The following is a 128,373-nucleotide window of genomic DNA, read 5'->3' on the forward strand; positions in this document are numbered from 1 at the left end:
GTCACAGTCTCTACTCTGTCCTTACACTTTGCCAACTGTCCCGCACCCAGTGCCAGCAAGCCAGAGTTCTCTTTTTCTTTTTTCAGCACGACTGACTCCCCCAGGTCACTGAACGCATTAAGCTGTTAATTACCTCAAAGCACAATACAAGTGGTTGCTTGGCAGCAAAATGAGCAGACATTTACATTTTTTTTCCAGAAGAATACAGTCCCAAAGTTAAAACCCGAGCAGCAATAGCTGAAGCTGCAGCTGCGGTCGTAAACACTTCTGTCAACGGCCAATGAGAACATTCTCATTTTATTTTTGCAGCATCCCAGCGACCATAAAACTACAGGATAGAGCCATTGGGGCTGGAAGTTCCCATAAGAAATGAATCAGCTATAGCACAGCAGCAGGATCCCACCATGCTGGCCCCGAGGGCATGAGTTCTTCAGATTCACGCAGCGCTAATGCTGCGGATGATTCAGGATGTGTATGACCAGCATCCTACACGCAATGTCTTTTCACCAAACAGCAGTCTCATCAGTTATCTGCTTAGGGATCCCAGCCACTCGGCATGGGAGATAAAACCGGGAACTGTGTAATCGTGAATACTATAATAGAAATAAGTGTTGCTATTTTTATCATGTCAGAGGAGGGAAATAATATGATTGCCGTATGAGTGCTGGTGTTGAATATGCTGCTCCAGGCGTGAGGTGGCTTGTTACTTAGTTGTGCTTTTGTGTTTTGTTCGTTTTTGTATTTGTGGGTATATTCAAGTGTGTGTTTCATAGTGGCAGTGTGAGATCATGTATTCCGGGTGGTATATGGGACCAATCCACGGTCTCCTACTGACCATGGCCCCTCAGTAGTTGCTTCCCACCCTGCTGTCACGGATCATAAAAGTGTGAGCGACACAGACAAGACAGTGTGTGTGTGTGTGTGTGTGTGTGTGTGTGTGTGTGTGTGTGTGTGTGTGTGTGTGTGTGTGTGTGTGTGTGTGTGTGTGTGTGTGTGTGTGTGTGTGTGTGTGTGTGTGTGTGTGTGTGTGTGTGTGTGAGATAGAGAGAGAGAGAGAGAGAAAGGGGAGAGCAATGAGAACGCTCTTTAAATTACAAGCAAACAGTCCATGAAAAACATTCAGCGCACACACACAGGGTGCGTTCCAATACCCATATATGATATTTAGTATCACACCATACATGCCAGTGCAGTATCCTGGCTCCTAAATGGTGGAATGAGCTCCCCATTGACATCAGGACGGCAGAAAGCTTACACACCTTCCGGCGCAGACTGAAAACTCATCTCTTTCGACTCCACCTCGAGCGATAGAATGACTAACAAAGAACTGCTAACAGAGCACTTATATACTAATAAAGGACTGGCTTATCTATAGCCAGTAGCACTTGAAATGCTTGGCTCTATGAAACCGGATGTACTTATATGATTCTGTTTTCCTCAAGGTTGTGTCTTCCTGGTCGAATGTACTTATTGTAAGTCGCTTTGGATAAAAGCGTCAGCTAAATGCAATGTAATGTATGCCAAAACATAGGATGTCCTACTGCAATTGGTGGCATTTTGTAGTATGTAAGCCAGCATGCTATTCAGATACCTTTGAGAAGCAAATACACGAGCGACAGGGTCATAGTTCAAGGCGCATGTTACGAAATGTCCCAATAGTATGCGTTCTCTTTGCAACAGTACATACTCGTATGTGGAGCTTCAGTACAAAAAGAAAGTCAAAAGACAAAAATGCAATTTGGAACGCAGCCACAATTTAGCCGTGTCCAGGAAGTAAAAAAGTTGGTGTCCGTCTCCGTCATTTCTACCCTTCTTTTCATCCCGTCTCCCACAGTACCACTCGCAGTCCGCTGCCAGCCGGATTCAGTTCATACTGATGGAAATGTCTCTTTCACAGCATGGAAGAATCCCCAGCGTCTACCTTATTCAAATATCACACACACACACACACACACACACACACACACACACACACACACACACACACACACACACACACACACACACACACACACACACACACACACACACACACACACACACACACACACACACACACACACACACACACACACACACACACACACACACACACACACACACACACACACACACTCTCCCTGTGGAGGTACAATAAGCCAACATGGAATGCCAGTTTTACCAACGGGAAGCATCTTTATTCAACAGCCACTTGGCCTTTGGAGATAGAAGCTGCATTCTTTGTTCCTGTCATACTGCGCCACCTCAGGCTCGCGCAACATGATATCGCCCCAACTTCTCCAAGAAAATCTGTCACAGTTAAAGGGCAAAGACAAAAAATATTGAAATCATAGACTCAACGGACTGTGAGGAGAAGCTACCCTGTGGCTGCCAATGAGAGCAAGCAAAAGAAAGAGAGAAGTTTTAAAAGAAATAGGGAAGTGCTTATTACAAACTATATTGGGATTCCTTCTTTGAACTTTCTCATCTATTCTGGCTTCCTTGGAATTGCACCGGATGTATGAAAGCCGTGAAACAGGCGGAGAGATGAGAGTGAAAGGAAATCAGGAATGGAAAAACAAGTGATTAAAAGATAAAAGGGAGAGAGCAGATGATGGGGGAGCAGCGGTGTGTGATTAGAAGCGGAGTTGGTCCCATTGGGCTATTGCCCTTATTGCATTTAAGGGGGCTGGATGACCCTTGACCCTTTGTGAGGCGGTGGTAGCACCTTAGTGCAGATCCAACTTCCAGGCCTGATCAAGCCCCCTGGAAGGCATCTAGGCCTTGAGAACGAGGTGAGTGTGTGTGTGTGTGTTCCCAGGGTCACAGTGAAACGTGTTTATCCTGCTGCCATGGCAACTCCAGCACTAGCCTTGGGCAAAAAATAACAAGAAAAGCTGTTTGTGCACGTATGAGCGCACAAAAGAGAGAATGGAGGATTTGAAAAAAGACGAGGTGTGTGATTTAAGGTCTTAAATGCATACATTTCTGAGTTGTCCTGCTCTCCTCCCCCCTCTCCCCCTCTCCCCCTCTCCCCCTCTCCCCCTCGTGTGGCTGGCCTGCTCCTCAATCATCAGGCCCTCATTTTCACCTTCTCTTTCTCCGAATCCACATGCTAAGTGGGAACATTGTTACGGTCAATTTGTTCCATTCAGGGTCCCAGTGGGCAGGGTCCCTGCCCTGACAGCCTGTAGACAGAGACCACACCGCCTGAGAGGCCTTGACATCAAGGTCCAGAGGAGAAGGATAGAGCGAGGGGGGGGAAGCGGAAGAGAGGAAAGTGAAGGACATGGGGGGGGGGAGGCAGGAGAAGAGGGGTAATGAGGAGAACAGCGGTATGGAGGCTGAATGTGTGAAGGGAAATAAGCAGAGGGCAAAGTTAAAGAAAGAATGTGAGAAAAAGAAAACGAGGCCGGGTGTCAGGTCAACTTGAGCCCCCAGACCTGGCAGCTCTATAGATTCGAGCTCAGGTCCCACATAGGACTATTCTAATACAGCTGCTTTGGTTTGGCAAACACCCAGAGAAATACAAAACGATACAAGCTCAGGAGAGAAGAATGGAAACACAGGTGTTCATGCGTGCAATATTGAAATGTAATTAAATTCAAATGTTCGCCCTTGTGACTCAATTGTTCCAATGCGAACTGCAGCCAAAGGGACGTTGAAGGGTCTTTTCACGTCAATTGAAAGCAATCTCAATTCCTCATTCACCTCTAGAGCTATGTGCCGTGTTCATTTGAAACACTTTCTAAAAAATAGTTCTGATGAAACTTGTTTACAGTATTGATTCAATTATAGGATAATGTGTTCTATGGGTACCACAAAATACATTTTCCATTTCCAACGTCCATTTTCAAAACAGGTTTCTCAAACCAAAATAATCTGCATAATCAACATTTAAGCAATTAAAAGATGAGAAACTATGCTGGAGCTTTTTGTAATAGGGTTAACTCCGCCTTTCACTTAAGTCTAATGTAATCAGTGCATAATATTAACTGCAAAGTGGATTTCAATGCATATTGACAAAGATATTGGACTATAAGAGATGAGAATGATCAAATCAAAGCAGCAGAGGCCATGATATCCAGACTTTCAATACCTAGTCTGGGATAATTCATCAAAATCACTAAATCTGCCATTTCCCATAATGCAACTCACTTTTGTCTTTCATTAGACACCCCTTGCATTCATAAATCCCCACTTCATTCTAACTCCTTACCTTCAGTTTGTAATGAAGGCTTTCTGTTACCAGAAATAACCCAGAGGACATCATCAGGGTTGTTTTTACACATTTTGAACGGCTCCCTGCAGACTAACAAAAGACATTATACAATGCTTTTCACAGGATGAGTAGTACTCTCCATGATGAATAAAATGACTATGTGCAAAAACAGTGGGCTGCCCATTTAAGTGTAGGTACAGGGTTGCGGGCCAGAAGTTAAATCATAAGATAGTTAGAGAAGCATTCCCACTCTCACCCACTTCAGTTTAGCTTTAATGTTGAATCCAGCTTTCTAGAATGTTCTGGCAACAGATTCTGTGAACGTAGAACAAAAGCACAATTTGACGGGGCATATGTGCTCCGAACACAAATGGGAAAACAAGATTGGTCGTACTTATATACTCAACTTTTATTTCTATGCTAGAGCTGCCCGCAGGCCCACAGGTGACGCAACCCCTGGCAGGGTGCAGCGGGGGAGGTGGGAAAATGAGATTACGTCATTGTGTAGAAGCACCTGTTATTTGAGCACATAGGGCGCAACACTTGCTCAGAGGCAAAGGGTGCAGAGCGGCTGTTGGCGTCAGAAGCGAGGCACAGACAGGGCAGCCATTCAGCCCAGGCTGGACACTGCTGAATCACACAAGTGTAGGGCACAGACGGGCTGACACACACACACACACACACACACACACACACACACACACACACACACACACACACACACACACACACACACACACACACACACACACACACACACACACACACACACACACACACACACACACACACACACACACACACACACACACACACACACACACACACACACACACACACACACAGTCCATAAAAGACAGGAAGGCAAACAGACACAATGTGATGTACAAAGCTGCTTATGTGTCCTTCTGATAGACATAGGCCGATCTCTCCCTTCTTGATGACCTACACTCCCACACTTACACAAACCATTCTTCAAACTAATTGGCGATTCAGACTCCGCGGTAAAAACAGCGGGGATCTGTCAAGGCCATGTGTGTATGGTGGGATGTGGCCCGATCTCCCCAAATTAACTAACTTTATAATAAATCACCGGGCACAGCTAGCCAAGGATTAGCCAAGCTCCAGCGAGCAGTTTGTTAAGCTGCTGCGAGGAGAAGCACTGGGGACGAATAAAACATTGCCAGAAACTGACATCAGCACTGGGACCTTGGAACGGTCCAAACCCTCTGTCTGGTTTCCTAGGCCCACATTAAGTCTCGTTATCGGAGTTCTCCTTTGGCACACAATCCTGCTCCTGCATTAAGCTTTCACTTGCAATTATTGCTTTTTTATCCTGTTGGGCTTTCTCCACTAATCACTTTTAGTGTTCAGGACATCAGCTTTAACATCAGGTACAATGTTCCTTCGATTGCTTCCCTTATGTCTGCCGGTGCAATCTTGCCCCCTACTGAGTCACTTGTTTTGGCAGGAATAACTTCCTTCAGTCTGGTTATTTATATAAGACTGAGAAAACATTTTCTCAGCCTGCAGAGAGAAATCCAACTCTTTTGAAGTAGATCCTCATAAAATCCTTCAATATTTTCAAAACTAAAGTAACTTAAAGGCATCAGTAGAGTGCTAATATTTGTGTACTGGTCACAGTAAATTTAAATGTACAGAATCTGTCAGTGCACTCACTCTGAGGTCTCTTGATCATTTTGGTTCCCACATCATGTTTAAAACCTCCTACTGAACTTGGTGAGGGGGTGTACACATTTTTGAAGACAGATTTTCCCTTAAGAACTTCAGAAATGACTTGGAGCACCTGCAAAATGATTCTATTCATACAGTAACTCTTGCAAAGTGTTTTGTCCTTGAACAAAGAAGACTAGATCCGGTGCAATAAGAAGATCAGAGATCGTATCAGACGAGGTATTTCCCTTTGTTGTCGATGAATTCAGTCCCTCTGATAGCACTTCTCTTGTAATTACTGGTGACATGATGGGCCTACAAGAGGATGTCAGCACATGAGAGAGGAGTTCGCTCGTGTTTCTCATGTCGAGCCAAAGAAGCTCCAACACGGCAACACTAATTAGACAATAGCTAGTTTATGATATTATCTCCTTTCATGTGTCATTTCAACGTCTTCCCTTTCACCACCTACAGTATCTCCCTTGTGTGCGCTTTCGTTTCTCCTAAAAAAGAAGGTCTCAAACAGAGTCTGGTGCAGAACGTCACCCCCTGGTGTATAATCTGAGCATGCAAGGAGGACAGTTCTCTGTTTAAACTGTGGCAGCACCCCTTCCTCCAGGCTGTCAGAGTGGGTGACAGCCTGGAGGAAGGGGAATTAAAGAGGCTCTTGTCCACCAGGTCTGATTGACACAGCCAGGGCCACGGAAAGGTTAGGTGCTGGTATTCCCTTGCTGGTGTCTACCTTTGCAGTGGACAAGGAGCACTGTCTCACTTTCTTCAGATGTGTCTCTCTCCTGCTCTTCTCTCCTCACACACCTCACACACCACACACACACACACACACACACACACACACACACACACACACACACACACACACACACACACACACACACACACACACACACACACACACACACACACACACACACACACACAGGCTCATTATAGGAATGCTCTGACCCTCCGCGGACTTCACTTACTCCTCTGTCTCTCTTTCCAGTCCACAAAACTTGCCGCCGGACAAAAGGCAGCTGAAAGGAAATTTGAATTTGAAACAGGGGCCACAACAAAAACATGCAACTCCCAAATGGAGAAACTTTAGGAGACTTGGAGCCAGCTATTGAGAGGTAGCGGTCCTTACACAAAAAGCAAAAACGTGATTCTTTCTGACACTGTCCAGTCAACTAGCTCAATACTGTAAAGATAGCAGCAACTGCAGAAGGAGGGAGGGAGGGTGAGGGAGGGAGGGAGGGATGGCAGAGCCTGAAGGCAGGATCTTTGGACACCAAGGGCCCAGCGGGTAGGACAGTAGAACAAACACAACCACCAGCAGATAACATCTGATCACAGAAACAACTGTGAGTCGGACACAAAGAGAGGAGCACATTTAGACCAATCACATGGTGGAGATGATGCATGCATTTACTGATTTCACAGATCTTCAACTGACTGGATTGGAAAATGTGGATTTCTAGTTACCCTTTAAATCAATGCTAATGTCAAAAAAGACAAAATCCCTCCTGACACAAGAAGGAAAGTCCCACATTATTCAGATGAACAGCTCCCTGAGGGAAACCAGTTTCATTAAGGTGTGAGTGACACTGAGATATTATAACCCAAGGTGTAACCATAATGTACAGTAACAAATGATCCTCGTCAATACACATTCAGAACTGTCAGCCATTTTCAATCACAAGATCGGAGACGTGCCGATATCCAATCAATAGATGGTGAAGCTTCTCTTCAGGCTCCGGACAGCGGAGAGATGCTTGTTTAGTGGGTGGCTGCAGCTACGCAGTATGAAATTAGGAATTACACAATGAAATATCGTGAGTACTGTAATGCCAATATGCGATAGATTGCAGATCAGCTGTATTGGTGTAGGCTCTTAGACCATTACCACAAGTACATCCGTTTAATTAGAAGCAATACAATGTGTCCAAAGCATCATGCGCGACAGAGACTGTGCCCCCAGAGCGCACCATCACCAGCAGACTCACACGGGACAACTCGGGTCACTTACCTCAGGTTTCAGGGGGAAAGGTGCCACCGAGAAAAGGCAGTATGAGTCGATTGTGAGTCCCGGTGGGTACAAAAAAAAAATTCCGAGCTATCAGACGGGAGAGGGTGCTTGTTAGTGCGTTACCAGATCCTGTGCAGGGCTTTGTAAACTACTCCACCCTGTCGCACCTGTCTCTGGAAAAAGCTGATCCCGTTCGCCGGCCTGACATCCCTAAGACAACTGTCTCAGGGGTTGTGTGTCCGTGCCCCCTGCTTGTTTCAACACATACACACCACCTGTCCCCGGTGCAAAAAACAGCCCACAAAGAGCTTCTATGTCGCGCAACGACACATGGCATTCCCCGCTAGTCTCTGCAGCGATACTCCCTCACAGGCAGCCGTACGAGATCCCCAAGTAATCTGGAAACGCTGGAAGCAGTGGATGATGAAAAGGAGAACGCAGTAATAACCCATCCAACACACCACTGGCAACAAACCAGCTGCAACGTTTGGAAATTACATCTGCCGCGCTCGTTGCTCGCCTAGTTGTGTTATCAATCTCCCGTCCCCACAATAGTTGGTCTATTTTGTCGCTGCGCACGATTGCTGCTCTGTCATTGCTGCGTCTTTTCCACCCCGGGTGTCTCTGAAAGAAAATACTGAGCCTCTGTTCGTGAAGGCGCCCCGCTTCCACAGTGAGTCAGGGTCCAGCGGAGGGCACACTCCCATTCATCGGCTTATTACAAAAAATAGTTCCTGCTCCTTAGGCTGCGCTCCGCTTTGGGGAGGTAAGAGGACCGTTTGTCTTCTAGCGGCTGTGTGAGCTACAGCATCTCCAGCACTGCTCCCTGTTGTCATCCACAAGAGACTCCAGGAGCATGGTAGTGCCAAAACCTGAAGCAGAATTATGCAGCGACTGGAATGGAATTGATTAATGGCTAATTAAGTTGTATTATGCATGACCAAAAACCCCTCCTAAAATATAAAAGTTTAGCAAATAAACCTCTTTATTGGCTATTGACTATATTTTCATAGTTGAATCATGGATATTAAAGTCGTCATCGTGTTAGACACGAGGACAGACCCGAGGCTCGAATCAGAGAGAGACTGTTCTCCTGGGAAAACTTAATTGCAAGGGACAATTTTACCAAAAAGGGCAAACAGCAGACCGTTTTTAAATGTTCTGGGTTATGCTGACGTTAAAGTTAAACCACACAGATGATTCATAGGTTGGTTCCCGATAAATGTGACCTTCTTGCTTTCATTTCGGCATAATAAAGTGGTTAGCTTAGGGAAAGTACCGGGAAGGAGGTGGCATCAAATTAGTCTCGGTGATATACTTGGATAAAACACAAGTTTAGTCTTGTAGCCTGAACAAGATTCTTGTATCTAACCATGTGATTTACTTTTTCACCCTTTGTTTAATTGGCAACATATGAGCTTCTTTACAGTATTTCTGCACAATAAAGCAGCTTCAGTGTGACAGTAATGGGAAAATTCAAGAATCATATTCAGCAGGGGGAGAAATATGTCAATTTTCACCCAATTTCATGTCAGTCAACATACATATTTTAAACGACTTTGAAAACAATCTGTTCAAGTTATGAGTCCTGAGAGGCGTGTGGTGCGGTTGTGGGTTGGTGTTCAGTTCAGGGGGTCACAGCCGGTTCAAACCCCACTGCAGTCAGCATATCGTTAATTGTGTCCCTGGGCAAGACACTTCACCCCAAATTGCTCCTGTGGAGATTGCCCACAGTATTGTTGCTCTGGATAAAAGCGTCTAACAAGTGACATGTGTAATGAGTCAAACTGGATTGCTAGCAGATTCCAGCCATTTCTTCATGCCTTGAGCAGAAAACCACAAACTAATAATTTACTATTAATTTTAATAAGCTACCAGCCAAATGTAATTGTTGCTTCATCACACTTTGGCTGTGATTAAACACTCTACATCCCAGCCTCAACATAAGTCAAACTGGCCTGTGGAGAGGACTTAATGTCAAAATGGCCACATTGAAAAGCAGTTAATGCACTGTCAATGGATAATGCTGTGCTGTGTTAAAAGAGTTAAGACCTAGACCCTGCCATTAAATTGGTTGGAGCCAAAGCCACTTTTAAGCTTTGATTTATGAATAATTAATTAGCTGAAATAATGACTTGGGCTTGAGGACTCTTGTGTGCGGCTCCCTCTCTAACCCATCTCAATAAAAACTACTGGCAGCAATCTGACAGCCTTATTGACACAATCTGTGAACCGCAGTGCCAAGTCGACTGACTTCATTTCTGATGTGGGAGAAATATGTGAAATCAATAGCCTAAGGTTATAGTATTCAAGACTGAATTAAAAAACACATTATTAAATAAGATATCATTTATTTAAAGCGTTTCAAATGATTTTTAAGTCATTTTGGGTGTTTATTTGGAATGCAATGCTAAGGCTCTGAAGGGCTTTTTGTATATTATGGCTTTTGTTATATCATTTCCTTTGTGTAGCTTATAATATGGCCTGTTTCGGTCTGACATTGATATTACTGTAGGACATTGTTTTGCTTGTTATTTGTTGTTTTGTTTTCTGTCTTATCTTCATTTACACAGCCAAATTGTGCCTGCACCAGCACTGTAATACTTATTAACATTTTTCATCCTGCTTACATTATCATCCTCTGCTGCCTGTGACTTTGTAGCATCCGTAGCAAAATGTCCTTTGTCCAGAGGAGACTTGCTGAAAGTCTTTGTACAGCTTTAGAGGAGAGTGGTTTCACTAACAGTGGAGTAACGGTAAGTTGTCCGTACACACTTTGTTTCTGTCCCTCTTTTGCTCTCACATACAAACCTACTTGGCTGTGAGTGTCTAAGAATCTAAGCAAGACATTTTGTCTTTTCACAACATGCAGCCACTAAGGACAAGAAAGTTGTAAGTGCTTTGTGCAAGAGAAAAAATCAATAGGCACTCTGAAATGTGTCCATTATTTTCAATTGGATTTATAGAAAAGACGAGTTTTGAGGGTGTGTGTGTTTGTGTTGTGTGTGTCTGAAAGAGAGAGAGAGAGAGAGAGAGAGAGAGAACTAACCATTTGTATACTTTGTCCCTGCTGCTCCACTGCACTTAAACTCCTCCTGAAAAATAACCAACATTGTTAACCAGGCACTGTGCTGAAACTGTGTGATCTTTGCTGGGGAAAAAAGGTGCAAAAACGCTAAAAAAACACACAGCAGATTCATAAACAAATATAAAAACACAAATGTGCCACAACACATGCAAACAAAGAAACATCTTCATCAACTTGACAACACATGTGCAGTGTTTAGTAAAAACACAAGATAAACCAAACCCTGGAAATACAAAACGCAGCAAATAAAAAAACGCTGGAAGATGCTCAAAACACAGCAGGGACCATGGTTCAGTAAAAAAAGAAATGTGTTAACGTTTGATGACACAAGTGCAACTGTATCCTTCATCTCAATTAATGTACAATTAAGAACAAATATGTAACTCTTTACCCACCACAATAAGTTTAAAGACTCTAACTAGTTAATACATAAGAGATATTTCCTCACTCAAAGCCCACCTGTTCAACTCTGCATTCAACCACAGACCCCCCCCTCCCTTATCTCTTTTTTAATTATTTTTTGCTGTTGTTTTTTATTCTCTGTCAAAGCGTCTTTGAGTGTCTAGAAAAGCGCTATACAATCATGTATTATTATTATGAATAGAAAATAGAATTCATATTTTGAATATAACCTAATAATATATTTTTTTAAAGCTCCACCTCAACCTGATACAACATGTAAAATAAATGTTTAAAAAAAGCAACAAATAGCACAAAGACACAGATAGTAACTAGCGTAGAGTAGCATAGCTTTAAAATGTTGCAATTACATGGACAAATATTTCCATCAGGGTGGTATATTCCTGGGACCGAGGGAAAAAAGTGTCTTCCAATTTCCGTTTTTTGTGATTTCCTACCTATTTAGGGTTAAAAAAACATCTTGCCATTTAGACTTTTTTTATTTTATTTTATTTTAAAATGTTGCAGTATGTCCACTGTAGAGGACGTCGGGACCATATTAGTTTGAAAAGACAGCCAAAATTAACAGATGGACTATGTAATGTATTATGGTTATAGTGTGATATTAATACAATAATACATTCACCTTTATTTAAAACATGACTAAGTAATTGATCTGAACATTGCTGTTTATTTGGTCAATACAAAACTAGCTTGGTTTTTGGTGAATCTTTCCAGATCTTCAAAGACTTTGTAGTCAATGTACTGGGAAAGTACCTCATTGACTCCAGTCGGCACGGGCTGTAGGGTCATCTTGACTAGTTTTATGGATGTGGTCTCCATTTGACCTGCTCATAGAAACAAAGCTTGCATTCCTGAGGCAATTCTCATTTTTCATGGCTCCACTTCAAATAAAAACAACAATCAATCAATCAATCAATCAATCAATCAATCAATCAATCAATCAATCAATCAATCAATGTTTATTTATATAGCCCAATATCACAAATGTTACATTTGTCTCAGTGGTCTTCACAGTGTGTACAGAATATCAGTATGACAATACGACACCCTCTGTCCTTAGACCCTCACATCGTACAAGGAAAAACTTCCGGAGAAAACCCAGTTTAAAGGGGAAAATGGGAGAAAACTCAGGGAGAGCAACAGAGGAGGGATCCCTCTCCCAGGACGGACAGACGTGCAATCGATGCCGTGTGTAAATTGAAAAGATAATACATTTGCAACATAGGTAGACCAGATGTTAGGAAATGCATGTGTGTATAATAGGAAGATGAATCCACGAGGATATCCATCCAGGACCTATGATCCAGGACAATAAGACATACGTGCTACTCTTGTCCCACAGAGGGCCATGTCTTTCCAGCTCGTCCCTATCTGTCTCTCTGTCTGTATCTGGGCGCTCATGGAGCCTCCTGCATCTTTCCCCCCCCTTCTTCTTGACCCTCTTCTATCCCAGGTGTGAAATCCTCATCTCTCTCATCATCTGAGAGCTCAACATCTGAATCTCCCAGAAAATGTCTGCTTCAGTTCCGTCTCCTGCAACAATATTGAGTCATAAAGTCCATAAAGACGGTCCTGACGTCCACTAGGATGGACATTTATAAAAGGGCTGTTATTTGAAAACTTTGATTATTTAATTGCTTTCAGAACTAATTATATAGTTCCTCACATGTTAATAAACAAGAACATATATGATTTTCATGGTAAAAATTACAATTATTCAACAATATTTGACTTCTCCTCCCGCTTCTATACAATTTAGTTTTTCATATGCCAGCCATTTTGGATGAAAAGAAAGAGGAACTTCCCAGCATGCAATTTTAACCAATGACATATCACTGGAAAGACCAGGATGTCCTCTGTACAGTACATCAGAGATTGATAGAGTAGCTCAAAAGAGTAAAAGGAGATGCATGTTAACAAAATGTCCACTACAGTGGACATTTTCAATGGGCTAGGTCCCAGGAGGGTAGACCAAAAACAGAGCTAAAAGTGTGAATATTGGCCTCACGATCGACAGATGGCAAAAAACAAGATGTGTATGTTGTTGCTTGGTTGTATTGCTGACGTCTCTGAATATGTCCCAGGATAGATGTGGGCAGGGAGCGAGCACTTTCACAATGACTCAGTAAACTAGAGCTGCTGACAGTACTCTATTATAATATTAAACAGCTCTCCAGGTTTATTTTAAATCCCCAGATTAGCTTTATTATTCTGTCGCCAGCTACTTTGCATATAAATGATTCAGGACACAGAAACTTTGAGCCTTGTTCAACAAAAGACCTTACGCCATGCCATGCTACTGTCAAAGTGTGCTGACATTAAATAAATAAAAAAATGTTGTTTTTGTTCAACCGTTTCCTTTCATTCCACTCTGTGTCAGAGCAGGCAGGCAGCAGAAGACCTGTGATTGATATTAAAAAAAGCTGCCATTGGAAAACTAAAAGCGTCAATCATTTATAGATAATGGGCTTTTAGTCTTTTTACAACATGTGGAAAAATTAGCAGCACAGTCGCCTGCAGCTCAGAAAGCAGGAGAGGAGTGTGTCTGTGTCTTAGTATTAAGGACTGTTAAGCGGATGACAAAGTTAGATGAACGCTTCACAGCAGGAGCTTTTGTCTGCAAAGTTCCACTTGAGCAGAAATATGACTTCAAAATAAAGATGCCTTAGCTGTGACCATTTTCAATCCCACCAGAGAGATCACATGGTTCACCAAACTGCGAACAAAGACTCACTGCATGCAGGATTCATGTGACCAGAGACAGACACTTCACAGGCTCAGCAGCCACTGACGACTCAACTTTGCCAATGGAGCTCAGCCATTAAATAAGTGGTTTCAGATATATAGATTTAAGACTATGACAGATTCACTTATAAAAAAAAAAAACCTATAAAATATTTGATGCAGTGAATAAATCAATTTGAAATGACTTGTCAAAAATATGGAACACAGTCAAGTATATATATATATTTATAGATAGACATGCACCTCTGCATACATTTAGAGTGAAGGGACGAAACAATCCCTGGTTTTCTGCTAAGCTGTCCAGTCTACTTCATGAGAGAAATAATGCTTGGGCTAAGGCTAGGAAATCAGGCTCAGAGGTAGAATGGCTACGTTTTAGGCAACTAAGAAATAGCTTCACATCTCAAATAAAAAGTGCTAAATCAAAGTACTATGTGTCGGTTACCACAGAAAACCTGAATAATCCTAGGAAATGTTGGAAAGCCATAAAATCGATTTCCACTGGTGATATCCCAAATGAGCTGCCTCCGTGCCTCACCACAGCATCTGGCACTATATCAGACAGGGCTACTATGCTCAATTGCTTTAATGAGCATGTTGTGTCTTGTGGCTCTCTGTTTGATTCTGTCACTGACTGTACTTCTGCTTCTGTGAACGCTCCAATTCTTGACTCTGAACAATGTGGTCTGGAAAACCCTTTCAGTTGTACTCCTTTAACTGTTGGTATTGTTCATGAAGCATTATCCAAGTTAGATCCTAGGAAACCGGCTGGCCCGGACAACTTAGAACCTTTCTTTTTAAAGATAGCTGCAGATTTTATTGCTCCACCTCTTACTTCTCTTTTTAACCTCTCCCTCAGCACAAATGCAATTCCAAAAGTATGGAAGTCTGCTTATGTCTTGCCTTTACTGAAAGGAGGGGAGGCAACTATTTTAAATAACTATAGGCCAATCTCTAAATTGTCAGTTCTGGCTAAGGTGCTCGACCGACTTGTGTAAAGGAGTTTTTATCTATAAATGACATCCTGTCTAAACATCAGTCAGGATTCAGAAAGAAACACAGCACCATCACTGCCAGAATGAAAGTGGTAAATGACATTACTAGTATTTTAGATAATAAGCAGAGTTGTGCAGCTCTGTTTATTGACCTTTCCAAAGCGTTTGACACCGTTGATCATCACATCTTAAAGCAGAGGCTACTCAGTATTGGCATATCCAGCTTTGCAGTGGGGTGGTTTGTGAACTACCTCTCTGAAAGGTCCCAATGTGTTCATTTTGATGGACTGTCTTCTGAGTGGTTAAACATTTCTAATGGTGTACCACAAGGTTCTGTTTTAGGACCACTTTTATTCTCCATATATATTAACAGCGTAGGTGATAATGTGGATGAAGCTACTTTACATTTTTATGCGGATGATACTGTGATGTATTGTGCAGGTCCCTCCATTAAAGAGGCTGTTGTTAAATTACAGGCTGTTTTTATCACTATTCAGACTCAGCTCTCTGAGCTTAAGCTTCTTTTAAATGTTGATAAAACTAAGGTAATTCTCTTTTCAAAAGTAAAAAAGACACCAGAGCCTGTTTTAGATATTGTAACTACGCAAGGAACAAAACTTGAAGTTGTTGCCCGTTACAAATACCTTGGTATCTGGCTTGATGATTGTCTCTCTTTTAAACTTCATGTCAATAACCTGCTTAAAAAACTGAGGGTTAGGCTAGGTTTCTTTTTCAGAAACAAGTCCTGCTTCTCGCTTGAGGCCAGGAAAAGGCTCTGTGACCTTTTGACCTGTGCTGGACTATGGTGATTTGTTGTATATGAATGCACCTGCCAATTACCTGAGCAAATTGGATGCAGCGTATCACAGTGCTCTGAGATTTGTCACAAATTGTAAAGCGCTTACACATCACTGTACACTGTATACCAAGGCAGGTTTACCATCACTCTCTGTACGGAGGCTCAGTCATTGGTACACGTTTATCTATAAAGCGTTGTTGGGTAAACTCCCGTATTATATCTGCTCTCTGATAACACAGAGAGTTGCAAGCAGCTATTGTCTGAGATCACATGATGTAGTCTTGTTAGATGTGCCAAGAGCAAGGACTGTCTTAGGTAAGACAGCTTTTATGTGCGCAGCTCCACTTGCTTGGAACAATCTTCAGCAAGAATTCAAACTGAGCAATCTCATTCCTCTGCATGTTTTTAAAGCTAGGCTAAATGAAATGCTTGCTGATACAATGGGCACTTGTAAATGTCTATAACTATGTATCCTGTAAATATAATGTATAATGTCCTTTATTGTTTCATGTGGAACCTATATGCTGCAGGTCTCCCTTGAAAAAGTGATCTATGATCTCAATGGGACCAATCTGATTAAATAAAGGTTTGAAATGAAATGAAAGTGTCTTTTAACCAGTTGTGGAAAAAGTAAAAGTATACAATACCACTGCATTAAAATACTTTCTTACAAGTAAAAGTCCTCCATCTTACAGAGGGAAAAGTAAAATATTAGAAGCAGATTATACTTAGAGTACCAAAAGAAAAAGTAGACAAAGAACCGCACATTTTAAAAGATCATGTATGATGATGATATAATTATAGCTGTATTGATTCGGCCAATTCTATATTTCCATGGTGACTTACTAATATACCATCATTTATAAGTTGATTTTATAGTTTGCATTAATTCATCTCTAAGGTGACTAGTACCTAAAGCTTTAAATATGTGTAAAAAGTAGTATACAAAGTGCAAGATTTGCAGCTTGAATGTATTTGTGTAGAAATAAAATGTATTGATAAACATAAAATGGAAGTACATCTGTATATTAAATGTATGTTTATAGTCCACCACTGCTATCAATGCAAGGACAAAAGGTATAAAGTTTGAATCGAATGTTAAACATTTTACAGATCATTAGAGTTTGTCTATTTTAAAGCTTTAATTTGGAATGTTGATTACGACGAGGAATAGGCAGTGTTTGAAAAAGTTCACAAAAACCTGCAGAAATACAATCACCACTAACAATGCCAGCGCAGCATTTACAGAGAGAATCTGTATCAAACAGAAAGGGAAAATTACTTTGATGTTGACAGTCCGGACTGTTGGATCTGCTCCAGTATTCATACAGAACAATGCAGTGAGCTCGATGTTGGATTATCCTTTCTCTCAGCATGATATTAAACAGTAAAATAAAACAGTTTGGATCACAAAGCTTTGTTTGGATTTAAAGGAGAGAACATTGGCTACCAGAAAGAATGGATTTGTGTTTATCTCCTCTGTGAAACAAGTCAAATCAGTTATATTTACTTGTGTTGATCTAACTTATTCCAAATGTCACTGTTATTTTTTAACGTTACTTGTTAGTCTGTGGAAATGCACTCAGTCAAAAGATGACATGTTAATAATTATTTTTAAATACATTAAAAGTTAATCTATTGTGCAAAATCCACTTGTTCATGTTTTTTCTACATCAACATGTGTCCCCTCTATGTAAAGAGATTCTGAAAGTTTCAAGAAAAAAGATTCTCTCTCTTTTTGTTCTGATCCATTTCTATAAAAACCTGTCTGAAAATGAGCTGATCAGATTTTGGCCACTTTATGATGTCATAACGAGTTTTTGGCTTGTGTAACCATTAGCCAATCAGCAACCAAGGTACCACCCCCCCCCCCCCCACCTTATCACCTGAATCTCCTCCTAGAGCACCATTGTGTTCTTTTTAACCAGATATCTCTCAGAGGGGCGTGGGGAGGGGCTCCTTATTTTCATCTAAAGTAACAGACAGAGAATCAGCACTTTTGAAACAGGGCTGAAACAGAGGGGATTATGGGTAATGCTGCAATGATCTGTTTGGTGTTTGGAGCCAATCAGAGACATGTTTTGTATATATCTGAGACCTATAATATATTGATGAAAAACAGTACAATAGGGGACCTTTAAATGTCTGATCGCTTATAACATTTTATAACTAAAATATGTAATAATGTATAGACCTAACCAGCTTGTTATTAATTAGTTTGGACCAATCTAGTGGTCTTTATTATAACTGAGCGGCACTGCAGAGGCAGTCGTCAATCTGTCATTATGAATGTGGTGCAGAGATGACAGGGTAGAGGAAATGGGATGGGAGATGGAGTGAGGAGAGAAGGCAGAGAGAGGAGAGAAGGCCAGTACACTTTGCTCTGAAGAGATCATATTGGAGAAAATAGTGGAAAAGGATCAAATAGCACAAGAAAGAGAATCAAGTCTTGAAAATAGATAGATATAGATATATGTTATACACAGAGAGGAGAAAACAGGCAACGCTTGGGGACTCAATGTACGGTGAAACAGCATGCACTTTGACTCACCCGTCCAAGTCACAACAGATAGCTACGCATCAGGCCTTTTGTTTGGGGATAGGGTCACAGTAATGTACCTCCGCTGTCAAAACTCATACAATCAAAACACTAAAGAATCATAAATATTTCAGGGCCAGTCGGCTCTTTCCATGTTTCATCTCCACCACCACTGTGGCAGTGACCCGTTGTCATCGCTCTGGGGTGAGGTAAGAGAAATAGAAAAAGGGTGTTTAAAAAAAAGATGGAATTTAGTCCTAAAAATCAGTGAGAAAAATGATTCTCTGTTGAAGAAAGCTGACACTACCTGTTGGCCATGGCGAGACACTCAGCTCTGTTATTTGTTGCTTTTCATTTCGTATGTTGCATGCAGTGACCTGGCATATTTCCCATGTGCACTGACAGTGGCCACATATCTTTTAGATTATGCGTTTTTAAAGGTCTGCTAGAGGTTCCACACAAATCATTTTCCCAATATCCTTTAAGCCGAAAGCAAAACAGTCATAAACCGTCTGTAGCTGGTTAAGTTTCCCTCGCAGAGCACTTAAAACTGGAAAGATTAAAGATCGTTATTCTAGCAGAAAGTTTACTGCATTAAGTTAACGACTTTTATGAGCTTTCATTTTGGGTTCCATCGTTTCTGGCAATGTTCAATTGTCATACTTATGCACACAATTAGTGAAGCTTGGGTGTTTTGCTTTTGAGGTTGGCCAGTTAAACTATAAGACTTTAAATGCAAGGTTGTGTACAAGGAAAACAATAGATATTTATTGAGGAAAATACTATACCAATGATGAATATGACCTTGCGGTGACCCCGTTGCAAACCATTTGGAGCCACTGACCCGCATGTCGACCCCGCTCTCTTCCCCTTTCCTGTCTTTCTTTTATCAAGCCATCGAGTAAAAGCAAAAAATAGAATCATTACTTGATTCAGGCCTGCTGTATGTAGGCTTCCTTGCCTAGGGTTTTATGAGAACATAAATATCAGTCTTCTATATTCTCATTTAGCTGTGCCAGCAGTTAGCTTAACTTACCATAAACACTTCAAACTGTGGTAAACAGCTCGCAAGGTAATACAATCTACCAACCAGCACCTATAAAGCTCACTAATCAACATGTTATACCAGTAGAAAAAGTGTACAACTAATAAATGTTTTTCAGGGTCCTATATGTGCCAGATTATTTCCTAGGCATGACCAGCAACTTCCTGAGTCTCCACTGGTTGGCTGGCAACTGCTAACGGTCAAGTGATAGTCTGGCACATGTCCATAACAGTAAACGACATTTAATGTGTTTTTAAGGATGCTTTAGAACAGGGATGGGCAACTTGGATGGTGGTGGGGGCCACATCATTGATGTACTGGTCACCAGGGGGCCGCAGATTCACTTGGAACACACACACACAAATTCCATGTGTTGTAAGTACCGTACTTTTCGGACTATAAGCCGCGACTTTTCCCCCCATTTTTTTTGCACAGCTAATGGCCACTAGGGGACCTCCTAAATCTATGGGTTTTACAGGTAAAATTAACCACCTCTAACTCTATGGGCTCTATGACCGGTCCGCGCCCGCCACCTTTAAGCGCCGGGCTCCAGCGGGAAAAGCTGGAGGCCGGAAAAGAGTGAGACAGGTAGCGCGCCAAAGTAAAAGTGGAACCGAGAGACAGAACGAGAGCAAGACAGTAGTGTTAATTTCGTCAGCTATTTTTTAATTTAGTTTTAGTCTTAGTCCTGTGTTAAATTTCCTTTTTAGTTTTAGTCATATTTAGTCACCTTCATCCTGTTTTTATTTAGTTAAGTTTTAGTCGACTAAAAGTCTGAGCATTTTAGTCTTATTATAGTCAAAGAAAACTAATTATTTTAGTCTACTTTTTGTCAATGAAAACTGTTGAGTCTTTTTTAGTCATCAGATTAAAGAACATTTCAGTCAAACTAGTCAAAACCAATAATTTGTCATTTAGTATATAAATAAATAAGATTATCTTGTCCTTATTTGATGAAAAACACAGGTTGAATGATTAAGAAAGCAGCTTTGCAGAGAGTATCTGGTCAGGTGTGTGGTGTTTGTACCAGCTGTGTTATGGCCACATTGCTTCCCTTCTGATGAAACAATGCATTCGCTTTTTCTCTCCTTCTCATTGTAGCGAAAATGGGCCCAAATATCACATTGTTTCTTTCTAACAAGCAGTGGTGGCTTTAGACTTGTTCGTTGTCAGTCATTTTGACAGGATCGTAACATTTCCGTCATAATCCATTATTACCCGTCGAGTGCACAATGTATCACTCACTCGCGCTGACGGGGGGGGTATTCGGTTAACGCGACCACTGCTCCCAAGCCCTGTTGGTGCCATTTTATTTTCTGTTGAATAAGGTTAGTTAGACCATGAGTCAGACCATGAGTTAGACCACAAGTTAGACCCGAGTCTTCATGACAGTTCGTATTGTGCCGCTGCCCGGTGTAATTCAAAAGTACCGCCGCGCGCAGCACAGAAACAACTGCTGCTCTGCCGCAGCACCGGAAATGTAACTGCTGGGAGAAAAACTGACTATCAGAGATGTAACGTTATCTTTGATAATATTTCGTCTCCTCATTTTTCGTCAACGAAAGTAAAGAGAGATTTTGTCATAGTTTTTATTTAGTAAACTACATTTTCGTGTCGTCACTTTTCGTCAACGATATTGCATGATGATTTCGTTACAGTTATTGTCGGTGCCGTCTCGTCATCGTCTCGTTTTCGTCATGGAAAAAAAGGTCGTTGACGAACATATTTCGTCATAGTTTTAGTCAACGAAATTAACACTACAAGACAGACGGACAATTTAGCTGCTGCGGCTTATATGCAGGTGCGCTTTATAGTCCGACAAGTACGGTATTTATTAACAAATATACTAAGTCTGACATCTTCATTGACATTTTCCAATCAAAGGGAACATCCCCAAAAAATGGGAACATCCTCTAATAAGCTCACTATGTTTGTATTGAACGGGTTATTAAACAGTGGAATACAACTATTTTAAACTATTGGAAAGCACGGAAAATGTGTGAGTATTGAGATGAACCATTATATGACACAAACATGAAGTCATGAACACTACCCCAGACATTAGTCGTCTAACTTGAACCTCAGACACTTGTAGCCAGTCTCTGCTTTCCCCTTACTCCACAATGAGGGGAGGGTCCACACACCCGTCAGCCCGCACTCTGCTGTTCCTCAGCGCCCCCCCCCTCCCTCCGCTGACATGATGAATGTAAGCGTAGTAATCATAGATAACACGGCAGGGTTCGTGACAGTTTGTTTTCATCTGATTTCAATTAAACAAAGTCTTGGCTTTCAGAATATTAAACTTGTTTCAGCAAATTCAGAAGATAAATACAGCTTTGAAGCTTCGGCATAATTACAAGAGGCAACTTAACGTCACAGCAGGCATAACAACAGCCGGTGTTTCTTGTGAGGGTTTCCCCGGGAAACAGACACAATACACACAAATGCGACACAGATTATTTCGCGGTATTTGAAATCATTTACGCAGCTCGCGACGTAACTAGGAGTCTAGTGGACGGTATCAGTACTACAAGTAAAAAATAATAATATTTAAAAAAAAAAAAAAAGTTTATTAATTACGTTGTTTATAAATTAATCTGAGGGCCGCAAAAAGAGGAGGTGGGGGCCGCATGCGGCCCGCGGGCCACCATTTGCCCATCCCTGCTTTAGAAGCTCTGATGAGTGGATTTTTTTACAGTTTTACAAAGTGCCAGGCTAGCTGTTTCCCCATTTCAAGTCTTTTTGCTAAACTAAGCTAGCAATTAGCTCCAGCTACATATGTACTGTTCATGAGTGAGAATGTTATCAATTATCTAACGCTAACTCTTCAGCAACTCTGTTTCTAGTCTTTATGCTAAGCTAAACTGAGCTAACTGCGATTAGCTGCAGTAACATATTTACTGTCTGTAGGCTACCCATGTGACAGTGCTATCAATCCTCTCACATAACTCTTCAGCAAAACAAATAACATATCCTAAGATGTCGGTGTCTTTGAACTGTTTCTTCAAACGAGCCTGAAGGCAGCTTCAGATCATGATATTCTCATAAATGCATCCTATTGGAAAGAATGCTAAAAATGAATAATGTGCATACCAGTATTTGACTCAAGGTCAACCTGCTGTCTCTTCATTATTTCAACATGATGGAGTAGATCTCTTACAACCGGTGCATTTCCCGAGCATTGGTCATGCCTTATTAATATGTTATTGAGCAGAATATAGTAAGGGCAGAGGTCCATATCAAGTTCCAACCTGCAGATGATTTGTAGCTGTGTTGTATGTTACTGATACCTTATGTTGCAAGCCTCCGGAAATTTGTTGCAGGATGTTGGATATAAGATTCCTATCAATGGTGTAGCGCAGATGAAACCAAGCAGATCGGGTCAGCTAATAATGGATTGAAGCTAATTTCTACGGTTTCCAAGCCGCTGATAATGAAGAGCAGGAGGTGAAACAGGAGGGGAAAGGAACGTGGAGCCAAATAAATGCTTGTGATGTCTCCACAGTACACCTGAGACTGGTGATGTGATATTAAACATGAAACAAACCAAATGGATTATTACAGAGCAATTATTCTGCCCCTTTCATAGCTTAGCACAGGCCTCTTTGCTTTCTAAAGTGCCTTTTGATGATGATGGATATCTTATTAAAACAATTATTCTTCGATGAAAAACAACTCAAAGATGCCCATGGGATTTTAACATCTTAAAAATTGTTATATTGATCCACTTAATGTTTGTTGTGGTTTTTAATAAGGTGTTGGTTTTATTTTGGGTAATTTGATCAATTCTAATGGCTACTGTAATGGAAGTATATGTTGTCAAACCTAAGGTAATGCATTTGCTCACTTTAATGGTCTATTGATGCTATTTGTTGCTATGTGTACCGCACTCTGTGTCTTTCTTTTCTATCACGACCAAATAATCTAAAGGATGACAACTCTATTTAATGTGAAAAAGGCACACAATATCTTAAAAAATGAATCCATATAAATAAGATTGGTGGGTTCTGCTTTCACATCCATGAAAATCAGGTTAAATTGCCAATGTATTGCAGTTATCGTGAAAGACGTCTTCAGGCAGGGTAAGCAGACAAAGAGGGGGAGAGTGGAGTGATCACTTTACTCTAAGGGATGGAATATTTTCCTGTTATCTACTAATCTTTAATTACTCAATATCCAGAACAATGTTGGCCTCAATCAACTGATCCAGTGAAGCAGAGTTAAGAGTTAAGCGGGAACAGATGAGAGCCTCCGGGGAAGATGTTGCCAACTCTTTTACAGGAGAATGTGTTGGCACTGGTATGGCTGGATTTTTGTGTGTGTTTTAGTTAAAGGCGTAAAATACAGCGGTTGAATTGCTTGGTCATTCATAAACAAATCAAACAATATGAGGGAAAGGAGCCACACAGCTGTGGTCAAGACAACACACCCATGTTTCCCACATTATGCTATTTTCTCCCACTCTGACCCATTTAGTCTCACGACCTCAGTCTGGTGTTGCAAGACATAAACCAGTCTGGATTTTAAACATGGCAAAAACAAAGCTTCAACAATGAATTTCAGATAGCAACATTCAAAGTAATCTGTTACCTTTCTCTTGAAATTGGTGCAGGCATTTAGGAAGACACAAAGGGACACATAATGGAAACTGTAATGACTTGAATAATAATGTTCTAAATAAAAAAGGGAGAGATAATGGAGTTTGAGTCGTGATGATACACAGTATCCACCAGGGGAAGTATCTGTGTTACAATAATAAAATACACAGTATGTTTATATAATGTATAAATGCCACGTGAAGATGTGAAAATAAGATCTTAGCCTATGTCGATTAATGCAGTCTGCACTCCTTTAAAACCCAGGCCTCATATTTTCTGAAGATTTTTAAAAATGTATTCTTGAATATGTAATACAATATATCATCTCTGCTGTGGAGTTTTAGTATATCTGCAGTGAAAACATCTTAAGGATGTAGATGTGCATGAGTCTAGCTCAGTGGGTGAGGCTACAGACATCAGGTCCAAGTTGACTCTATGGGTAAAGACTGCCCTCTCAGGGTTTACTAAGTCAATTGCAGATAACATGGCAGCCTGGATCCCAGCCATCTGGCTTTATACACAGTATAATGCACTTCACAAGTGAATCAATAGTGATAAGTACTAACCGTTGATTTCTTTGCACATAATGAAAGCGTTTAACACAATATTACGTAGGAGTAATCAAATATAAGGACACTTAATTCATGTGTCAACAACCTTTCATAAAGAGCTTCCATAACTACTGTATAAACAGTAACATAAGTGGCAACTCTCCCGTGCAGTCAGACCGTGATGTGAATGCTCCGGCCGAAACTCCAAATAAATAATCAGTGGTTTGACATCAAAGCTCTGCTCTACCTTGTCTCTTTCCTGAGTCGGTGACTCCCCCGCATTGCTACACAGAAGTTTCCTCAACAACTATCAACATAGTTTATAATCAGTTGGAGATTTAACAAACGTTCTTAACTCAAAGTCCACTTACTGAGTTTCTTCTGGAGCTTTCTTTCTTGTTGCATCTTATGGCTTTCATTTGTGGATGGGGATCACAATTGCCTGAAGAGTAAAAAAGAAAGAATGACAAATATTCAATCATAACCATGATCATTTAATATAACTCATATAATACATTTGATTAATAGGTATAATAAATACAATATGTCGTGTTTGATATCCACATAAAACATAAAGACATCATTCTTATTATGATTTCAATTATCCATTAACTTTTTAGGCACAAGTTAAGGATGATTCACAGGAGCAGTTATAATTGTATGGTTACAAAATAAATCCTTATAGCTGCTTACAACTGCATTAAAGTCCAAAGTTAAACATGTGTTAGGGGATTGCTGCTGGTAGGCTAAATAGAAAAGGTTCAAGCTTTAACCTTACCTTAAGACACAAAAGGAAAAGTAAAGCTTGAAGGTACTGAACTTCAAAACAAGTATGAAAGAAAACTGATCAAAAGGTCAACTTATGAGTATCATCCATATACAACCGCCTGTTATCACAGGAGCATAAACATCTCCCTGATAACTGATACTAATCCAATAGATGTTTACAAGGTGTGGCGGAAAGCCCCTAAAAATGGTCAATAAGTGGACCTTGTGCAGAGATTTATTTTCTTAATTAATTGTTAACCTGTATAATAGATGTGGACTTTAAACACCGTGGCACCATGAAGTGCCACATCATTAAGTTTCCAAAACCAGTGATGGAAGAAGTAGTGCAAACAATAAATGTATTGCAACGTATCACTTATCACACAAGGATTGAATTTGCAAGAGAACAGACATTAAACAATAAGAGTATATCTTGGGAAATAGGGGCCATTAAGGAGAGGTGGAAAAAGTACCCAGATCCTTAAGTAAAAGTTATAATACCACACTTTAAGAATACTTAATTACAAATAAATATTGAATAAGTATAACAAGTATTAAAGTAGAAATCTTACTTAAGTAAAAGTACATAAGTCCTATCAGCTTAGTGTACTCAATAATCAAAAGTAAAATACTTATTGTGCATAATCTCAAAGTGTTATTATTCTGTTTTTATTATTAGAAAATGCATATTAGAGTTTATAATGCTCTACGTTGACATTGTGGTCAAATGTAGGATACTTTGTGTACTGCTGAGTATATTAATAGTAGTCTTGTTGTATTTATGTAAAAAGTACATAGTAACTAAATAAATTACGATATTTCCCTTTGAAATGAGTGGAAGTATAAAGTAGCATAACATGGAAATACTCAAGTAAAGTATAAGTTTCCCCAACACTATACTAAAAAGTACAGAGTAAATGCACTTAGTTATATTCCACCATAAGTAAGGCAACAAAAGTTAGCTGAGTTAAAGAGAAAGCAAAGACATTAAAGTTGCAACTTCTGGCTTGTTAATTGTGCATAAATGTAGCTTTTGATGTCAGTGTATTCACATCTATTCTACCAGATGTGCCAGCTGTGTGTGTAACTTCCGTGCTGTGATTTAATTGGTTTAAAGTGTTTTAAGACAATCCCCCTCTCCGCCTTCCTGCGCTGCATTCCGGAAAACAGAAGGAGGAACAGGGCCTGGTTGTGGGCTGGACCACCGGTGCGTTGACCAACATTATCCTGCAGGTCAAACCAGGACAGAGGAGCAACAACCAGTGAGGTCAGTTTGAACAGCTCTGTTTTCTTTTTTAATCAACTTCATAAACACGTATGCTAAGCTAACTCGTAACTTAACCTCACTTTCACATTAAGGGAAGCTACCTCCATACTTACATTGCTCCGCGTCGAGGAGGGTTGCATTGGACCCGAAATTGTGATAAATAAGGATAAACCGCTCACAATAGGGCTGTTGTTCGCTGCAACAAGTCATAGTTTCACATCTGGGGTAAAGTTCATCAACCATTAACTGGACGAAATGACAGCTGATTTGTAGCATTAGGACGAAACGTTGTTGTGTTCAAAGGCAGCCAGAAGGAGTTAGAAATCAGCAGGATTTAAATAGTTGTGTCACATGAGAGTGCTGCGGTTACAGTATGTTTCTTCGAGAAATGAACATTTGCCATGTAATGCCAAGACAGAGCATTATCTTTTAAGGTGTATGTCTTTAAAATAATGTTGTGCTTGCTAAGACAGTGACCACGTGAGACATTTTAAGTGTTTGGATATGATCTTCTCATACACAAAATATATGCACTCAATATGACTTATTTGATGGTTTTCTTTGGAGCTGAAGATATAAGATTTTCCAATATTTCACAAGAATAATAAATACTTGTATCTCGCTTCTTGAACCTGTTTTGATGTTATGACCTCTTGGAAAGTCTTAACTTCGTAGCTGGGTGCTGACTAAATTATTTATATGTATTTGACTGATCTGGGTCGACACAATTCCAGCAATCTTTTGGGAAATATAATGATCTTATGATACTCGTGAAAATTCTAAAATCAATATTACATTTTTGAGAAACTAGCTCTTTCCTCTTCTTTTTTTTTCTCAGTCTGTCAGATCAACGACAGCTGTAGTCCTTTGGATCAAGGACGGCTGATTTCCTCTTTAACCCACTGACTTTGACTGATCCCTCTTTGTTTTTCAGCTCTCTCCAGTATGGCAAGTGTCTCAACATTTCCTGGAGATATACCAGCTTGTCCATTAATATCAAAGGTCACATAATAATCTGACATGTCCAAAGGGATTGCAGCAGCCTTCCCTTCTCTGAAAGGAGATGATGTGTCTCAACAGTGTGAGGATGTTACAAACAGTCCTAACGCAATAGGAAAAGGCTTGTTTATGAAATCTTTGCTGCAATCACTTGTCAGGCAGACAATGATTATTTCCGAAAGTCTAAAGTAACTCTAGTTTTTATTACATAACTGCCTTCCTCACAATATGTACCGTGTGTCTAAAAATTATCTCGGGTTCATCTCACAATTGATAGCAGGGAACAAAGTGACAGAATTTGCTTTGTAATAAAATCAGTGAAGATGTCTCCAACTGCGTTTGAGAAAAAAAACATGTTGCTCAACCAAGCTGTTGCAACAAAATGCAATTTGCAAGCACAGAGTCTGGAGATATTTTATCAGCCAGACTTATAAAGATCACCCATGGTTGGAGCGGTTTGTCTTCTGTGTAGTTGTATGGATATGAGTTGAGTCTGGTCCGCCATGTGGACGTGTAGACCGCCATGTGGACGTGTAGACCTGCTGCCTGTTTTCCCAGCAGTGCGATCACAAAGGTCATGTCCTTCTTTGATTGATTACTCTGCCCTTAACATCAGGGTAACCATTGTAAACAATTAGTGTTTCAGAAACTACAGGTGGACTCCACTTATGTCTCCCTGCATGCCATCTGGTAGATTTCAAACAGATGCCGTCCACATGTTGGGAGCACCAGCTTTCATGCCTCTTAGTTTTTCTCATTTGCATCGCTTTGTCATGTTGTTGTTGTTGATTCATCTGCAGTTTTCCTGATAAGGTTTATAACATGTCAGAATATTATGAGAAATCAATTTGTTTTTACTGGCATTAAGTGATGTCTTCAAGTTGCTTTTGTTCTGGCAGCATTACAAAATGTATCCAGTAAACAGTATTATTAAAAAAAAAAATGTAAAAGCTGAACATCCTCATGGTGGAGAAGCAGGAACCAGAGAGTGATTGGCAATGTTCTTGAAAAAAAAAATTGATCATGGAGATAGTTGCAAGGAAGGGAAACAATGATTATACGCTTAAATGAATACATTGACTTACTGTTTTACTTGTAACATGAGATAAACACTTTGTTTGTGTTCTGGACTCATTTGGCAGAATAAACTATAATGTAAATATTGTACATTGAAATCTTGCGTTGCACACAGTGTAGCCTATGGAGACATTCGCTCACTTCACCTGTCCTGCGCGAAACTGAGATTATGCTATTCATTTCTCCTCCTTACATGAAGAAGAAAAGACACTGAATGAGCAATTGATTTTTTACCCTTTTCTGTGACCCAAGCAAGTGAAAGATATCGTTTTTATTCAAGGCAATAACTCATTGTATTAATGTAATACGGTAGTTTTCACTTAAAGCTATTTTTCACTTGAGTAATGGCTTGGTTTTTGATTTAAAGCGACGTTTTACTGTAAAACATTCAATATTTCCCTTAAAACATTCCCTTGATGTAAATGATATTGAGATGCATTTTGCCTGCATGCTGTCAAGTGAGCTTGTGAACAATCAATCTCCAGCTTTAGTTCCCTGCTGGTTCATAGTTATTCATGAGTTTTCTCTTGACTCTGAGCCATAAATGTGACAAATACCTGTATCTGCGCCAACATTTCTGTCTATACTCCTTTTATCTTGTTTCAATCATCACCCAGAGAAACCAATATTGTTTCTTACTATGTGCACATACTAAAAAGCTGAGGTTTTAAGAACAATTGAAGGAAGGAATATATTTTGTGACGATGATGCAAAGATACTCGTGGAACAGCGAGTCATAAACTCAGTGAGGATGTCACTAGATATAAAATATATGTGTGTTGACATGTATAACTATCCCGTACATGACACTTTGATATACCAATCATTGGCCTCATGTATCCTTCTTTTCATGAGCAAATTCAAAAGTTTTATCAGCTTCAGATCTTAACACTTTCATTAAATTATTTCGAGATGATATTATTTAAAAGAAAAGCAAACACAAAGTATGGAAATAAACAATACAAAAAAATCTAAATATATCGTAATCCATATTTTGACTTTAAACTTTGACATAGTGTAGAGTTTGAAGTGTTAACGGCTTTGCTCGGCTGCAGCATTTTCTTTTTTAGGTGCAGTTTCATCCTCATTGCATCATCGTGTTGACAAATGAATTGAACATGCTTGAGTTGCCTTTCAGCCCATTTATCCTTAAACCGTCTGACAGGACACCCATTCCATTTCTAAAAGTATTACCGATTCTTCTCAAGAAAGTGTATCAGCCTCTTGAGCAGAGAAATATCAGAGCTGTATTTTATCATGCGGGCAGTGTGAGGTGAATCTCTGTGTGTGACTCTTTATATTTTATGTCAGAGATTGTATCCAGCCTTCACAATGGCAGACAGCAGGAAGACTAATGAGAGTGGAGCTGCAGCAGCAGAACCCGATAATGGAGACCAGCAGGTGAGGAGCACTGTGACCCGAAATGACACATATTATGAAACCCAGGCATATTATGAACTCATTTGACGCTCGATAAGCCACTGTGGGGAATCAATCATTATTCTCGACAGAATACTTAAACTCTGTCCTGAAAGATCTTAACTTTACACAGACGGGTTGTATTTAACTTTTTTTATATGCCTCTTCAATAATGTTTCTTTTTGACCTAGAGTATTGTTTCCCGAGTGAGCCATCTGCCTCTGGTCAGCTCGGCGTGCGGGGCGGTGTCCAGCGCCTACAGTAGCACCAAGGACAGCGTGCCCTTGCTGAAGGGAGTGATGGATGCAGCGGAGAGCGGGGTCCGGACCCTGGGGGCCGTGGCCACCACTGGCTCTAAGCCCCTCCTGGACATTATAGAACCACAGAGTGAGTTCTTGTCTCTCTGCAAAATATGATGTAACATAGTCGCAATGTTGGCGTACTATGAAAGAGGATTGCAAGCCTGTTGCACATTAAAGGTGTGAAACCAATGTCCGGTCCGATTGGACTAAACCATTTTTTTTTTTAAATCTGAATTTAAAAAAGAAAAGAAATGTTTTCTACTATGAAAAGAAATGTAGGATTGTTTATCGGTGTTTTAATTTCCAAAACTTTGCAATTCAGCATTCATATCTCATTCATACTAATGCACCACTTTATATATTGTACTATTGATGTTGTATATTGCAGTACAATGTAGCCTACACATTTTTACATGTTTTGTATCTTTTTATTTCACATTCTTACTTTAACCTTTTTAAGTCTATATAAATATCTTTATTTTATTTTATTTATTTATTTTACTGCACATCCAGACTTTAAAGGTGGGGTAAGTAATTTTGGAGAAACCAGCTCGAGTGCGCTACAATTTGAAAATACACAGCCGGAAAAAATCTGCCACTTCCTCACAGAGCCCCTCCTCCAACACACACGAACGCGCACATGACCAATGAGGGCACGAGATAAGTTTGTGCACAGATGGAAGGCTGACAGGCAGGTAGGCCATCCAGTTACTTTAGCTGGGCCGGCTCAAATGATTGGTCTTGCTTTTTACAGCGCCACGGCTTCCACAGATGACATTTTGTTGTGGATTTTTTGTCAAAGCAAGATATTCATTGCTATCGGGATGTTAAGAGCATGCCATGGAATATAACAAAAAGTGTATCTCGAGCCGGTTTCTCAAACTTACCTACCCCACCTTTAAGTGATCTTTTCTTATATGAATGTTGTTATTCTATTTCTTTCTTATTTCTTTTATACCATTCTAAAATGGAGCAACTTTTACAAAACCTAATTTCCCCCGTGATACATATTTCCTGTTTCTGTTTCTGGGTATTGCTTCCGACTGATCGGGTTAGCCAAGGATTTATTTCTAGTTGAAAAACATTTAGTACATTTCTGTTATTCCAGTTGCCACGGTGAACGAGTATGCCCTGAAAGGACTGGATAAGATGGAGGAGAAGCTGCCTATTCTTCACCAGCCAGCAGACAAGGTCAGGCAGAAAATAAATAATGAAGTCAACAAACCCCTCTACATTCTGTATTTGGATTAATTAATTATAACCTCTATCATAGTAAGTCGTTTCACAGAATAACAGCCCATTTTATAACATGTGTGATAAATTCACGTGTTGAATAACACAGGTAACCATAGCAACACATTTGACACTTCACAATAGGTGCACAAATACTGTTACACTTTATTAACAAATAACAAAGCCATGGGTTAAGCCACTGACTATTTTCCTTGAAATACAGTATATATATATATATAGCCATGGTAAAAATGGAATAAAACGCTCCTCCATTAACTGCTCCCTGAATTTCATATAAGAGCTATTAGAATAAAACACAATAGAACCTCCATTTCTCTCCAAGCATGACTCATCATTGGCTCTTCCTTCCTCAGGTGGTGTCGGACACAGTAGGTCTGGTGTACCAGTCGGTGGCGGGGGCCAAAGACGCCGTGCTGGGGGCTGCGATGGGCGGGGTGGGGATGACCTGGGCAGCCATCAGTGGAGGGCTCATGACCGCCATGGGCACCAGGATGGGCCAGATGGTCAGCTCTGGGATGGGCCTGGCACTGAGCCGCTCCGAGGTCTGGGTCGAGCAGAACCTCCCCCTCACTGAGACCGAGCTGGGTCAGTAGCTCTTCTGAATGTGGAACGCATACAGTAATAAGTGCATAACCAGGGGAGGTGTTAAACACATGGTTAATGTTGAGGTATAGACGGGTGTGTTTTGATTGTTGGATCAAATGAAGCTGAAACCAGGCTAGAGTTGGAATTAATTAATCATAGATAGATGGAAAGATAGATTCTTTATTGATCCCAATTTGGGACATGTTTGCATTGCAGCAGCATAAAAAACAAGGCAATGTACATAAGACAAATTTAAGACACAAGAAATAAACAGTCCAAAATATTTCTGAAATAGAGATAAAATAGCATTAAAAAGTTAAAATAAATAAATATATATACGTGGATGTAGAAAATATACATGTTGAAATTCAACTTTCCAGTAACAAATATAATGCAGGATATTATTGTGCAAGAAATGGATTATTCAATATTAAATTGAATATAAATGTAAAATGTACAGTTGGAGTTTAAGTCCAGTTATTAAGAGAAGCTATGGAGCAGAGAGTTCTCTTCCGGCCAGAGGACATCGATTTTGAGAGACAACAATTGTCAAGTTTTCTTTATCACAGACGATTGTGAATAAAACGATAGAAAGGTTTAGTGCTTCAAGACACAGTCGGTAAGGATTTAATTTCTATAAAGATATGCATTCCAGGGCTTCATCAATAATGCTTTGATGGAAACAAACTTTAATGTTAACAAATCACAGTTTTTAGTCGTCTTTCTGTCAATCAAGCACATTTAAATAATTGTAGGGTCCGGGCTTTTATTAACATTTGGATCCAACAATTAGCCTTTTAATGTATTTCATGAAAACAAAAGTGATTACATTCCTTCTTTCCTTAAATTGCCACTACATACATACATTTTCACTTGCAAACAAAGAATAAATAGTCAAAACAATTGTATATAGTTACACATTGGCATATGAGATCATATCTAAATGTCTCTACTAGAGAAACATTTAGATATGTAAAGTTAAAGAACGATAAGCTTTATGTCAGGCATTACTGCAGTGTACTTTAGCTTAATTTATTCCATAATTAGTATGCATGAATGATGGCATTTGCAATATTTGTCATGTACTGTGAGAGTCAGTAGCCAACTCTGTGTCCTTGCTTCACTGAGCAATAGATCTAACAGCAATTTGAGATGAGACTATCCAAATGAATCATCACTGTAAAGGCAAGACATGGTGATGTGGTCGTGATTAAAGTGTTAAAATATACCACCGTAATTTGATTTCAACACATAAATGGTTTGGGCTATTCATAGAGAGGGAAGCAGGGATTCCAGTGAAATTCCCCTCTGTTAACTTGGCCCATAAAGCACTCTCAATTTCCAACACTCACTGCTTTGACACCTGCTACGGTGATGTCATGTTATCATGACAACCTGCCATACTCCAATATTGCAGGAATACTCAAGAGGCCATACTCTTCTCTGATTATGGATATACCAATTATGCAATTGCTACCGTTATCAGTGGGAGCAGCTAAGTACCTATGATGGCAGTACTCAGGGGATTTTGGATTTGTTCAGTGGTCACTGTGGCTTTAAACAGAGGCACCGGCAGACTTTGCATTTCCCTTAGCTTCCACGGACTGATGGTTGGGGGGGCTGAGGTAGCTTTCAAGTATTTTTGTGCTCGTGAGCAGTTTTAACTCATACAGAGTCAAGTAGTCCATCTTGTAACAGATACACCAATAAGCACTGCTCCATCCATCACTCAAACCATCACCACCACCGCCTATACAGAATGTACATGCGAGTTTCTTTAGTGTACTTCTTCATTTTTTTAATTTTCTTTTTTAATCCTTTATTTATCCAGGAATGTCCCATTGAGATACAAGATCTCTTCTTCCAGGGAGTCCTGACCAACACAGCACACAACAAGTTTCAACATAAAACAAGGGCATTTAAACAAAAAAAACATACAATTCAAATATAAATACAGAAGGCCATTTGTGCAGTGGCAAGAAGCATAATCACATCAGCAATAGCATCAGGTAAAACAGTTACATGTTTCATGAAGGGCTAATCGTAGCATACCTTTAAAAGCATTTACAGTAGGAAGTGCCTCTAGACAAAGTTAAATATATAGGACAAAGGATAGATCAAGAGTTATCCCACTTATTACAGGGCTACTTATTTAATAAATGAATAGTTTGAGACATATTAGTTATTTTCAATAAAAAGGATAGTATTGCTGCCCTGTTTTCAGAGATTAGTACTCCATCCATAGCATTGGTCTGTTATTCATAGCAGCAGTCTGCTATAGAGGAATAATAGACCGGAAAATGCTCTAATTGAACAATCAGAATGGAGTATTCAACAAAGCCATGTAAAAACATATAGAACAATAATTAGACCTTTGTGCTCCCATCTACATATGTAATGCTTAATTTATATATTAAACATTTATTGGCACATTTGAGAATATGAGATTTATACTTTCCTTTTCAGCTGCTGTGGCTGAACCTGCAGGCAGCGAGGTGACCGCGTCAACCACCCCCCCCAGCTACTTCGTCCGCTTGGGGAAACTCTCAGCCAAAGTCCAGGAGCGAGCCCTGCAGCACTCCCTGGGCCGGGCACGACATGCCAGGGATGCCACCTATTCTACAGTGGCTCAGATTACCAGTACTCTGGACCTGCTAGAGACTGCTCGCACAGGTCTGGGTACCGCCAGTAACCAGATAGGAGGAGCCTCCGAGCAGCTGCTGCAGCGCTGGACCGAGTGGAAGCAGAAGCAGGCTGGAGATGGACAGACCGAGTCCGAGCTAGATGGGACCAGAGATGAGGCTGAGGTCAGGGCTAAAGCTTTGGGAGTTGTCTTAATGGTTTCTAACAGGATTATGTTTGCATTTGATTGCATTTAGAGTGTGTATGCCGCACATACTGTATGGCATGTAGAGTCCAAAGTGACTTGGAGTACCACTTTAACAAATGAAAGAAAGCTTATAGCATAACAGTGATAAGAACAGAGCAAGAGTCTTGGAAGTCCGACTTTTATTTTAGAGGCTGATATTGTATTGTAATGCCCCCAAAGATTCACATTAAAATATAAATACATAATAAAAATTACAACATAGACTATCCAATTGACAACATTGCAATGTGAATGTAAAATACAAATTAAATAAATACATTTAAAATGAAGTACAATCAAATTAAATGTAAGACCCAGGATTATGTTGAAGGCAAGCCTGAGCCAGCCATAACTTTAAGCTTTATTAAACAGAGAGCTGGTTCCACAGAAGAGGAGCCTGATAGCTGAAGGCTCTGGCTCTCATTGTACTTATGAAGACTCTAGGGACCACTAATAACCCTGCATTCTGGGAACGCAATACCCTAGTGGGTGGGTACTATGAGCTCTTTAAGGTAGGATGGAACCTGAATATATCACATTGTGTCAGCTGAATTGGGATAAGATGGGGAAACTACCTTGGCCTAAGGAAGGCTTCTTGTGGCAAATCCTGGGCTTTCATTTTTCTGAAACCGCCTGAGGTGTCTGACACTCTAATAGCACTCACAGAGATGCTGTTTAGTTCAAAGTAAAACATTTACAATAAACTCCGGTTGCCTTCCCAGGAAATAAAATAAATCAAAAATCTAATTATCGTGATCAAACATTTGTGTTACCTTTCCGTTCACAGCAGCTGGAATGGCGGGTCCTCTCCATGGTGCAGGGTCTGAGCGACCAGCTGAAGTCAGCGTGCTCCAGCGTGGTGTCGAGTGCTCAGGGTCTGCCAGGTGCGGTCCAGGACCAGCTGACCAGCGCACGGCGATCTGCTGAAGAACTGCATGCCTCTCTAGGGAACACCAGCACCATCACACCCCTCCTCCTGGAGCAGACCCGTCACAACCTGAACCAAGTACTAATTGCTCCCCATTGTCTTTACCGCAGTGTTTAGTTTTGCTTCATCAGCTAAGCTAAATATAGTTTTTTGCTTGAAGTTTTATTGCCTTTTTTCATTGCCATTACTTCACGCAGTTGGTCTTTCCATTACCTTTTAAATTGGTGCTGGAATAATACCCACAGTCTTATTGAACAAGAATTAAACAGAAAACTGCTGCATACTTTACATAACCAAACATCCAATCTCAGGGGTGTCTGCTGATTAATATGCATTACTGAACATAGGACAGTCAAGCTTACAGTATATTGTATTTAGTGTACACATTAAACCTCAGTATTTCCTGCTGCCAACAAGCTACTTTTTAGGTAGAGTTTCTGATCAGATTATCGTTTAGTAATATTGTTGAAAGTGATACTAGTATGTCCTTGTTCCCAGGTTAAACAGTCGCTGGATGGTGTCATGGAGTATCTACTGAACAACACACCACTCAACTGGCTGGTGGGACCTTTTGCTCCGCAGATCACTGAGAGGGCAGCGGGAGCAGCGGCAATAGAGCCGAGCAAACCACACGACTAGACTTCAAGATTTTGTTGTATTCATCAAGCTGATGACAGACGAGATGCAACATTTAAACATAAATATGCTTGTTTTAATGAAAAAAGGCCTTTCATTCATCAATGCTTTCTACATTATGCACTAATTACTGTATCTGTGAAACTAAATGTGTGATATAAAAGTTAATGGAATTCAATCATAACCTAAAGCACTGACCTGTGGCCTTTGAAAATAACTAGTTTGTGCATTATGTTTCCTATAAGATTATAGTGTTTTACATATCAATGTATGTATCCTCTCATACTGCTGTTTGAAAGACTTTTATAGTGCCTTAAAAGAAGTCAAAGCAATTCCTTAAGAATAATCCGAATGAAAATTGTCTTTCAACACAGCTTTAACAAGATGTAGTGTTCATAGTGTTTTCATTTATTTAAGGATTTGCAGTTTTTATTTCAGTATTTTGTGTCTGCACTTTGATAGATTCAGCTAATGAGCTGTCAAAGTAATACTGTACCGTTTTAAAATGTTATTGACATGTCAGCTACATGTCAATAACATTTTAAAACGGTACAGTTTTACAGTGTCATCAAATCAAATCAAGTTTTATTTATATAGCACATTTTTAAAACGATTTGTGGTCGAGCCAAAGTGCTGGACATATAATAATGACCTTACAGTAATGTCATGGCTGAATACATTAATAAAGGTGTTATTCCTGAGTTTTTGAGTTGTTGTTTTTTGTTGGGGGTGGTGGACTTTGCTTGCCACACTGACTGAAGGTTGAATCGATGCTGAGGATGACTTTGTTTAATTTAATGTTTTAGTTATTTAATTATAAACCCAATATCCTGTGTAAACCTTAGACACTTCTTGATTTTAAGAGGCTGATCAGACAATTAAATGAAAACAATTGTACATAGTGCTTGTGTAAGCTACCGAATAATGAGTAAATCAGTTCATAATAGCTCATAACTAGCTCTAGTATTTTGTTTTCTCAGCAAGTATAACAGCTTGACTCTGCAAAAAGATGTATAGTTCATAGGTTTATCATTTGTTTTTAGATGTGCATATTTTATTTCAGTATCTTGTCTCTGAACTTTGGATTGAGCTAATGAGTGAAAAAGTACAGTGTTGTTGCCATGTTTGAATACATTAATAAAGGTGTTATTCCTGAGGTTTTTTTAGATGTTATTTTGTTGGGGTGTTGATGTTGGTGGACTTTGCTGTGCTGGCCTCACTGACTGAAGGTTGAATCGATGCCGAGGATGACGTCATGGTCGTTGTTTCGAATGTCGCGAGCTAGCGCAGGGTAGGAGGCCGCGCGCTCTACTGTGGACAAAACTTGTACAAATCTGAAGCCCGAGGTCGTCGACAGCCGCCGGTAACTTGAATTTAAGGTACCGTCTTCATCTTAGACAATTATGGGAGACTCACGGTGTCTGTAACCGACTTTAAACCGGCTCTCCCACTGTCGGCGAGGGCTCTGTTTTTGGGGCTCGCTGATTATGCTAGCCGTGGAGCTAACGCTAGCCTGCTGCTAACACTAGCGTTTATTCGATTTAAAACACAATACGTGTAAACAGTCTGTCGCTATGGACGCTGTTCTTTTTATTGTCTTGACCTTAGCCATGATTTAAGGCTATCACGGGTTTTTTGTTATTCTCTTTGTGTTGGTTTCTAGTGTCAGACAGACAAAACGTCCAGCGAGGCTGTTTGCTAATGTAATACAGTGTTTGCTTTCAGCTATGCAAGCATAGGACGCCGATTGTTTTCTGCTGCGGAAAAACTCAAACACTCAGCTGTAAGTTGTTGAGCTAGACTGTAACCGACGTATCGTTTGACAAGTTTGACAGGTAATCGCTCAATGGCAGGCTTTGTTTAAGTTTTCCTGGAGGGTTTTATGTGGACCTGTCTTTAGTTTCTGCTTGTTAACTTTATCCTGACCAAAACATCTTGCTGTGCGGTGGAAGAAAGCATAAACTAGCTAGCTGTTTTCGCCTGTAGCTTGTTTTGTTCAGTGAAACTGAGACCCTTTCTTTGTGTTTTTTATGTTTAATTAAGTGCACAGCTCCCCACTTAGCTTTGTGACAAACCTGCATTTGAATACTTCAAAACTCCCAGACCATTGTCCACATTTTCCTGGAGGAGCATGTCATTAATAAGTGATACTTTTTATATTGTATTTTGTTGTTATCGTATTTGGCCTTTTACAAAAATGTAGAAACACAATTTGGTCAAAATGAATTGTTCAGAATGACAATTTACAGTTCTGCTTGAATGGCTAAAATTGACTTTTTAAATATGTTTATGGTGTTTGACTGAATTTAGTTTGTAGGTATGATTCTGTTAAAAAAACTTAAATACAGCTACATTAAGAAAGTCATTACCCCACAGGTCACTTAAGTAATATATTTAATTTACAGTTCTGCTTTAGTGACTTAACTCTGTTCATGGACTGCATTTAGTTTGATGAAGGTATGATCCTGTTTGACAGCTACAATTAGTAGGTTTGTACCGATAGGTCCGTAACTAATACATTTTATTTTCTCAAACTCAACTGTCATGCTCCAAACCAGTCTCCATGCCTTCTTAAACTTCAAATATGAATAACCGTGCTAATCATTTGGACTCACTTCTGCTCATTTTCAGGAATTTCCTCTCCCATCCCCCCTTGCCCCCTCTGTCAGAGCATGGCTAGGAGACCAATCAGACGCAGTTGCCAATGCTTTGCACTATGGGATGTGGTTTCTATGGTAACCCCCGAAACAACGGCATGTGTTCGGTCTGCTACAAGGAAAACCTGCAGAGACAACAGGGAGGGGGGAGGTCCAGCCCCCCGGGAGAGAAAGGTAAAAATATGGAACGGGTCACCCAAAAACTGTACAGTCATGCTAAAAGGGGTTGGAGAACAGAGGTAGCATTTTCTGCCAACTGTGTGGCCTCAGAAAGCAAGAGAGCGACTCCATGTGGTGTCTCAAACTAAATCAAAACAACTCTGGTCATATGAGACAAACACAAAGATGAGTGGCTTATATTAGGATACCAAGAGACTCACTGAAAGGCCATAAACAAAAGGTTCTGTGTTGTTGATACTATTGTCTTGTTCTGTCCTCCACAGCGGCTACATCACCTGCAGGATCACCGGGATCAGCTGGTGTGACTGTGGAGAGTTCGACCTCAGAGCCCAGTACAGAGGTGGCAGGAACCCCACCTGAGGAACAACAACCAGGTATGTTGATGGACAGATGAAAAAGTGGAGGGTCATTTAAACTTGTATTCATCAATTGAAACAAAATATCCTGTGTTCACTGTGAAGACTTCTTGTTTTTAAATCAGCTGATCAGACAAGTTCAATGAGAATAATTGGAAAACTTGTAGATGGTGTTCGTCACTCTATTTCACATTTGATTATGTTGTGAAAATACCTGTTTAATGGAGTAAATAATTAGTACATCAGTTTATCACAAGCTGTAGCACACTGTGTTCCCATTAGTAACTTCAGTTAACGGCTGGCCTCTGGAAAAAACATTTGAACTTAACTCCATGACTCTGCGCTTTCTGGTAAAAGCCCTTTATGTCCCCAAACAACTCTTTTCAGACACGTTGAGAAGTAATACGCTACAATATGCTAACCATATTGTGTGTGTTTTTAGTAAACAAACGAAATGTTCTCTATCCGTGCAATTACACACATAATCCTTATCAGTAAGCAATCTTGGTCCACCTTACCTTTTTTTATTTGAATTGTTGTTATGGACGGTTAGTCATTGGGTAGTACTGACAGCGCCTTCTCTGTGTTGTTGGTTTTGCCATTTGAACCAAGTCTTTTGTTATTTTTCAAAGCTTTAAAGTTAAAAACACATTTGTTGTGGTTGTGAACAAAGGCTGAATGATTCATACAGAGCTCTCTTGTTTGAAGTTGACACTGAAAGAGAGAGCTGAAGAGTTATTGGTCTGTGTTTTAAAGACTTGCCAGAGGGCCAGTTCTTCAAACTGCTGCACATTGTTGCTGACGTCGTCCGTTGTTGTACCGTATAGTTTGATTTTGTTACGCCAATAATTAATTATTGATAGATAATTGGATATTTTATGTGACGGGTGAGAACAGTTATTTAAGATGAGGATGTTGGAGTTCTGTGACGTTGTTTTAAAAGTAGATATGTTGTTTTGTTTGTGCTGGATTTTGTAAAAGATGCCAATCTTATTTCCTGGAAAGAAACCAAACAGTGACAATAGACCAGTTATACATATTGGAGGAAGAAAATCAGATACACTTATAAAGGAATTAATATTTGAGCAGTTACTGTATTGTAATATTATCCAAGACCCATGCCTACATCTCTGTAGGGATGGGTATCGTTAAGGTTTTAACGGTACTACTACTTTGATCGATACCGCTTATCGATCCGGTCTTTTATCGGTTCTTTTGGAGAACAAAATAAGGTAAACTAACTAACTAAACAAATTGTGAACAAAACTAACATTGCTTTTTATTTAAATTAAATAAATAATATTTCACATCAAAAGAAACAACAATATTTTAACAAATCATATTAAATAATGTGATGACAGAACTGTAAACAGAATAGCTGAAACTTTAACAAAATAAATAACTCAGTTACCTCTAATCATTACCCCATGTTTGTATAATGTAGTTAACTCGGTGTGTTGCTGCTAGCATACACAACACCTGACGTGGAAACGTTACTCGTGGACGGGGCTACAGAGCTGCTAGAAAGACAGTGGAACCCGGTGCATTTCCTCCGTCTGGATGTGGAGCTCTTTTGCAAAATGTTAGACAATTGCTCGTGTTACCGTCCTTGCATGCTAAACTCTTATTGCACTTTTGGTAACAAGCATCGAGACAGGTAAAGTATAACCACACCTCGGAGCGCGTTCTCTCCGCCATCTCCTCCGTGTGTGTGTTGCTGCATGTAGCAGCTGCGTGTGTGTAAGCTGCCCCGCCCCCTCACAAGCAGGCAGGGGAGAGAGAGATCTATCGCCTGGATTGGAAAGATCGAAATAATAATCATAGACGCATGTTGTAGTCTTATTGCATATTAGAAACGAGTTGGCGACACTAAAACTGCAATATAATGTTTGTGTAGCATATACATATGATATATTTTTTACATGTCTCCAGTACCGATAAAAAGACCGATAACGTTGGAGATTAACGGTACCACGGTCTTTAATAATTCCAGCCTCGGGGCCCGTTTAATACCGGGGTTCGGTACCCATCGCTACATCTCTGGGTGTCTTGGAAAATACAGATGGACAACATTTATATGAACCCAGTTATCATAGAAGCTGTTTCAGTAATGGGTTTCTCCCAGACTCTCCACAGGGAAGTCCAAACAGTCATTTGTTCCCAGTGTGATGAAATGTTGGAACCATGAGAGGAGGGATTTGTGTCTGATCTGTCTATAATGTGATCATTGACAATTGTGCTCTGTGCTGTGTATATATGCGCGGTCTCAGTTTGTGCATGCCTTGTTTTAGCAGCTTGTGTCTTGTCAAGTTGATTGTGATGGCGGATTAAAGCTGAAGTCAATCGACAAACAAAATGACGGGGCAATGTATGCAGCACAATAAAGCAAGAACCATATAAATTGTATATAGATTTAAGTGGCAACATTGTTTCTGTGGTTAAAAAGACCTTCTTTATTGTTTGAATTGTGTTGGATTGATTTATTCTGTTGTTGTGATTTTCAGTCCAAGCTCTCCCAGCCCAGTAACTCAACAGATGACCGCCATGAGCATCTCCCGGGATTCGGCAGCTGTAGACCTCGGATCGAGCGGAGGCTGATGATGGTGAAGAGGAGGGATCTTCCAACAGCTCAGGTAAACATCACACAGTGGTCTTTTTACCAAATCAGCCCCCTACCCAAGTGAGTCACACAGGAAGCTGTACTTAAAGAGCCTGTGACAGCATCCCAACAACTGTTGTGCAATGAAATATTGGGCTACTCGTCATCTTGAACCGTCAGTTTAAAAAAGAAAAAGCGATACCGTTCCGTTAAATATCAATAATTTCGAACATCGCGGGGAAATATGAGCTCTCAGACACGTTCAAAATTAAACTGTCATCGCTGTCTGAGCTTGCTGCCGTGTGCGCCATCGTGCGTTTACATGCAGATGCTGGGATCCTGAACGGTGCAGCTGGAGCTCTTGGCCCGCAATTACGTCACACATCATTTGGCGGGACTTGAAGAATCCCCGAGAAGATCCAGAAAATGGTCAGCATTGAAGGCAGATTAATGGTTATCAAAGTAAAAATATCCAAAATCAGTTCAGTAACGGTTTTCAAGGGGACAATATTTACTCAAATTGATGGGTTTGGATGATGGGGGAAACTCGTGTCACAGGCTCTTTAAGGGGTTGCATATAAACATAAGCCGTGGGACGCACCTGTCATCCTCCTCCATAAACATCTCCATAAGAGTGTAAGGGCTAGGGCTGTACCCGAATATCCAAATATTCGTTCGTTGGAGTACTATTTGGGTTTCAATTTCGTTATTCGGATATTCGTTTTGTTTTTTTCCCGTTTTTTTTTTTTAATTGAATTTATTGAAATCTCCAATATCAACGGAAGAGCTTGTTCGGGGGGTGCTAACACTTAACCATAAACGTTATTGTTTACTTTCTCCGTCTTTATATGTAGATCCATATCCATTTCATTTCATTTCAAACCTTTATTTATACAGATAAAAACCCATTGAGATCATTGATCTCTTTTCCAAGGGAGACCTGTTCAAGTAGTTCCACATGAAACATAAAAGCATAAACAGAACAACAAAAGGACATCATCCAGCATCATTTACATAATTATCCACATAACAGGTACCAATAGCTTCTGATTGACTAGCATCCAACCGAGCTTTAAAAACATTTAGTGGCACCAGATTGTTCAGTTTCCATTTAATTTACAGACTATTCCAAGACAGAGGAGCTGCGCATCTAAAAGCTGTCTTCCCTAAGACAGTCCTAGCAGTTGGCACATTTAATAAAACCACAGCATTCGATCTCAGGCAGTAGCCACTTACAATTCTCCGTGAGATCAGGGAGCAGATATAAGATGGAAGTTTCCCTAGCATGGCTTTGTATATAAAAATGTACCAGTGACTGAGCCTCCGTACAGTTAGTGAAAGCAAACCAGCCCTTGCATACAGGGTACAGTGATGGGTTAATGCTTTACAGTTTGTCACAAATCTTAGTGCACTGTGATACGCAGCATCTAACTTGACCAGGCAATTGGCAGGTGCATTCATATAGACCAGATCCCCATAGTCCAGCACAGGTCAAAGGTCACAGAGACTAGCCTTTTCCTGGCCTCAAGCGAGAAACAGGACTTGTTTCTGAAAAAGAACCCTAGCCTAACCCTCAGCTTTTTAAGCAGGTTATTGACATGAAGTTTAAAAGAGACAATCATCAAGCCAGATACCCAGGTATTTGTAACAGGCAACAACTTCAAGTTTTGTTCCTTGCGTAGTTACAATATCTAAAACAGGCTCTGGTGTCTTTTTTGCTTTTGAAAAGAGCATTACCTTGGTTTTATCCACATTTAAAAGAAGCTTTAATTCAGAGAGCTGAGTCTGAATAGTGTTAAAAACAGCCTGTAATTTAACAACAGCCTCTTTAATGGAGGGACCTGCACAATACATCACAGTATCATCCGCATAAAAATGTAAAGTAGCTTCATCCACATTATCACCTACGCTGTTAATATATATGGAGAATAAAAGTGGTCCTAAAACAGAACCCTGTGGTACACCATTAGAAATGTTTAACCACTCAGAAGACAGTCCATCAAAATGAACACATTAGCCGTGTTCACACTGCGGTACTTTTCCCACAAAGGTTCATGCGAACTTAGTTCATGCTAAGTACAGATCGCGTTCACACCAGAAAAAGTCCCTGGGGGTGGATTTGGCAAATTAAGCCGCTGACGTCACTTCTTCTTCTTCTGCTTTGGTTACTGGCAGGCCGCAAACAGCTTCACGGCGTATACTGCGCCAAAGTCCCCTTTAGATATGTAAAGTTAAAGAACGATAAGCTTTATGTCAGGCATTACTGCAGTGTACTTTAGCTTAATTTATTCCATAATTAGTATGCATGAATGATGGCATTTGCAATATTTGTCATGTACTGTGAGAGTCAGTAGCCAACTCTGTGTCCTTGCTTCACTGAGCAATAGATCTAACAGCAATTTGAGATGAGACTATCCAAATGAATCATCACTGTAAAGGCAAGACATGGTGATGTGGTCGTGATTAAAGTGTTAAAATATACCACCGTAATTTGATTTCAACACATAAATGGTTTGGGCTATTCATAGAGAGGGAAGCAGGGATTCCAGTGAAATTCCCCTCTGTTAACTTGGCCCATAAAGCACTCTCAATTTCCACACTCACTGCTTTGACACCTGCTACGGTGATGTCATGTTATCATGACAACCTGCCATACTCCAATATTGCAGGAATACTCAAGAGGCCATACTCTTCTCTGATTATGGATATACCAATTATGCAATTGCTACCGTTATCAGTGGGAGCAGCTAAGTACCTATGATGGCAGTACTCAGGGGATTTTGGATTTGTTCAGTGGTCACTGTGGCTTTAAACAGAGGCACCGGCAGACTTTGCATTTCCCTTAGCTTCCACGGACTGATGGTTGGGGGGCTGAGGTAGCTTTCAAGTATTTTTGTGCTCGTGAGCAGTTTTAACTCATACAGAGTCAAGTAGTCCATCTTGTAACAGATACACCAATAAGCACTGCTCCATCCATCACTCAAACCATCACCACCACCGCCTATACAGAATGTACATGCGAGTTTCTTTAGTGTACTTCTTCATTTTTTAATTTTCTTTTTTAATCCTTTATTTATCCAGGAATGTCCCATTGAGATACAAGATCTCTTCTTCCAGGGAGTCCTGACCAACACAGCACACAACAAGTTTCAACATAAAACAAGGGCATTTAAACAAAAAAAACATACAATTCAAATATAAATACAGAAGGCCATTTGTGCAGTGGCAAGAAGCATAATCACATCAGCAATAGCATCAGGTAAAACAGTTACATGTTTCATGAAGGGCTAATCGTAGCATACCTTTAAAAGCATTTACAGTAGGAAGTGCCTCTAGACAAAGTTAAATATATAGGACAAAGGATAGATCAAGAGTTATCCCACTTATTACAGGGCTACTTATTTAATAAATGAATAGTTTGAGACATATTAGTTATTTTCAATAAAAAGGATAGTATTGCTGCCCTGTTTTCAGAGATTAGTACTCCATCCATAGCATTGGTCTGTTATTCATAGCAGCAGTCTGCTATAGAGGAATAATAGACCGGAAAATGCTCTAATTGAACAATCAGAATGGAGTATTCAACAAAGCCATGTAAAAACATATAGAACAATAATTAGACCTTTGTGCTCCCATCTACATATGTAATGCTTAATTTATATATTAAACATTTATTGGCACATTTGAGAATATGAGATTTATACTTTCCTTTTCAGCTGCTGTGGCTGAACCTGCAGGCAGCGAGGTGACCGCGTCAACCACCCCCCCCAGCTACTTCGTCCGCTTGGGGAAACTCTCAGCCAAAGTCCAGGAGCGAGCCCTGCAGCACTCCCTGGGCCGGGCACGACATGCCAGGGATGCCACCTATTCTACAGTGGCTCAGATTACCAGTACTCTGGACCTGCTAGAGACTGCTCGCACAGGTCTGGGTACCGCCAGTAACCAGATAGGAGGAGCCTCCGAGCAGCTGCTGCAGCGCTGGACCGAGTGGAAGCAGAAGCAGGCTGGAGATGGACAGACCGAGTCCGAGCTAGATGGGACCAGAGATGAGGCTGAGGTCAGGGCTAAAGCTTTGGGAGTTGTCTTAATGGTTTCTAACAGGATTATGTTTGCATTTGATTGCATTTAGAGTGTGTATGCCGCACATACTGTATGGCATGTAGAGTCCAAAGTGACTTGGAGTACCACTTTAACAAATGAAAGAAAGCTTATAGCATAACAGTGATAAGAACAGAGCAAGAGTCTTGGAAGTCCGACTTTTATTTTAGAGGCTGATATTGTATTGTAATGCCCCCAAAGATTCACATTAAAATATAAATACATAATAAAAATTACAACATAGACTATCCAATTGACAACATTGCAATGTGAATGTAAAATACAAATTAAATAAATACATTTAAAATGAAGTACAATCAAATTAAATGTAAGACCCAGGATTATGTTGAAGGCAAGCCTGAGCCAGCCATAACTTTAAGCTTTATTAAACAGAGAGCTGGTTCCACAGAAGAGGAGCCTGATAGCTGAAGGCTCTGGCTCTCATTGTACTTATGAAGACTCTAGGGACCACACTGCATTCTGGGAACGCAATACCCTAGTGGGTGGGTACTATGAGCTCTTTAAGGTAGGATGGAACCTGAATATATCACATTGTGTCAGCTGAATTGGGATAAGATGGGGAAACTACCTTGGCCTAAGGAAGGCTTCTTGTGGCAAATCCTGGGCTTTCATTTTTCTGAAACCGCCTGAGGTGTCTGACACTCTAATAGCACTCACAGAGATGCTGTTTAGTTCAAAGTAAAACATTTACAATAAACTCCGGTTGCCTTCCCAGGAAATAAAATAAATCAAAAATCTAATTATCGTGATCAAACATTTGTGTTACCTTTCCGTTCACAGCAGCTGGAATGGCGGGTCCTCTCCATGGTGCAGGGTCTGAGCGACCAGCTGAAGTCAGCGTGCTCCAGCGTGGTGTCGAGTGCTCAGGGTCTGCCAGGTGCGGTCCAGGACCAGCTGACCAGCGCACGGCGATCTGCTGAAGAACTGCATGCCTCTCTAGGGAACACCAGCACCATCACACCCCTCCTCCTGGAGCAGACCCGTCACAACCTGAACCAAGTACTAATTGCTCCCCATTGTCTTTACCGCAGTGTTTAGTTTTGCTTCATCAGCTAAGCTAAATATAGTTTTTTGCTTGAAGTTTTATTGCCTTTTTTCATTGCCATTACTTCACGCAGTTGGTCTTTCCATTACCTTTTAAATTGGTGCTGGAATAATACCCACAGTCTTATTGAACAAGAATTAAACAAAAACTGCTGCATACTTTACATAACCAAACATCCAATCTCAGGGGTGTCTGCTGATTAATATGCATTACTGAACATAGGACAGTCAAGCTTACAGTATATTGTATTTAGTGTACACATTAAACCTCAGTATTTCCTGCTGCCAACAAGCTACTTTTTAGGTAGAGTTTCTGATCAGATTATCGTTTAGTAATATTGTTGAAAGTGATACTAGTATGTCCTTGTTCCCAGGTTAAACAGTCGCTGGATGGTGTCATGGAGTATCTACTGAACAACACACCACTCAACTGGCTGGTGGGACCTTTTGCTCCGCAGATCACTGAGAGGGCAGCGGGAGCAGCGGCAATAGAGCCGAGCAAACCACACGACTAGACTTCAAGATTTTGTTGTATTCATCAAGCTGATGACAGACGAGATGCAACATTTAAACATAAATATGCTTGTTTTAATGAAAAAAGGCCTTTCATTCATCAATGCTTTCTACATTATGCACTAATTACTGTATCTGTGAAACTAAATGTGTGATATAAAAGTTAATGGAATTCAATCATAACCTAAAGCACTGACCTGTGGCCTTTGAAAATAACTAGTTTGTGCATTATGTTTCCTATAAGATTATAGTGTTTTACATATCAATGTATGTATCCTCTCATACTGCTGTTTGAAAGACTTTTATAGTGCCTTAAAAGAAGTCAAAGCAATTCCTTAAGAATAATCCGAATGAAAATTGTCTTTCAACACAGCTTTAACAAGATGTAGTGTTCATAGTGTTTTCATTTATTTAAGGATTTGCAGTTTTTATTTCAGTATTTTGTGTCTGCACTTTGATAGATTCAGCTAATGAGCTGTCAAAGTAATACTGTAAACGGTTTTAAAATGTTATTGACATGTCAGCTACATGTCAATAACATTTAAAACGGTACAGTTTTACAGTGTCATCAAATCAAATCAAGTTTTATTTATATAGCACATTTTTAAAACGATTTGTGGTCGAGCCAAAGTGCTGGACATATAATAAATGACCTTACAGTAATGTCATGGCGTGAATACATTAATAAAGGTGTTATTCCTGAGTTTTTGAGTTGTTTGTTTTTTGTTGGGGGTGGTGGACTTTGCTTGCACACTGACTGAAGGTTGAATCGATGCTGAGGATGACTTTGTTTAATTTAATGTTTTAGTTATTTAATTATAAACCCAATATCCTGTGTAAACCTTAGACACTTCTTGATTTTAAGAGGCTGATCAGACAATTAAAATGAAAACAATTGTACATAGTGCTTGTGTAAGCTACCGAATAATGAGTAAATCAGTTCATAATAGCTCATAACTAGCTCTAGTATTTTGTTTTCTCAGCAAGTATAACAGCTTGACTCTGCAAAAAGATGTATAGTTCATAGGTTTATCATTTGTTTTTAGATGTGCATATTTTATTTCAGTATCTTGTCTCTGAACTTTGGATTGAGCTAATGAGTGAAAAAGTACAGTGTTGTTGCCATGTTTGAATACATTAATAAAGGTGTTATTCCTGAGGTTTTTTTAGATGTTATTTTGTTGGGGTGTTGATGTTGGTGGACTTTGCTGTGCTGGCCTCACTGACTGAAGGTTGAATCGATGCCGAGGATGACGTCATGGTCGTTGTTTCGAATGTCGCGAGCTAGCGCAGGGTAGGAGGCCGCGCGCTCTACTGTGGACAAAAACTTGTTACAAATCTGAAGCCCGAGGTCGTCGACAGCCGCCGGTAACTTGAATTTAAGGTACCGTCTTCATCTTAGACAATTATGGGAGACTCACGGTGTCTGTAACCGACTTTAAACCGGCTCTCCCACTGTCGGCGAGGGCTCTGTTTTTGGGGCTCGCTGATTATGCTAGCCGTGGAGCTAACGCTAGCCTGCTGCTAACACTAGCGTTTATTCGATTTAAAACACAATACGTGTAAACAGTCTGTCGCTATGGACGCTGTTCTTTTTATTGTCTTGACCTTAGCCATGATTTAAGGCTATCACGGGTTTTTTGTTATTCTCTTTGTGTTGGTTTCTAGTGTCAGACAGACAAACGTCCAGCGAGGCTGTTTGCTAATGTAATACAGTGTTTGCTTTCAGCTATGCAAGCATAGGACGCCGATTGTTTTCTGCTGCGGAAAAACTCAAAACACTCAGCTGTAAGTTGTTGAGCTAGACTGTAACCGACGTATCGTTTGACAAGTTTGACAGGTAATCGCTCAATGGCAGGCTTTGTTTAAGTTTTCCTGGAGGTTTTATGTGGACCTGTCTTTAGTTTCTGCTTGTTAACTTTATCCTGACCAAAACATCTTGCTGTGGCGGTGGAAGAAGCATAAACTAGCTAGCTGTTTTCGCCTGTAGCTTGTTTTGTTCAGTGAAAACTGAGACCCTTTCTTTGTGTTTTTTATGTTTAATTAAGTGCACAGCTCCCCACTTAGCTTTGTGACAAACCTGCATTTGAATACTTCAAAACTCCCAGACCATTGTCCACATTTTCCTGGAGGAGCATGTCATTAATAAGTGATACTTTTTATATTGTATTTTGTTGTTATCGTATTTGGCCTTTTACAAAAATGTAGAAACACAATTTGGTCAAAATGAATTGTTCAGAATGACAATTTACAGTTCTGCTTGAATGGCTAAAATTGACTTTTTAAATATGTTTATGGTGTTTGACTGAATTTAGTTTGTAGGTATGATTCTGTTAAAAAAACTTAAATACAGCTACATTAAGAAAGTCATTACCCCACAGGTCACTTAAGTAATATATTTAATTTACAGTTCTGCTTTAGTGACTTAACTCTGTTCATGGACTGCATTTAGTTTGATGAAGGTATGATCCTGTTTGACAGCTACAATTAGTAGGTTGTACCGATAGGTCCGTAACTAATACATTTTATTTTCTCAAACTCAACTGTCATGCTCCAAAACCAGTCTCCATGCCTTCTTAAACTTCAAATATGAATAACCGTGCTAATCATTTGGACTCACTTCTGCTCATTTTCAGGAATTTCCTCTCCCATCCCCCCTTGCCCCCTCTGTCAGAGCATGGCTCAGGAGACCAATCAGACGCAGTTGCCAATGCTTTGCACTATGGGATGTGGTTTCTATGGTAACCCCCGAAACAACGGCATGTGTTCGGTCTGCTACAAGGAAAACCTGCAGAGACAACAGGGAGGGGGGAGGTCCAGCCCCCCGGGAGAGAAAGGTAAAAATATGGAACGGGGTCACCCAAAAACTGTACAGTCATGCTAAAAGGGGTTGGAGAACAGAGGTAGCATTTTCTGCCAACTGTGTGGCCTCAGAAAGCAAGAGAGCGACTCCATGTGGTGTCTCAAACTAAATCAAAACAACTCTGGTCATATGAGACAAACACAAAAGATGAGTGGCTTATATTAGGATACCAAGAGACTCACTGAAAGGCCATAAACAAAAGGTTCTGTGTTGTTGATACTATTGTCTTGTTCTGTCCTCCACAGCGGCTACATCACCTGCAGGATCACCGGGATCAGCTGGTGTGACTGTGGAGAGTTCGACCTCAGAGCCCAGTACAGAGGTGGCAGGAACCCCACCTGAGGAACAAACAACCAGGTATGTTGATGGACAGATGAAAAAGTGGAGGGTCATTTAAACTTGTATTCATCAATTGAAACAAAATATCCTGTGTTCACTGTGAAGACTTCTTGTTTTTAAATCAGCTGATCAGACAAGTTCAATGAGAATAATTGGAAAACTTGTAGATGGTGTTCGTCACTCTATTTCACATTTGATTATGTTGTGAAAATACCTGTTTAATGGAGTAAATAATTAGTACATCAGTTTATCACAAGCTGTAGCACACTGTGTTCCCATTAGTAACTTCAGTTAACGGCTGGCCTCTGGAAAAAACATTTTGAACTTAACTCCATGACTCTGCGCTTTCTGGTAAAAGCCCTTTATGTCCCAAACAACTCTTTTCAGACACGTTGAGAAGTAATACGCTACAATATGCTAACCATATTGTGTGTGTTTTTAGTAAACAAACGAAATGTTCTCTATCCGTGCAATTACACACATAATCCTTATCAGTAAGCAATCTTGGTCCACCTTACCTTTTTTTATTTGAATTGTTGTTATGGACGGTTAGTCATTGGGTAGTACTGACCAGCGCCTTCTCTGTGTTGTTGGTTTTGCCATTTGAACCAAGTCTTTTGTTATTTTTCAAAGCTTTAAAGTTAAAACACATTTGTTGTGGTTGTGAACAAAGGCTGAATGATTCATACAGAGCTCTCTTGTTTGAAGTTGACACTGAAAGAGAGAGCTGAAGAGTATTGGTCTGTGTTTTAAAGACTTGCCAGAGGGCCAGTTCTTCAAACTGCTGCACATTGTTGCTGACGTCGTCCGTTGTTGTACCGTATAGTTTGATTTTGTTACGCCAATAATTAATTATTGATAGATAATTGGATATTTTATGTGACGGGTGAGAACAGTTATTTAAGATGAGGATGTTGGAGTTCTGTGACGTTGTTTTAAAAGTAGATATGTTGTTTTGTTTGTGCTGGATTTTGTAAAAGATGCCAATCTTATTTCCTGGAAAGAAACCAAACAGTGACAATAGACCAGTTATACATATTGGAGGAAGAAAATCAGATACACTTATAAAGGAATTAATATTTGAGCAGTTACTGTATTGTAATATTATCCAAGACCCATGCCTACATCTCTGTAGGGATGGGTATCGTTAAGGTTTTAACGGTACTACTACTTTGATCGATACCGCTTATCGATCCGGTCTTTTATCGGTTCTTTTGGAGAACAAAATAAGGTAAACTAACTAACTAAACAAATTGTGAACAAAACTAACATTGCTTTTTATTTAAATTAAATAAATAATATTTCACATCAAAAGAAACAACAATATTTTAACAAATCATATTAAATAATGTGATGACAGAACTGTAAACAGAATAGCTGAAACTTTAACAAAATAAATAACTCAGTTACCTCTAATCATTACCCCATGTTTGTATAATGTAGTTAACTCGGTGTGTTGCTGCTAGCATACACAACACCTGACGTGGAAACGTTACTCGTGGACGGGGCTACAGAGCTGCTAGAAAGACAGTGGAACCCGGTGCATTCCTCCGTCTGGATGTGGAGCTCTTTTGCAAAATGTTAGACAAATTGCTCGTGTTACCGTCCTTGCATGCTAAACTCTTATTGCACTTTTGGTAACAAGCATCGAGACAGGTAAAGTATAACCACACCTCGGAGCGCGTTCTCTCCGCCATCTCCTCCGTGTGTGTGTTGCTGCATGTAGCAGCTGCGTGTGTGTAAGCTGCCCCGCCCCCTCACAAGCAGGCAGGGGAGAGAGAGATCTATCGCCTGGATTGGAAAGATCGAAAATAATAATCATAGACGCATGTTGTAGTCTTATTGCATATTAGAAACGAGTTGGCGACACTAAAACTGCAATATAATGTTTGTGTAGCATAATACATATGATATATTTTTTACATGTCTCCAGTACCGATAAAAAGACCGATAACGTTGGAGATTAACGGTACCACGGTCTTTAATAATTCAGCCTCGGGGCCCGTTTAATACCGGGGTTCGGTACCCATCGCTACATCTCTGGGTGTCTTGGAAAATACAGATGGACAACATTTATAATGAACCCAGTTATCATAGAAGCTGTTTCAGTAATGGGTTTCTTCCCAGACTCTCCACAGGGAAGTCCAAACAGTCATTTGTTCCCAGTGTGATGAAATGTTGGAACCATGAGAGGAGGGATTTGTGTCTGATCTGTCTATAATGTGATCATTGACAATTGTGCTCTGTGCTGTGTATATATGCGCGGTCTCAGTTTGTGCATGCCTGTTTTTAGCAGCTTGTGTCTTGTCAAGTTGATTGTGATGGCGGATTAAAGCTGAAGTCAATCGACAAACAAAATGACGGGGCAATGTATGCAGCACAATAAAGCAAGAACAATATAAATTGTATATAGATTTAAGTGGCAACATTGTTTCTGTGGTTAAAAAGACCTTCTTTATTGTTTGAATTGTGTTGGATTGATTTATTCTGTTGTTGTGATTTCAGTCCAAGCTCTCCCAGCCCAGTAACTCAACAGATGACCGCCATGAGCATCTCCCGGGATTCGGCAGCTGTAGACTCGGATCGAGCGGAGGCTGATGATGGTGAAGAGGAGGGATCTTCCAACAGCTCAGGTAAACATCACACAGTGGTCTTTTTACCAAATCAGCCCCCTACCCAAGTGAGTCACACAGGAAGCTGTACTTAAAGAGCCTGTGACAGCATCCCAACAACTGTTGTGCAATGAAATATTGGGCTACTCGTCATCTTGAACCGTCAGTTTAAAAAAGAAAAAGCGATACCGTTCCGTTAAATATCAATAATTTCGAACATCGCGGGGAAATATGAGCTCTCAGACACGTTCAAAATTAAACTGTCATCGCTGTCTGAGCTTGCTGCCGTGTGCGCCATCGTGCGTTTACATGCAGATGCTGGGATCCTGAACGGTGCAGCTGGAGCTCTTGGCCCGCAATTACGTCACACATCATTTGGCGGGACTTGAAGAATCCCCGAGAAGATCCAGAAAATGGTCAGCATTGAAGGCAGATTAATGGTTATCAAAGTAAAAATATCCAAAATCAGTTCAGTAACGGTTTTCAAGGGGACAATATTTACTCAAATTGATGGGTTTGGATGATGGGGGAAACTCGTGTCACAGGCTCTTTAAGGGGTTGCATATAAACATAAGCCGTGGGACGCACCTGTCATCCTCCTCCATAAACATCTCCATAAGAGTGTAAGGGCTAGGGCTGTACCCGAATATCCAAATATTCGTTCGTTGGAGTACTATTTGGGTTTCAATTTCGTTATTCGGATATTCGTTTTGTTTTTTTCCCGTTTTTTTTTTTTAATTGAATTTATTGAAATCTCCAATATCAACGGAAGAGCTTGTTCGGGGGGTGCTAACACTTAACCATAAACGTTATTGTTTACTTTCTCCGTCTTTATATGTAGATCCATATCCATTTCATTTCATTTCAAACCTTTATTTATACAGATAAAAACCCATTGAGATCATTGATCTCTTTTCCAAGGGAGACCTGTTCAAGTAGTTCCACATGAAACATAAAAGCATAAACAGAACAACAAAAGGACATCATCCAGCATCATTTACATAATTATCCACATAACAGGTACCAATAGCTTCTGATTGACTAGCATCCAACCGAGCTTTAAAAACATTTAGTGGCACCAGATTGTTCAGTTTCCATTTAATTTACAGACTATTCCAAGACAGAGGAGCTGCGCATCTAAAAGCTGTCTTCCCTAAGACAGTCCTAGCAGTTGGCACATTTAATAAAACCACAGCATTCGATCTCAGGCAGTAGCCACTTACAATTCTCCGTGAGATCAGGGAGCAGATATAAGATGGAAGTTTCCCTAGCATGGCTTTGTATATAAAAATGTACCAGTGACTGAGCCTCCGTACAGTTAGTGAAAGCAAACCAGCCCTTGCATACAGGGTACAGTGATGGGTTAATGCTTTACAGTTTGTCACAAATCTTAGTGCACTGTGATACGCAGCATCTAACTTGACCAGGCAATTGGCAGGTGCATTCATATAGACCAGATCCCCATAGTCCAGCACAGGTCAAAGGTCACAGAGACTAGCCTTTTCCTGGCCTCAAGCGAGAAACAGGACTTGTTTCTGAAAAAGAACCCTAGCCTAACCCTCAGCTTTTTAAGCAGGTTATTGACATGAAGTTTAAAAGAGACAATCATCAAGCCAGATACCCAGGTATTTGTAACAGGCAACAACTTCAAGTTTTGTTCCTTGCGTAGTTACAATATCTAAAACAGGCTCTGGTGTCTTTTTTGCTTTTGAAAAGAGCATTACCTTGGTTTTATCCACATTTAAAAGAAGCTTTAATTCAGAGAGCTGAGTCTGAATAGTGTTAAAAACAGCCTGTAATTTAACAACAGCCTCTTTAATGGAGGGACCTGCACAATACATCACAGTATCATCCGCATAAAAATGTAAAGTAGCTTCATCCACATTATCACCTACGCTGTTAATATATATGGAGAATAAAAGTGGTCCTAAAACAGAACCCTGTGGTACACCATTAGAAATGTTTAACCACTCAGAAGACAGTCCATCAAAATGAACACATTAGCCGTGTTCACACTGCGGTACTTTTCCCACAAAGGTTCATGCGAACTTAGTTCATGCTAAGTACAGATCGCGTTCACACCAGAAAAAGTCCCTGGGGGTGGATTTGGCAAATTAAGCCGCTGACGTCACTTCTTCTTCTTCTGCTTTGGGTTTACTGGCAGGCCGCAAACAGCTTCACGGCGTATACTGCCGCCCAAAGTCCCCGGCCGGAAGTCCCCGGAGTTGGGGAAGGCTTCAGTAGAAGCTGCTGGGAGTCCCAGCAGCTTCTACTGAAGCCTTCCGAGTAAATCACCAGAACGCCGACACCTCCTCATCTCCACCGCTCCCATGTTTTATTTTGTGTTGCCATAAGTTAGTCTCTCTGCGTTTCTGCGCTGGGCTAATGCTAATGCTAATGCTAATGCGAGGATAATAAAATGGCGGCTTCACAAAACTTTTTGGGAGTTTTACGGGGCGTGGTTTGCAATCCGCCCAGCCAATCAGGAATATAGCTCTTTTCTCAAAAAAGAGCCGCTCGAAAGTCCCTGCTCTCTAGCAGGGACTTTCGAGGGGGTAAAAAGGTTCGCATGAACTACTTTTAGTACCGGCTCTTTTTGGTGTGAACGCGATCATGAACTAAGTTCGCATGAACCTTTGTGGGAAAAGTACCGCAGTGTGAACGCGGCTATTGGGACCTTTCAGAGAGGTAGTTCACAAACCACCCCACTGCAAGGCTGGATATGCCTATACTGAGTAGCCTCTGCTTTAAAATGTGATGATCAACGGTGTCAAACGCTTTGGAAAGGTCAATAAACAGAGCTGCACAACTCTGCTTATTATCTAAAATACTAGTAATGTCATTCACCACTTTCATTGTGGCAGTGATGGTGCTGTGTTTCTTTCTGAATCCTGACTGATGTTTAGACGGGATGTCATTTGTACATAAAAACTCCTTTACCTGTTCACTCACTAGGCGTTCAAGAACCTTAGCCAGAACTGACAATTTAGAGATTGGCCTATAGTTATTTAAAATAGTTGCCTCCCCTCCTTTCAGTAAAGGCAAGACATAAGCAGACTTCCATACTTTTGGAATTGCATTTGTGCTGAGGGAGAGGTTAAAAAGAGAAGTAAGAGGTGGAGCAATAAAGTCTGCAGCTATCTTTAAAAAAGAAAGGTTCTAAGTTGTCCGGGCCAGCCGGTTTCCTAGGATCTAGCTTAGATAAGGCTTCATGAACAACATCAACAGTAAAAGGGGTAAAACTGAAAGGGTTTTCCAGACCACGTTGTTCAGAGTCACAGACTGTGGTGTTTACAGAAGCAGAGTTAGTGACAGAATCAAATAGAGAACCACAGGACACAAAATGCTCATTAAAGCAATTTAGCATAGTGGCCCTGTCCGATATAGTGCCAGATGCTGTGGTAAGGCACGGAGGTAGCTCATTACGGATCTCACCGGTTGATATCGATTTAATTGCTTTCCAAAATTTCCTAGGATTATTTAGGTTTTCTGTGGTAACTGACAAATAGTACTTCGACTTTGCACTTTTGACATTTGAAGTGAAGCTATTCCTTAGCTGCCTAAAACGCAGCCACTCTATCTCTGAGCCTGATTTCCTAGCCTTTGCCCATGCCTTGTTTCTCTCATGAAGGAGACTGGACAGCTCAGCAGAAAACCAAGGATTGTCTCATCCCTTTACTCTAAATTTACGCAGGGGTGCATGTCTATCAATGATCTCCATAAAACCAAGATAGAAATAAGCGTCATCAGAAACATCAGCACACAGATCGATTTTACCCCAATCAAAATCAAACAGATCATGAACAAAACCCTGCTCCACAAAATGTTTTATGTTTCTCTTGATGATAATGCGAGGTTTAACCTTTTGGACCTTAGTGTCCCTAATTGTGGCTACAACACAGTGATCGCTCAGATCATTTGCAAATACTCCCACAGATGAATATTTATGGGGAACATTAGTTAAAATGAGATCAATTAGGGAGGATTTATTAGGGGACTTAATATTTGGGCGAGTAGGACTGTCCACAATCTGAGTAACATTTAAAGAGATACAAAGGTTTTTAAAATCCTCTGACACTGCAGTTAACCAGTCCCAGTTAAAATATCCAAGTAGCACTATTTCCTTGTAGTCTAGTTGTGGTAAAAGATTTGCTAGTGAAGACAATGAGTCTTTGACAGCTGAGGGGGGTCTGTAGCAGCCCACCACCATGACCTGTTGACCCTTTGCCACTTCTATATTTAAGGCTAAAAATTCAAATTGCTTACTGATCGATTTGGAAACTAATGTGGTTACACTGAATTTATTCTTAACATAAATTGCAACGCCACCACCTTTATTAGGCCGGTCGGTACGATACACATTAAAACCATTTAAGGCAATGTCAGAGGCCAAAATAGATTTGTTTAGCCACGTTTCTGATAAAACAATGACGTCAGCGTCAGTCGATTTTGCCCAGATACGGACAAAATCTAGTTTACCTAACAGACTGCGCACATTCAAGTGGATGAAACCCAACCCAGACCTAGCTTTAAAATCAGCAGGAGTAGCGATCTGACTATTACTACTGGGCGGACCAGGGTTAGGTTGTACATTTCCTGACAGTAATAACAACAACAAAAACAGGCATCTTTTCCTCTTAAACGACACACATACATTGTTATCTAATTTAGAAACACCGTAAAAGTCTAGAAACACCGTAAAGTCTAGAAACACCGGAAAAGTCCATTAATCTCCGTCACATTGTTTCCATAGCAACAACAACTTCCTGTCAACAGCGTTAACTCTCCTTCAAAATAAAAGCATGTCCATAAAAAGGAAGCCAAGCCAAATTACACTTAAGACATATACAACTGTAACGAAAGTAACAAACACAATGCGATATCCTTTTCAATTTCAAAGAACACAAATTGGGTTAATAACTATAAAACAACAATACTGTAGAATAACAAAATGAATGCCGTGAATACACCAAAATACACGTGTTGAAGCGGTTCGCTGCTGATTACTATGCCTCCCCCCCGCGCGGGGCGAATATTCGCTGCTGATTACTACCGAATATCCGGAGCCCGAAAAATTGTATTCGGGACAGCCCTAGTAAGGACATTGTATTAAGAATAACATTAAACTCGATGATGAATTTAAGATAAAAGTTCTCATTATATGTTGTATCTCAAATTTGTAGCATGAATGTGGGTTATTTATTGTTTACTTCTGCATCACACTGATTGGCTTGGGATGTCCCTTAATATCACAAAGTGACTATCCAAATGTCTAAATGGGAGGAGAGGGAATCAGGTGATTGGATACTTGCTGGAATTGTCTCCAAAAGAGAAATAAAGAACACTTCTAAAGTTATATTGTACTGTTAGTCATACAAGATCTTGAAAACTTCAATCAGGTCTGAATCCTAGTGGTAACCCTTTTTATTCTATATCTTTTGAATGTGTATGAGGGGTTTTTGTAAGTATTGTACTTATAGGCTTTTAACCTATAGTAATCTTGTTGCTGACGTATATATTTGAACACGTAATGGACAGATTGTTTTGTGACCTTTGTGCTTGTTTGTGCGTTTCTTCTCCAGAACCAGTCGGGGAAGCAGCACAAGCTTTGTCTGATAGTGACCAAACTCCAGATAAGAACAAGAAAAAGAACCGCTGCTTTGCTTGCCGGAAGAAAGTGGGCCTCACGGGTAAGGAGGAGAAGAAAGTCGATATTACACACATACATACTGAGGAGAGTAGAGATGGTGAGTCGTGAACCTTGGCAGTTCTTAATAATGGATAATAATGCTCCTTTTGCATTTAAGATAAGAAAGACCTTTATTGATCCTCGTAGGGAAATGCAGGTGTTATAACAGCGGCAGAGAAAGACTGAAACACAGGACTGAACAGATGCGAGCAGATAATAAGCATCAAATAAAATAAAAACATGTAAGTAACATTATAAATAAAAATGTCACAATAAGAAAGGTAAAACGCTGATCAGCTGAATGTACATAATTCCTTACATTTATTATAGCGCTTTTCCAGATGCTCAAAGCGCTTTACAAATACACATGACACATATTTGTTATACATGCAATGGTCACTGTGGACAATACCCACAGGAGCAAGTTCAGGTGAAGTGTCTTGACCAAGGACATGTATACAGATATGAGTTAAGATGGTTTAGTATATACACGTGTATGTGTGCAGATGTGAGTACGTCTATGTTGTTTGCATATGGGTTAAATGATTTTTGTCTTGTCAGTTTTAGTGCAAAGTGTCCAAAAGTCAGTTTGGGGTTTCACAATGTGTGGAACAGTTGTACAAAATCGACCATTTTTTAATCTCTGATACTGGTCCGAAGCTTTCTACACGGAAGATAAAAGTTTTTTTTTTAAATATCTTCCACATCTCATCTGAGCTTTGACTTTGATCTTTGAAACCGGCAAGAGTCACGTTTCTTTTATCTCAGACTCATCTAATGAACCAACAAGGTCCAACTCCCACTCCACGGTTTGTGTTGTGTTTGTTTCTATCGACCCAACACTTGGTACTGAGAACAACATACTGCAGGTTAGTGGCGCATTTCACAGTCCAAGGTATTTCACAGTATACTCAGACTGGTGTTGGATGTTTAGCAACAGATATGAACCTTTCAACGCGTTGAAGTCAGTGTGCACACTCTTTAAATGTGATATTATGTCTTGAACAAAGCCGGTTGGTTTGTCTGACGATGTTGCTTCTCTTCCCTGAAGGTTTCGACTGTCGCTGTGGGAACCTGTTCTGTGCCATCCACCGTTACTCTGACAAACACGACTGTCCCTACGATTACCGGAGTGCAGCGGCCGACCGCATACGCAAGGAGAACCCCATCGTGGTGGCTGAGAAAATTCAGAAGTTATGAGGACTGAGTGCATAAAAACAAAGTCTCTGACTTTGTGAATTGAACAATGGCGACTTGGATGAAAACACCTGATATCATGGCTTCATATGTTCATGGTAGACTAAGGGGGGCGGGGTGGGGGTGCAGCCACTGTCCAGATGCTTCCCTTACTCGCATCTCCCTCTCTCTCCACTAGTGACTGTGGCTGAACCTGAGTGTGTGTGTGTGTGTGTGTGCGTGTGTTTGTATGAAAGTGTGTGTGCATATTTGCTTGAGAGTCAGGGAGAGAGCCGTAGGAGCCTGGTGGACATTAGTGTTGCTGTGGGGAGGGAAGGCTTTTTAGATTTTTACCCCTTTTTGTTTCTCAACTTGGGGGATCGTGTGGGTTTATTTTTATACAATCCCTAAAGGCAGATGAAATGAGACTTTTTAGGAATGTGTCCCAGCCTGGATAATGACACACAGGTCAATTAGACGTGTTTTGGTTTTTTTTTAATATAGTTGTTTTCTCCCAGACTGAAAATGATGTCAACTTCGTGTCAAATTGGCAAATTTGTTCCTCTTACCTTTCTCGCCGACCATACGTTGAACTCCCAAGACTCAGCATTTTCCAGAAGCGTTTCTCTTTGATATATTTACTTATCATACTGATACTGGGTGCATGAACAGTTATTGGAGGGGCAAGGTAGGGGAGAACCTTGACTTAACCGAGTGATTGAGTTCTGTGTTTTATTTCTCCTTTTCTTTCTGTTTTAATGAGCGGATGCCATCAGAAGATCTATATTAATATATTGTAGTTAGCTTGAATTGTGTGATTGCATTCTATTTATTTTTTATCGTTTGGATGGTCTGTGCTGGAGGATTGGCCGCATGTGTCAGCAAATCATTAAGATTTGCACTTAACCGTTTCAATTATATTTAAGTAATTTCCATTTTTATTATATAACCATTAAATAAAAAATACACAAGCTCTGACATAATGGAGTAGAGTCCAGTTAAGCCGTTACAGTTGATAATTGTGCAGTAAAACATCCATAGTTTTTGGATTTGGAAACAAAGCACAACAAAGGGTGTCAACTGCAGACCGTCGTATAATGCGCTACACCTCAGTTTCATTCAGCATCTGGGTCATTCGCAGTTTATAGTCGATCTGTAAAGCAGGTCATCTAAAGAACTTGCCTGATTGACGAGACGTCCTGTTAAGTAAGGCAGTGTGTTCTCCCTAAAATCCCTTTTCTGTTCTTTGGAGTCAGAGTAAAGCTCCATGTTCCTCTAACCACCAGCAGACCACTGACACATGCTGGGTGAAAACTGACCCGGGTCGCGGTGCCGCTGCACGTTGACACTCCTTCCGCTCAGCTCAAGTAAAGATTGTCACAATGCTACAGAGATGCGTGATGTGCTTTTTCAATGTGCTCAGATTCAGACGAGTCCTCGCGACAAGGCCGTCTCCAGCTAGCTTCTCCGAGGAACACCCGACTTACCTGCATGCGTGCAGTCAGACGTACGAGTTGCTGCGCAGCTTGAAACCAAGCGGAAATGTCTAAACAGCCACACATCAGTAGCACAATGCATGGTAGGAACCCTAGGGTTCAAGTTAACAGGGCTTTTGTTTTCAAATGTAAATACCATACAGATCCTATTCATATAGTATAACCTTAATGTAGATTGTTGCCAGGTAATAAAGGTGAGGGACTATGGTGATGAATAGTACTATGTGTATAAAAGTGCTTTTCACAAGTACCCAAAAGTTTTTATGTGGCACTCATCTGTTTTCCCCCAAATCTTGTTTCCCTTTTTTATTTACAAGTTCTGAACCTGCCCATGTTATGTCCAAAGTATATCATTACCGAGAGTTTCTCCCACCGGCAATGAAGCCTCTTTTCTACGATATTAGTCAGATTGTTAACTAGCCCCTTAAGCTTTATTAACCTTGCTGAATAACACAGTCTCCCAGTCCATGCTTTGATCCTGTTACTGAAGTCTATTCATGGTGTAGTGATAATACTGAAAGCGAGAAAGTTCCCTCGTGAGATGCAGGGGGGCATTTGAGGTTTCTTCTTTTCATTAGCAAGAGCTTACCTTGTAAATGTTGCTCGATCTTGATCATTAATTATTTATGACCGAGCAGTAGACGAGTTGCAAGGTATTTTTTTTTTTTTTTAAATACACCAATGCAGAAAGTATTGGATGTGAAGGACTCTTTCCTTGTTTATGCAGAACTCCATGTTGGACCGGGTTGAGTTGACTTCTGGCTCTTTCTATTGGAAACTTGATCATCGTTTCCTGTTTGAGTATGACTGCGGGTGACAGACGTGTTCATGGCTTTGTGACTCGGTGTGCCAACCCTGAGGTTACGTTGGTCATCTAAAGCCCCTGACTGTGATTTAATTACCACTGGTGGAAACTTGAAATTCAAAAGGAGTCAATGAGGATTCTGAGACGTTAATAAGAGGAAAAGTGTCATTTTCAGGGGGACTCGTGTTTGCAGCAGCTCTAACGTTTAGATTTCCCCCGCTGTGTTTCTTATACTGAATATTCCAGCTTGCCTGCCTGGTTTATGACCATTTCAAATGTCACATAACAAAATGCGTATACAGATTCAAAGTCCTTTCAAAGTAAAAGTCATTTCCGTAGAATGATTGTTCAGGTGTGTAAATCGTGAGGATTTCACGGTTTACACTTGTTTTCTATTGGCTGCTCATATCAAACCCCTACCTTCTTTGTTCTTAATAAACATGGGCCGTTTGAATGTAAACCACCGTCATTCACATAATCAGCTGTAAGGTCAATTACTGAACTGCAACGCCCTGATATCGACTTTGTTTTGGGTGGAGACACGATGTTCTTACTTGCGACTCAGGACAGTTTGATCACTCATTGTTTTGTCTGTGATGAAGGCACCATCACCATCAATTATGGCAACCATGCTTAAATAATATATAGATATCATCAGTACATATACATTTTTCTTCCTTCTGTTCTGTTGCTTCGAGAGAGTTTTGATGTCTTCAATCCCGTCTTTAGCACATCCGTTCATAATCAGTGTCTTCATCGTGCGAGGGTTTTGATTGATAATAATGACAAACCTGTCCGTTGTGATGAGTCGGATTTGAATTTCAGTTTCACGGCAAACATCTTTTAAAGATGAGCGTGAGCGACATCAAAGGAACTCTACAATGTTCAGCGGTGGTTCTTGTCCCTTGGCACTCCAGACGCCCAGAAACACCACCAGATATCTTTTTATTTTGTTTTTCTTTTAAGATTTAGGATTGTATGATGTGTAAGAGTAAGTATAAAACAATAAATTCACAAAGTTTATTTTGAATTACACTTGTCTTTTGTATTCTCTTAAAAGCTATAAAACATTACGTGGTATGTTGTGACATGCATTCATGACTTCTCTGCTGCTCCAGTACATGCACTTGCTGTGGCCCCACTGCTTTGTACTTATGCATTGTTTTCAGATACAAAGAAACACACTATAGGAGAAAGTAGTACCAGACAATAGCACTAATGTTGAACTCCGATGGAGGCTGTGGGAGGAAGTGCAACAAGGCCATTTGAATGCATTGAATGTGACGCTTGTGTGTTTCCATAAGAGAAAGTATGTCATCATCGTGATTCCTTGACTTCACAAGATCAGGAAAACAGCATCAAATAATTTGAACAACCACATCAAAACAGGCTAGAAACTTTGCCTCAATTTTCCTCATACAATACCTGAAAGGTGAACAAATGAAGTGTGCAAGTGAGGAGAACAAAGCTATTAGTGGGGACCTTTCAAACTCACGAAGCAAGAATCACTTTAAGACAGTTGATTTGTGTTGACATGTTGTGTAGCACATTGTGTCATAAAGCCTCTATACGACCATGGCTTGTCAGAGGCTGGTTTTTGACACATTGCTGTTTAATATCTAAATGCTGTGAGCACCACAATTAAAATGTCTCAACACCAAAGGTATTGCAACATCTGAAAGGTGAGATCTGGAGCACACGGTCACAGCAAGAGCTTTTGCTATTGTGCAGCAACTAACATTTGGACATTTCAAGTATGTGTTCTTCTTATCATCCGACTAAAGTAAAGACTGCAGTTCCTGCCTCAGTTTTCCTGTCTAGTGAATTACTCATATGAGCTATTTTACCTTGGAACTAAAACTGTCTGCTTTGCTCGATACAACTAGAGGTAAGTGACATAAATGTTTTTTTGTTGACCAAACTCTTTAACCTTAAAAAACAAGTCTATCAGCCAGAATATTGGAAAACACCTGTGTGTGTCAGTGTGTGCATGGCCTTTAGCAAGGTCGCCTGTGGTTGTGGGTGGTCTACATAAAACAAGTTTAAAGGCTTACATGCAGTTCCCTCTAATTGGTTATTGTGTGTGTGTGTGTGTGTGTGTGTGTGTGTGTGTGTGTGTGTGTGTGTGTGTGTGTGTGTGTGTGTGGGGTCAGTTATTAATTTAAAACAGTTGCCTAGCATGGTGATGCGTCTTATGAACAAACAATAACAGCAATGACTCATTGTTATTCATTAATTATTCTCGTCACCAATACTAATAACTTACTGGTTGTTTTGCTTGTGACCGTGTTAGTGGGACTTTTGTACTAAAGTCTGTTTGTTTTGAGGTGTATGCCGCGAATTTATAGAGCTCCTGGTTATTGGTTCTTTGTGTTTTTTTTATCTAAGGCTGTTGTTTGGACATGTGTTTTCTCATAAACATGTGTTATTAGGATGTCTGTTCTTGATGCAGCAATGTCTCGCAATTACACAGGAACAATAAAATAACCTAATTCTGATGATTCACAAGCACGTCAGTCACAGTGGGTACTATGCTTTTTATCTTTCTTTCTATTCAAAGGTGCAAAGGAACAATTTAGTTCAAATAAGTCATTTTTACAACATTGTCCAGCACATTGATAACAAGTTTCCCTTAATTGTCCAATGGAAACTCCTGACGTCACTTCCGGTCAGCTGTCGTTTCCGGATGCGGTGAAACGGCAGAAGAAGGAAAACACCGCACGTAGCCTCTTGGATTAATTTAAATGACTAGACGCCATCCATAAATTCAGAGGAGACACAAGCACCGGCCAGAATGGATTCTTACGCACCGAAACTCTCGTCGGAAACGGTGTTTTAACGATGTGTTCATGTCTAAATGTCCTCGAATAAGCGTTGTTTTTTTTACTCGGTAGCCGTGTTTGTGTCTTGTTGCTAGCTTAAACCGCCGTAGCGTTAGCTGTTAGGCGAAGACAAACAGCTTATCTGTCCTGTAAAAGAACACTTGCTGTTATTCTTGAGTTATATTTCTCTTTTGTGCAGGGAAAAGTCGAGCTGTGTGTCTTTTTAGTCCTTGAAAAGCTTCCAGGATTAGTTGTAGTCACTCTGAAAGACGTATTGAAAACTGTCGCTCGTCCTTACTGGCAAAAACAAATAGAAAAGTTATATTTTTTAAAACTAATATATCCACGGCACGCTTGGGAAACACTGTATTTGGATTCACTCGTTAACATCTCAACAAGTGGACACAATGGGTGCGATCTGGACTTCAGTCACCAGTAAACCCAACCCAGCAGATACTTTGTAAATAACACTTCCCTGTCAGACTACTGTATTGTTCCTTCTGCTGACAGAGCACTTTACAGTATCCTCCTGTGTTTGAGTTTCTCCGAAGTGGAGGACGCCTTCCTTTTATTTTTGACTTTAACGCACACTAAGATCTTCCGATCAACAGGTAGGTGTACTGTTGTTGTCATATTACATGTCTGTTTGGGGGGATGGCCTGTAGGCTGGATCTAATAATTATCTTAGCTTATCTTTAAACTATTCGCTCAAAATATGTGTTAATGATTTGTTATAATTATTATTGTTTATCAGAGGACTCACACTTTGCTTATTTACGTACACAAGATCCAAAAAGTATTTAGTTTAAGAGCTAAGAAACCTAAACCGTAAAGTTGATTGACAAAAAAATAATAAAAACAAACCTTACTTTGATATGTTTATGTATATTTTCAAGCAGAAATGCTCAAACTTAAATGGTTTCCGCCTTTTTATTGTGATGGTTTGCTGCTTTCCTTTGTCTGATGTGATGGAAGACATAATGTTTCGAAGTATTATAGTCTTTGTCAAACAACAAAGCAATACAAAATAGTCACTTCTGAAACTCTCATATATTTTATTTTACTATTTTCTGACTTTACTCATATAATCATAAATCATAAATAAAGGCGCTAATCTGCAGATTTATCAAAAATGAAGTAATGGTAGAAGTCTTTTTTTATTTATAAATATAAAAAACCCTGACGTCAATGAAGCTGTAAACAGCAAATGTTAAATATGATTACCTTACTATCATTTAAGTGATTAATAGATTGTCAATATATAGCCCATGGTCATATGGTGCTATTTCTTCAAGCACTTGTAATCATTACATTGACCGATCATGTTGTTGCCACACTTGGACTGAATGCTTGAATAGTAATGAGTATCTCATTGTGTTTTCATTAGCACAGTAATCCTCTTGTCTTCCTCCGGCACAGTGAAGGATGAACGGCCTGTCTCTCAGCGAGCTCTGCTGCCTGTTCTGCTGCCCGCCCTGCCCCGGCCGCATCGCCGCCAAGCTGGCCTTCCTGCCCCCTGAGGCCACCTACGCCTTCCTGCCGGACCCCGAGGCAGGTCCAGCAGCACCGGGGGTCGCAGGTACCCCCAGCCTGCGGGCGAGGAGCGGGGCGACAGTGGCTGGAGGCGGAGCGGCTGTAGAGGGGAAATGGAAGCTCCACCTGACTGAGCGAGCAGAGTTCCAGTACTCACAGAGAGAGATGGACATGACGGAGGTGTTCCTCACTCGATCCAGCAGGGGGAACAAAGTCGGCTGCATGTACATCCGCTGTGCTCCTAATGCCAGGTGAGACTTCCAAGGTTCACCTACCTTTTTAGTCATGGTAGCATTTAGGTGATGGCTTGTGTGACCTTACTTTTTCATTCTATGACGGTGTGACACACTTCCTTACAAATTGTTTCCATACAATACTTCCCTCTCAGTGTTTCCCCTCATCTCCATATCTACTTCCTTTCTACTTGTCCCTCTCTGTTGACTCAGCTGACTCAACAGTTGTCTCATCCTGCTTTTCCATAGGCCATTGCCGGCATTTTAAAGTTCTCTTTTTCATGAGAAGTCATGCTATTTTCATATGTTATGGGCTGTAAATATCTAGAAATGTGAATGTTGAGGTGACCCACAGTTTATTACAATGATCATCATTTTATAAAGAGTTACTCTCAGTGACATGATATCTTTTCAGTGAGTCAGAGAATACATATGTCCTACTATCTGACTGACTGCAGGCTTGTGTCACTGCATTTATTGGCACATAGGTACATACCGGGTTGGGAGGGTTACTTTGTAAATGTAATCAGTTACTGAATACATGGCTCTGAAAGTAATCCGAATACAGTTACACTTACGTGTCTTAAAAAAGTGACGTAATCAGATTACTTTTAGATTACTTTCTTTTTCCATAACAGATGGGTATGTTTTGGTGAACAGGAGACACAAAAAGGAAACTAAACGTGTTTTTACTGTTTTAATGGCGTATCAAGAGCACAACTGAAACATCACATCTGAAACGATGTAACAACATAATACACTTTTTGGGGATGCAGCTTGGGATGTGAGGAGTGAGGGACACGGCTTAGAACGGGCGTGTCGCCTTCTGTCCTGCCAGTGTTGGCAGGACATGAATTAAAATGTCGAACTCGGACATAATTTTAAGGACATGTCGGCCAGGGCTGTAGAGCTATAGTTTAAGCACCGGATTGGCAAAACAGGAGAGAGTGCACCAGTCTGCCTTGATCTATGAATTCATGTCCGTGACACTCACAGTATCTGCTGCCCACAGCTGTTTTATAGAAGGAACACCTCCTTCACTTCATGAGATCTCTGCAGCGCCAGGAGGCAGCGGGAGGGTTAACTCCGCCTCTGAGAAGAGGAGCGCGCCGCGCAGTGCCTTTCACGCACCCCTTCACTGTGTTTACCTTCAGAATCATTAGAAAGGCTAAGAGCGACCGCAGGCTGATGTGTTTTAACCATACACACAAACACACAGTATTTAAACGCAGACTTTTGTTCCTGCATGTTTCGTTGTTATCGTTTCACTGAGCGAGCGGACCCGCACATTTTTTTCAAACGCTCCCTTTTTTGGTCCATCTGCGGCGTAATAGGTTTTGTGCGCTGTGATGATTCGGCTGTACCTTTAGTAATGAATATTAAATGTTGAGTAGAAATCTTTCCACCAATAATTCCAATAAGTAATCCAAAATGTATTCACTTCAGGTTTACGAAAGTAACTGTAATCAGATTACTCGTTTTTCAAATGTAACGCGAGCTGAATACAGTTACTTGATTTTTGTATTCTGATTGCGTAACGCCGTTACATGTATTCCGTTACAACCCAACCCTGGGTACATAGTTATGAGCGATTAAATCCTTTCGCAGAACAAGTTTTATTTTGTGTGCCAAGTTATTTGTAAAGGTATTTACCTCCAGCTTTTAGCCCAGCTTGCTGCAGTTTGCTGCTGCTGATTAATTTACAAAATCAATTAAAAAGACATGGACAGGCTTGTGTTACAGTCTCTTGTATTAATGTCTATCTAGTATTACACAATGACTCCAAAGCAGACCTCATATGGCAGAGTCATTGTTCTGCCACATTCTGAGTGGAAAGGCCACGAGCAAGGCCACGAGCAAAGCCACAGGCTGTATGGGTTCATAAACAAAACCACTGAGGGATTCAGCGTGTAGACAAGGATCCGATTTCTCAAGAGAACACAACATGCACCCTGAAGAAAAGGCGAGGGCTAGAATAGCCAGCTTTGATAGCAGATGCTCAGCTTCTCAGGTTGTACAATGTCTAGAAGTAAGAGTCATTTGACAAGAGCAGAGAACCAATCCTTAAACATGTATCCCTTTTTAGACAATGGCGTGTTGGCACCGAGTCCTAGTAACGCTGCTGTGTTTATCCTAGCAACAGGTTGCCTATGGTTTGATTCAGTAGAGTTACCAGGCTGGAGTTGTGATGGAGAAACTGGTTTGTTTTGATGGACAGTTTGTTTGTGTCTGTTTTGTTGGAACAGATAAACAAAAAAAGAAGCTAAATCAGGCTGAAAATAAACCTTTTGGGCAATCTAATGTAACATGTCAAATCTATGTCTGGGAAAACACTGCTCTGGTTTCAGACAGAGGGGGAAAAGGGGTGCTGCAGCACAGGCAGAACGAGAAGAATAAAGTGCTTTTTGAAGGGTGTAAACATGTCACAGTAGAGCAGGGGTAGCCAACACGGTGCCCGCGGGCACTCAGTCGCCCGCAGGGGCAACGTGAGGCGCCCGCCGGGCACGTTCTAAAAATAGCTCGCAAAGAAACTCCAAAATGTATAAAATACACACCAAAAAAAAGGAAATGTAATTAAAAGAATCTTCCCCATGCATAAACGAAACCTAAATCATAGCGAACTCTATCTACTTACTATAACTCTATATCTATCTAACACCCCTCCTCCCCCCACCCCCACTATGAATATCGACCAATCACGTTCTTACTTGATTTCCGGGACCAGCGTTGCAGTCGGGAAGAAAAGCAATGTGGCACCTCCCCGCTGATTTTCCTTCTGGCAGAATCTACACATCAGCCCCATTGAACAGCCTATCATGCCAGATACAACACATGAGGGCCAGAGCTTTACTCTGTGTGTTGCATATATATTTATTCCACTTGACGCACAGACATGGCGTAAACTCCACTGGGGACATGTCCCCAGCACTTTTCGAAATCCCGTTTGTGTCCCCCCACTTTACAAATATGTTTATTATTTTTTTTTAACGCATGCCGTCATCGCCACGGAGGAGCACTCAGAGAGAGAGAGAGAGAGAGAGATAATTCCAATGTGTACACTAGGACAGTACAAAAAACAGTTTAAAAGGGGAGTGATTAGTAAAATATGCATAAATAAAAAGAAAGAACGCTAACTAGGTAACACAAGATATGAATAAACAAGTTTAAATGATTTGTTATTGGTTGTGATATTCTAAAAATGTTTGGATTATTGAAAAGTATACAGCTCCCTTTCATCTGAGTGTTGAGAGCTGTATCCATAAATTAATGTTGTGCTCAAAGTGCACCAGATTGATGCATTTCACTTCAACATTTAAAAAAAAAATCTTCCCGGGGTTGAATGCCCCCGGACCCCCCCAGAGGAGGTGAGGACCCCCCTAGAGGAGGTGAGGCCCCCCCTAGAGGATGTGAGGCCCACCCCCAAATAAAGCAGGTTAAAATAATTAAATTGCATACATGTTCTTTTAGTAAACACTGAAAACGGGTCCCAAAGACCCAAACAGCACACAAAGGTTAAAGGTAAGCATATAATAATGTTAAAATGTGCTAAATATATACACTGCAAAAAACACTGCAAAAAAAAGAAAAGAAGAGAGGAGTAAAAGTAGCCCCCGACTTGTTTTATTTTTTTAAAGTAGCCCTCATCCTAAAAAAGGTTGGTGACCCCTGCAGTAGAGGCACAAAATACCAATTTGAAAAAGTATAGGGAGGTAAGGACCACAACATCTTTGTCTACTATAAGGCTACTATATTTCTAACTTCAAATAAAGTTCTTGTCAGGTATTGTGGGCCCATCTACTAACCTGTCCTTCATGTGTATCTTCCAGATTTACAGTGCTCTTCTCCCACGGTAACGCGGTGGACCTGGGCCAGATGAGCAGCTTCTACATCGGCCTCGGCACTCGCATCAACTGCAACATCTTTTCCTACGACTACTCAGGCTACGGTGTGAGCACTGGGAAGCCCTCTGAGAAGAACCTCTACGCAGACATCGACGCTGCCTGGCACGCCCTGCGCACACGGTATGTTAGAATTGGCCCATATGTGTCCTTCAAAGGATGATACAGTGTCTTGTTTAGGGGCGCAGACATGGCGCATCAATTACATGTGGAGCAAAACAAACCATGTTGCATATATGTTTAGATTTTCATAGGGAGACTCCTGTTGTACGCCCTAAAAAAAAGCAAGACGGGGTCATAAAATGAAGACGGGGAAAAAGGGAACTAACAGATTAAGGCTGAGTCAAGGTGGCAGAGGTTGTGATCAGGCAAAGCTGTGATGAAGAGAGTGGAGCACAGTGTGGACAGATGCCGTGGGAATAAAAGAGTGAGACGGATGGATGAAGGGAGGGGAGGCTGGCGGCAGAGATGTCTCTCAAGGACGATGTGATAAAGTGTCTCATTAGTGAAAGCAGAGCTGCTTTAATGCGGCTGTAGCCCGAGGAGGAAGCGACACCGCGTTGAGTAAGGGCTGGAGTAAGGTGAGTTTGCATTTAGGTGTAGCTGTCACTCTTTACTAAGTCACTTTCTGTACTGTTGTAACATATTTTTTGGTTTTCCCTTTTTTTCGTCATCTTATGGCATCGCGAGTTTAGGTTGGTGTCAGTGGTATGGGCGGTTGCCACAGGACTTTGCGGGCAAATGTAAAAATATGTTGTTTGTTTGTAGCCTTTATTTAACCAGGTGAAGCCCCTTGAGATCAAAAGATCTCTTTTTCAAGGGTGACCTGCAGGACATGAGTTACACATGTAACATAAAAACAAATGTTAACGTATGTAAAGGTGATTTAATTGCCTTACCTTTATAAAAAAAAAAAAAAAAAAAGTGAAGTAGCTAATACTGAACATGAACTGCTCTGAAGCTAGCTGAGATGAGGTGAGGGTGTCCGACAGATATTTTCCAAAAAGCACGCAAAGAGATGTTGTTATGTAAAGCCAAAGAATATTTAAATAAACAATAAACTCTGGTGGACTTTACAAGAAATAAAATACAAATCCGAAAGTAGCTTGACCTGCTCCTCCATCTAATTACTGTATAGTATCACTGCTGTACTTACTGTATGTACGTGGGTTCATTGCATGACTTCCATTAGCCTGCACTAGGGCTGCTCAATTAATCATATTTTAATCGCAATTACGATTTTGGCTTGCAACGATTATAAAAACAACATAATCGAAATAAAACGATTATTTTATTTTTTATTTTTGTATTGGTTTTTCAGTTGAATTAAAGTTTAGGGTAATCAACTGTTAAAAACTTACTGTTCACATTATTTTTTTCAAAGTAAATGGATAATCGTTTTTAATAATCGTGATATCAATTATTGACCCAAATAATCCAGATTATGATTTTTGCCGTACTCGAGCAGCCCGAGCCTGCACTATAACGTGTTCTGTGTATCTTTGGTGTTCACCAGGTTTGGCATCTGCCCAGAGAACATCATCCTGTACGGACAGAGCATTGGAACAGTCCCCACTGTGGACCTGGCGTCCCGGTACGAGTGTGCTGCCGTGGTTCTGCACTCCCCTCTCACATCTGGCATGAGAGTGGCCTTCCCCGACACGAAGAAAACGTACTGCTTCGACGCGTTCCCCAAGTGAGTCTCTAATGCGTGTCACTTTTTTAACCAATCTCTAGATCGGGCCCAAATCTAACTGCATGTTATAAATAAGTTGACACATTTGATATATGGCCTTAAATTAACTCAATCACACTGACATGTTTCCTAGAAAATCTCTTTATGTTCTCTCTTTCTCTTTTGCTGCCTCATAAATCCTTAAATAAGGTGTTCATGTTATATGATACACACATATAGATTACGCAGACTATTTTGCTGCCTGTTGGCGTTTCCACATCATCACAGGTCCTCCAATAGGAACGTGTAATTGCTACTTGCACTTGTAGTGTTTCTCTTCCAAAACAAACATCTGCGCTGAGAGAACACCTCCTGTGCTTTTTGTAAGGCGGTGGACTTTATATATATTTTATTCTCATAGTTGTGAGTATGCCATCCAGACTCTGTATTATTTCAGAGAACTGTGAAATCTGGCAGTGTTGGTCTCACTGATTGCTTTCTCCTTGGTCTAAGTGACCTTGCATCAGTGCAGGCTTAGTTTATCTTTAACCTTTAACAACAGTGCAGGACTTGGAAGCTTTTACTTAAGCCATAAAGTCTTTTCAACCTAATTGAGAGTGAATGGCAGTTTACAGTTTTAACTTAGATATCAAAGGCAACTTTATTGTCAATCTTTCAGTTTGTGTGTACAGACAGAGAGAGATCAAAATACCGTTTCCCAAAATCCCGAATATAAAACAAATGTATACAAAAATATGTGTAAATATGTATACACAGAATCAAAGACCCATTTTTACACACATTAAGACCTAAATAAAAACACAACAATCAATATATACAAAATAACTTTAATATTTAAGAATGTACATGAGTGCAACATTTTACATAGAATGTGCAAAATATTAGTGCAAGATTGTCCATAGAGTGCATCATTGACAGATGTTGGGTTTTGACTGAGTGCTTATCCGTGCAGTGCTTTATTCAAAAGGAACATTTTGAGAATTATAAGGAGTTAATGTGAGACTATAATTCAAAAAAAGTCTATTAGCCAGAATATTGGAAAACACCTGTGTGTGTCAGTGTGTGCATGGCCTGTAGCAAGGTCGCCTGTGGTTGTGGGTGGTCTACATAAAACAAGTTTAAAGGCTCACATATGCAGTTCCCTCTAATAGGTTATAACGATGCTGCTTGTGCCAATTCGTGTGTGTGTGTGTGTGTGTGTGTGTGTGTGTGTGTGTGTGTGTGTGTGTGTGTGTGTGTGTGTGTGTGTGTGTGTGTGTGTGTGTGTGTGTGTGTGTGTGTGTGTGTGTGTGTGGTGTGTGTGTGTGTGTGTGTGTGTGTGTGTGTGTGTGTGTGTGTGTGTGTGTGTGTGTGTGTGTGTGTGTGTGTGTGTGTGTGTGTGTGTGTGTGTGTGTGTGTGTGTGGGGACACTGGTGGTGGTGAATGGATAGTTGGGTCGGTCTGAAGGGGAGGGGCTTAGCTTGACCCTGGATTCAGAGGGACGGGAGGGGAAAGGGGTCGGAGGAGGGTTGCGTAGAGTCCCCTGAAATGACAGCTGTCAGAGGGGGGAGAGCAGACTTAAAAGGTTTGGCAGAGAGCTATGATAGGCTCTTGGGAATATCGAAGTGATTGGTTAAGCTGGAGAGTGACACACATCACTTATTGAGAGAGAGTAGTTACATGGGAATAGTAAATGAAGAGTAAAGACGGTCTTCCTGGTTGAACTCAGGCTGAGCTTCATTGGACACATGGGTAAAAACTGTGTTTAATAGACGGGCAGGTTTATTATTTATTTATGAGGTGGTGAAGGAATATGGTGACTACTTTCTTTAAAATTGTTCTTATCATCTTATTCTCTGTTTTCTATCTTTTTTAGCATTGAAAAAGTGTCCAAAATCACGTCCCCGGTGCTCATCATCCACGGGACGGAGGACGAGGTCATCGACTTCTCCCACGGCCTGGCTCTGTTCGAGCGCTGCCCCAAAGCGGTGGAGCCTCTGTGGGTGGAGGGGGCGGGACACAACGACATCGAGCTGTACAGCCAGTATCTGGAGCGCCTGCGCCGCTTCATCGGACAGGAGCTGGCAGCGCAGCACCCCTGAACCCCCCCCTCCCCCCCTCCAACACCACCATCATCAACGTCATCTTTACCATTTCACTGTGTCCAAGATGGAGGCGTGTCCAGCAGTCATCAAACCGACCCTCCGTTTAGCGCGGCTTCCAGGGGGGCCGTGCTTCACAAACTTAATTTTTCTAGGGCACAGTTCGCCTGTCATGGAGCATGGCTCGATGCGACATGGAGACGAGACGTGAGATCATCAACATCAGAAGTGTGTGAGTGTGAAAGACTTTGTCACAAAGCGCATTTCGTCGGTTTTTACAGCTGCTGTGTGTTAGCAGGCAGACGATATATTCCTATACTGTGCAATAAAAGGGACGGTGTCTACGGGAAGAGGATTTAACAGAACAACACAGTGAGTAGAACAATGACGTGGTGGTCCACGTGGGAAATGTGCACCATTTCTCCAGACCACTCAAAGAGTTTGGGTGTAGTTTTATTTTTTGCTGATAAGTTAAATAGGTTATGGCGAATGACGGGAAACACTAAAGAACACTTTTGAAAGTTGTTGGGACTATCTTTTCTGTTTTCTAATCACCTATATGATTAGCTAACACGTTTGTAACTAAGCTCTCTGTGTTAGTAACCCTGTTCAATCGAATGCAATCCGATATCGAGCCCTTTTAGATCCTGTTTCAAAGGGTTTAACGATGGTGTCATGTTTTGGTTATGGGTTGCGTTGGAATGCATTATATTAAGCGGTGTTTCTGATATCCCACCGCCTCATGTATGTTCTTGATACATGTGTAGAGATTTGACTTTCATTTTGTTTTTCACTGTATAGAACATTTTCTGCATTTTTTTTTTTTTGCTCAGGTAAACTCCTTTGAGACATTAGGGTCAGTGTGTGTTCTACTTTTATTTGTGTTTATTACGCAGCTGGCTGAATCTCCTTCGATCTTTAAAGCAAAGAAAATATCCTTTATTTTAACTAAGTACTGAAGCAAACTAACATCCAACACAGAGGTTTCTAAAAGACTAAGCTGTGAGATGTAAAATGTTCAATCATTTCTTCTCTGCATCACGTCGTTAAGCCAGCATCAGAGTATTACAGGAGAGTATTAAAGCATCTGAACGCCATCCTTTCCAGGGACAATTAAAAAGTGAAAAAACTTCCTTTTTATGAATTTAGTTTGATGATATTCTCATTTTAATTACTTATGAGCTCCACATTCTGAGGCAAAAGAAATAAATGACCACTCGTATACGGATAAGCACAGGAACAGATTTATGCAGCACTCTGATTCGTTAATTTGGCGTACAGCCTGAACAGAATTGACAAAGAGCGTAAGCAGGTCACAGGTCGTCAACGTTTTGGCACATGTACTGTCCAACATGATAAGATAATCCCCTTTTGCTGCTTGTTCGTATTCACTGCACTTCATTGTCACGACATGTCTTTGCTCTCTAACTAATGTTCTGTTTTACAAGCAGGCATAAAGCATTCATCTGTATTACAGGTGCAACACTCGGCAAGCAACAGACCGTTAAGCTAACATTTGAATATATTATAAATAAAATGGATGGTTACACGTGTAAAAGGGTAAATGTTTTTTTCCTAACCGAACCTTGGGCAGGAGTGTTGCACCGCTTTGCTGAAAGTCAAGATTACGACTATTTTTCTATGTTTAAGTCATGATTTCGTTTTTTTGTGTATGTTTAAACCAAAGTGTATCTTTGTTTCCAGCTTCACCCGATGTACCGGCTGTTTATGTTAATATCTTCGTAACCAAAGGCAAATATGTTCCAACACTTATTTCTTCTATTAACTTGTATTTATCTTTGTGCTTGGGCTGACTTTCTTTCCACTACACAATTTAATGCCACCATTTGTTATATTGATAAATAAAAGAAAAAAGTCTCGTATCATACTAGTTATAAATATTCAGCAACAAGGTTGAAAACATAAGTTACCATGTTGTGGGTGTTGTGTTTTTTTCCAAGCTGTTTATAATTGATTTGTGAAAGAGTACAAATAAACAATACAGCGAAGATGTGAGTTTGGGTATTTTTAGGTTTAAAACATTTGAGATGGAGAACAATGATCGGGAGCTTCAAGCAGACCAATTATAAGCTTTTGTTTGAAATGAAAACTGTCTTTTATCAAACCTTGGTGTCATTTTTATTATTCATGAGTTTTTAGTTTTTGAAGCTCTTGAAATATTTTCCCAAGAATTGAAGAGAGTAAGAAGATAATAAAACTTAACAAGAAAGTGATGACGAGCATGACTCTTTCTTTTTAAATGGGCCCTATAATGCTTTGGGGGGGGGGTTCCTGTAGTGCATGTGTTATAGGTTTGTGTGCATGTAAATGGTCTGCAAAGGTTAAAATCCCAGCGTTCTCTACCACACACTCCCCCCTGCTTGAAATGCCTCCAATGGACTCCTTTGTTTACTCCCGAGATATAGTGACATCACTGTATCACACTCATACTTATATCGCTAGCATGTCCAGTTTATTGCTTGTGATTGTCTAAGGGGCGGGATATCTCTAAGCGGTTGACCAATCCCAACAGAGCCGGCCAGCTAACCAATCAGAGCAGACTGGGCTCTGGTTTCAGACAGAGGGTGAAAAGAGGTGCTGCAGCACAGGCAGTATGAAACAAATAAAGAGCTTTTTGGACATTAGTGGTCGCACTCGCGTTACCCGAATACCCCTCCGTCAGCGCGAGTGATTGATAAATTGTGCACTCGACGGATAATAATGGATTATGACGGAAATGTTAAAGCAAGTAAACATGTCACAGTAGAGACACCACATACACATATGAACCTGAAAAATCTGAATATCACATCTAGGTTTCATTTTACAACAATGATGTGCTCTAAGCTGTTAGAATATCCTTTTATCCTGATGTGAAGGTTGAATCTGTTTTATTCAGTCCCTGATTTCCCACTCACGGCAGTCCTGGCACTGGATGAATAATGACCTGCGTGTAGTGAGAGGCCTCACAGCGCTGCATGAAACCCATCCAAGAAGGCTCGGGTGAATAATTGGCTGATGATCAAATAAGTCTTTAATTACCTGGCGTGTGGCTTTTTTTTCCCTTTTCTGCAGAGTTTTTGTATTTTGGGATGGGCTTGTTATCATAGGTGCCAAAGAAGGTTCAAATGTTTTTAATTAAACGGATACCAGAGGACTCAGGTCTGTCCCTGCCTGCCACCATGATGAGTGGTGGGGGAAGAGGACAGATGGACGATAAGCTGCGATCTCCCTCCTCCCTCTGAACGCTGCCAGATCTTTTTCAATGGACCGCATAAACAATCTGGTGTCCCACTCACATGCTCTTACGGATTAAAAGCAGCTGCAGCTCTCATCCCTCTGCGTAAGGCAACATTAGTGCAACCTGACCTGCCGCATCAAACACCACCGCCACTCAGACGCACTTTCACTGTCTCTCACACAGACACCCTTTCATGTGCACATGTATCAAAGGATTGTAGATGTGCGGGCCAGTACTCCTAAAAGATGAATTGTGAATCAGCTCTGAAGCCTTTCAATGTTCTCCACTTGAAGATTACATGGGGGTTAGACCACCTGGGAGATGCAACCCCCACTAGGGGTCGCCACTGCCTCACAAGGGGTCGCAAAGGCAAAAAAAAAAACATATCATTATATTCTTTAAAAAAACTAAATGTAATAGTGAAAGTTGTTGAACTGAGTTTTGTCGCTACCCAGAGATAGTGCTAACCAGCAGGACTGTTTTTCTTTGCCTCCCCAACTACCTTATTATTTGGTCTCTGTCACTAACTGATATAGTCTAAAACAGATCGCGCAACATTTCCCTTAACTGCGTACTTATCTAATAGCCATTTTCTTTAATTGCAATCCAAATTGAACACCTTTTTAATAATTTCATTTAGTTTCCTCCATGCATCGAGTTGATGAAAACGTTAGGTGAGTTCTGCATTACTGTTTAAATATTTAACAACATAATAGTTTGAAAGCCTTGTACAAGCTAGTATAGCAAGTCAACTACCGCAGCCTTTACTTTAACAACGCAGTGAAATGCATTCTTTCCAAAGCATGGTATATGTTGCTAATATGTCCCTTTCTTATCTGACTTTCTAGCATCGATTTATAGATTAAAACAATGTGGAAATTATCCACAATTGCATCCATATGGAATGTAAACCATTAGGTCTGCATTGCAGGTCCATAATGACTCGAGCCTGGCAATCCTCTCAATGTATCTGACATATTTGTACCCAAAAATTAGCTGTTAAACTGCTCTACAGCGCATCAGACCGAGACCTTAACACAAGTAAGTGGTTCATCAATAGCAAAGACGTGTTTATGCAGAGCGTACATCTACCTGCAGCCCAGAGAGCCAGAGAGGATATAGGCTGAAAGCACAGAGCAGGAAGTGGGGAAACAACACAGCTGGAGAGGAAACATAAAAGAGACTTGTTGCATCCTACTTACATATCTAGCTTTATAAATAGTCATAAAGTTGCCAGCATGTAGGATGATTTATCCAGCATTGAAAAACATGGCAGCATATGTTTGGAACATTTGGTGGGAGAGACTTCTTAAGTAGCCTATTATGCAGTCTAATTATGTAAAGGCAGCCAGCATGCCCGATGAGTTTATGTCTTGCTTCTGTTTTTCATTACAATTCCTGCAGAGAATCTTTGGCCCCGCTCAATATGTGTCACTCGTTGATGTTTATCTGCTGTCCTCTTTGTAGTTCAATTTATGGAGGGTTTTTAATGAGCTCCCCTCCTTTAGTGTTTTATTGTTTGTTTAAAGGTGGGGTATGTAATTTATTTCGGATTTTTTTTTTTGTTATATTCCATGGAATGCTCTTAACATCCCGATAGCAATGAATATCTTAAGTGCTTTGACAAAAAATCCATAAAAAAATGTCATCTGTAGAAGCCGTAATACTGTAAAAAGTACAACCAATCCGTTTAGCCGGGCCGGCTAAAGTAACTGGATGGCCTACCTGCCTGTCAGCCTTCCATCGGGGCACAAACTTATCTCGTGCCCTCATTGGTCATGTGCGCGTTCGTGTGTGTTGGAGGAGGGGCTCTGCAAGGAAGTGGCAGATTTTTTCCAGCTGTGTATTTTCAAATTATAGCGCACACGAGCTGGTTTCTCCAAAATTACCTACCCCACCTTTGAGTGTAACAATATGCATTTTCAATTTTGGAATTTTGGAATAATAAGTGACTGTTAATGGCTTTTGGAATAAAGGAGCTGTGTGATCCAGCCTGATGGGAACACCTTGGTTTACAGAGGAAGTATGTTTTATAAAATACTCAAAGCCTTTGACAGGATACAGAGAAGATCAAATTCATCACAGCAACTCAACACTCAAAATGGCTCTAAAATGCCTTTATTGTCGTTAGTGTAATGTTGCTGTGTTCCACTTTTAAAAAGTACAGAGGAACACACTTACACTGACTTCCCGAAGTACATGCACTTGGGCACACACATATCTTGACACTTGTTTTTGTCAATTATGAAAGTGGTTTCAAAGCTCTTTGAGTTGAGTGTGTCCATTTCAAATGAATAGATGCCTACTTGAGACCACTTTCCCAGATAATGGTTTTCGTGCACCTGAATACAACCAAAGGGAAGATTGTTGCTTCTCAAATTGTTTGATTTGAAGGATGTGTAGAGGTTGTAAGTTGAGAAACAACGAAGCACTAAAGTCAGCAGGGACATGTATGAGAATATGTAATAAAGCACATAATTCAACACAACATAACCAAGCTCAAATCACTGCTGTTGTCATTTGGGATCACTTGTGGGTATTGAAGCATTACATTTCAACATACCCTTCACAAAGAAAAAGTGTGCACGTTTTGAATGAAGGAGAAACTCGAGTTAATGTAAAGTGAATGTAAAGGTAGCTCTGTTTTCATGTGTTATATTACTTCCTGTGATTGTCAGAAATCCTTGTTTGTCTTTGAATTCCTGGGAAAGTGTTTGAACAGCACAGCAAATCTAACTTCGGGAAACAAAGGTGGTCACTGCTGCATTCAACTCAGCAGAAATGTGTTCCACTCAGCAAAATAACTTGGACTTTGTCCAGAACAGCCTCTGGTCCTTTTCTTGATAATGTCACAGTTAACCAGCTCCAGCATGTTGTCACTCTCAGCTCAAAGGCAAAAGGACAGACCCAAAGCAGACAGACAACAACTAATGCACGGGTTTTTGTGTATGTGTGATAGATGTCCTTCAAACGAGCAAAATTAACAACATAACAAAACAGTTGTCATTGAACTGTCATTAAAACTATAATAATTACTCACTCGGTGCTGATTCCCCTCCTTCAGCTGATTGGGAGAAAGACTGAGAAACATTCCCAAACACATAACAAATTGTCTCCTAAGTGTCTGTCACAATTAAAAATGCTTCCTAAATGTCTCGTCAATAAGGAAATGTGTATGAAGGGTTTTTGATTAAAATAAACCAATAAACTAAATTAGGCCTGCGGCTTTAGGTTATTGTTAGGCGAGAATTAACTCTTGCATTAGTCGTACTAAAATCTGCCCTGATGCAGAATGAGCACGGAGTAGCCCAATGTCTCAAAAGGAACTAAAGACTAGAGTTTTTGGGTCAGATTATGTCCAGAAATAAGGTTTGCATTATGTCAACAAGTCATCAGACTAGCATGGGTGTGCACAACTCTGATCTGAATAACCTTCCAATCAACTCATAAATAAAATAAAATGACAAGTATTATAATGAGGCATGACTGCTACGACGTGTTAGAAATGATACACTATGTTACTTATATTGATTAAGAGCAATCGGTCAAATACAAGAGGGAATCAAAAACACACTCGACAATCATGAACATATTGATAATAATTTATTTATTCAGGTAGAGAAAGAGTCTTTGGCAGTGAAGAACACAGGGGCTGAGGGTGATTTAATGAGGACATTTTAAAATGAAGTGCTGCGTGGAGACAAATATGTGGGCCATTAACACAACAGTGAACCAGTGCTCCCAATATAAACTGGCTGCACCAATTGGCACGATACAAAGACATTGTGAGATATGCACGAGTGGATTAAAAATAAAACAGTTTATCTGTGAATGGGTCGCTGTAATGACACGGGTGTTGGTGAGGTGAAACTTCGATGGTGTTGGAAACAGACGGAGGTTTACTGTGTGAAGAGGATTCCTCTGTGTGGTGAATTGAAGTGTCCTTCAGGAAAGATTTCCACATGTATCACAGTCAAATCTGGCACTGGCTTTTTTTTTCACGACACCCTTTTGAATTCGTGAAACATTTACTTCATCAATCTCCAATCCGGCGTACATTTCTGGCCTAAATTTAGTTATAAAAACATATAAAAAGCAAAAATTACAAACAATAATTCATTTAGTGAAGAGGAAGAAAACCACGTACGGAGCGGCTTGTTCACTCTTCTGTATTCACATCACATTGGCTTCTTCTATCAACTGACAAGTGCATCTCTATAGTTCATATAATGAAGGGCAAAGAGGTACAAGTATGCATCAGCTTCAGAACATTTGCATGGTGTTTTCTAATCCAGGAAGTCAGTTCCCTCCTCTCCGTTCTTACACATCGGTTATCTTTACGTGTCTAGATATGTGAGGATATGAGGGAACAGCTTTCCTGATTAGAAAGCAGCACACATGTAATCTCTGCACCCTAAAGACAGAGCAGGTAAGGCCATTTCAATGGTTGCACAAGACTTGTTAAAACCAAGTAAGGGAACCAATCAGAATGCAGGAAACATTCGTCACACAGCTCACAATATGAGAGGGGCTAAACACTCGCACACAGTGCACAAGTCAGACATGCGTGACGAGGTAAGAAAACGACATCACAAGTCCTGTCAATCAATTAATTAATTATCAATTCATGTCATTCAGAATACTATCAGGTCCATTCATTCATCGATTAAGGCAACAGGACTGGACACTTCCACCATCTGTCTTCTCCTTCTGCATTCGTCACACTTTTATATGTTAATCTTCAGCTACACAGGACAAAATGAAGTTCATTCAATATCAGAATACTGTTGGAGGTCAGGAGTTTGGCTGCTCCCATTACATGTGCAAAAACCTGTTGTTGTAAAGAGCCGAAGCCACTAGGGGTCGCTGTTTCACTCTGACATGACGAGTAAAAAGTCTCACTGGCACAGCGGTCACGATACAGATCCATGTTCCGTAATAAGGCTGGGAAAAGAAGGGATGGCACAGTTCATGATAAGAGAGTCAAAGTGGAGCTCTTTGAGGGTCTGAAAACTCATAGCGACCCATCTTCAGAGCCCATCCATCCATCCATCCAGCCTCTAAAACCCAAACAGTTCACCTCATCGCCCTGTATGTCCTGGATTAGTGGTGTCAGGGCGAAGCACCGGACCCCCCCCCTGCTGATAGGGGTCACAGTGTGACCTTGCTGAGTCTCAGTGAGAGGGTGGAGCGGTGCTGAGCGCGGGGCAGGGTGGAGCTGCAGCGGCTCCGCAGCTGGACCGCCCGCCCCGCAGAGCCTCGCACCCGCAGCAGGAAGTCAAAGTTAGCCGAGGTGTTCATGGCGTAAAAGACGTTGGCGTTGTCTGGGATCACCAGTTCTGAAAGGAGATCAAAAGCAGAAATGATTGGTCAAATGTAGTTCTTCGTGTTCTTCCTGTAAATATACTTGGGTGCGCAAAACAGGTTAATGTGGTTTATGAAAACAGCTCTTCAGTGGAAAATAAATCGCAATTATTAAAATGGCTGAATTGCGTGACAAAGAGTATTTTCACATTGTTGTTTTACAGTTACTGATACCACAACTTCTGTTTCCTGTATTTACTGTAAGCGTATGACTGTATTCATGGGAATTTTCTAAGTTACGGTCACTACATTGGTTTCCTGTCTGTCAGAGATTTTACTTTAAAATGCACATCTTGGTTTTTTAAAGTGCTGAGTGGTTAAGAAAGAAAAATACACTCCTAATCTTCTGCAATATAAAACATCTGGATCACTCAAGCTGTCTGGTTCAGGTTTGCTTATAGTTCCCAGAGTCAAAACTGAACAAGCAGTGTTCAGGTTTTATGTTCTATATATTTGTACATAAACTCCCAAAATACTGCAGATAAGCTGAAACTCAAGGCGAAAGACTTTTCTGGTTGCTGTTTGTCTTAATTCAATCAAATGATATTGACATGTTATTTTATAATGTGTGTCTTAAAACGTTTTATGTTTTTGTAAAGCCCTTTGCTGCAATACAAATAACAAAAACATTTGCCAATTAGCCCAGCAACCCCAAGAGGTTTCATGAAAAGGATGAATGAGGCTCAAAGTAGACCCATGTTTTTTACCTCTCTCCTCAGAGATGACTTGCACCAGCTCGTATCCCTCCTCTGGCTCCACCTCCAGGTTGTGCTTAGCCATGGCTCTAGAAATCACCGCCGGAGTCTTGTCTTGACTGGTCAACTATTGAGGAAATGGACAAAATAATTACTAATTTTTACATATATTTTGTAGAGATGTAAACCCAGGCAGTCTCACTAAAACAGGATCACATCACACATGTTTATTTAGATAAATAACAACAAATCACCTCTGCTCCATAGCTTCTCTTGATAACTGGACATAAACTCCCACTGTACATTTTGAATTTGATTTAATATTGAATAATCACAATTAATGTATATATAATATAATGCATTATATTTTGTTACTGGACATTTTTATTTCCACATGTATATATTTTTTACTTTTTAATGCCATTTTATTTCTACTTCAGAAATATTTTGGATTGTTTATTTCTAGTGTCTTAATTTCTCTTATGTACATTGCCTTGTGTTGTATGCTGCTGCAATGCAAACATTTCCCAAATTGGGATCAATAAAGTACTTATCTAAATTTAGATAGTAAGTATCGATCTATCTATCTATCCATCCATCTATCTATCCATCCATCCATCCATCCATCTATCCATCCATCCATCTATCTATCTATCCATCCATCCATCTATCCATCTATCTATCCATCCATCTATCCATCCATCTATCCATCTATCTATCTATCTATCCATCTATCTATCTATCCATCTATTTACCAGAATGCTCTTGTAGAGATTCCCGTTGCCCTGCTCCAGACTGACTCTGATGATGCACGCGTCCTGGGCCTGGGTGTTGTAGACTGGGCTGTGTATCAGGGAGCTGGGGGACATGGGGGTGAGGGAGAGGGAGCGTCTGTGGGTGCAGGGGGGCCCGGGGAGGGGGGGGGAGGCAGGAGTCATGGAGACGCTGGCTGTCGACGAGCTGGTGTCCATGGAGTGGAGAGAATTACAGGAGGAGGATTCTGAGAGCTGCGGAAACATAAAGACACAGATGTAGAACAATAATCAGATCATTTCACTCCACAAAGTTGCAGCATTTAGGAAGGCAAAGCTCAAACAAGATAAGTAGAAGTGTGCTTCCTTTAAACCTTTTGGGAATGTATGAAAATGATTAGATGGACGAAGTGGGGAGTGTTCAATATGTTCCTCTTTTTTCGTGCTGAATTGAGGTTGTCAAGTAGTGAAGGGCGTTTAGTTAGATTTTACTCTTCACTTATAATATATGTTGAAAAACATTTTTTAAAAGATCCACTATTTCGACCATATCGATCGATGCCTCTTGTGTGCTATGTGGAATAAATGTCTTTTTGGGACAAATGATAGGGCTTGTTTTTTTTTTTTAAAGCAATGAGAAATGTGCTGAATAATATAACTTTCATAAGGTACAGTGTTCTCTATGTATTTTTTATATCATTTTGACAGCTGCTATTTAGTTTTGTGTGTTATGAGATTGTGTTGCGGTGTACATCTTTATGCAATTTGAGTTACTATAGTAACAGCAAAGTGAAATGTACCAATTCAAAAGAGATATATCATTCTGAGGTGTTTAGAGAAAGTTGTTGCCATTTTTCTCTCAAGGAAAGGGTCAACATAATATATTAATAACACCTGACCAGTCCCTCCTTTTACAAAAACATACATTTCAAACTCTCCTTAAGCCAATCATCTTCACAAAGTCCCAAAGAAATACTTAAATAAACACATTTTCTTTGGCATTATAACCCACCTTGTTTTGCTGGGAGTCATTTGAAGAGTGTGTGGGGGTGAGACCCTCGCTGTCTGAGGGGCTGCTGGAGTCACTGGAGGAAACACTGACTGAGTCCATGCTCTCCCCTGAGCTGCCAGTAGGGGGCGAGCGAGGCGTCTCTCTGACCGGAGAGCTGGCTGAACTGTTGTCTGTACCAAGAAACAGCCTGGAAACAAGCAGAGTCAATAATTAGATAATACAATAAATAGGTAACGTCAATAAATTGGGACAGTCTGACAACCTCAGCCAAAGACATGTTTTCTTAACTACATTTAAAAGTTTAAAAATAGAAATGTCTCCATTAGATTAATTAAAATCAATGTTCCTGATGTACTCACAGGCTGAGTCTCTTCACCATGCTTTTTCTCGGTTTGGGCAAAGTCGGACTGCTGTCGCCAAGACCTTCGATCGCACAGGACAAGGAATAGCTGCAAGAGAGAACATTAATAATAAACCTTAGACATCATAAAACACTTCCCAGAGGCTTCGAGAGCCATAAATTAGAGACAGGGAAAGAGAAAGTCAGAGAGGACAAGAGAAGGAGGGAGCGGAGAGAGTTCACAGAGGAAAATCTGATAAGTACAATAGATCAGTAGGGAGCGAAGACACGACACAAGAACAGCAGGAGAGAGGAGAGAGGAGAGAGGAGAGAAAGAAACTCCTATTGTGTCAAAGTGAACAAAAGGTCCAACTGACCATAACCACATTCACTAATTTGTTATCTAATGCAGTGGTTCCCAACCTTTAGCTGGTCGCCATTCTACAAGAACCCCCCGACTCATCTGTGGCGATTCCCCTACATTTTTTATTGTATTAAACCCTTTGTTATTGTATTAAACCCAACTGCTCATTGCATGAAAATCACTCGCCCTCAATACAAATGCATTTTTAGCACACTTATGAGTGAAACTACTTTAAAGCAGATGCATCTGTAGCTGGCGATAAACTGTGGAATTCTTTACCAAATGATTTAAAGTGCTTTATGAACATCTCCAGGTTTAAGAAAATGTATAAAGAAAGAATAATTAGACAGTATGAAGATAACCTGATGGTAGATTGTTGTGTTTACTTTTGATTGTGTTAATGTTTCATGTTACTTTAAGTATGTGTAAGCAGCTGTGATTGACAGACCATTGATTTTTGAATAAAGGTTTGTGTTAAATAAGAATTTAACTCGGTGCTCCTTTCCATCGTGGGCAACGAAAACTGCTTAAAGTGTACGTGTTTTGTTTTATAATAAGTGCCAGGAGTGGAATAAACTAATAAATAAATAAAATGAAGACGTCTTTTAATATGTCATGATTTTAATGAGATTTGAGCTTGCTTGTCTTTCATAAGCGTTGGTAGTTCTGGGGGCAGGACATCAGGCTTATGAAAATTGATTGTTCTTTGTTTGGAAGCAAATTGAAATCCCTAATCTTTATATGTATCCCCGGCATTCCTGTCAGGTATCCCAATGGATCCCCGTACCCCTGGTTGGGAACCGCTGGTCTCATGGATAACGGAGCAATAAGGAAAAGGGGAGTTCTGAAAAGCAGCAGTACCTCTCTTCTTCACTGAGCAGCACCTGGCTCTTAAACCAGCGGAGGAAGGTCTTCTCTGGAGTCAGACAGTAGCTGTTGCAGGCCGACTGGAGCAGCTTGATCTGAGCGATCATCTCAAACTCCTGCAGAGACGGAGAGAAAGTTAGATCACATGTCACCTGAGCACACCTGGGGATGAATGTCACGGTATGATCATATCAGAGGTCGCTTTCAGCTTCACTTACCCTTCGTCTCTTCTCAAAGTTGTTCAGACCACCCTACGGAGAACACAAAGGGCACGCTGTCAGACCCCGGACATCACATACCAGTGGCCGCGTACACACACAGCATTAGGTGGACCATTTCAAAAATGTGCCGACAGAAATTCCTCACGCACTCATGGAAATGTACGCCCTGGTTTCGGACAGCAGTTACGCGGATAGACTCAGATCTGAAGAGCTGTGTCACCACGCCGACACTTGCTCCCACATACCGAAACACCCTCACATTCAGCAGGTAGTTCAAGATTTTCCTTACCTCTACTATGTCAGGCAGGGCTGTATCCAGCATGGTGAGGTCGGTGAGAAAGGTCCCCAAGTACGGTATTGTTCCTTGCATGGCTCCCTGTGGAGAAAGACATTCGTTTAAATAAATACTTCAAGGATGCCACAATAAAACACTCATTTACAACTGTGATTTACAGATGCCAGGGTGGGATTTGCATACACACCACATGCTTAGTGCAAACACACTGCATGTGGCTTCATTAAACCAAAGAGCCTAGAACTCACTTTACAGTAAATTACTTCAGAGGAATGTGTTGTGTTAAATTATAAAGTGTGGTTTTAGCTGTCTTTGATCAATTTGTCAGGCATTTGTTTCAGAAGCTTTTGTCTCACCATTTCCTTCTGCAGCAGCAGTCTCTTGTGGGTGCGTTTCTGATGCTCCTTGGCACAGCTCTCCAAACTGGCAAACTTTGAAGTGCCTTCCTGTAGAGCAAACAACACGAACGCAGCGTGAGTCCTCCAGATTCTCACCAGTGACTGAAGGAATGCTTTTGATATTTACAGATGAAGTCCCATGTCTGTTTCAGTAACAACTGCATACGTTAAAACTGGGATTCCACAGCGGATACCACATGTACGCATTTTTTGCAGATCTCTATGAAATTCAATTCATGTTGGAGTTGCAGCTCACCCTCATGAGGAGCTCCCTGCTGGTCAGGTAGTTGTTGTGATCAGAGAAAATGTCTGAGAGTTCCTCAAATGTCTGCATGCTGTCTCTGTGTGAAGACACATTCATGTTAGGTTATGGTAATGAACGTTTTGGCTATAATATATGCGCAAAATCTATTCTGCAAAAAGGCTGATTCTACAACCAACACTTACTTGTGCACACAGGCCCATGCCCTCTTGAGCCTGTACAGAGGGTTGGACTGCAGCGCAGATACGATGGCTCTCAGAGACGAGAAGTTTTTGCGTATTCGACACTCCTGGTAGGAGAAAGAGACACGAGGACAGTTATAATTTGCCCCATGTTGTCGTAGGCTTTGAGATGAATGTATGTGTGTTTTTGCCAACCTGAGCGATGTCTATCCAGCGCTGGATGACCCGCGCTCTGACATGAGGTCTGATCTGCCTGTGCTTCAGCACCGTGCTGACCACGCAGGCCGCCACAGCGTTGAACTGAGTGATGGTGGCGCGCACGGTGGGGGCGCTGTGCTTGTTGTGCTTCTTATCCCTCTGAGACCAGATGGAGCCCAGGCAGTGGTGGGGCACTACCTTTTTAAACAGCAGCTGGAAGCAGAAGAACCACAGGCTGATGTTAGTATGACGACAGTGAGGAAAGTCGCAGGGATGTAACCGGTTTCAATTCAAGGTTCAAGGCTTTTATTGTCATTCGTACATAGCTACAGTGTAGTTATGTCGATGAAAGTCTTAGGTCACAGGCTCCTCCAACAGTGCATCACAATAAAACAGATAGAATAGTGCAAGTAAATACAATAAAATCGAATAAAAGTTGTAATCTTTTCCCGCCAAACAACACACACTGCACATCCACCCACTTCCCTCTCATTTCCCCCCACTCACCGCGTCCATGTATGTTAGCTGCTCGGCCACCAGGTCGGACTCGAACGACAGGAAGTCCTCCTGGACCTCGATCTCCACTTCCTCCTCTTCCCCCAGACAGAAAGAGCTGTTGCCGTGGAAACCAACTGAAAGCAGACAACAACAGATGACATTTGATAAAAAAGACAAAGAAATAAATAGCACTTTACAGAACAATGTTATCATTACACAAAATGAGGAATATTGTGATATTAACTTTACTGAGATGAACATGTGAAAATATTGTACACAATAAAGAACTATGTTTGCACAAACTTTGAAACATATTGAATAAGTTGTGGAATAACGCAATATATTACTTGCAATTCATATCTGAGAAAGTTACCATCATTTACTATACTTTTTAAAAGATAACAATTGCTTGTTAAATTAATTGAATTAAATGTTTAAAAAAAAGCCAATATGGTTCTAGATTTAACCAAAATTAACCAAGAAAAAAAAGACGATGGATAATTGTAACATGATGAATTCTCCTACTTGTGCTATCTTTCAACTAACTCAAAAAGATCCCTGAGTGAATGATCAAGTATGTTTGCAGTGTGTGCGTCATGCAAGCTAACATGATGAACTAAAATAACAGTATATTTAGAAGCCCTTAAAGGTCACCTATTATGCAAAATCCACTTTTTCATGTCTCTTCTACATCAGCATGTGTCCCCTCTGTGGAAAGAGATTCTGAACGTTTCAGGAAAAAAGATTCTCTCTCTTTTTGTCCTGATCCATTTCTATAAAAACCTGTCTGAAAAAGAGCTGATCAGATTTTGGCCACTTTATGATGTCATAACGTTTTTTTGGCTTGTGTAACCATTAGCCAATCACCAACCAAGGTACCCCCCCCCCCCCACCTTATCACCTGAATCTTCTCCTAGAGCACCTTTGTGTTCTTTTTAACCAAATCTCTCCCAGAGGGGCGTGGGGAGGGGCTCCTTACTTTCATCTGAAGTAACAGACAGAGAATCAGCACTTTTGAAACAGGGCTGAAACAGAGGGGATTATGGGTAATGCTGCAATGATCTGTTTGGTGTTTGGAGCCAAACACTTCAGAGACATGTTTTGTATATATAGACCTGAGACCTATAATATATTGATGAAAACCGTATAATAGGGGACCTTTAAAAACGATATGTTATAAAACCATTTTAAAAGTCACTCTGTTAGGTACCATCAGGGTCCTCCAAGCTGTTCTGACTCTGCAGATGCTCAAGCAGACCCTCCGCCCGTCTCAGGGCCTCGGACAACGGCAGGGCCCTGCGCAGGTAGTCAGTCAGCCGGTGGAGGCAGGGGTAGTCGGGGGGCTCCTGGAAGTCTTCGGGGCACTGGTCCAACCAGGCACGCAGGATGGAGGCCAAGGCACTGTGGAGGCAGCAGGGGGAGATTTAAGAGTTGGCTACGATGGAAGGACAAGTCAGCTAAACTGCTGAAACATATAATAATAATAAAGCTTATATAGCACTTTTCATACAACACATGCAGCTCAAAGTGCTTTACAAAATGACACATCACAAGTTACAAACAAACAACAAGAAATTCCCCTCAGATTATTTATTAAGAACTTTACAGGTACATGCAGCAAAATATAACATTTGATCAGGTTAATAGACACCAGGAGGTAAAATGTATGATAATAAAAATAAAATAAATAATGGTTTCTCTCTGACAGATAAGACACATCGATGAATCGATGCAGCAATATAAAATATAAAATGTTGATATACCAATGTTATCTGTGCATATGGAACCTATAGTGATGGATGTATACAAATGAATCTCACCTTCTGATGGCTACATACGTTTCAGAGCATTTTCCCCCTTCCTGCTCCTCCACACCTCCATACCTGCAACAGGAAGAAAAGGAAAGCAATTTAAAACCACTAAAAAGTCAAGTCAGTGGATTATTCCGGCTTCATGCAACACTTGACTCCAGCCTACCGGTCCAGCAGCAGCTGCAGTACAGTCTGAGTGCTGGCGAAGGCTCTGTAGGTGGACAGGAAGATGGAGGTGTAGGTGAGGTCGTTGTCTCCGAACGCTGTCAATAACGTCTCCACCAGACGCTCCAGTGTTCCTGCACGGATACTTCGGATTTTGCAGGTTTCCAGCTGGCTCACCGTGTGGCCGGGAGGCAGACGATCCCCCTCCAGCTAAAATCACACAACACATATTTTTATACTGTTTAAAAGATGAGGAATGCTATAATGTAACACTGTGACTTGGCTGGTGGTGCTTTCAAAGCCTTTATTTTTCTTTGTTTGGCTTTGAATTTATCGCAGATTGATATTATTTCATATGTTAATCGTGGCTTTGATCGGTCTTTATAATTGTAATTGCGATAGAGACTAGATTCAAAGGCTTTATTATCATATGCACTTCAGTCTCTGGCTCCTCTAACAAAAAAGAAATATAAATAAAAATAGTGTAAGTTTGTATTGTTATCAGTGTCTGTTGATTGTTATGTACCTGTCGAGGGACTCGGCTAATAGCTGACTTAAAGTAATATTTGATACATTTGTATGCATGGTTCTTGTTTAATTAAGCCTATAAACTTCTTTATGTGTGAGGTCGTCTTGTTTGACCACTCCCACACAAAACAAAAGAAATTGCATTTGAGCTCTGCTACTTACAATTCTGAAATACTGCACATATTTTATTATCAGGGTGAATTGTACATTTTACTTTTTCTTACGAAACTTAATTTTTTTTATATGTAGTTAAAAAACATTATTGTACAGGTTCTAATTTTAATGTTTTGAAAATACCTTTTTTTTTTTTACAACTTAATTGTTCTTATGGTCTTGAATGCCCCATTATACACCGAAGCAAATTCCATGTATGTGTAAAACTACTTGGCCATAACCCCGATTCCGATTTAAAACGTGACATGACAGGAGTGGAGAAAGTCCTCAGCACACAAAGGTGGTAAGGACAATTACTTTTAATTCTCTAAAAGTGTCGGACTATTTTGTCGACAGCTAAATCGACTGAGAGGTTACAAAACAGGCAGGGGAGAGCATGAGAGGAGGTGGCACAGCCATGGAGAGAAAGAGACCTAGCACGCTACAACAGGAAACTCTCCAATCTGCTTTTAATCACAGCAGGCCCCTCCTCCCCCGTCCCTCCAGACAGAGCGGGGGACAGCCAACTTCTCCCACCGCTCCCCTCCCATAACAACACACTCACACAGGCTTCTCACAATCAAATACAAATACACTGCATTTGCAACCGAATCCACTAAATAGTACCCCTTCAAACTGTAAACATACATCAGTGTACAATCCCACGCATTGTACAGTAATTGCTTTTATTCGATGACAATGGACTGTTTATAGTAAATATACTGATGCTCAATAGGGATCAGTCTCTATTCTACTCCACTCAATACTCGGCACTAAATCTCCCACGTTGTTTTAATTATCTCGAATACAGTTTGCGGCGCCAATACATCAATACAGTCGGAGCTGTTATCTATTTTGCTTTTATGTGGAGAACAAAAACTCAACAGTGATACAAACCAACAACACGAGATCCTGATTATTTTTCTACAAAACATAGACCATGCATCTGTAATTTATTTTCCACTGGGTGCATGCATTCTTTTAGTAGAAAGCCCACAAAGAAACTAATGATCTAATTGGCCCCTCTATGCAGCATAACAACTATATAAACCTCATTGTGTTGATGTAAACAGCACATTGGAAGAAACACCAATGCACTGAGAAAATGTACAACTCAAGGAAAAGCCTTTAATACCCCTTTTTGTTGTCATAGTGGTATTTTAGAAAACACTGCTGTACAGGGGAGCGAGCAGTTCAGTTGGCAGTCGGGAAAGTCAGGAAATCACATGCTTTGGCTGAACAGCCCAGGTCTGGTTAAAGTGCAGACCTGGTTTTCAGCAGGCAGCTAAGCAGGTGTTGTCTAACACAGCGAGATTTATAGCTCCAATGTTAAAACAACAGCCCTTGTGGAGCACAATGCTGGGACGCCCCGCTATTCAAAGACACAGCCTGCTTTAAACAATGGAGATTAGGTTCTGTTTTTTTATGTTAAGTCTGCACACATGATTGCTTTTATAAAAACATGATAAATTCCAAGGTAGAAACTCTTCCACTTTGGGGATAAATCAGCGGTTCACATGCTGCACATTTACAGGTTAAAAGAGTGGGAAAAATAATGGGTTTTCATTTGTGTAATCTGTTTCGCTCAGGGTTTCTTCTTTGGAGAAGCTCGCTCAGCTGTGATTCTGTTACACCGTGAGACTCCACTCACCCCTAGCCATCTTGCTCCCTTGTTGGCCGCCTGCTGGATTTGAACCCTCTTCAGTGTCACATTGTAGATCGCTCCTTCCTCGACTTCCTCCCCCCAGTCCTGCACCGAGCTCTGCAAGAAAGAGAGGGGGAAGTTAGCAGCTTCAAGAGCAGAGGACAAGATGTGCAAAGGATACATCTAAATATAATAATGTTCTGTATTTAAAACGGCAGGCCAAGTGTGTGTAAGGTAACAAAATAGGAACCGACATTTTTGGGAACAACACTGAGAAAAGCAGAAGGAAGCATCAGAAAAACACTCAGGACCACAGCCCTCAAGCAAACCAGTGAAAGAAGGACTAAAGTGCAGTAAAACATCAAGAATGACCAACTCCCCAACCCCCATCACTGCAGCCTGCCAGGCCTTCCTCCCTGCCTTTACTCCCTCTTTTATTCCCTATCCATCTCTTTCACCCGTCCCCCTCTCTCTGAGGTGAAGTCAGAGCTGGACTGCTTTACTGGCGTTTAGAAAACTGGAGATAAGAGCCAGAAGGTCTCTTAAACAAACCCCTGCATAATAAAACAAAACATGTTGATATGTCTCTGTCTGTTTGTCTGCTAATTATACAAGCCAAGGGAGCTTGATTACAAAACGCGCTTTCAATCGGCTCATAACTCTAAATAGATTTGTGCTCGGCTTGCCCCATATGTACTGTGTCTGCCTCTGGTTGTAAATCACTGACAAACAGCGAATAAACAATCAGAGCGAGCAGAGGGAAATCAAAATACTAAACTCCTGCTCAGAGAGTGCGCCAAAACACAGTCACAGATATGCTGAGACATCAACATATGGAGACAGAGACAAAAACAGAGGAAGAGACAGCGAGAGAGAGGGACTGGCCAAATATAAACACCACTATGCAGTATTATGGCCAAGTCCTCACACACAGGCCAAGATCACTCTCACTTGTCCCCACTTTCATCTCCACAGCTCAATGGCAATGTCCACAGCCAGAAGAGAGGTTAAGGGTCAACGCCGCCCGTTAACAGGCTCAAAGGACAGTCCTGGAGGCCGGTGGCACTCGGCCATAACTGTTAGGGTGTTTGGGTTTGAACAGAAACATGTGATGCTGAAAATGAAAAGAAGGCCCACACAAAAAAAACACAAAGAGAGAGAAAAAGAGAGGTGGAGTTAAAAGAAAAAGGGTTTGAACTGCCTCTGGCTGACTAACACATTAGTATGTCTGTTTCTTCAAATGTCACAAGCTGCATTTGTCTGAAACATGTCCACATGCCTGTCCGCCACACAGCTCAGCATCTTGCTGTAAGGTCAGTGCGTATCTCTCTAGCTGCTAGTGGATGGGCGGCTGGCGCGGAGACAGATAAATACATCAGTGCATGAGTCATGCAGTCCACACACTCCCAAAACAATAGCAGGAGGTCTCTGTGCTGGCCGGGCTGCTGAGTTCACAGTCTGCACACACAGCCCGCTTTATCAGCCACAGAACTGGAGATGGTTTTCAGAGCAGGGTTTTAAAAGAGGCTCTGCTCTGCTTTGTGCAGCAAGGTGGGGGCTTATTGTGAGACAAAGTTCCAAAAGCTTGCATGAAAAGCAAAAAGCAAAACATGTTGCCACTGTGATGTTTTCTATTCACCAGAGAATACAGGAGAGCAACATTACACAGCAGACAGGGATGCCTTTAGAGAGCACACCATATCAAATACACCCTAGATATGATGTAAACAAGGGCTGGGTTGTTTACTCTGCACTTCAGCTTGGATCCCTAAAATGCTCAAAAAGAGCACAGGGATGAAACTAAAGAGAGCAAATAGTTCTAATCTGCCTATCAGCTGTCTGTGAAACAATACTCCTGAGATAACAACAACAACAACAACAACAACAACAACAACAACAACAGTTGTTCTAAATCTCTGACGCTGCTCTGTTGGCTTTGTGTTGTCCTTGCCTTGACGCAGCTGGGACCCGTGGAGAGGCAGCAATGGCCCCAGGGCCACGCCAATTGTTCCCGACGGGCCCCCACACAAAAGTTCTCATATTCACCATCAGGGAGGGGAGAGCTAACGGATCGAGTTCATATACTGGCGGAGTCGCAAGGTGATTTTATCGTCTGTGATCCCCCCCCCCCCCCCCCCCCCCCCATATTTCCTATTTCCTAACTTTGAACGACATCAATGTAGGCTAAACTGGATTTAAACTCTGGTAAACATTTAAACCCTCTTCCTCCTATACACCCCTTTATCCTCTACTTTCCCAAGCCCAAACGCCCCCCACCTTTTCCTCCCCCCTCTCATCCAAACCACAGACTCAACAACAGAGCACAGGATGGAAAAGCGTTTTTGTTTTTACCATTTTACTTTTCCAGACGAACTTCATGGTGAGCGTTTCTTTCATGATCCGGGGACAGCATCAGAGCTTGGGAATAATCCGACAAGGAAAAAAGGAAAGTGTTCCTGTGTGTTTAAATCAAATCCCAGATCCTTGCTTAAAAATGTCTTCTACTTCACAGCACACACTTTCTTCCGCTCAACTCCAATCCTCCTCTTGTGTCTATCAGCAGCGGTCAGTAGGCTCTCCCTCTTCTACTGAATGACAAAACTCCTCCTCCCTGCCTATACAACAGACCCGAATAAACTCCTCCCCCTCCTCCCTTTTTGGTCCGACTTCCATCACTCTGACAACAAAGTGCGCGCTCAGACGTGGGGTTGTGATTTCTGTTTGCGCAACACACCCAATACACAGGAATCACTTTCCCTTGGAATTTTTTGGAACTCGTGACTGATGTTTATGCTGTTTTTAATAAACCCTTATAAATGCAATACATTAATCCATGAGATATGTACAGCATTTAAAGTTATTATTGGTACATCATTCTTTCTTTTTCTTTCGTTTGGAAATATATTTGCTTAGATTGTTATTATTAATGAACACATGACATTTGTTGTTTTAAAAAGTATATCTTCTGTTGGCATAATTCTAATGGTCGTAGTGTTTTGTTAAAATAAAGTACTGACTACATTACCCACAATGCATTGCCGAGCAGTTTGATCAGAGGATGAAAGAAAGAGGTCTTGTGAATTTACATTGTCCTCTTGATTTACCCAAACCCACACAACATAATTTATATTTCACTAGAAATTGTTCCATACCTATAGAGGACCATATATGGGCTACAGTGTGAATCTGTAAGTTCAAGTTGAATGTCCCATCTACAGTTTCACACAAGTAGAATAGAAACTCTTTCTGCCCTTTTCATCGCTCAACTTTGTACTATTTTCCTGTAGGTGGGTGTCAATTTATTATCATAATCCAGTAAATAGTTTCTCCTTGTTTATGGTTTATATATTTGTGTTTCCAACCCACATTTTGTTTAACTGTAGGCTATGTTAGTCTGAAAATGTATGTAGCCTGTATAAGTTTCAACAAAATGACACTCAAGATGCTGTTTTGAACAGTAAAGAGCTTCATGCTTAACTTGATTTCAGTGTTTCCCACAGATCTGCAACAACATTAACATTAACCTTTCTGTTGGTCGCTTGTTAGCAGACCCTTCACGCGATGGCAGAGCGAACAGGTACAGGCAGGGCCCATAGTGATAGCCCTATAGTTTAAATCTACTACCCACAAATAAACATATGGACATATGGCTATTTTAAAAAATTGTAAATGTATTTAGGAACCTGTCCATGTGATTTTAAGTGGGGGTGGGCCTCAAATCCTCTAGGGGGGTCTGGCGGCATGCTCCCCCGGTAAGATTTTTATTTTTTATTTTGGAGTTAAATGCATCAATCCGGCACACTTTGAGGGGAAAATAAAGAGACCAGCTCTATGGAAACACCTATATGAAACAGAACTGTATACATTTCAATGATCATAAAATCATGGCCATAACCAATAACATACCATTTCCAATATGAAAAAAACACTGACACCCTCAAATGGAAATATGTGTTTACATAAATGGTGACCAAACCGTTTGAGACCCACTGTGAACTTAGACTAAGTTAACTATCTAAACACTCAGATGCGGCTTTCACACCAGCGCTTTTCCTTATAGCTCCGAGCGGGAGCTTTTCTGGTTCAGCTCCGGTCTCCCTTTTCTGCTCCCGCTCTATTCACACCGCCCAGAGCTGCGGCTGCGGCGTCATGACGTCACCGTTTACGTGCCTGCTTCATAAAATCCAAACCGCGGAAATCCCTCACATCGACAACAACAATGGCCGATTGTATTGAAGCGCTGTTCGCTTTGGTTATCCTCTTACGAAACGAAATGGAAGGCATCGGACGACTTTACAAGGGACGACTTTACTTGGAACTTTACAAACATCACATGCGAAATGCAAGACTTCTTTTATGGTCTTCAGCATCAACGACGAATCTGCCCCCGCCTCGACGTAAGAGAGACGTAAGCGACGCCGCCTCTTAGCTCCGAAGCTCTTGCCTCTAGATCGACAATTTTTTGGAGCTGGAAGTGAACTGGATTCCGGAGCTAAGAGGCGGCGCCTCTGCGGTGTGAACAGGAAAAAACGGTACTTTTCAGGCTCCAGCTCCGAGCCGGAGCTGAAAACGCGTTGGTGTGAAAGGGGCAAGAGAGTCCTTTACCTCACCTGAGCTGAGGTTATCCCGAGCTTGAATGACACACAGAGACCAATCAAGGGCTTTGATTTATGAGCTGTATGACAGTGGCCATGTCGGCAGGCCACATCATGTAGACAGCCAGTCACCCAAAATATCCTCAGGCTAGCAGGCCACTTAACAGGCCAGGCCATCGGGAAACCCAACGGTCCTCCCGATGGCCAGTCCAGGACTGGGTATAGGAGGCGTAGAGCGAGGGATCATTGTCCACAAGTTAATCGATCGATCATTAATCGATCGTGGTCGCGAACGAATAAAAAAAAGTTAAAAGAAGTTAAGTCTATGTGTGGGAAACCCTGGACTTCATACATCTCCCTCTGCTCTGGAGCCACTAAAGGCTAAGTTAATATACAACATTTTGAATAACACCTCTTAACTGTCTTTAAGGTGAAAAGATCTTCCCCTTCAACAAATAAGAGGCACCTTTGGATCATTAGAAAACATTTTGGTATAATGGCTAAAGTGGAACAACCTGTTTATTATGTATCACTGGCGAATAACATATGTCTCACTGTAATATACATTACTATTAACATATCCTACAAATGAGCGGATACAGTGAGATGTCCTGAAGAAGCTGCCTCCTCATATCCCTGCGTGGGACAATACAAGGAAGGCTGCAGATGCCGTCATCAGTACTGTGCATTGTAGTTACAGCAGAGGAGAATGGGCTGAGTGTGAGAATGGCTGAACTGTTCCACTGTGAATGGCCCTGCACACGTACTCAAACTGCCCACTTGTGTGAATAAACGAGAAGATATGAATCAAGCCTTGACTTTGTGAGGGGACTTTTTGTACAAAGTTGTATCGTAAACATATATCAACTGTGAGCAAGCAGTGGTTCACAAATTTGCTGGTCCATTTAGTGGGCAGATGGAATAATTAAATCACTGATCCAGAGTCAGGAGACAGTGGGAACAGGCTCAGTGGGAGAGATGTCAGTGGCCCCTTTCCAATATCATGTGTACGTGATATGATTACCCTCTCTGCTGGCTCCCATAACACCAATACGAAACACCAACGTCACACTCGCCGTCACACACCGCGCTGACAAGCAGATACACAGATGACCCCACACACAAAAGGTCCCCACTTTTGACATAGTCGCCTAGACTCTAGAGGGCACTCAAATGCCAGGGAAGCCTAATGGTCGTCTCAGTCAGTGTGTCTCTGTGTGTGGTAATCACAATCTCACAAGTTGTTCTGCTTGCTGACTTTTCATCAGGCTGCATATCTGGCCGGGCTCCAGTTCCCAGGCCAAGCTGCCCCGGTGTCCAATCGGGTCTCTGGAGCTCTGGGAAACCCAGAGGGGCAGTCGGAAGGTTGGGACCCCACGTGACCTCTAGCTCGGCCCCTGGGGGATCGTGATGTTGGTCTCACAGTGGGAATGATGTCATATCTCAGTGCAAACAAGATGTTCGACAAATGTGACAGCAGCTGCTCCGTCAGATGGATGAACAGATGAGCAGATGAAATGTCTTCTTTTAAAAGTATTATTCCTATGGTATGTATGAGAAACGACTTATGTCTGTTTTATATTTTAAGGAATATGAAGCTAAATTTCAGGAAATGTTCGAGCTTTTTTATGCTTATTTTGTCCAAATCCAAGTCAGGTCTCATTTCCTTGAGGATAATTTAAAGAAATAGTTTGCCATGTTGGAAAATGGACTTGCTGTATATAAATGATTGCTAAGAGTTCAATGATACCACTCTCACTTGTAGGCTACACTGAAAACTAAGCTAAAGCTAGTAGGTGGTTAGCTCAGCTTATCATCAAACCTGGAAACAGCTAGCCTGGCTCTCTCCAAAGATAACAAAATCCATCTAATAGACCCTCTGAATCTCACTTATAACCAAAACCAAAGTGTACATTTTGTTGTGTTTTTACAAAGTTACTTCCAGGACTATATTTTTACCCGTAGGGACTTCCTGGAGTCTTATCATCACGTGAATCTTCCAGGCAGTTCAAGCTGCAGTCTCAACAAGTAGACTGCCAATCATCACCGAAAATGACACGGGGTGTAGATAAGGTTTCCTCCATAGATTAGACAAGTTATTATAAATACCTTTGGTAAAGTAAATGTAGAAAAGCAGCTGCAAACATGTAAAGGAATAGGAAGCTACATTTCAGGAAATGTGAGAGCTGTTTTAATATGTTTTGTTAAATTCAACATCAAGTCTCTTTAAGTTAAAGTGGATCTATTATGCTATATTGTAAAAATATATTGTAGGGCCATACCAAGTTTTTTGCTTAAAATACCAAACAGTTCACCCATTGTAGCCTCATACTGCTCATACCCCTCTTTTGCAGCCCTGTTAGAGAAACGCGGATTTTGGGTCCTTAGCTTGAAAAAAAAAAGAGGAGGCAGAGCTAATGCCTGATCAGAATTCTACCGGAGATAAAGTTAAATCCTGCTGTGATAAAACGCCATCCTGTTCTAAACCACATCAAGATTATTTCTGAAACAGTATGGAGCTCAAATGCTTTTTCTCTTGCAGGTTTATCACAAGGTGAGTTCCTTTTTTTATTTCCAGCTTTTTAAACACATGTGCTCTCCAGTACAAGTTAGCTCTGAGTGTTAGCGAGGCTTGCTAATGTAAACAAAGACGATATTACGTCCAAAACACGTCAGGCATTGTTTCTGATAGCAATTTTCTGTGGGTCCGCTGCCGATTTGACGTCAGATCGGCAGCAAATCTGTATCTTTGTACCCCTGTTTTTAAAAAATTTGGGTACGGAGGAAAAGAGAAAGGGTTTTATTTTCTGACGCTGGGTGAGTTCCCCGACACACCAGGGACACATATTTATGAATAAAAAACATCACAAAGTGCATTTTGCATGATAGGTCCCTTTTAAAGAAAACGTTTTGTATGTTGGGAAATACACTTGTTTTTTGTGGAGAGAATGATGATACTACTCTCTTGCAGGCTACACTAAAAAGGAAGCTAAAGCTAGCAGGTGGCTAGCGTCCAGGTGGACTATCTTTTCACCGGAAGCAGGGACTTCCTGGCATTTCAAGCTGCTATTCTCATCAAGCACATGCAGGAAATGACCTAAAACGAAACTAGGTCTTAATAAGGTTTCCTGCCAAAATGAAACAACGTCATTGTTTCCATATCTTTATAATCTGTAAAGTAAAGCTAGAATTCCTGTAGGCTAAAGGTTAAAGCTAATATAGCAGAAGTGAATTACATTTTACTGCTGCAACATTGAAAAGTTTATCAAATATTGCACACAGCATTCCTGCACTACAATACCTCCCAATCCTCATACCAAGTTATCCCTCTTGGAAGACTAATGACGTAATTGCACTTAGGAAAGCCCTTTACGAATGCAGTTTCTTTTAATGGGTTCCTGCTATTATTGAACTTCCCCAGTACGTTCTTCTCTCTGTTCCACAAAGTGTGAACAGAGAGCTACAGTACAGACAGAAAGGGGACAAAAACAGGAGGAGCGCCACTCGCACTATTATTGCACCACTGTGGGGAAAAAACGCACATTCCAGGAAATCTCCCACTTCCTGCCTCCAGCCTCCCGACTCCAGCGAGCCTGCCGTCCTCATACCTGACTGCTGGGGAGCTTTTCAGCCTGACGCATGGTCATAAAGGACGAGATGAAAAGTGATTCCTAAAGCAATCTGATTTAGATTGAGAGACCGATACAAATCATTACAATATTGGAAAAAGCACCACAACCAAACCACATTGGAAGTCGCCCGCTTTATTTGAGTTACTCATATTTCAGTTTAGATTATTAGAGTCTGTACGTTTTTTTAGCGTCATATTCCTCAGTTGTTTTTCACCGAGTGTTTTCCTCAGTCGACACAAGGGTTTTCCCTTTCCTGTAGTTATATAGGTTTTTGTGTAAATGGTCCAAAAGTTCCCTCCAGAGGTACTCATTTGTTTACATAGTGACATCACAATGTAACACTTGTGCTTCTATTGGCTAGCACTCCAACACATTGTATAGGCTAAGGGGCAAGACATCTCCAAGCAGTTGACCAATCAGAGCCGGCCAGCAGAGGTTTTTGAACAGGCACAAAATACAAAGATGAACCTGAAAATAGGGCTACTTTAAGCTGAACTTTAAAGTGCATTTTAGCCAGAAGGAGAACATGTAAAGTTATATATTAAAAAAGTACTCAAGTGATTTAACATTACACATCTACATGGTTAGGACCAATAAAAAAAGAAGGAATCACCATTCTGAAACAAAGACAGGACAGTCATTTGGACAAGGACAGGACAGTCATTTGGACAAGGACAGGACAGTCATTTGGTCAGCATGTGTAATGTCTCAGTGTGTACATCCCAGATAAGATGGCATGTATCAAAGAAAAAGAAGGATGCTGTAGAGATTAACTTGAAAGGACATTATCTCTGAGAGAGAGTGTGAGGGAGAGACGGAGACAGGGGGGGGGAGGGGGGAGAGTTCACAGGACAGCCAGAAACTGAGAGGGTCCAATACGGGCCGACAGGCAGGCGTGATGCAACAGGAGCATCGTGCACTGGCTTCCAGAGAATGAGTGATTTCATGTCAGACCGGAAAGAGACGCCCTGTTTTCCTTTCAGCTGGAAATGAGTAAACAGAGGAGACTCATCGTTTCATCGAGTGTGAGGGGTATCATCTGCGAGTCAGTAGAAATGTGTTGCATAAGAAGAGAGGAGGTTTCCTGCAATCCTATCTGGACCAAATGTGTCAGAACATTCACACTCTGTTCTTGATGGTACTTCCTTTTATCTGGTAAGTCTTGGACAGGGAACTTTAAGGTCACGGTTTCAAGTCCTGGTATGACCAAATACTGCTACGGTGCCCCTGAGCCCGGGCGCTGTACACAATCCCAATACTAGGATGGGTCAAATGCAGGACCCTTTTAGTAAAGGTGTGGAAAAACATAATGATGCATTTGTGTGTGCCGTTGCTGGGTTTGTGTTTTCAAAGCCCAGTAGAGGGCAGAGTTCATGAACCCTCGTGTTTATCCAGAGTCAGCAGCGGTTTCAGACCAGACCGAGCCAGAGCAACAAACCCCAAGAGGTTGGATTTATGGTGCAAGGTCAGGATGATCTGCCATAACTCAATAAAGCCTAAGAAAGAGACAGTCAAAGTAGCTTTAACAGGGGCATGGCACTCAGTAAGGTTATTTGATAGTTATTTAATGAGGCAACAGATGAGTGTATGTGGATCTAGTAGCAGTAACAAGGAACACACTATAGTTAAAAAAACATGCCAGGTCTTCTCTCACAGCTGCATTTTCTTTTTCTCTTTCTCTCTGTTTCTGTCTCATCTTCGGTCGACTGAGGCCTTTGTTCAAACAGTCACATTAAAGCTCTCGTCTGCCTCTCTGTTCTCTTATGTCATGCCCCTGCTCCCCTCAGATCTATTGTCCTGGCTGTTGTTGAGCTCTCCCTCTTTTTCACTCTCTTTCTCTGGATGGGTGACATCATTAGTTTCCAGTAAAGTCCAGAGCTTCAGGCTGAGACCCCTCCCCCTCCTCCCCCTCCTCCCCCTCCTCCTCCTCCTCCACATTAAACACATCTGACCTTGCGAACCAAGACACACATCAAAGAAATGTTGCTCAAAGTTGCATCAACATCAAATCAACCAAACCATAATTACTTACAGAGATGTTCGGCACATTAAAAAGTGTGAAACAGATTGGGGTCTTTTGGACCGCTACACTAAAGCGAGGATAATCCTCTCTGGAGCTATAATGAATAAGAAGGTGCTGTAAGTTAAGGTACTTTCAGGTGTCTCTGCCTCAAGAACAGTTAAGATACATTCCCAGAACATGCATATACACACACAACCCCCCTTTCATAGGGCCCCTACCCTGACCCCCCTAGATCTAAGCCTGGCTAAGCCTTGAATGAATCAGTCTGGGCTGGCTAGGTTGTTTGTCTGACCCCCTGCTAATGAGAGGTGCACCATCTGTTGCCCATGCTACCCTAAACTTGTCACATATGCAACAAAAACAACACACGGCATCGATGAAGCCGGTGGCAGGCTGGTGACAACTGCTGCCTCGTGAAAACCAAGAAACGCTGCACAGAAAACCGCGGGTTTATCAACACAGAATGTGCAACATTACACTTACTCTCACAACGCAGTGTTTTCTGTCTGCACTGCAATAATTACATAACTTCCTTGTAATTCATCTTGTTTTGATTCCAAAGGGATTTTACGCTCACGTCTGCAGTGTTGTAAATGAAGCATGTACGCTGTAGGAAATGAAACTATCTGATGAACACAACAACATACACCGAAAAGAGGCAGTCGCACAATAACAAGCACAATTGTTGCCATCAGACCAACGAAAGCATTCGATATTTAATCTGCCAAAACAATAGGGACTTCTATTATTGTGTAAAGTTGTAATAAGTATATAACAGTATTTCCTGCTGAGTTAATCAAACTCACACGGGATGTGTTTCCTTTTCTACAGTTGGTGTGTTTCTTTGTTTATCTTAGTGCTTGACCTCAGTGCCGCTATCATGGTTAGTAACCTGCTGACATGCAGAATGTGTCAGCGCTTATATTCATAACTGTCACCCGGACACCAGCAGCCTTACACACTAATGCAACATGTACTCACACACACACACACACACACACACACACACACACACACACACACACACACACACACACACACACACACACACACACACACACACACACACACACACACACACACACACACACACACATACACACACGCTAATACACACATTGCAATGCCAGCTTTATCCTAGTCATGTGTCCTGGCTAATACTTCAAGCCTTGAGCGGGAAAAGGAGTGGAGGAGTGTGTGTGTGTGTGTGTGTGTGTGTGTGTGTGTGTGTGTGTGTGTGTGTGTGTGTGTGTGTGTGTGTCACAGAGCTGCCAAACCATTCAAAACAAACCAAATCAAAGACACATATTGCCTTCTGCCTCCTGTCAACCTGTCCCCTAAACACACACACACACACACACACACACACACACACACACACACACACACACACACACACACACACACACACACACACACACACACACACACACACACCAACATATTGCCATGAAACACACACACCCATCTCCGTATGGTGCGATGAGTTTCTGCCCCAGTTGAGCGAGCGGCTCCTGTGGTGCGGTGCAGACGCTGTGGTGACAGGAACAATGCCGCAGTATTGACTTCTCACACCAGTTCTATTATGTGACCTTATTAGACCTACGATCACAATATGAAGCTGCGGGCTACTAGACAAATAGACACGCTGGGGGTCAGCGCCAACAACACCATCGTGGTAAGTGGTGGACTGAATGAAAGGGGGACTCGAACCTGGATACTAGTGAAAAGAGAAGAGTGGTAGTTTGTGATTTGTGCAATTTGGGACAAAAAGAAACCACATTATTGTCCATCACTTGTCTTGTCATGTCAGTGTTAGTGTGTTAATCCATAAACCCAGTCTATATTCACTGAATGGTGCTCGTCCAGCTGTATCACAAAGAACTGTGTATATTTATATGTGTTTACTTTAACTGTGTATTACAAGGATTGAGATAAAACATCTTCCTTAACAAGAGGGACCTTGCCAAGGCAGCGGCTGGTCATACAAAATAACAACATATAAAACATGACCTAAGGTTTTCATTAAACAACACTTAAATGGTTTCTGTAACCTGGTGGATACATTTATTTCAAAGGCTGTGTCCATGTGTAAAATGGGTCTTAAAATCCATCGACGGATATAAATGATTCTTATTTTAGATTTTACTGCATTTTTTTTAATGCAGGTTTTTAAGGAAAATTCGTTTTCTTTTCTCCAAAACAAAGAGAAGGGTAGAAAGTTATGCCGGAAGTGCATAGTGATAAATAATAATATTAAAATGCTGTTGTCTGCAAGAGGTCAACTATGCATGGGTATATTACTGACTCTGTTATATATTCAATTTCAGGAAAATGAAGCAGGTCAAAAGCGACGGAACTAGTCTTGGCCGGATCAATGAATCACTCATCAGTCATCAAAACACATGACAAGCCAGGATCCAAGTTTTCGGAAACACTGAGACGTCACGGAGGATCCGGATGAAACGTGCACTTCTCTGTCCGAAAAGTCAAGAAAGAGGAAGGAGGAGTGCTAATTCAGCTTTCTTACTTTTTTCAATGGAACATACCCCGTCATCGAAACTCTCTTTCCTCCTTTGTTCCCCCCTTCCTTTGTCCCTGTTTTCTCTCTATAAAATCACTTCTGCATTTCCAGCAGATGACCCGCTGAGGTTATTGAACTACTCTGCTGGTTATTGAAGCCAAACGGGTGTGAGGGAACGGCTCATATTCCCTCTGCTGGAGTGTTTATTGATCGACCCGTGGCTTGATTACATTCCCTTATCACTGAAAGAGAAAAAAAGAGTATAAAATAAAACTGCAAACTTCTAAACTGAGGTTAGAGGAGTCAAATGTACGGTGATAACCCACAGAGAGTTTCCGTCAACACTCTCACTTCTGTGCAAATGGGTTCAAGCCCGGTCAAGACCTTTGATTCTCCTAATTTCAGATAAACACGGTTCTAAGGAAGGCCGTATGGACCCCCTTATATTAAAGGAGACCTATCATGCTATATTTGAATAATATATTGTAGGGCCATACATACATACATACATACATACATACATACATACATACATACATATAAGGTATATTTATACATTTTCTTTTTCAAAATACCAAACAGATCATGGATTTTAGCCATGCCTCATTTCGCTCTATTTCGCTCTCCTCCACCCTGTCTTTGCATGCGCTGCTGCAGCTGACCACGCCCCCCTGCAAAGGAGGGGGCGGAGTTACGAGCGTCATGTTACCATGCTGTTACCATGCTGTTACCATGCCACGGCAACCTCTCATTCCCCTGATTGGTGGAGAGTTGGCCATATAGGCGGAGCTCCTCGTCACTGACATCAGACTATTTTCAAATCTGTATCAGTCTGTGTCAGATCCGTTGCAGCCCCGTTTTTAGAGATTTGGGTCTGGAGGAAAAGAGAGAGGGTTGTGTTTTCTGACACTTGGTGAGTTCCCTGACTCACCGGGGACACAAATTCATGTATAAAAGACGTACAAAGGTGCATTTTGCATGATAGGTCCCCTTTAAGCCTGGTGATTTTTTTAATATTGTCACTCTATATCTCCAGAGAGGGAAATACATAAATGTTTATTGGTAGGTGCTTAAAATATACTTGTATTCTTATGTTTATTGTTTATTTGAAAGATTCTGTTGTTGACCTATTTTGTCTTTATTATCTAAAAGGCCACAACATCAAGCAAATAATGATGGGTTGGATTTGAATCAAGCTCTCCTCGGTACATGGGACGACTGTTATTTGTGGGTGGTACCCCTAAAATCACATGTGGCCCCCAGCCCTCTCCCGAAGGAACTGAATAGCATGCGGACTGACGGACAAACACTTAAAGTGACAACAATTGCTTAAACAAAAGGGAATAAAATATGCATCTAACTTTGAAAAGAAGTAGAAAATGATCCTCTTATTTCAGATCAAGAGTTTAATTAACAATCTGTGGGGTGATTTTATGGAATGGTTTGGAGCAGGAGTTAAAACAAAGCACAAGCATAATTCAGTTTAAAAGGATGTACAGAAACACTTTTTGGGAAAACTATGAGAATGAAGAGAGGTGATTGAAGATGAGAAATTATTGTATATGTATGTATACATGTAAATGTAAGTAGGAATAACTTGCATAATGATTTAAAGGACAATCATTGATCAAGTAAAGGGTGGGAATTAATAAGCATTTGCTTCCTCCTGCTCCCTTTCGGACACATGATTTATTATTATTATTAATATGAAGATTTTTTTTGTTGAATATATAAATATTATCATGAATGTGGATAAATACTGTATTTTAACAATACGGTATTCTGTTTTCACATTTGTTATTTTTTATTTGCTATTTTTTTAATCTGTTCGAAATAAAGATTGAAATTAAATGAAATTCATAAGTAATGAAATGCACCTTTGCTCTGTCTTTTGTTATCATTCTCATTATCTCTCCACCTTTAGCTATTTGTAATTCAACTGGCCCCTTGACATGAACTGCCGGCCCCAGTTTGGCCCCTGTGGTTTAAGCAAACCAATCCAATCCACTTTATTTATATAGCACAGTTTAAAAACAGAGGGTTTGCCAAAGTGCTTCACAATGAACATAACATTATAATAAAATATAATATTACACGAATAGATAAAAAAAGCACACATATAATAATAAAGGCTATGGACAGACAGTAAAAGCATACAAATCGGTATGACATAGCTCAGACTGACTGGTAAGCGAGGGAAAATAGGTGGGTTTTTAGGCAGGACTTAAAAGCTTCAAGAGTGGACGACAATTGAACATGAGGGGGCAGGTCGTTCCAGAGCCTGGGGGCTACCGATGAAGCAAACTAGAACAACTACTGATTTCCATCTTCCTGACATTCCCGCCGCTCGTGTGAACGTTCATGTGTTCTCTGCGAGTCTCCTCGTCCTCAGTGGACTGTTGATAGTGGCTGACACCTCAGCACTCCTCCCTCATCTCTGACCTGAACTGTGGACCTGACAGCTGCCTGTAACCGCTCTGCAGGGCGATTACCGGCAGATAATTGCTGCCTTTATGACTGTCAGAGTTTCATAACCCGGCATAAAGTTAACTGGACCGGCAACCGGCAGGACTGACAAAATGACACGTGGAGAGGACGTGTTTTTATCACAAGAGCTACGTGTTACACTTGAAGATATAGGATTACAGAGCGTTTTGTTTATCCTTAAATAACTTTATTGAAGATGTTCACTCCTAATAAGCTTCCGTATTGCTCTGTAACAAAGGCTGTGAGGGTAATTATAAGTCAATACTGAAAAAACAGTCACAAGGCTGCACGATTTGGAAAACAAGTATAATTGTGGTTAGTTTGACTGATATTGTAATGATTCGCAATATTGAGGGAATAAACATAATTCACATAATTGAAAAACATAATAAAATAACCTTGGTGGGATGATTTGTACCTAACAAGGATATTTTATTAATACCATTTGCAGGCCGGCATCACATCACTTCATTGGGATATTGTCATATATTTTGCCTTTAACAAAAGTTGCATCCACTGCTTTTTGGATACTGCCCTGGTCATATTGGGATTTCGATACAATTATTTGTGCATCCCTTGTCACAAGGATACGTTAGTGATACATATTAATACATGTAAGCTGAGCATTACATAATGTCAGCGCCTGCATGCTAACCTTCAGTCTTCTTACCCCCTGAAACAATTGGAGGAAACAGTGCTGTGACACATATACCAGGATGTCAGACAGGCAGCAAGGAGGGGGTTCTCCCAACATTCAAACATGCATACAGGCTGTGATATTTATGACAGAAATGAATGAAGGAATATCAGGTTTGGAGCAGATGGGGTTTAGAGTTTACCTAAAGGAAAGTTCAGCAGGATGCTTTTGTGACCTCAATCTGCCATGTGTAAAACCCCCAAAATATGTTCACTTCAGCCTCTATCTATACCACAAGAGCGCAGATGCAAACAATTAGCCACAGCTAAGCTGGAGTAAGCTGTCGCTGCAGGTCGTGTTCTGGTAATCTCACTGGTATGAGGAATCTTTGAGTATATCAGTAAATAAACAGAAACGCATGTACGCCCAAATTAAATGCAATGTTAGCCACATTTTTTAAACACTCTGCTATTGGCTGACACATATTTCAGTCGTTTAAGTTCTCAAGTAAAGTGAGTAATGCCTCTTCTGTGGCCAGTCAGCAAAACTGTGCACCCACACAAGAGGTCAACTGTCCTCCTGTCTGTGACACACAAAGGTTACTGTTGTTGCATTATGAGTTGTCGACTTATTGCATACAATCTCAGTGAGTCCAGGGTCAAACAGAGGAACTGAAATGCAAAAATTGGAGAAATGACAAAGCCATCTCGCATTGATCGGAGTCGAGCAAATAAATAGTGGATTTTGGATTAGCAAGTGACCCCCAGTAACACCATATTACACTGGGGTCTTATGGAGGATGTGTAGCCCACTTGGTGTGGGATGCGTCACTACAAGATGTTCATGTTACTGCCAGATGGGCCAAAACTGTTAAGTGCATAATGAACAGAAATGTGCTGTCATTTCAGGTCAAACGCCTTTTATGATGCACACACACACACACACACACACACACACACACACACACACACACACACACACACACACACACACACACACACACACACACACACACACACACACACACACACACACAGAACACACACACACACACACACACACACACACACACACACACACACACACACACACACACACACACACACACACACACACACACACACACAGAAACACACACACACACACACACACACACACACACACACACACACACACACACACACACACACACACACACACACACACACACATATACCATGTATAAATCACTTCAGGGACATTACATTGACTTACATGCATTTCCTAGAGACTTATCCTAACCTTAACCATAACCAACACATGCCTAACCCTAACCCTTAACCTTACCCTAACCCTAATCCTAAACCTAACCAAGTCTTCACCCTAAAATTAATGATTCCCCTCATGGGGACCTCCAATTTGTCCCCATAAGGGAGGCGAGTCCCCACACGTGACTATGTAAGGCAAGGCAAGGCAAGTTGATTTATATAGCACTTTTCAACGCAAGGCAATTCAAAGTGCTTTACAAAAGAAAATGAAAGACATTAAGCATTAAAAAAGAAAAGCTAATAAAATAAACATTAAAGATACAAGTTACAGTGCAGTCTAAAATATGAATAGTTAAATTAAACATTACAAGAAAAAGTACATGAATAAAAGTTACAGTGCAGTTTAAGATGTGAATAGTTCAATTAAAAGCAGCGACAAAAAGAAAAGTCTTCAGCCTGGATTTAAAAGTAGTCAGAGTTGCAGCGGACCTGCAGGTTTCTGGGAGTTTGTTCCAGATATTTGGAGCATAATAACTGAACGCTGCTTCTCCATGTTTAGTTCTGACTCTGGGGACAGAAAGCTGACCAGTCCCTGAAGACCTGAGAGATCTGGATGGTTCATAGTTTAGCAGGGGGTCAGAAATGTATTTTGGGCCTAAACCATTCAGTGCTTTATAAACCAGCAGCAGTATTCTGAAATCTATTCTGTGACACACAGGAAGCCAGTGTAAAGACTTCAGAACAGGAGTGATGTGATCCACTCTCATTTGCCCCTTTCACACCAGCGCCTTTTCAGCTCCGGCTCGGAGCTGCGCCGGCTCTTAGCTCCGGAATCCGCTTCATTTCCAGCTCCAAAAAATTGTCGGTCCAGAGGCAAGAGCTTCGGAGCTAAGAGGCGACGTCGGTTACGTCTCTCTTACGTCGAGGCGTGCAGGAAACTAAACCCACCTCCCATGGGTTGACTGTTATGCCTGCCTACAAGCAGTAGTGCCTATAAACACACTTTATAAAGTCAGGCAACACTAACCAGGCTTCGTGTGATTCTGTTTATTTGTACCTTACTTTGACCATCCGTTCACAGTTATCGATCATTGTGGAGAGAGGCAGACGTGTTGTTTTGTATTATTGCAGCTATCGGATGCAAGTAGTCAGTTTAGCTTCGGTTGCTATGCCAACATCACCCGTTTTATACCAGAGAAACTTTCATAACAGCGTTGTGATACCAAACAGTGTCAATTCAGACTGACACACATTCACTTAGGCTAAGGGGAACTGGGGATATGCATCAGCTGCTTGTGTGAGTCGGACAGTGAATACTTTAGAGCGGCCGCTGCAGTGTGAGCTAACCGGGAGCTAACGGGAGAATAAACTCCCGTGGAAGAGCAGCCAGCACTGCAGCGGTCGGTAAATGCTGCAGAAACACATTAATAAACAATGAACCACGGCACTCTGGAGCAAAGTATAAGGTTGGAGAAGTCGTTATTCAATTTATTCTGGCTTCGTGTGATTAAAAGAAACACGATCATCGACCCGACGCAGTTGTTGTTGTGAGCTGCCGGTGGGGAGCAAATCAGCGATGTAAACGGTGACGTCATGACGCAGCAAGGGCAGCTCTGGGGCGCCAGTGGGCGGTGTGCACAGAGCGGGAGCTGAAAAGGGAAACTGGAGCTGAACCAGAAAAGCTCCCGCTCGGAGCTAGAAACTGAAAAGCGCTGGTGTGAACGCCGCATTGGTGTCAGTGAGGACTCGAGCAGCGGCGTTCTGAATCAGCTGCAGCTTTCTAATAGATTTTTTAGTGAAACCTGTGAAGACACCATTGCAGTAGTCAGGTCTACTGAAGATAAAGGCATGGACAAGTTTTTCCAAATCCCGCTGTGACATTAGTCTTTTAATCCTAGATATGTTCTTTAGGTGATAGTAGGCTGATTTAGTAACTAACAGATGTAGGTCCCCACAAGTATAGTAATGCTAGTCCACACACACACACACACACACACACACACACACACACACACACACACACACACACACACACACACACACACACACACACACACACACACACACACACACACACACACAGAAACATGCACAAACAATGTATTTCCCACCACTCTCCCCTGTTTCTCACAGTCACCATCCACCAAACACTCCCTCCTCCTCACTGCACATCTTTGTTTAAAAATACCAAGCTTCTTTTCCTTGTGCGATGTTTCTAATAGACTTTATCTTATTCTCTTTGCTCCTCTAAACACTTCACTTCCCATTCCCATCCTTGAGTCTATAAAAATGGACCAAACCTTTGACACATAACAACACTCCCCAAACAACAGCAGGCACAGGAAGGTCGTGCAAGCAAAAGGTCCAACATCTGCCAGATTGTTTAACAAGTCTGGAAGTACCTGTGCTTCCCAGCAATGGAAACATAGTCTGAGTCTGATAACACAATCATGGCGGTGTACTGACCCAGTGGCGGGGGCTGCTCTCCGGGGAGCGGGCCTGGTACCTCTGCAGGGCGACCCCTCCGTCCCCCTCCTGCAGTAATGAGCAGTCCAGGGCTGGGCAGTGGTTGCTGGGTCCCACAGACCAGGGCAGCAGGGTGGCCAGGGGGCAGTGGGAGATCATGTTGACATCCTGCAGCAGGAGGGGGGGGCAGGGATGGCAGGGCATACTCAAACCTGGACCGCAGTTTGAATGGAGACTTCTTCAGTGTAGAGTAGAAATCAGGAGAGGGTCTTCAAGTGTTTTGAGGTGTTTCGTCCTCCTCTCTTCTCAGTGTAAACTAATGATGACTCTCCTCTCAAGTCGTTCACCTCACTGTTGTCTCTTCCTCCCACGTTTCTCTCTCTCTTCCTCTCTCTGTGTGCGTGGAGCTTGCCTGACCAACAGCTCTGAACCACATGAGTGATTAAAGTCTATTGTCTCTCTGTATTTCTCCCTCCCTCTCTCTCGCCCCCTACATTCAAACCAGCCAGAAGGGGAGGAGTTATAACCTCGGTGGCCAACCCCCCCCCCCCCCCCCATCTGACTAAAGACATTTCGGCTGTGGAAGAATGTGAAGGAAAGGAAAGAAAGACAGGAAATCTGAAATAGAGAGGAGGATGTTATGGAAGAGGTTCTAAGAATTACTAACAATAGCAGATATTTTGGATGGACCTTCAGCCCGATTTATGTTTTGCTGGATTCCATTCTCAATTTCAAGCACACTTCAGATCTTATTTCTTTGTTTTAGTCATTTTGATGCTTCGTTTTTCCTTAACTTGTCCCTAAAGCCATTTCAAATCACGTCATCATTTTTAAATGTGTCACTATAGTAGTTTAGGCAGTCTTGTGTTTGTGAAATGGGGTGAACAGACTATTGTCAATAATCTTGACATGTTCAGGAGTTTAGAAGTGTGAGTATGTAAAGTTACTGATTCAGTTCTATAGTGGTACAGCTTAGTGACATTTGCAACAGCTGGGCAAAGGTCAAACCATCATGAATGTGTAACAATGATGACGGTGTGTGTGTGTGTGTGTGTGTGTGTGTGTGTGTGTGTGTGTGTGTGTGTGTGTGTGTGTGTGTGTGTGTGTGTGTGTGTGTGTGTGTGTGTGTGTGTGTGTGTGTGTGTGTGTGTGTGTGTGTGTGTGTGTGTGTGTTTCAGACCACTGCTAGCTGACATAATCCTCTCTTCAGCAACTGCAGTGTTTTACACATGACTGGTTCTTATTCCTACCACCATGAACTCGATCACAGACACACACGACACACACACACACACACACACACACACACACACACACACACACACACACACACACACACACACACACACACACACACACACACACACACACACACACACACACACACACACACACACACACACACACACACTGTAGGTTCATCAGTTAATATTGTACAAGTGTGAAGAAAGCTGCTGTGTAAAGTGACACTTTGCATCCGGTTGTCTCAGGTAAATAAACAGCCACTGGAAAAACACAACTGTCAGAGAAACATCCGGCGAGGTTACCTTACTTCAGTGCAAGTCAATAGTTATTTACAGATCAACATCAAACACAACAAATTGACTGATACTGTTTGAAAATATTGTTTAACCAATAATTATCAACATTTTGGTCTGTGGCCCCTCATAAAATACAGTATCTAGGAGCACATTTTCATACCTGACAATTCCCCCTTAAATGTCTCAGATGGTTTTATTTCAAGACATACTGTTCAACAAATAAACCCAAAATGATGAATGAATATCAATATCAATGGAAAAACCTCAGGGAGAGTAACAGAGGAGGGATCCCTTTCCGAGTTTAGACACTAGACGAACAGATATATTGATTGTGTGTATATTAAAAAAGACAATAGATTTACAACTTAGACACTCCAAATGTATAGGAATGATAATGTGAATGTATGCAGGTGGATTTCAACAATCATAAAACAAATAATAAAGTAGGCACCAGGCAGGACTTCAGCTCCTTTCTAGCCCCAAATATATTAATTGCAATATTTCACGACAAATCGAAGAGTTAGGGTGCCTCTGCTGTGAACTATTGATCAAGTGTCCCATGTATTCAAACCGTGTCTATAGGGACAGAGTTCAAGTCTGACCGAGGTCCCTTTGCTGCTGGTCTCCCTCTTTCCTGTCTCTGTGTGTCCGGTCTGTCCGTTAAAGTCAAGCAGATCAAAGAAGTAACAAAAACAAGATCAAAATGTTTGGGAAAAGAAGAAAGAAAATTTGAAGCAGAACTTCTCTCACAGACTTTTTGATTAATTTAAAACTAGCTCAACCTCAACAGTTAATCTATGTCAACACAATATTGCATCAATATTAACACTGATAAAATCATTAGCTTCAGCTGGGAAGAGACCAAGGGGTAGACCTAGGACCAGGTGGAGGGGTTATATCTCTTCGCTGGCCTGGGAGCGCCTTGGGATCCCCCAGTCAGAGCTGGTTGATGTCGCCAGGGAAAAGAAAGTTTGGGGCTCTCTGCTGGAACTGCTACCCCCGCGACCCGACCACGGATAAGCGGGAGAAGATGGATGGATGGACTGATAAAATCATTATATATAATAATGTTTATAATGCATAATTGTTTAATACTTACTGATAATACCTGATCAAGTAGGATTGTGATAAATGCACATTCGTAATTTGCAATGGAGTATTTCCACATGATATTATCAGTGTCTTACTTAAGTAAAGAATCATTCACCACTGGTTCTAGGGCCAGTGCCCCCCTAACACTGACCTCTGACCCCCCTGTGGCCCCCCTAACAATGAGAAGTTTTTTTTTGTTTTTTTTAAATGTATATTTTCTGGTACTCGGTTTGCCAAAACCGCAGGATTTAGTTGCTGTAATGTGAGATTGTGCAGACACCCTTATGTAAAGTAGAGATGTAACTGTTCATTGCCTTTATTTTTATATAAATATGGTGTTAGTGCAAACATTGCACTATAACTTAAGCTGAAGCTAACAGTAATAACTATAAGATCTATCTGAAATAAATAAGTGTACTGAAACAAATACCAATAACTGTATTGCATTGTTTTCTTATGCGCAATTACTTCATACTGTCTAGTTCTCTTTTTCGTCCTGCATTTATTGTGCCCCCCTCAGAAAATAACTGGCCCCCCAGTCAAATTGGTCTAGAACCGCCACTGTTCACCACTACATCAACACATCTTCCACAGAGTCCTATTTCCCTCCCTGACAGATCAGAGAGGAAACACTGCTGTGAAATGAAAAAGCTTTTCCTAAAACATGAGTTATGCAGCGGCCGTGACTCAGACCTCCACTTTGGATCCTTACCACACAAATAATTATACAATGAGTCTCCACCTAAAGTATGTTTATATTTAGCAGTGACTCATGGTAAGATGCCATTGATAAATACAACTTCAAACTTTAAAGGTCCCCTATTATACTGTTTTTCATCAATATATTAGTTCTCAGATATACACAAAACATGTCTCTGATGTGTTTGGCTCGAGATACCAAACAGATCATTGCAGCATCCCATAATCCCCTCTGTTTCAGCCCTGTTTCCAAAGTGCTGATTCTCTGTCTGTTACGGTACGTCCACACGGTTCCGTCACGTGCTTCAACGGAGACGCTTCCCATTCACTTTGTATGGGGCACTTTGCCGAAGTGCATTGTGGTTCCGTCGCGTCGCTTTGCCTCCGTTGCTCGCATCGAAAGTTGAGAAAAGTTCAACTTTCCAAATAAATAAATAAGTCATTTGACCATGACTCTCGCTGACAGAGTGCCTGAGTGGCTGATGGGAATGAATGGGAGCATGATTGGCAGGAAGAAGGAGTGAACACGCTGCCTTGTCTTCCTGATGTCTGGATGGACTGCCAGTGAACCGGCCTACGCTCGCTGCCTTCCTCCCCCTCCTTCCTTCATTTCCTCTCTCTGTTGTTGAGAGCTCCTTGTCTAAAAGACCACCAATCACTTCACTGCACTTCAGCCCAGTTTGGCGTTGCCAAAGCAAGTTCAACTGTCGCAGATATGAGGTATACAACCAAGAAAAAGCCAGAATACGTGTCAATTTCTTTCAGTTGCACCTACACTAAGACATACATTGTGTTTTACTTTATAAATATAACTAATATAATATAACTCATTTTAGAGTGAAATTCAAGTTCATGGAAATCCCTTTTCGCCCTTTTTCTCCACCTCCGTCTGAGTGTGCTGACAGAGTCAAAGTGTGGCCGGCACCAGTTTACACAGCTGGGAAGCTACATTCTGACAACACACACACACAGACACACACAGACACACACACTCAAGATCCCCTTGGTCTGGGTCAATAAACAAAACCTCTCTCTCTTTCCCTCATTTTTCCTCCTCACAAAATTCCCAACTGTGGCACAAAAGGAGACATCTCTATTGAACATAGTGATACATACTGTATAATTGAGAATACCCTTGTGCTGGTCCATGAAAAAAGACAGAAAAACAGATTAAAAAGAAGCAATAGCAAAGATACTTGTTATGTTAGGTCTATTATTTGTTTATTTATCCTATGTATACTACTTTGCATTGTTTGAACAGCATTTTCCATTTAAGCTGGCTGAGTTGAAGCCTCTAACTAACTACTGTTATATTTAAAAATGCATCATATATTAGAGTCCAATTTTTTGTTAACTATTATCATTATCTCAAAATAAGCGACTACTTTAGCTGTCAGTTTAATGTAGTGAAACACATTTGGTGGTAAGTGTGGTAAAGTATGAGTAACAGGATGTTCAAATCTTTCTAAAGTGCTGATTAAATGCTTGATTACTCTTCACCACTGACAACACATGACAACAACTAGAACAAGGCCGATGATTAATTAGGTCATAATGACTCAGATTATAAAGGTAAAATAGTTATATCATTTTGGCTTTTTGACAAATGCTATAATTGAGCTGTCTTTTAGTTCACATTTGCACAACTCCACACTGTCCTCTGCTGTTGACCAAAGGAACACAACACACACAATTCATTGATAATAAATACATGTCATTTTTCCTTATTATAGCTTAATCCTTGACAAGTATTATTGTAGAGGGTTAGCATGAAAACACGCAAATCACATCAGATTAATAGAAGTCATATAAAGATTTATATTGTTTTTCCTTTGGCTGTGACAGTTCAACACACACTGGCCTTGCGCACACACACACACACACACACACACACACACACACACACACACACACACACACACACACACACACACACACACACACACTTGTTGACACTGAGCAGTTCCTCATTATCAGTGTGAGGAAGAGAACAGAAGGAGGCAACAGACTTTCTCTGCATCACTGATAGAGGGACGGAAAACAGAAAGGAGAAGGAAGAGGCACTGTGGATGTTTCAAAAACAATCTTTACTTTTTCCATATCCTTCTCTTTTTTCATTTAACCACATGCTCACATGCGTGTGTATGTGTGCATTATGTATGTGTTAGATCCTTCTCTGTGGAAACGATGCAGCGTTACACCAGTTATTCACCAGCCCTGCTCAGCATCACTGACTCACCCACTTATGCAACGTGTGTCTTTATTAGGAATGAGGAATCATCAATATTTTCAATATTTTCCAGTAACACAAACACATCAACCTCTTCTCGCTTCGATGACTAAGAATCCTGCATTTTGCATGTATTACCATTGCAGATAGGATCATCAGACACAACATGCAAATGGAGCTGATAAAATAATGCATTTCTAAACTATAAAAGCCTTCAACAAGCATTCTTAAAAGCATCTTAATGCTAATGCATGCTCTACTACCCTTGGTCACAAAGCAGCTCAAATATTATCATAATATGAAATAAATGGCCTAAAGCTGGCAGATAAATGCAATGGAGATGTGACTCCATTACGTTTTCAGGTTTTTCTCATTTGAATACAGGTTTCTGATCGTGGGAGTTGTTATATCTCTCACAGGCTCCGCCCTCTACTGGACTCTATGGGTACTCCCCTTGATCATATCATGCAAGCATTCATCCACTGAGACTTCTATAGACGTAGCCGGCCCCGGGGCGGGCCTACCTGAATGCGCGCGCATCTCACCGCATAAAAGGAGGCCTCGCCTCCTGACTGCCGTCCCTTTCTCTTCAGCACGCAAGAGAACAACTGATACCTCATTCACACCAACGCAACTCCGGTTCAAGCTCCGTGCTAGAGCTTTTCAGGTTCAAAACCGGTTCTTCGGTTTAGCTCCGGCTCTTTTCATACCGCCCAGAGTCCGACTGGTGCTGCGTCATTGCGTCATCGTTTGCGTCATGACGTAACCGTTTACGTGCCTGCTAAAGCCAAACTGCGCGGAAACCCCTCACAGCTGACACCGACAACAACAACAATGGCCGATTGTGCTCCAGCTTCCTCTGTACCTCTTCGGAAGACCAGATTCCCAGTAGGTAGCTGGTCTCTTCAGTGGAACACTGCTGCTTGTTAAGTTTCTCCATCGTTGTGTACAAACTGGATACAACGCCGGATTTTTGTTGTTGTTCAGGAGTTGATCCCGCCCCTGCCCCTGCCCCAGCCTCGACGTAAGTGTGACGTATGTGGTGCTTTTGCTCTGGCCGGACAATTTTTTGGTGCTTGAAACGAACCGGATTCTGGAGCTAAGAGGCTGCTCTGCTGCGGTGTGAACAGGAAAACCCGGTGCTTTTCAAGCTCCAGTCCGTTTTTGGACTTCGTGTAAAGCTCTTTGAGGCAAATGTGACTTGTGATTTTGACCTCTACAAATAAAACTGGCTGGACTTGACCCCTTTCATCTGCCTTATTTTTTCCAATGATGACCCTTAGTATATCAAATAGCATGAAAAGGTAAGACCGTACGCTGGCCCTGAAGTGCAAGACACCACAGCATTTCAGAAAACACCACAGCATTTCAGAAAACACCACAGCATTTCAGAAAACACCACAGCATTTCACATTGGACGGAAAGGGTATTCCTTAGGGAGAACACTTCTTGTTTGTGATTGGACAGAGCCAGCCAGAGAAGCACTGCTGTGATTGGTTGTTTTTGCTGCCAGTCAAGAAATGATGCTTGTGATTAGCCCAACACATCAGCCGTTAGCTCAGCTGTTAGCACACACTCAGAGCTCACATCTCCTCATATCTGTTCAGAAACTGGACAAAAGTTAAACATGTACAAACCAGGGTTTCCGTTAGCCGGTAATTACCGTTTTTTAGCTGGTAACATTTATAAAAAACCGGTAAATTCAAAACCTGACGGTCAAAATGTCTGGTAATAATTAGGGAGGCTCCGATCGATCGGCCGCCGGTCATTATCGGCCGATATTCACTCTTAATAGTTTGATCGGTGCTCTCTATAAAGGCCGATCAGGAGAGCTGGATCTGATCGATATGGACATAAACGCGAGTGAAGTGTAACCGGAGCGAGAGAGAGATCAGATCGGCTGCTGAGTCTGACCGAGACACGCAGCTCTGCATAATCACCTGAAGCCCCGCCCTCTGTTTAGCGAGCTGCAGGAGCTGCTTGAGAAACTGACGGGCTGTCAGGAGAGAGAGGGAGGGAAAGAGAGGATCCGTTTCTCCCGTGTTATTATTCAAAGTTGATGTAAACTTCTGAATAATGTACGTTATCTACTACAAGTAGTTTGTTTGAATGTAATAATTATGTTGTTTGTTGTTTATGGAATCATTTATTGAAAAATGAATCTGAATTTTTCGATCGGTTACGATTATAAACTGAAGCAATATAAAAATGAGCCCCGTGAACTGAGTTTTAAACTGAAGCATATCTGCTCATAGTCCGGTAATTACCTGCTAACAGAAACTCTGCTACACAACTATTATTATTATTATTGAAATATGACCGGTAAGTTTCAAATTAGTCCGGTAAAATAAATTCTGCCCGGACATTTGACCGGCGAGAAAAAATCCTAGCGGAAACCCTGGTACAAACCACAGACTGTCTGTGTCATGGCGAATACAGTCGCTGCTTTATTTATGTCTGTATGACGTTGTTGTGAACGTGGACGGAGCAGCTACAGGTTAGTTTAGCCTGATGGATCCGATTCCGATAGGATTTACATGGAGATACGGCCCGCCCCCTCTCCAGCGTCTTGTTTGAATGACAGGAGTAAATACAGAATTGATGCTTTATTAACTCATGGTTTTTAAGGGGCTTATCTCCATGTAAATACTATGATAGACCACCAAATATTCGCATCGCTCTAATCGCTCGAGTTTCACCGCGGCTGTCAGCTGTGTTTGCTCCTGTCAATGCTGTCATTCAAACAAGAGGCGCTGGAGAGGGGACGGGGCGTATCTCCATGTAAATCCTACAACAAAATGAACATATTTGACCGTGATTTAATTGTAATACACGTTTCAAAGTGATGCCGAAGTAACTACATACTGATAGCAGTTAGTAAAAACCATGAATTAACGCATTGACAAGTCTGCAAACAAGACGGCAGGCGAAAAGCTTTTAAAATGCGTGTTTTCTGAATCGGATTCATCAGGCTAAACTAACCTGTAGCTGCTCCGTCCACATTCACAACAACATCATACAGACATAAATAAAGCAGCGACTGTATTCGCCATGACATAGACAGTCTGTGGTTTGTACATGTTTAACTTTTGTCCAGTTTCTGAACAGATATGAGGAGCTGTGAGATCTGAGTGTGTGCTAACGGCTGATGTGTTGGGACCATACATTGTGGGACCATAGTTGGGACATATTTCGCTGTCGGGTGTTGACCAATCACGAAGCGTCATTTCTTGACTGGCAGCAAAAACAACCAATCACAGCAGTGCTTCTCTGGCTGGCTCTGTCCAATCACAAACAAGAGGTGTTCTCCCTAAAGGAATACCCTTTCCGTCCAATGTGAAATGCTGTGGTGTTTTCTGAAATGCTGTGGTGTTTTCTGAAATGCTGTGGCGTTTTGTGAAATGCTGTAGTGTTTTGTGAAATGCTGTGGTGTCTTGCACTTCAGGGCCACCGTAGACCTGGAACACCTAAACATAGGCGGCCACTATAAATTACACCTCTGCTTTTCCAAATGTGGTTCAGTTGGTTGATTGAAAGCAGGTGCGCTCGATTCATTTGTCTGATTTGCCTGAGTTTCAAGTGAAACAGTGGCCATTTGTTTTTAAAGCAAGATTTAGAAAGTGTTTGGGATAGATACATCTCTAAATCCATATCATTTTGATCTGGAATTAGACTCTAATTATGAACGCAGACATGGGCACATTCTTGGAATCGCTCTGTATGCTGCAAGCCTCTAAATATTACAGAAATGGTTCGATTAAAACCTGTTAAGCCCCAAGGTCCCCGCCGGCGGGTACTTTTTTTTTTTTTTACACGACACTGTGTCTCATAGGATCTTAATATTTAAGAACCTATTAATGTGTTATACCAGATTAACGGGAATAATCTCAGCTATCTGACGATACAAACCATTTTTTACCAAAACACAAGTCTCATAAGAAGCATCTAATTGACCCCTGAGCGAAAAATGCTAACGCACTTTGGCACAGAACTCAAGATAAAAGATACCCTTATTACTTATCGTAGCTGCACATACAAGATATCCGATTAAAGTTGAGGTTCTACAGATTATTTGGGTATATATATATCATCACTGAGTGATCCGAACTCTTGACAGGGGAAGCAAACACAGCAACATCACAACACGTACCTTTACGGAGCTTTTACGGGAGATCGTCTCACCGTAGTCAATCTGATCAAAAGACTGGTTCAATCATGGCATTCAAACGAGAGAAAATGCGGCTGAATCGGTTAATCCATAGGTTGATAATGTTTCTGGGTAATATTTTTTTTTATTTATGATCCATAATTCCATTTTAATGTAAAAATCGGGGATAAAAGTTAGCTGCTAATGGTAGCCACCAGAGTTATTGCAGCTTCCGGTCTTGGCTATGCGGCAGTTTCACACACACACATGACCAAATAAGGAGTATGTGGGAGTTCCCCTCGATTTCATTGGCTCTGTTAGAAAGAGATGTCAATCAGCAAAATCGAGCAAGGGGGGCCAGAGATATGGAAAATCCACCCAAATGACCCCAGAAGTGTTTTTCTGTGTGCTAAATCTCTCTAAATAGGTCAAATTTCACTTGTTGTGCATCAATCTTGATACAGGGTACTTATTATATGTTGTAGTTTGTATTGCTAAAGCTTTTAGTCTACCATCCCATCATTCAAGGGTGGTTTTCACTATAAGTAATTAACATTTTGTTACTGTTCAATCTGAATTTACTTTAAAATAAAAACATCTATATTGATTCTGACACTTCTACATCCAACTCACAGGTGTAACCTTGCTTTGAGAAAAAAGATTATTAATTTAACCCTTTTAGAAGAGAAGGTATGTCATTTGTTCTGGGAATGACATTTTCGAGCCTGAGACCTGAAAAACATGCTCGGGGCTTAACCACCTGATGTTTTATTGAGGATTGCAAAATTGATTTTGCCAGTTAGATTATCACATGTGGTAATAGTGATCTAAATGAGTTTGTTAGGGACAGGTTCCCAATATCACTATACATGAAAGAGGAATGGTTAAGTGTTGCGTGGAGTAAGTTGAGAATGCTGCAGCCTTTTTTGTGTCATCTCTTTTTGTTCTGCGGTCGATGCTTGTCTTGACGAGAGACGGTTTTGATATTGTATCATTTTGTGACTTTTGAGAATATTAATCATGAGACTTTTGTGCCTGAATATTAATATTAAGGGCACTTTGAGGTTTCTCCGCATGTATAGTGGGCAGTGGCGGCGCCAGAGTATTTTTGTTGGGTAATCTATGGTAGGGCTAACCCATACAGTGGTGGGGCTCAAGTCAGTATTTGTAATGTAATTACATACACGCTATATCGCACCCCTTGACAGTGAAATGCACGCGTGAGGCTTTTATTAGCTTTTATTAGTCTCCTTTTATCAGCTAAATTACATCGAGAGCAACAGGTGTGAGTTAAACAATACAATAGCCTATTCTGCTAATTCCACGTTGTTACAACATGCTACGCAGCGGCAGAAACAAAAAAAGTTGGCATATAGAATTGACACGGAGAGGGAGAGAGAGAGAGGGGGGGAGACAGAGGGAGAGATACACAGGTAAACAGAGAGAGACAGACACAGCACACAACAGGTATTCTGTATCTCTATTATCATACAAAACACTTTTTCAAATGACCCATTATTACAAAAATATATTCAAAACTCACTATTCACTCTTCAGGTGGGTCGTGTGACTCTGGCACCTGTTCGACTTGAACCTCAATGCGAGGGCGTTTAAGAACAAATCTCCGAAATATACAATGAATCCTAGAAGTTCGGCTGTCTGTCTGCAATTTACTTGGCGCGAGTTTGGGGACTGTGAACGTGACGTCGACATATCAGTAATGCATGACGCAGCAGACCCAACGTTTCGTTGCTCTGATTGGCTGTAGGTCTATTCAAATTGCATTCGGAGGCATTTTGATCTGACCGCGGCCGCGCTGATATTATAACGCCAGATAATTTTCTCCCTTTAGTGTATAAAACTCCCCCACTACTTAGACTATTCCTGGCACCCCTCTAGCATAAGCCCGAATGTATGGGCTCAGAACAGTCTCATAATACACACATGCACACAGAAGGATTCACACTTGTATGTCATGATCTGCAAAAGGTTTCAAACTTGTATTTCCGGATCCACACTTGTGTTTTTCAATGCACACACAAATGTGTTCCGTTTCATATACATGTAAATAAAATCCAAATACAGAAAAAAATTTTACATGTGTATTTTTGATCCTCGCATATTTATTTTCCGTTTAAAACCGCTGCACCTGCAAACACAAACAGCGTTCTGTGCACGGATCGCTTTGCATTCGTGTGTGGGTTTTTTGAGACTCCCCTGACGGTCAGCCGATTCGTACTTGTAATGTTTTCTATCTATAGCCAATCAGATGTCTCCTTCATTCTAAACCAATCACACGAGCGCGCCCCCACGAGGGTAAGATTACTTCATATATGCATTTTGCGCAGTCCGGTCAGCTCGCTAAACAGAGGGAGGAGCATCAGGCTCATGCAGAGCAGCGTGTCTCCATCAGACTCAGCAGCTGATCTGATCTCTCTCTCGCGTCCGGTTACACTTCACTCGCGTTTCTGTCCATATCGATCAGATCCAGCTCTCCTGATCGGCCTCTATAGAGAGCACCGATCAAACTATTAAGAGTGAATATCGGCCGATAATGACCAGCGGGGCTCCCCCCGTTAACAGTCCAAGAATCTCCCTATGTCTATGGGCTCAGAACAGTCTCATAATACACACATGCACACAGAAGGATTCACTATCACTGGCTTCGTAGTGCACTGATCGATTAGGCTAAGCTAACCTGTAGCTGCTCCCTCCACACTCACAACAACTTCATACAGACATAAATAAAGCAGCTGTATTCGCCATACAGGAAACACACATTTAAAACGGTTTTGCCTGATGTTTTTGTGTACACAAGCATTCATCAATGGTTCGGGAAGTGGCGCGGTGCCTTAATAATATAAAGGCTTGTATTTTCGTGCATTTTCTGTTCGGAAAGTGGCGCTGTACTGAGAGTGGAGGTGTCCTGAGATTAGGCTCCATGGACCTGTGAGCTCCGGACTGCGCAAAATGCGTACATGAAGCACTACGTCATGAACGCAAGAAATCTACCCTCGTGGGGGCGCGCTCATGTGATTGGCTTAGAATTGAGGAGACATCTGATTGGCTATAGATAGAAATAATTACAAGTACGAATCGGCTGACCGTCAGGGGAGTCTCAAAAAACCCACACACGAATGCAAAGCGATCCATGCACAGAAAGCTGTTTGTGTTTGCAGGTTCAGAGGATTTAAACGGAAAACAAATATGTGAGGATCAAAAATACACATGTAAAACTTTTTTCTGTATTTGGATTTTATTTACATGAATATGAAACGGAATACATTTGTGTGTGCATTGAAAAACACAAGTGTGGATCCGGAAATACAAGTTTGAATCCTTTTGCGGATCATGAAATACAAGTGTGAATCCTTCTGTGCGCATGTGTGTATTATGAGACTGTTCTGAGCCCATACAAATGGTCTCAACCATATTGCGTCAGTAACGTGCACTTGTTGTTACAGCTGAGCAGGATCAGTTTGTGTGTTGTGGACACGACCGGTAGATTTTCGCAATCCGTGTTCTCAACATGCTTACTTTAACATAATTTGTCATGGTCGGGCTAAGGTAGGGCAAAGCCATTTCTTGGTATGGCTGTAGCCTACCCCAGCCATACCCTGGCGCCGCCACTGATGGTGGGTCTGCTCCAAGCGCAGCAGTCTGAAGGCAGAGTTTGGCTTCCTGTGTGCCAGCCTGCCTCGGCCATCTGCTGATGTGTGAAGCTGTCGACTGACCGCGAGGAAGCAGGGGCTCAGCGGACCTTTGGCCTTGAACAAGTGGAGTGGCAGAGACCCCTCGGACTGTTTTACTCTCCCTTCCTGCTGTCACAATCACTGTTTCAATTCAATTTAAATTGGTTTAGTTTCAAAGTATCACAGGCCTTAGATATGTGCCTCTGATCTCATCACATTTTACGTGAAACAAGCAAGTCTTCTTTTGCCAGCTGTTGAGATTGGTTGGTCAAATGAGAACATTCAGGCCCACTGAAGCGTACTGCAGAAAGTGTTGAAAATCTCTGATACGTTCCTATATATCTTCAGATATATTGCATAACCATTTTCAAAGTTTCTTGTCAAAGTTATGTTATGGCAGTTTCATATTATTGCAGTGCTCATTATGAAATGCACCTTGAACTGTACAACGACATAATGAAATAAAGGAGGCTGAAGAGGGAGTATAATACCTTATTTGACAAATATTGTATTTTTATGGAAGCATGTAGCTGAGAAGTATTTGTGTAAGTAAAATACAAAAAATATATTGAATTACAGTCTTTTGTAGTAGAGTCCACTTGCTTTTTCCTTTAAAACATGTATTTATATTCCAATTACCCTTAATATACCCTAACATGTATTATATAATCAGACGTACCTGATGCAGAGGCTGTTCAATATGGGTGTCGGTCCACTCATGACCAGCAGGTGGCAGCATGATACCTCTTTTGACAAAACGTTTTTTATTTTATAAATTTTTTAAGGACAGTGTTTTGAGGTCAGTGTTGCAGGATGCAAGGTGAGCAATACTGCAATGTTTTGATCCGATCAAACGTGTTTTCTCTCACA

General features: G+C 41.1%; 6 protein-coding genes across 15 annotated transcripts in view; 4 read left to right on the top strand and 2 right to left on the bottom strand.

Moving 5' to 3' along the window:
• sema6bb (sema domain, transmembrane domain (TM), and cytoplasmic domain, (semaphorin) 6Bb) overlaps positions 1-8,704 on the bottom strand; it is a 154,528-nt gene extending 145,824 nt beyond the window's left edge. Inside the window, exon 1 of the mRNA XM_034081247.1 lies at positions 7,902-8,704. The gene's annotated coding sequence lies outside the window, so the exon portion shown is untranslated. The remainder of the gene's footprint in view (positions 1-7,901) is intronic.
• Positions 8,705-26,609: 17,905 nt separating this feature from the next.
• On the top strand, positions 26,610-37,489 carry LOC117445212 (perilipin-3-like). The gene is made up of 8 exons (XM_034080709.2): positions 26,610-26,719; positions 30,107-30,196; positions 30,406-30,601; positions 31,625-31,707; positions 32,124-32,355; positions 34,822-35,162; positions 36,012-36,230; positions 36,651-37,489. The coding sequence occupies exons 2-8, from the start codon at positions 30,128-30,130 to the stop codon at positions 36,789-36,791; spliced, it is 1,281 nt and encodes a 426-aa protein (XP_033936600.1). The 5' UTR covers positions 26,610-26,719; positions 30,107-30,127; the 3' UTR covers positions 36,792-37,489.
• Positions 37,490-38,349: 860 nt separating this feature from the next.
• On the top strand, positions 38,350-64,266 carry LOC117445213 (AN1-type zinc finger protein 5). 8 transcript variants are annotated; one of them, XM_071202836.1, is made up of 7 exons: positions 38,350-38,571; positions 50,893-51,093; positions 51,365-51,476; positions 53,964-54,091; positions 59,653-59,760; positions 60,528-60,628; positions 60,811-64,266. In XM_071202836.1, exons 2-7 carry the CDS (start codon positions 50,934-50,936, stop codon positions 60,964-60,966), a joined length of 765 nt encoding a protein of 254 aa, XP_071058937.1. In that variant the 5' UTR covers positions 38,350-38,571; positions 50,893-50,933; the 3' UTR covers positions 60,967-64,266. The 8 variants fall into 8 exon arrangements, with proteins under 8 accessions (XP_071058937.1, XP_033936602.1, XP_033936601.1 ...); XM_034080711.2 differs by lacking the exon at positions 38,350-38,571 and adding an exon at positions 49,527-49,624; XM_034080710.2 differs by lacking the exon at positions 38,350-38,571 and adding an exon at positions 49,532-49,640.
• Positions 46,257-48,768, top strand: LOC117445214 (perilipin-2-like). The gene is made up of 3 exons (XM_034080719.2): positions 46,257-46,637; positions 47,480-47,698; positions 48,118-48,768. Exons 1-3 carry the CDS (start codon positions 46,272-46,274, stop codon positions 48,256-48,258), a joined length of 726 nt encoding a protein of 241 aa, XP_033936610.1. The 5' UTR covers positions 46,257-46,271; the 3' UTR covers positions 48,259-48,768.
• A 1,659-nt stretch (positions 64,267-65,925) lies between the features above and the next one.
• abhd17ab (abhydrolase domain containing 17A, depalmitoylase b) lies at positions 65,926-77,734 on the top strand. 2 transcript variants are annotated; one of them, XM_034081151.2, is made up of 5 exons: positions 65,926-66,669; positions 67,478-67,842; positions 71,652-71,846; positions 73,240-73,419; positions 75,275-77,734. In XM_034081151.2, the coding sequence occupies exons 2-5, from the start codon at positions 67,484-67,486 to the stop codon at positions 75,498-75,500; spliced, it is 960 nt and encodes a 319-aa protein (XP_033937042.1). In that variant the 5' UTR covers positions 65,926-66,669; positions 67,478-67,483; the 3' UTR covers positions 75,501-77,734. The 2 variants fall into 2 exon arrangements, with proteins under 2 accessions (XP_033937042.1, XP_033937043.1); XM_034081152.2 differs by having other exon boundaries at positions 67,483-67,842.
• Positions 77,735-82,327: 4,593 nt separating this feature from the next.
• rgl1 (ral guanine nucleotide dissociation stimulator-like 1) lies at positions 82,328-114,540 on the bottom strand. 2 transcript variants are annotated; one of them, XM_034080724.2, is made up of 18 exons: positions 114,103-114,540; positions 94,498-94,608; positions 92,167-92,375; positions 92,010-92,072; positions 91,400-91,590; positions 90,199-90,323; positions 89,689-89,904; positions 89,497-89,600; positions 89,306-89,390; positions 89,008-89,097; positions 88,646-88,732; positions 88,354-88,386; positions 88,130-88,251; positions 86,924-87,013; positions 86,565-86,751; positions 85,556-85,807; positions 84,813-84,927; positions 82,328-84,080 (listed from the first exon to the last, which is right to left on the bottom strand). In XM_034080724.2, the coding sequence occupies exons 1-18, from the start codon at positions 114,304-114,306 to the stop codon at positions 83,893-83,895; spliced, it is 2,472 nt and encodes an 823-aa protein (XP_033936615.1). In that variant the 5' UTR covers positions 114,307-114,540; the 3' UTR covers positions 82,328-83,892. The 2 variants fall into 2 exon arrangements, with proteins under 2 accessions (XP_033936615.1, XP_033936616.1); XM_034080725.2 differs by lacking the exon at positions 114,103-114,540 and adding an exon at positions 96,844-97,090.
• Between the last annotated feature and the right edge of the window lie 13,833 nt (positions 114,541-128,373).

This window comes from Pseudochaenichthys georgianus, chromosome 4, assembly GCF_902827115.2.
Source record: "Pseudochaenichthys georgianus chromosome 4, fPseGeo1.2, whole genome shotgun sequence".
NCBI lineage: Eukaryota > Metazoa > Chordata > Actinopteri > Perciformes > Channichthyidae > Pseudochaenichthys > Pseudochaenichthys georgianus.

Excerpts from the sequence above, each read along its gene's own strand:
- LOC117445212 (XM_034080709.2), top strand. The coding sequence starts at position 30,128 with ATGGCAGACAGCAGGAAGACTAATGAGAGTGGAGCTGCAGCAGCAGAA. Across the intron at positions 31,708-32,123 it reads TTCACCAGCCAGCAGACAAG|GTGGTGTCGGACACAGTAGG; the intron begins GTCAGGCAGAAA and ends TTCCTTCCTCAG. Across the intron at positions 36,231-36,650 it reads CCCGTCACAACCTGAACCAA|GTTAAACAGTCGCTGGATGG; the intron begins GTACTAATTGCT and ends CCTTGTTCCCAG.
- LOC117445214 (XM_034080719.2), top strand. The coding sequence starts at position 46,272 with ATGAGATTTATACTTTCCTTTTCAGCTGCTGTGGCTGAACCTGCAGGC. Across the intron at positions 46,638-47,479 it reads GGACCAGAGATGAGGCTGAG|CAGCTGGAATGGCGGGTCCT; the intron begins GTCAGGGCTAAA and ends TTCCGTTCACAG. Across the intron at positions 47,699-48,117 it reads CCCGTCACAACCTGAACCAA|GTTAAACAGTCGCTGGATGG; the intron begins GTACTAATTGCT and ends CCTTGTTCCCAG.
- LOC117445213 (XM_071202836.1), top strand. The coding sequence starts at position 50,934 with ATGGCTCAGGAGACCAATCAGACGCAGTTGCCAATGCTTTGCACTATG. Across the intron at positions 59,761-60,527 it reads GAAGAAAGTGGGCCTCACGG|ACTCATCTAATGAACCAACA; the intron begins GTAAGGAGGAGA and ends CTTTTATCTCAG. Across the intron at positions 60,629-60,810 it reads CTGAGAACAACATACTGCAG|GTTTCGACTGTCGCTGTGGG; the intron begins GTTAGTGGCGCA and ends TCTTCCCTGAAG.
- abhd17ab (XM_034081151.2), top strand. The coding sequence starts at position 67,484 with ATGAACGGCCTGTCTCTCAGCGAGCTCTGCTGCCTGTTCTGCTGCCCG. Across the intron at positions 71,847-73,239 it reads TGGCACGCCCTGCGCACACG|GTTTGGCATCTGCCCAGAGA; the intron begins GTATGTTAGAAT and ends GGTGTTCACCAG. Across the intron at positions 73,420-75,274 it reads TGCTTCGACGCGTTCCCCAA|CATTGAAAAAGTGTCCAAAA; the intron begins GTGAGTCTCTAA and ends TATCTTTTTTAG.
- rgl1 (XM_034080724.2), bottom strand. The coding sequence starts at position 114,306 with ATGCCCTGCCATCCCTGCCCCCCCCTCCTGCTGCAGGATGTCAACATG. Across the intron at positions 89,601-89,688 it reads GCTGGATAGACATCGCTCAG|GAGTGTCGAATACGCAAAAA; the intron begins GTTGGCAAAAAC and ends TTCTCCTACCAG. Across the intron at positions 89,098-89,305 it reads GCAGGGAGCTCCTCATGAGG|GAAGGCACTTCAAAGTTTGC; the intron begins GTGAGCTGCAAC and ends TTTGCTCTACAG.